General features: G+C 33.0%; 16 protein-coding genes and 2 long non-coding RNA genes across 45 annotated transcripts in view; 13 read left to right on the top strand and 5 right to left on the bottom strand.

Annotated features, from left to right (window-relative positions):
* Window positions 1–1332, top strand: part of LOC114369485 (protein PHOTOSYSTEM I ASSEMBLY 2, chloroplastic-like) — a 2898-nt gene extending 1566 nt beyond the window's left edge. The window contains exons 5-6 of the mRNA XM_028326716.1: window positions 591–724; window positions 817–1332. Coding sequence (XP_028182517.1) covers window positions 591–721 — 131 coding nt within the window. The 3' untranslated portion in view covers window positions 722–724; window positions 817–1332. The remainder of the gene's footprint in view (window positions 1–590; window positions 725–816) is intronic.
* A 1856-nt stretch (window positions 1333–3188) lies between these two features.
* LOC114370025 (formate--tetrahydrofolate ligase-like) lies at window positions 3189–7077 on the top strand. Its single transcript, XM_028327316.1, has 5 exons — window positions 3189–3515; window positions 3759–3908; window positions 4431–5606; window positions 6120–6266; window positions 6532–7077. The coding sequence occupies exons 1-5, from the start codon at window positions 3354–3356 to the stop codon at window positions 6805–6807; spliced, it is 1911 nt and encodes a 636-aa protein (XP_028183117.1). The 5' UTR covers window positions 3189–3353; the 3' UTR covers window positions 6808–7077.
* Window positions 7078–9285: 2208 nt separating this feature from the next.
* LOC114371872 (protein trichome birefringence-like) lies at window positions 9286–11945 on the top strand. Its single transcript, XM_028329180.1, has 6 exons — window positions 9286–9971; window positions 10332–10545; window positions 10873–11066; window positions 11463–11621; window positions 11697–11799; window positions 11889–11945. The coding sequence occupies exons 1-6, from the start codon at window positions 9286–9288 to the stop codon at window positions 11943–11945; spliced, it is 1413 nt and encodes a 470-aa protein (XP_028184981.1).
* Window positions 11946–12523: 578 nt separating this feature from the next.
* LOC114369952 (transketolase, chloroplastic-like) lies at window positions 12524–16591 on the bottom strand. Its single transcript, XM_028327232.1, has 7 exons — window positions 15851–16591; window positions 15272–15362; window positions 15081–15186; window positions 14684–14966; window positions 14320–14468; window positions 14077–14230; window positions 12524–13771 (listed from the first exon to the last, which is right to left on the bottom strand). The coding sequence occupies exons 1-7, from the start codon at window positions 16334–16336 to the stop codon at window positions 12812–12814; spliced, it is 2229 nt and encodes a 742-aa protein (XP_028183033.1). The 5' UTR covers window positions 16337–16591; the 3' UTR covers window positions 12524–12811.
* A 1743-nt stretch (window positions 16592–18334) lies between these two features.
* LOC114369570 (protoheme IX farnesyltransferase, mitochondrial-like) lies at window positions 18335–25239 on the top strand. Of its 6 annotated transcripts, none has more exons than XM_028326803.1 (7): window positions 18351–18489; window positions 18975–19095; window positions 19177–19325; window positions 19857–19982; window positions 20448–20551; window positions 22804–22883; window positions 24876–25239. In XM_028326803.1, exons 3-7 carry the CDS (start codon window positions 19279–19281, stop codon window positions 24882–24884), a joined length of 366 nt encoding a protein of 121 aa, XP_028182604.1. In that variant the 5' UTR covers window positions 18351–18489; window positions 18975–19095; window positions 19177–19278; the 3' UTR covers window positions 24885–25239. The 6 variants fall into 6 exon arrangements, 3 of the variants coding, with proteins under 3 accessions (XP_028182604.1, XP_028182602.1, XP_028182603.1); XM_028326802.1 differs by having other exon boundaries at window positions 18352–18489; window positions 19187–19325; XR_003657662.1 differs by adding an exon at window positions 22521–22645 and having other exon boundaries at window positions 18335–18489; window positions 18975–19982.
* Window positions 25240–29342: 4103 nt separating this feature from the next.
* LOC114370587 lies at window positions 29343–36350 on the bottom strand. 3 transcript variants are annotated; one of them, XM_028327986.1, is made up of 3 exons: window positions 35934–36350; window positions 35670–35777; window positions 29343–30215 (listed from the first exon to the last, which is right to left on the bottom strand). In XM_028327986.1, the coding sequence occupies exons 2-3, from the start codon at window positions 35768–35770 to the stop codon at window positions 29465–29467; spliced, it is 852 nt and encodes a 283-aa protein (XP_028183787.1). In that variant the 5' UTR covers window positions 35771–35777; window positions 35934–36350; the 3' UTR covers window positions 29343–29464. The 3 variants fall into 3 exon arrangements, with proteins under 3 accessions (XP_028183787.1, XP_028183788.1, XP_028183786.1); XM_028327987.1 differs by having other exon boundaries at window positions 35670–35934; window positions 36093–36349; XM_028327985.1 differs by having other exon boundaries at window positions 36093–36349.
* Window positions 36351–42506: 6156 nt separating this feature from the next.
* Window positions 42507–45389, top strand: LOC114370835. The gene is made up of 3 exons (XR_003657935.1): window positions 42507–42745; window positions 42913–42992; window positions 45026–45389. It is a non-coding gene; the product is annotated as an uncharacterized LOC114370835 (long non-coding RNA).
* A 3723-nt stretch (window positions 45390–49112) lies between these two features.
* On the top strand, window positions 49113–50920 carry LOC114370996. The gene is made up of 2 exons (XM_028328399.1): window positions 49113–49736; window positions 50111–50920. The coding sequence occupies exons 1-2, from the start codon at window positions 49645–49647 to the stop codon at window positions 50793–50795; spliced, it is 777 nt and encodes a 258-aa protein (XP_028184200.1). The 5' UTR covers window positions 49113–49644; the 3' UTR covers window positions 50796–50920.
* A 1751-nt stretch (window positions 50921–52671) lies between these two features.
* On the top strand, window positions 52672–55738 carry LOC114369718 (nitrilase-like protein 2). The gene is made up of 9 exons (XM_028326967.1): window positions 52672–52875; window positions 52960–53096; window positions 53195–53323; window positions 53503–53561; window positions 53768–53880; window positions 53963–54055; window positions 54339–54441; window positions 55086–55168; window positions 55454–55738. The coding sequence occupies exons 1-9, from the start codon at window positions 52699–52701 to the stop codon at window positions 55493–55495; spliced, it is 936 nt and encodes a 311-aa protein (XP_028182768.1). The 5' UTR covers window positions 52672–52698; the 3' UTR covers window positions 55496–55738.
* Window positions 55739–57605: 1867 nt separating this feature from the next.
* On the bottom strand, window positions 57606–61994 carry LOC114372412 (myosin-15-like). Of its 3 annotated transcripts, XM_028329948.1 has the most exons (6): window positions 61735–61994; window positions 60975–61170; window positions 60767–60881; window positions 58644–60666; window positions 58294–58500; window positions 57606–58122 (listed from the first exon to the last, which is right to left on the bottom strand). In XM_028329948.1, exons 2-6 carry the CDS (start codon window positions 61111–61113, stop codon window positions 57799–57801), a joined length of 2808 nt encoding a protein of 935 aa, XP_028185749.1. In that variant the 5' UTR covers window positions 61114–61170; window positions 61735–61994; the 3' UTR covers window positions 57606–57798. The 3 variants fall into 3 exon arrangements, with proteins under 3 accessions (XP_028185749.1, XP_028185747.1, XP_028185748.1); XM_028329946.1 differs by having other exon boundaries at window positions 60767–61170; XM_028329947.1 differs by lacking the exon at window positions 61735–61994 and adding an exon at window positions 61298–61727 and having other exon boundaries at window positions 60767–61170.
* Window positions 61995–67894: 5900 nt separating this feature from the next.
* On the top strand, window positions 67895–71735 carry LOC114370556 (protein CLP1 homolog). The gene is made up of 10 exons (XM_028327940.1): window positions 67895–68282; window positions 68455–68523; window positions 68643–68738; window positions 69106–69347; window positions 69469–69607; window positions 69753–69809; window positions 70006–70140; window positions 70807–71042; window positions 71337–71381; window positions 71467–71735. Exons 1-10 carry the CDS (start codon window positions 68091–68093, stop codon window positions 71552–71554), a joined length of 1299 nt encoding a protein of 432 aa, XP_028183741.1. The 5' UTR covers window positions 67895–68090; the 3' UTR covers window positions 71555–71735.
* Window positions 71736–73019: 1284 nt separating this feature from the next.
* Window positions 73020–77015, top strand: LOC114370557 (protein MAEA homolog). The gene is made up of 7 exons (XM_028327941.1): window positions 73020–73387; window positions 73560–73754; window positions 73893–74015; window positions 74414–74599; window positions 75726–75859; window positions 76410–76596; window positions 76676–77015. The coding sequence occupies exons 1-7, from the start codon at window positions 73070–73072 to the stop codon at window positions 76775–76777; spliced, it is 1245 nt and encodes a 414-aa protein (XP_028183742.1). The 5' UTR covers window positions 73020–73069; the 3' UTR covers window positions 76778–77015.
* A 3908-nt stretch (window positions 77016–80923) lies between these two features.
* Window positions 80924–89090, bottom strand: LOC114372218 (fructose-bisphosphate aldolase-lysine N-methyltransferase, chloroplastic). Of its 11 annotated transcripts, none has more exons than XM_028329676.1 (16): window positions 89060–89090; window positions 88707–88884; window positions 88515–88612; window positions 88174–88237; window positions 87980–88090; window positions 87554–87613; window positions 87206–87313; window positions 86616–86685; window positions 84706–84746; window positions 84548–84628; window positions 83717–83752; window positions 82821–82904; window positions 82556–82689; window positions 82009–82097; window positions 81715–81863; window positions 80924–81438 (listed from the first exon to the last, which is right to left on the bottom strand). In XM_028329676.1, exons 2-16 carry the CDS (start codon window positions 88818–88820, stop codon window positions 81304–81306), a joined length of 1374 nt encoding a protein of 457 aa, XP_028185477.1. In that variant the 5' UTR covers window positions 88821–88884; window positions 89060–89090; the 3' UTR covers window positions 80924–81303. The 11 variants fall into 11 exon arrangements, 9 of the variants coding, with proteins under 9 accessions (XP_028185477.1, XP_028185478.1, XP_028185476.1 ...); XM_028329677.1 differs by lacking the exon at window positions 89060–89090 and having other exon boundaries at window positions 80924–81283; window positions 81369–81438; window positions 88707–88998; XM_028329675.1 differs by lacking the exon at window positions 89060–89090 and having other exon boundaries at window positions 88707–88998.
* A 1180-nt stretch (window positions 89091–90270) lies between these two features.
* Window positions 90271–96144, top strand: LOC114369847. 4 transcript variants are annotated; one of them, XM_028327111.1, is made up of 5 exons: window positions 90271–90472; window positions 91157–91419; window positions 91517–93181; window positions 93266–94284; window positions 94373–96144. In XM_028327111.1, exons 2-5 carry the CDS (start codon window positions 91396–91398, stop codon window positions 95730–95732), a joined length of 4068 nt encoding a protein of 1355 aa, XP_028182912.1. In that variant the 5' UTR covers window positions 90271–90472; window positions 91157–91395; the 3' UTR covers window positions 95733–96144. The 4 variants fall into 4 exon arrangements, with proteins under 4 accessions (XP_028182912.1, XP_028182908.1, XP_028182911.1 ...); XM_028327107.1 differs by having other exon boundaries at window positions 91517–94284; XM_028327110.1 differs by lacking the exon at window positions 90271–90472 and adding an exon at window positions 90479–90589 and having other exon boundaries at window positions 91517–94284.
* Window positions 96145–99417: 3273 nt separating this feature from the next.
* LOC114369888 lies at window positions 99418–101244 on the top strand. Its single transcript, XR_003657735.1, has 3 exons — window positions 99418–99524; window positions 99972–100081; window positions 100760–101244. It is a non-coding gene; the product is annotated as an uncharacterized LOC114369888 (long non-coding RNA).
* A 665-nt stretch (window positions 101245–101909) lies between these two features.
* LOC114369843 (SAC3 family protein A-like) lies at window positions 101910–113278 on the top strand. 5 transcript variants are annotated; one of them, XM_028327100.1, is made up of 14 exons: window positions 101910–102287; window positions 102378–102449; window positions 102957–103796; window positions 104075–104524; window positions 105144–105245; window positions 106762–106859; window positions 108829–109003; window positions 109865–110356; window positions 110465–110605; window positions 110992–111051; window positions 111366–111496; window positions 112108–112241; window positions 112333–112568; window positions 112856–113278. In XM_028327100.1, the coding sequence occupies exons 2-14, from the start codon at window positions 102390–102392 to the stop codon at window positions 112955–112957; spliced, it is 3021 nt and encodes a 1006-aa protein (XP_028182901.1). In that variant the 5' UTR covers window positions 101910–102287; window positions 102378–102389; the 3' UTR covers window positions 112958–113278. The 5 variants fall into 5 exon arrangements, with proteins under 5 accessions (XP_028182901.1, XP_028182900.1, XP_028182902.1 ...); XM_028327099.1 differs by having other exon boundaries at window positions 101911–102287; window positions 108817–109003; XM_028327103.1 differs by lacking the exons at window positions 101910–102287; window positions 102378–102449 and having other exon boundaries at window positions 103134–103152; window positions 103247–103335; window positions 103434–103796; window positions 108817–109003.
* A 4191-nt stretch (window positions 113279–117469) lies between these two features.
* On the bottom strand, window positions 117470–119857 carry LOC114369763 (chalcone--flavonone isomerase 1B-2). Its single transcript, XM_028327017.1, has 4 exons — window positions 119699–119857; window positions 119268–119426; window positions 117918–118141; window positions 117470–117803 (listed from the first exon to the last, which is right to left on the bottom strand). Exons 1-4 carry the CDS (start codon window positions 119802–119804, stop codon window positions 117612–117614), a joined length of 681 nt encoding a protein of 226 aa, XP_028182818.1. The 5' UTR covers window positions 119805–119857; the 3' UTR covers window positions 117470–117611.
* A 6466-nt stretch (window positions 119858–126323) lies between these two features.
* Window positions 126324–138349, top strand: LOC114371225. Of its 2 annotated transcripts, none has more exons than XM_028328672.1 (18): window positions 126324–126705; window positions 126915–127139; window positions 127707–127802; window positions 128453–128505; window positions 129019–129115; window positions 130110–130183; window positions 131008–131122; window positions 131677–131787; window positions 132822–132898; window positions 134604–134670; window positions 135245–135310; window positions 135713–135820; window positions 135929–136059; window positions 136329–136395; window positions 136505–136572; window positions 136819–136918; window positions 137360–137430; window positions 137727–138349. In XM_028328672.1, exons 1-18 carry the CDS (start codon window positions 126553–126555, stop codon window positions 138100–138102), a joined length of 2055 nt encoding a protein of 684 aa, XP_028184473.1. In that variant the 5' UTR covers window positions 126324–126552; the 3' UTR covers window positions 138103–138349. The 2 variants fall into 2 exon arrangements, with proteins under 2 accessions (XP_028184473.1, XP_028184474.1); XM_028328673.1 differs by having other exon boundaries at window positions 126325–126705; window positions 136825–136918.
* Window positions 138350–139827: the final 1478 nt, after the last annotated feature.

Here is a 139827-nt window from a genome sequence, read left to right as displayed (position 1 = left end):
TTGGTGAGAGAGCTAGAAATGAATTACACTAATAATGCTCATGGTATTTGAGAGACCCTAACCTCCTCCTCAGTCTCTACGAGTCCAAACCTTTCCAAAATGATAGATAAGATCCCCCTCTCTCAACCCTTTTTCTTATTATGTTGCTTGAAGAAGTTTAAATTTCCACATTGCTTGGATTTAAGCCTTTATGAAGCATCTTTTGTTTTGAGCTGGTAAACAAGCTAGTAGAGATGTTGTATATAAATTATACCTATGTTCTTTTGCACACTTCGTTGTATCTTGCTTTTATGCTATGTATGGAAGTTTTGAGTGGAGGGAAAGGATATGGAAGGGAAAGAGGGGAAGTTACTTCTTTTTGGTTGTTCTCAAAATAAGGAAGTAAAGGGAACTATTATACTGTTGCAAGTTAAAGCAGGCGGAATGACCCTTCCCCTCGTTGAAAATCTTTCCAACATGGGTTGGGTCACTTTTCTCATCTCTTTCCCTTCCCATCTTTACCTTATCCAAACATAGCATTGTTTTTCTAGTATTGCCATGTGTAGTTCACTTGCGTGGTTGATCAATAATATAGTATTTATAAACTACAGGTCGAGGAAAGCTTGTCTGCCCTGTTTGTTTGGGAACTGGTTTACCTAATAATAAAGGTCTCCTAAGGAGGCCTGAAGCACGGAAACTGCTTGATAAGATGTATAATGGACGGCTACTTCCAAACTCTTAGAAGGTAAATTTTCTGTCATGATGCTTCATAAAGTCACTGGTGTCTAGAATAATAATCTTTTGTTGTCGTTATTCACTGTACTACATCCTTTTCAGCCGTAAATCTGAGCAAAGGGCTTGCTAATGCTCTGCTTTTTGGCACAATGATTGGGATGTTCTTCACCAGTTAACAAAGCCAGTGACTGCATTGGTTATCAACTTCTAGCACAGATCATGTGGAGGACTTTGCTTATATTTTTGGTCTGGATGCATTCCAGAACTCTAACCATCGGCTTGGTTATCAACCTTATGTTTTTCATGGTTCTGTATGAAAAAAAGGTCCATTATTCGATGCTACAATCCTCATAATCATGCAGATCCAATTGACTTACAAAATCCCATGTATAATGTAAACATTGAGCAAATACTTCCAGCAAGAGTAGCTTATTCAGGCTCTTAATTAGTTACCAAGTAAATATGTAAAACCTACATGTTCATGCGCCTCGTGTACACCTAAGAGGTATTGTGTCGTTAACGATGTGTAATAACTAATATGTAGCGCTTTTACGAAATTTATTACAGTAGTTTAAAAAATTAAAAGTATGCCATGAATAACCTTATTTTGCTGTGTTTACTCTGGCTTGTGACAATGGCAATAAGTGAGCTCGAAATTGTACTTATCTTCTATAAAATATACTTTTATTGTTGTATTAATTATCCTTCTGGGTTATTTTATACATATAAAAAATTAATAAATAAATGAAAAAAACAATAACAATTTTTGTAATTATCAAATGAAAGGAATAAAAAAAGGATTTAAAAATGTTGTATTACTCGTTTAAAAAGAAATTATTAATACATTTATTATAATTTAAAACAATAAAAAATTATAAACTCTTCTTATTCTCCAAGTATAATTATAATAAAATATTTTCACTATATATTTTTTTGGTTCGTATTTTCACTATATATTTGTAATTAGTGATGTCTGTGAAAACTATATGTGCTATTAGTGGAAGTAACTACTGAATATTTATCTGGTTTAGTTTATCAGTATGCCCTTCAATTTTTGGAAAATTTAAGTTAGTTCCCTAAATTAAAAATGTTGTAATTAGATCTTAATTTTCTATCACAAAAGTTAGTAAAACCGTCACAAATTGATATTTTTTTACGGTTTAAAGTCATCATAAACTAATTTTCGACCTAGACAGACGCCTTGTGTGACAAAGCAAGCAAACAAGCTACCTATCATCTTGTGTTGTCATCAAGCCGAACGCCAATCTGCATGTAAGAACCTACACTGCTCCGTGGAACGCATTCTATTCTATGTGGCAAGCTATAAATATTACTATTTCCTAACACAAGCAAATTAAGATATTCACTTTATTTTTCTGTAAAAAAAAAATACTCACTTTATTTATGCATAGAAGATAAGACAGCATGCAATCACAAGACTCATCCATTTGTTCACGCACCTTCATTCTTCTGTAAACACTTCCATTAGGTATGTTTTCTCTCTCCACTACTGTACAGTACTAAAACTTTGCAGCTGCAGGTAATCAATACTGTAGACAATTTCCTCTTTAATTTGTTCCGAAGTCCGAACGATGCCAATATCCAACATTATCTCTACCATACTCACGAGTGCAACACCACCGACATCTTCTGTTCTTCTAGAAATCGATAAGGGTATGTACGTTTAGGAATTCTTTTTTGAAAGAAATAAAGAAAAAAAGAAGATGGAAGTGATACAATTTTTTGTAAGTTGTTTGATAAGAAAAAATGTAGAAAGTAATATATATATATATAATAACATAAATATAGGTATAAAAATATGCGTAAAGTTTTTGTTTTTACAATCTTGTTGATTTTATCACATTTTTACATATTAATTTGATTTTATCACTGAAAAATAATTCTCTACCAATTAAATTCACGCAGTTGAAATGAGACTCTTTATACTTATCAATAATTATATATTTAATAATTTGAATATATCTCTTATTTATTTAATTAATACTTGAAATGCTAATGTACATGAATTTATATTTATAAGAAGCAAGAACTTCTCAATCTACGAAAAAATATGATATAAAAAGGATGGAGCAACAAGTAAGAAACAATACTATTTTATTATTAAAATACTAATAACTATTATTGAAAGGCGTAGGAGTATTAATTAAAAATTAATAAATAAATTTATTATAAAAATAAATACATTAATATATTTATAATATTAAATATTATTTTTTTACAGCATTAAATATTAACAACATTGAATATTGAATATTGATATTTAAATAATATTAAATATTGAACTTTTTAACAATAACATATTAAAGTTGTGAAGAAAAAAAAAACAATAGCATTATTAAATATTTTATTAGTATTACGTAATCCCCCCAAAAACTCAGTTTTATTGAATTACATTAAATGATTATACAGGGGGGAATTTCTCGATTGAAATGCATATTTGTGTGTGTGTGTGTCAGAGGATGACAGAGACCGAGAAATAAAAGAATAAAATAGAGAGGGATAAGATTCAAGAAATAATGAACAACATACAAAAATCAACGTGTGCGCTTTTCTTCTCTTTACCCGTTGAAACATCCTTAGTTTTCAGATTCTGAAATCTTGATTCTGAATTCATCACAATGAATTCGTCAACTACAGTGAGGAAGTTGCAGGTGGTGTCCCCTGTTCCTGCGGACATAGACATTGCAAACTCCGTTGAACCAGTTCATATCTCCCAGATTGCCAAAGAGCTCAACCTTAGTCCCAATCACTATGACCTTTACGGTAAATACAAGGCTAAGGTAATTTAATTAATCCTTTCACTTTCTGCACTTGACAAAGATTCAGATTTGAGTTACAGGAATATCATGATATTATTAGTTTATTTATGATTGATTATGGTATGTAAGAAATGATGTTTTATGTTAGATTTCGGTTACATGCAACTAATCAGGTACCCTAGAAAAGGTGTATAGGTTAATTCTTTTTTGTTAACAACTTATGGAGAATTTTAGCTGAAGAGTGATTTGGATGCACATGCACAGGTTTTGTTGTCGGTTCTTGATGAGCTTCAAGGATCAGAAGATGGGTATTATGTTGTGGTCGGAGGCATTACTCCGACGCCTCTCGGGGAAGGCAAATCTACTACTACAGTGGGACTTTGTCAAGCTTTAGGTGCTTTTCTTGATAAAAAGGTAATCTTTTTTTTCTTCTTCAACATTTATGGCATTTGATACCGAACTGAATCTGGATTTGTTTTTTTTTTTTTTTTTTTTTTAATTTAGTCAACTGGTTTGAAAACTTTTTGGGGCATTATTTATTTATTTATGATGTTATGCCTCACATATTCTTAATCATGAATGCACACATGAATGATGATAGTTAAGTCTCTGGATAGTTTTAGATTACTTTGTATTAACCAGTGGGTTTATTTTGGAATTTCGGGACACTCTGGAATTTACGAGATTACTATTGGTAATGCCTTTCTTTTTGCTTTTTCCAGAAGAAGAAAAATTCTTTTGTTCCGTTTTGGAATTATTTTCCTTTTTTTTTTTTTGTTTATGTGATGATGAAATGACAGGATGTAGGAATTGTTCGTTCGTCATTTAGGTCTTCACAGGTTATTTGGGTTCAAGATATTAATGGAAAACTATAACTTTCAATCGCTTGTCAAAGTTATGCTGGATACATAATCCCATCTTATCTCTTTTTGTTAGGTAGTTACCTGCCTTCGTCAACCATCGCAAGGACCTACTTTTGGAATTAAAGGAGGCGCAGCTGGTGGTGGCTATAGCCAAGTTATTCCCATGGATGAATTCAATCTTCATCTAACAGGAGATATTCATGCAATAACTGCAGCAAACAATCTTCTAGCTGCTGCAATTGATACCCGAATTTTCCATGAGTCAACACAGTCAGATAAGGCTCTTTTTAACCGTTTGTGCCCTCCAAATAAAGAAGGGAAAAGGAGCTTTAGTGATGTCATGTTCAGGCGTCTTAAGAAGCTTGGTATTTCAAAGATCAATCCAGATGATCTTACACCAGATGAAGTAAATAAATTTGCTAGGCTTGATATTGACCCCAATTCTATCACATGGAGGAGAGTAATGGACATCAATGACCGATTCTTGAGAAAAATTACTATTGGCCAGGGACCTGACGAGAAAGGAATGGTGAGAGAAACAGGCTTTGATATTTCAGTTGCTAGTGAGATAATGGCTGTTTTGGCACTGACAACATCCTTAGCTGATATGCGAGAGAGGCTTGGGAAAATGGTTATTGGGAATAGCAGGAGTGGTGACCCTGTAACTGCTGATGATCTAGGTGTTGGAGGTGCTTTAACAGTTTTAATGAAGGATGCCATTCACCCTACCCTTATGCAGACTCTGGAAGGAACTCCTGTTCTTGTTCATGCAGGTCCATTTGCAAATATTGCTCATGGGAATTCTTCTATTGTGGCTGATAAGATTGCACTAAAGTTAGTTGGACCAGGTGGATTTGTAGTTACTGAAGCTGGTTTTGGTGCTGATATTGGAGCTGAAAAGTTTATGAACATTAAGTGTCGTTATAGTGGTTTGACACCTCAATGTGCGATTATTGTGGCAACTATAAGAGCACTAAAAATGCATGGTGGAGGGCCTGCAGTTGTTGCTGGAAAACCTCTTGACCATGCATATTTGACTGAAAATGTTGCCCTGGTTGAGGCTGGTTGTGTGAATATGGCACGACATATATCAAATACAAAGTCTTACGGTGTAAATGTTGTAGTTGCTATCAACAAGTTTTCAACTGACACTGAAGCTGAGCTAAATGCAGTTCAGAGTGCTGCATTAGCTGCTGGAGCTTATGATGCTGTAATTTGTACCCATCATGCGCACGGTGGCAAAGGAGCTGTAAGTTCATACTTCCTGAGTCTTACATTTGAGCAACAAAGAAGCCATAGGCCACACCAGTGTTTTACCTTCTCACAAAAGTATAGGATATTGAATTATAAAAATCAATAAAACCAAAGGAGAAAACAGAGAAATGTAAGAATCAATAGATCACTTTTGATTAAGTTGTTTGTGGCCTAGCATATTTGAATTTAAAATTTAGCTTTGAGCTGTCTTTAATTTTTTGCCTGCTACATGAACTATTTGTTGAGTTGCTTCCTTGGCCTTTGAAACCATTGAGCAGCCTGCATTGTGTTGGATCAAATACCCAACTAGTGCTTGTGGTAGCACATATTTATATTCATCCCATGTTTTAGACTTCAGATTTTAAGTAAATGGAACCATTTCAGGGCTACAATTAGCATCACAATTTAGTTTATCTACATGCATGTTACAGGATACATTACAAGCATATTACCATTCAGTTAGGAATGGTATTTATTATTTGCTAAGGTATGCCCTTTCATGATTCAGGTTGACCTGGGCATTGCAGTTCAAAAAGCCTGCAAGAATGTGACACAGCCATTGAAGTTCCTGTATCCTGTTGAACTGAGTATAAAAGAGAAAATAGAGGCAATAGCAAAGTCATATGGAGCCAGGGGTGTTGAGTACTCAGAACAGGTGATCTCTTCTCTTGTATGGTTATGAAAGTTTACTTTTACTGTTAAAGGTGCGAGCATTGCAACCAACGTCACATCAAAGGACTACATAAACTACACACTCCACAATGTTTTAGTATCCTTGTTCCTACGAAATCCTTAATAGAATAGAAGTGCCTATAATTGTTATTTGTTAACTAAATACAAAGAGATTTTCTCTCTTTTTTACTGTTTAATGGACGCACCCTTTGACCACCACCTGTCTGGCATTCTTGTTGTCTAACCAGGCTGAGAAGCAGATTGAGATGTATAGCAAGCAAGGATTTTCAGGTCTTCCAATCTGCATGGCTAAGACTCAGTATTCTTTCTCAGACAATGCTGCAGCAAAGGGAGCTCCAAGTGGGTTTGTCTTGCCCATAAGGGATGTTAGAGCTAGTATAGGCGCTGGATTTATTTATCCTTTAGTTGGAACAATGAGTACGATGCCAGGGCTTCCAACAAGGCCATGCTTCTATGACATTGGTCTTGATACAACAACTGAAAAAGTCATTGGTCTCTCTTAAATCAAAGTGACTTTCTCTATCACCTTTCAAAAGCTTTATGGATGTCATTTACATATCCCTTTGCGATGTTCATGAATGTCACAGTAACATTCCTCCTTGTTTGTTTGCATGCTTGGTGATCTGTATGAATGAAATAAAGGAGACATTATATCCGTTTCCTTATATCTTTTTATTATACGTGTAATTGAATTGATGCAAACTCCTCGTGACCGATACTTGCCAGGCACACTGAAATAGTGTATAAATATGGAGGAGTTGGAAGTTTCATCATATAGAGTGTGATTTAATTCTGTAAAGAGGGAAAGAGATATAAAAAAGACGTAGGAGGAGATTTTAAGTGTAATCTCTTGGTCAATAATATTACTGAAAAGTTAGTGTTTAATCAAGTTTAATGGTTGGAAAAACGGGTTTGTCGACTTATTTAGGGATTTTCTATTTACAGTCCCCATTGTTATTAATACACTTCCCTTTATATTTTTTCTCTCTCGAAAATACCCCGAAAATTAATCTTGTAATTTTCCGCTCCCCCATTTTGTAATTCTTTCTGCCGCTGCACCAGTCAACCGTGCGCAACCCTAGCACTCAAATGTTCGATCTCATAAGAAATACAAAACTTGCCTTGGCAACATCACTCTACTTTTTCTCCTTTCTATCTTTATTGCTCTCTATATCTTTTCTCCTCTGCTTTGAAACTCTGTGTGACTTTGTACCTTCGCAAGTGGCAATGACTGACATACAATAAAACAACCGTTTCACTTTTTTCGATTATGCAGATCTCGGCAATAACGAATACTTTGCACGGTATGTTCTATTTATTCTACAATTGTAATACACTTTCGAGTATTATTCAGCAAAAAAAACTCTTTCCAGTATTAGTGGCGACGCAATACAACGCAAAGTTTGCTGCATGTTTTCTTTATCGCCCTTTAGCTTTTTTCGGAATGGTTAACAAGGGAGTGTATTTTTTTTCTTTGAAAGATGATATTTTTGGAAAACAAATTAAAAAGGGGAGGTGTCTAAGCATGGGAGAGTGGATACTGCCCATATTTAACCTACTTTTTAAATTGGGCTGGGCTAATGCAAAAAAACAGGTTGGGCAAGGTGGGCTAGTCGGCTGGACTTTGATTTTTATTTTTTTTTTTACTTTTAAATTACGTAAAAATAAAAAAGGGCAAACATCCAATTTAGTCTTGAATTTGTAAGGTGTTAACAATTAAATTCTTGAAAGATAAAAAATAAAATTTTACCTCTAAATTTTTAAAAAAGTGTGACAAATTCGTCACATCATTAATTTTCTATTTTAACTCAATCGATTAATCCTATATGACATTATTAGACCTATTCATCATCCTAATTTTTCTTGTGTGTTACTGACATGGAGGGATCAACTTGTGACCAAAATTTTGACAGACTAAATTGACACCACCACTTCCACCATTAATCATCATGCTTTCACATATCCCTCTCATTGAAAAGTAAAAACCACCATAGATCCATCAACCACCATTTGAGTCATCCCAAAACTCTCTAATTGCAACAAAATCACTATCTTTGTGGACAATAACAACAAACCTCCATTGCAAACAACAACAACAACAAATTGGAACGAATTACCATGAACAAAATCATCTATCCACAAACAAACAGGGAAAAAATCAAAGCACGAAGCCCTTTTTCTTGTTCTCTTTTTTCTCCTTTTGGTGCAATCTCATCTCACTCACGTGAATCCATTTTCTTGCAGCTAAAACGTCATGGTTAAAATAAATTATAAAACTTGCTACATGGTTGTAGTGGCGATGATGAGTGTCAACCTCCCGTCGCTACATGGTTGTAGGGGAAAAGAAGGGAAACAAGTAGGATTAGTTGTTTTCATCTTTTAGGGATTCAAGTGTTAGTGTTTTATAGATTCAAGGACCAAATTAAATATTTATCTTAATGGTTTAATTTCTGTTTTATTTTAAAATGAACGTGGTATTGTATTTATAATCCAATATTTTAAGCTATGAGATTATTAATGAATTTAGATTTCTTAAACAATTTTGTGTTAAAATAGTTGCTCTCATTAATTTCTTACAATAACAAAATTTGCAAGTGCGTTAGGCATTTGATTTATTTAACAAAATTTTGTGTTAGTAATTTTTGTTATCGTAAATGACAAAATTAAAAGAGTATTGGCGTGCATGCAGGAAGATCCGTCGTGGAGGGTGACCGTACATGTGAATCTACGAAAACGGCTTGTACATTCATTCCTACGTCTCATCCTTTCTTCTCTCCTCCCTAACTCAAACCACACTACCATGTATGCCTCTTCTCAGATCTCTCTTCCTGTTACCAAAAATAGCAGCACATCAACATAATCTTTCTTTTTCCCTCAATTGATCTCCATATCGTTTGCAGAACAACTTAACGATCGAAGAACAAGTTAGTTAATTTATTTGTATGCTTGAGAGCTGAGACAAGACAACAATAGCATGCACAATGGTGGATTCCCCATCGGTTTCAGGGAACCGTTTACTGACAAGAACAGACTCCATGCGCTTCTTTTCTTCAAGAGGAGTCAAGAGTTTTGCTTCCGGTTTCACGTTGGCTTCTATCTTGCTTATGCTCTTCCTCATTCTAAATCCTTCTAGCTACCAATCATCTCCAAGGCTCAGAAATGCCTTCCAATCTTCACGTGGTGGATATCATTTCTCTAACGTCTTTGCTCACATATTCCCCAACTCTTCCTCTTCTCCACCCTCTCATGATCAAACTTCTAAGAATGATGATGCAATAGATCTTAGGTTAGGGACTAGTGCTCCTTCTCCTTCTCAAATTTCCAGAAAGGAAGGCTCTGGACTCACAGCAAAGGAGGAACATAGAATACAGGCACCACCACAAGAGCCTTCTCTCACTGCATGGTCACCATTACCAATTCCTATTACATGGTCACCATCACCGACTGCTTCTTCTCCAAATGAGAAGCACAGTGAGCAAGATTGGATGGAAATGTGGAAGGATTGTGATATGTATGAAGGGTCATGGGTCAGAGATGATTCATACCCTCTTTACATTGCTGGCTCTTGTCCCTATATTGATGAGCCTTTCAACTGTTTCCGCAATGGTAAGAGTGAAAATCTGTATGAGAAGTACCGCTGGCAGCCCAAGAATTGCAACGTGCCAAGGTATTCCAATAGGAAGCAATGTAAAAGAGAAGTTCTTTGGTACCCTCAGAAATTTAAGGTTTTTTTTATTCTGTTATTGAAAAAGCTCTCTCCTTTAACGTGCCCAAAATCATTCAAGTATTTGTCTAAAACATTTATACAAAAACTCTTTCTTGCTACCATAGCAACTCTCAATATAAAATTGCTATGAGACTCTCAAAGTGCATGAGAATATATATGCCGAGCTAGCTATTATCTTACGTTCATATTTCTAGGATTCAATAACGGCTAGCTATTTTTCCTTTTTCTTTTTTTTTTGTCTGAGAAGATAGAGAGAGATGAATTTTTTTTGTGTTGCTGTACCTTTTGGTTCTCTTTTAGTGAGATGAGTAATGTACGCAGGTTTAAAGCTAATGACATGTTGGAGATGCTAAGAGGGAAACGTTTAGTTTTTGTTGGTGATTCCCTCAATAGGAATATGTGGGAATCTCTGGTTTGTGTTCTTAGAAATTCAGTGGAAGATCAGAGCAGATTGTTTGAAGCCTCTGGTAGAGAAGAATTTCGAACTGAGGGTTCGTACTCATTTATCTTCCAAGTATGTCAGATGTTATTCCCTCACTGTATTTAAGATGGAATTTTCACGGCTCTTTTGCATCTTTTTCCTGTTTACTTTAACAAAAACAAATGTGAGACAACATCAGAAAAGATTCACATTGAAGCGAAAAATTTGTCGATGTTACATTACATCTGATTACTATATGATCAATAAGTATGTAGACATAAGGTCCAGAAATTAAAAGTAGCTATACCCAATTGTTTGATCTTGAGTTCCATTTCTTAGAGCAGGATAATATTGGTGATTAAATTTAAGTTGGGGTTGCTGTTCTATACCAGAATACTAACTTGGTTAATGTCTGAACAGGATTACAATTGCTCAGTTGAGTTCTTTCGTTCGGTGTTTCTTGTTCAAGAGTGGGAGACTCCAGACCTGAAGGGATCAACAAAAGAAACACTTCGTCTTGATGTGCTTGAGAGATCTTGTGATAAGTACAAAGATGCAGATGTTCTTATCTTTAACACAGGTCACTGGTGGACTCATGAGAAAAGAATAGAAGGGTATTGCTTCTTCTTTTAAATTTGTTTCCTTGGTAGTTGGTAGAATAAAAGTGATGTTACTTTTCTATTGGACAAAACCATATGCAATTTCATAGGTGCTTTTAGTATTGTTCTCCAATTAGAATTGAAGTTTCTTCTCGGTAATCTACATAATAAAGGCTTATGTTAAAAATCAACATAAATTACTGAAGTGAAACTCTAATTTTGATTCACAAACCGCATTAAAAACACCTAAGAAACTATCCGTAAGTTTTGTTCTTTTCTATTGATTGCCACATTTATAACAGACAAGGTTACAGATCAATGCATGATCTTTCATTACTCAAACGAAAATTATTTAGATTTAGAGGCAGTAGTGGGAAAGTTTAGATGACAACTTTTTTAAGCAACTTGCAGTAAGGGATATTATCAAGAAGGAAATCATATCTATGGACAAATGAATGTTGAGGAGGCATTTCATAAAGCTTTGTTGACATGGGCACAGTGGATAGATTCTAATATTGATCCTAAGAAAACTACAGTTTTCTTCAGGGGCTATTCTCCATCTCACTTCAGGTAACAAAGAGCATTTTGTTTAGTGAGTGCTTTGGATTTAGGACATCAATATAATCATTTTTTTTCCTGATATAGGGGTGGAGAATGGAATTCAGGTGGTAAGTGTGACAATGAGACAGAACCACTGGAAAGTGAGTCTGACTTAGAAACTCCTGAAATGATGATGACCATTGACTCTGTAATTAAGAAAATGAAGACTCCAGTCTTCTATTTGAACATCACGAAAATGACTTATTTCAGGCGTGATGCTCACCCTTCCTTGTTCAGAAACGAGAATATGACAGAAGAAACAAAAAGACATATGCTCACACACCAGGATTGTAGCCATTGGTGTCTTCCCGGTGTTCCTGATTTGTGGAATGAATTAGTGTATGCTCACCTTTTATATAACTTGAATAGAAACAAGAACAACCCCCCAAAATAATTTTTGATACATTGTTTTTAAACAAACAAAATAGCATAGGCTTCATTTTGTATATGTGATATATTCAGTACATAATTGAATTACTAGGTTGTGTAATTATTTCATTCTTACCAATATGGTAACACCTTATTCTTCGTTTCAATTCTCTCTCTCAAAACCTAGAGGGAGGATCATCAACGAAGTTCCTAAGGAAGCCATACGGGACTTTTTTTGTTTTTAGATATCATGAGAACTAAAGCCATGATATCTATACTCAAGTTCCTACCACATTAGGCAAAATTTCAGGAAGAAAGTCCTGGAACAGACAGTACCATACATAAATTGGATTCTTTTGAAATTCTTTTCTACACTAAAAGTAAAATTATTATCAGTGAAACAATCATATAGCCCTAGCTTTTGAGAGACAAGATTGAGTAATGGTTTTAAACTAGATTCTTTATTTTTTATTTTTAAGAAAAAAAAATAGAGAAGGATATAATTCTTCCTAGAAGCCATATCTGTCCAGAATTGAGTGCTAGAGTGAGCATCACTAATTCAACTACACCACAGAGCAAGCCAAATAGTTGTTACAAATTCATACAACTTCATTAATTCAACTCATCCTTCAATGTAAGTGGTTCCTCTGACAATCATATGCAAGAACAATCTAATCTTCCTTATTGTGGCTAAAGTGATATCTCAAAAAACAAGTCATGTAACAGTAACCCAAAGCCACAAGTGAAAACCACAAGTTCTAGATGAGATAAAAGAAACTCAACAAATATATCTACGAAAGTTCTTTGGCAGCAGCAATAACAGCTTCCTTGGTGATACCAAACTCCTTGTATATTTTTCCAGCTGGAGCACTTGCTCCAAATCGATCAATGCCTATGGCCTTTCCTTTGCTTCCAACAATCTTGTGCCAACCAAATGTTGATCCTGCCTCAATGCTAACTCTAGCTGTTACTGAAGCAGGTAGAACACTCTCCTTGTATTCATCTGACTGCTCATCAAAAAGTTCCCAGCTAACAAAAGAAACAACTCTAACAGCTTTTCCTTCCTTCCTTAGATCCTCAGCAGCAGCAGCAGCAATTTCCAACTCAGAACCAGTTCCAATCAAAATAACATCAGGCTTGTTACCTGATGAGTTGTCTGAAATGGTGTAGCCACCCTTTTCAACTCCCTCAATAGAAGTTCCTGGAAGTTGGGTCAACTTTTGCCTAGAAAGTGCAAGAATTGAGGGTCTCTTCCTGTTAACCACAGCAACTTTGTATGATCCAGCAGTTTCATTACCATCAGCTGGACGAAGCATCAAAGTGTTTGGCATTGCCCTGAAGCTTGCCAAATGCTCTATTGGCTGATGAGTTGGTCCATCCTCTCCAAGTCCAATCGAATCATGAGTCATCACATAAATAACTCCAGCTTCACACAGTGCAGAAATCCTTATGGCAGCTCTCATATAGTCAGTGAAGACAAAGAAAGTTGCACAGTATGGAATGAATCCGGGGCTATGAAGAGCAATACCGTTACAGATTGCTCCCATTCCATGTTCTCTAACACCAAACCTAACATTGCGCTCTTCGGGAGTATTCTTTTGGAAATCCCCATACGATTTCAATAAGGTCATGTTGGAAGAGGCAAGATCTGCACTACCACCAAGTAGACCAGGAAGAACCTTAACAAGGGCATTTAGATTTTGCTGAGACAGATTTCTTGTAGCATCAGCAGGGCTTTCTGGTGTGTATGTCTGAAAGTTGAAATTTAATTAGAAGGGTAGTCAATAATCCAGAAACAAATGATGGAAGTCAAGTTTTATTTATCTTAAAAGTTTGAAGGCTATACATGCATGAAGCAAAAAGATGGATGATGAGTGAAGATGCAATGTACTTAATATGAATTTTAACTGTAATTAGGAAAGTTAATGATTATAACAAACCATGGAAACGAATCACCACCATTCAGTAAAATTGGATTACGCATCATTCAACTACTAAGGAGATATAGCTCAAAATAAATATTAGGAGAAACCTAGAAGTTTGTTAGTTTACTCACCGGAAGTGCTTTCTCCCAACCAGCTGGTAATTCGCCAGTAATAATAGCCTTCAGCTCTGCAGCTTCCTCACTGTATTGCTTCTCATATTCCACAAACTTGGCATTCCACTCAGCTTCAAGTTTAGCACCCTCAGGTGTATGGCGACTCCAATGCCTAAGGAAAATAAAGAAAGTTTCATTCTAGATCATGAAAATCTCAGCAGACTAAGAGGAAACAAAGATATCTCTAACTCCCCATCATACTTCTTGACATCTTCTGGCACATGGAAAGGCTCGTATGGCCATCCAAGATTCTTCCTTGTAGCATCCACTTCTTTAGCACCTAATGCACTCCCATGAACACTGTAGGAATTAGCCTTGTTTGGAGAACCAAATCCAATGGTAGTGGTTACCTGTGAAATAGTAATCACAGATGAGCAAAAGCTGATAAAATACACCCCCCCCCCCCCCCCCCAAAAAAAAAAAAAACAAAGCATATGAAAATGGTTTACTTTCGCTCACAGAAATCACATTATGCTACTTTCACTAGTATACTCAAGGTAACTAGTGACATAAATGATGTTTTTGATCAATCCATTTGCTTCAATCTTCAGTTCATGTAACTAACCTTGATCAAAGTGGGTTTGTCTTTGACAGCCTTTGCTTCTTTAATGGCTGCACGAATTTCATCATATCCAGTATTTCCATTCTTCACCCAAATTACATGCCATCCAAGTGCTTCAAAACGCTGATCAACATTCTCAGTGAATGCAATCTCAGTGTCACCATCAATGGAAATGTGATTGTCATCATATAAAGCAATGAGCTTTCCTAGACCCCAGTGACCGGCAAGTGAGCATGCTTCATTTGAAATTCCCTCCATTTGACAACCATCACCCAATATAACATATCTACAAGAGTAAAACAAAGAAAAAAACAATTCTCATGGGTAAAACACCAGGAATTGCAAGACGTAGATCACAATGTAGAGAGAATGAGAACAAAACAAGATGCAATTATCCTACGTGTAATGGTCAACAATCTCATTGTCAGGCTTGTTAAATCGTGCAGCCAAGTGCTTCTCAGCTAGTGCTAATCCAACAGCATTGGCAATGCCCTGACCAAGAGGACCTAAACAAAACGTGAGGATAAGCAACAGAACACAGCAAAAAGGCTCACCATGATAACAGTAACATAAACCAATGAAACATCTAACCTGTGGTCACTTCAACTCCAAGGGTCTCAAAGTTCTCAGGATGTCCAGGAGTTCTGCTTCCCCATTGTCGGAATTCCTTAAGGTCTTGTTCCTATCATGTAACCCCGAAACAACAAATTCAGGTAATGAAGATCCCACAACTTTAAAAGCTTCACAATTATATTTCCATCAAAGGTCATCCATGTCAACCTTTGGTGGGGGCTATTAAGATACATATACCATCTCATTCTTACCAAAAGAGATTAAAAAAAAAAAAACAAAGGCCACACAAATTTACAAGGATTCAAAACTGTTTCACCAATCAACTTAAATAAATTTAGAGATCAGATAACAACACGAGTTAAATTTTGTTCCACTGTCATGTCAGAATAAAGATTTTTACATTACCAAACTGATAAAAAATCATATAGGTATGAGTTTTAAGGTAATTATTATAAAACTTAACATACATGAAAAAAATGCGATTTGATGACAGTGTAACAATGCACTTAAATTAAATTCTAACGACATGAGGATCACAGTTCCGAGTCACTCCCAATAGTGAAAGTAGAAAAATGAAAAAAAGAAGTAAAAACTGACCTGAACAGTGTCATAGCCAGCAAGGTGAAGGAGAGCATATTGGAGCATGCAGCCATGTCCAGCAGAGAGAACGAAACGGTCACGGTTGAACCAAGCGGGGTTCTTAGGATTGTACCTCATTATCTCATCGTAGAGAATGTGACCCATTGGAGCACACCCCATGGGGAGACCAGGGTGACCAGAGTTGGCCTTCTCAACTGCATCAATGGCCAAAAACCGAATGGTGTTGACGGATTTCTCCACCAGAGAAACCTCGGTGGTTTGGTCGAGTGTCTCAACCGCAGCGGCTCGAACAACGTTGGTGGATGGACAAGCACCCCTTCTACGCGAGGACGTGGCTGCTGCTGCTTTGCATGTAGAATGTGACTTGAGGCCAGAGAATGATGGGAAGGAGAGTGAGACACGGTCAGAAGAAGAAGAGCCATGAAGGTACACAGCACGTGCCAGAAGGGCCTGAGATAGATGCAGAGAGGATGAGGATGCCATGGCTTAAGCCTTAAGTTTAAGAGCTTCAAAAAAATGAAACTAAACCAAAACCAACCACTTAGTTTAGTGGTTGTAGAGTGAAGAAGAAGAGTGTTTGGAGTGATAGACGAAAAGGGAAAGCTAGTTGTTGATCTATACACTCGTTGTTCCTGCTGTCCACATGTTGTGGACAATCTTAGCCTATACTTCTGGCTATCTTCTTCTTACTTCTCTGCCTCATCTTTTTTCTCATAATTTCAAAGATAAAAATATAACATGATAATATACTTTATTCCATCTATTCTAAATTTATTATAGTAGTATATTCGCATCTTATTCTCTCCGTTTAGTGTTTTATTATGTAAAGCATACACTGCTCCTTGACGTTTATGTAAATTCTTTATATTTCATATATTTTTTAATCTTTTTCTACTTACGTATCTAACATATTCTCTAAACTTAAGAAACATCGTGCAAAAATGTTTTTGTTTTGCAAAACTATACAAGTGAAGAAGATTCCTGAAATTACATGACATAAATACTCGAATTACATGAATGTATAAGAAGCTTACGTATATACAGTAAAAAAAAGAAGCTTATATCTTTCTTTTTTCAGAATATCTATGCTCAAGTTAATTTTCTAGAATTACATGATATATTATGTCGATTCCTTAAACATTTTGAAAATTAACTTAATATTTTAAGAGACATAATGGATTATATTAAATATCAAACTTTTATACTGAAAATTATTTAATAATTTTTTGTAAAATATGAATTTAATTAATTTAACCGTCAAAGTTCTTTTAAACTAGTATTGAATTGATCAATTTAGCCGTTAAATTGATTTAATTTTACATATTAATCATAAATTTGGTGTTTTTATCTAACAGTTACAAAAGAAGAAACATGTCAATACTTTGTTTATCCTCTTTATTTAGATAAGGGGGTTAAAGCTTGCTGACATCGGAGCAGAACCACAAATCTTACCTGCTATGAGTGGCAAATATATTTTTCAAAAATAACTTGAAAAAAAACCATTATAATGTGTCATTATCAGTTACTACAACATAAAAAGAAGAAGATGTAACTATTATTTCTTAACACCAGATGAGGGCTTATTTTCTATCAAATAAGATCATTACCAATATAAAAAAATGATTAAGTACAAATCAGTCAAACAAAAGAATATGCGAGACTGGAACTAAAATTGCGAGGGAGCTTGAATGTAAAATTGAGTTTGCTGCTAAGTTTTATATGGTATATAAATATAAATATAAATAGTTGTTATATTGTCCATTTAAATGTACAAGTTATTGGGCTATATGTCTCTGTTTCATAAGTTCAAAGAAGACAATTAAGTGTAAAGAAAGGCTAGCTGAATAATAGTGTGTTAGACACACGTTTTAATATTTTTCACGTCAAATTGAGGAGACACGCAAAAGTCATTGAAAATAGCTTATGCTCTGAAGCCATTGTAAATCCACATTGAGGAATGATTTCCAAAAACTTATTAAGACTGGGTATTTTATAGAGTGCCCGACACTTGCTGCCCATGATCACCATTAAACGGATTAAAATACTAGTTGAATAACAGTTTATGTAAATAGAGAGATACATCAACTGAAATTTTCATTATTACTGAATCGCATTTCAGAATCATTTCAAATAAATTAAATATGCTATTATTCGTAAGGAACCTCTGATGTAATTTTTTTAAGTAATTAAAATGAGCAGTAAACTCAATATAACAGAATTCTTGTGTTGACAAAACTGTTTTGCTTTTAAAATTTAGTCATGGTACATTTAAAGTTAATTTTTTTATAAATCAAATAAGTAAAATTTATTTATCTATAATATAATATAAATTTATTTTATAATATTAACTTGTTAAAATTATGAAAAATATTATACCTATAAAGATAAAGAATAGTTTTCCTTTTTTCTCGTAAATATACATCCATTATGATGATAAGGCCCAAAACGGTGTGTTGTTGTGGCTTGTGAGCCCAATTAATCAAGTTAGAAAGGAAGCGTGTGCTGTACTGTACAACGTGAGTGTCTTGGTCCGATTTGGTGCAATCAATGATGTTGAGGCTCAATTCTTCGAATCCCCATCTCATCGTAACTGCACTTGATATCTCTTCTGCTTCAGCGTCTAAAGCTCTTCTCAGGTTCTTTCTTAACATTCCCGTTCTTTTACAGTATAGTTAGGCACCTAATGAGATAGTTCCCTTGTTTAAATACTCCTATGGCGCTGTTTTCATTGCAGCTAGGCAGAATTTTCATTGCTAGAAATTATTTCTTGCCAAATAATTAATGTTTTCACAATTTCAATTGCTTTTCATATATTTTCTTGTTCATTTTTTAATGACTTCTTCCTCTCTCACCCATTCTTGATCAAATCAGTCTTTCAATTCGACAATATAAAGAAAGAGGAGTGGGAGTATCTATACCAAGATAGACAGTGATAAACTCAACCTTGTTTTTTCCCTTCTAGCTATGTAACTGTTATTAATGTCAAATATATTATTTTTATTATGGCTTAAAGACCTTTTAAATAGATTTGTTCTGAAGTATGTGCTTTTTATTCCCCCTTAATGCTGTCTCTTAGATTTTTGGTCAACGTAAGATCTATTCAATGGTTGTCTCTTTTTAGGTGTTTGAGATCAATAATGATGCTAAAATGAAGAGAACAAGTCGAAGGCCACTACCCTCAGGACGCATCACAATACCTCATGCTGTTGGCTCGGCATCCTCTGTTGGATTAGCTGATTTGCGTACTTTGTTGTTTGTATGCTTTTCTAGTGTAATTTGATGTGCTTTGTGTGGAGGGACTAACATTGCTGCTTTATGACAAGGTTATTCCAGACTAATATGTTAGCTGCTGGGCTTGCTGCTTCCAACCTAATTCTGTATGCATTTGTATATACACCCTTGAAGCAGATTCATCTCGTAAATACATGGGTGGGAGCTGTTGTCGGTGCTATTCCACCACTTTTGGGATAAAGTTATGTACAATTGTTTTTGGCTTTCATATGTATTGCAAATTTCAGAATGCTTTAGGAATATATGTGACTGTTGTTTAACTTTTTTTTACCATGTGCAATGTAAAATCCCTATGAAGTTATGTTGTTCCACACAAGATTGATATGGCTTGACTCAATATTTTTCATGCTGGTATTTTGTGTGCGTTAAATTTCCATTGCCAGAGACGAATTTTATCCAAGTCATTTATTGACTTTCTATTGGTCAAGGTATTATTAGTTTTAAATATTTGGCAGAGTTATTCTAAAGCTTAACCCCCCTCTTTGTTAGTCCAATGGGATTAATGAGTGAAATGTTGAAAGATCATGTAATTCAATCCCTAACTACCTGAAAATGAGTTTCAATTCTTTTGAAGTGAAAATGAGTTTCAATTCAATCTCTCTTTTTCCTTTCTTCTTTACTCATGTTGTCTCACTTCATTCACCATGTGTGTATAGGCATGTGCACGTGTATTTTTTGCCCTTCTTCACCTTCTTTTTATGTTGATTTTCAGATGGGCTGCAGCTTCTAATGATATTTCACTAAATGCAATGATTCTTCCAGTTGCTTTGTATTTTTGGAAAATACCACACTTTATGGCCTTAGCCTATTTGTGTCGTGATGATTTTGCTGCTGGAGGGTATGTTCTTATATCTTTGTTTATAGTGACAATTTTTTTTCATACAACTATTTTGGTGCTCTGTAATATAATATTTGTTTTAAGTGGTGGATATTCATATTGTTTGTCTAGTCAATATCTGCCAAAGTCCTTGTTCATATAAACAAAGAACTTAATGACTCTGATGCAATGTCTGATTCAGGATAGCAATATAACATTTTTTAATGAAATTATGGGGACTCAATTACGATCTAAACTGCAAGGACCCAGAATTTTTTAAAAATGTATAGAGATCTGGATTTGACCAAATTTATATAAACATTTAGCATACAAATTGTGCTCATTAAACATGTTGATTTGATGTGCTGATTGCTGCACATGGTGGATGACTACACTCTTAATAAACTTTTCATTCAATTACTTATGCTCCAAACTACACAATATCCTTTGCTTATTGACACTTGTGTGTTTTGGTTGCAAATTTAGGTTTAAGATGTACTCTCTTGCTGATGCATCTGGGCATAGAATATCATTGGTGGCTTTAGGGAACTCTATGTATCTAATCCCTTTGGGGTTCTTGGCTTATGACTGTGAGTAGATGTTTCCTTCTTCTAGAAATACTTCATTATTGTTTTTCTTTAGATTTTTTATCTTAATTATCTGGTGCTAGTATTGATAGCTTGCTTTGATATGATTCGTTAGAAATTTCATTTGAAGTAAAATCCTCATCAAGAAATCTTTCTTAAATAAGATTCTGGCCTGTGCCGTTTTGTGGAGTTGTATGAATTTTTTAATATTTTATAATTAATAAAATAAAAAATTATAGTTTTAGTCAAGTAAAAAATATAGCCTTTTTGCATGTGGCAATGGGATTGGACAGAGACAAAGCTGACAATAAATTCAGTATTTGGTTCTATTAATAGCATCTGTTGCCCGTGCCACTGTATTGTCCAAACAGTTGAAGACCTTGTCTGTATGTTTTGTGCTGAAAGACATTAGTGTAGCAGCTTGTATACAGAACCTTAAACTATAATGAGGGGATTTGAGTTAAATCGACGATTGAAAAGGTAGAAAGTTTTTCATTTAATATGAATTTTTCACCTTAGAAAATCTTGATACTATGAGACTCATAAAAATTAATTTAAGAAACCCACTTAAAAAATTCTTATGGGAGATGTTCTAAGGCATGTATTAACTTGAAATTATATTTTATCTATTAATTTAATGTATTAAATAGGTATGTTTAATGTATTAATTTAATGCATTAAATAATTATATTTAATGATAAACATTTAATGATTATTTTTAGAGAAACATTTAATGAATTATTAAATATTTAAAACTATTAAGATAAAATAATCAATTACAAATTTAATTTTAAAACATAAATAATTAAAATTTGAGATAAAAAAATAGCACACATAATTTTAAATTAGAGGAAAAATATTAAATAAAAGAAAAATAAACTAAAGACAATTACCATAGTTAAATTATTTTTTTATTAAAAATACCTAACAAAACTTCAAATTTGGTTATTACAAGAATGAGGGGAAGGAGTTATTAACTTATTATATTTAATTTATTAATTTAAAAACGTGAAATTATCATCCTTATTCATTAGAATAATAAGAGTATCTCAGGAAATTTCTGGAAGGATTTCTTAAGTGAAAAAATTATTTTTTTACTATTTTTTTTCATTAGAACAAATCTATGTGACATGAAGAGTTTCTTAAAATGAGATTTGTATTTTCTTCAAGAAACTGCAAGAAATTATTTCTTAACAATAAAAAATAATATTTAACTTTCATATAACAATACCATAATTAAATCATAATTAAGTGAAAATAAAAAATATATAAAAATGTGAATTTCTTAAAATTTTCTAGAGTTTCTTGTCATTTAAATAAAATTATGTATGAATTTCTATACTGATATGACAATGTGTGATCACAAAAAATATTATGAGGATCACAAAAATTAGTTTAAAAAACCACTTAAAAAAATTCTTATGGGAGATGTTCTAAGGCATGTATTAGCTTGAAATTATATTTTATCAATTAATTTAATGTATTAAATAGGTATGTTTAATGTATTAATTTAATGCATTAAATAATTATATTTAATGATAAACATTTAATGATTATTTTTAGAGAAACATTTAATGAATTATTAAATATTTAAAACTGTTAAGAAGAAATAATCAATTACAAATTTAATTTTAAACAAAAATAATTAAAATTTGTGATAAAAAATAGCACAGATAATTTTAAATTAGAAGAAAAATATTAAATAAAAGAAAAATAAATTAAAGACAATTAATGAGTTGAGTTGTATTTAAAAAAAATAAAAAATAAATGATTTTGTGTGGGACCAGGGCGATGCGAAGTACTACTATATATAAGGAACATTGCCTGAAGTCCTGAGAAATGTTATTTGGTTCATGTAAGATGATGTTGTAAAGTAATGTTTGGTGTGAGAGTGAAGAGAAAATATTCTTTTCATTTCTTCCCTGCCTCCCTCATTTTTATTTTACAGTATTTGTTTTCTGAAGTGCATTAGTAATGGAAGAATGGAGAGGATAATGAAAGTGATTGGCGAATTCGCCTCTTGCATTCCCAAATCGTCAGTCTCTCTCACTCACTCCAATTTGCAGCGACTCAGAGGACATTTCTTGTCTCATTAAAGTATTCTTATTTTCAATCTTTTTTTTTTATTGGTTCCCTTTCTTTTGTGTCATATTCTCCTCTTCTATTCTATATGTTTGCATCCTTTTCTGTTTTTCTCTCAACCACTTTTATTTTGTGATCTTATGACAAATGAAGTCTATTATTTGTTGGGTTAGGTGTGCAAAAGCAAAAGAATGCAGCATCAGCTGGAGCAAAATTGTTTTGCTTTCCTGGCCCTTCTCTTATACAGATACAGGTCAAAATTTTCCTCTTCTCCATTTCTTTCATTAATAAAATTTTAAAGAAATAAATGAAATGAACATGCATGATACACACTGATATCACTTATTTTTTCAAAATTATATGATCTTTTTCTTTTTCCCTCTTATAGTGTTGTTAACCATTGGATTTACTACTCTTTAATTTGGCCACATCATAATTAAACCCAATTACGACACATGCATGTTATCACTTTCCTCTTCATATTTGGACTGTTTGATCATTGATCCTCTTATCAAACAAACATTTACACCTTAATTGTAAATTTGAGGGTCTGTGAATTGTCTAATTGAAAATGAGTATAATAATTTTTAGAGGACACACTTCATAAACAAATATGTTCTTGAACGAAAAACCTATTAAATCAAGTTATTTTTTACACGTTGGATTTGTGTCCACATACTTATAGCATAAAATTTAACAATCAAAACTATTTATTTTTTTAAAATAAAGTTAGTTTTCATTCCTTTTGTGCTTATTTGTATCATAAAATCATAAGGGATGGTAAAAGAATAAACCCAAAAATATAAGAAATGATTGTAATTAATTATTTTGCATTGTTGATTGTATAAATAGGCATAAAAAATAAAATAAGTTTAAGAAATGATTTCATCTTTAAATGTTAAGTATACTTCCAAAGCATCTTGAAAATAACGTGAGTTTCATTTAATAGGTCCCTTGTTTATCATGAGTTCACTTTCAATTAATTCTTCTTACAACTAAAAAATTGTTCATTTTAATTATTTTGAGTTTTCTATCATACAAATAAGCATAAAAGAATGAAACATTTTTAAAGAAATGTTTCAAGACGGTCTCTAGTTTTCTTATATGCAAGGAATTGTTAATATATACTTCCACCTTTATTTTTTTTTTTTGTATGAATGCATTAATAACCTATATCATAATATTTGGACAAAAAACCCAACGAGTTTCTTTGTTTTAGTATGTTTAATTTATGGATATTATAATAATTTACTATTCAATTAAAAAAATCCTCTTTCTTCTCTCATTTCACACCAATATTATTTTTTTAAATTCTCTGTCTTCCCTCATTTCAAACTACTAGTATTTAATTTTTTAAACTCTCTGTCCTTTCTCTTCTCTCACAATTAAATATTTTTTTATTAACAGTTTATATTAAACATAAACATAAACTAAGATTTGTCTGCATATGATAATCTGAGGAAATATTTTTTATTAATAATTTATCAAATGCAAGTTGTTAAAAAATAGAAAAAATTGTTAACAAAATCAAATTAATTTATGTTTAGTATAGAATGTTTATATTAAATATGATTTTTATTAACAATCACGAAGATTGTTAATAAAAAATCATATTTAATTTAAATAATAATTTGTAAATTAACATTTTATACAAAAATAAACTACTTTTTAGCAATTTTTATTTGATAAGCTATTAATAAAAATAATTTCTAAAGATTATCAATTGTAAACAATTATCTTAGTTTATCTTTAATATAAATTGTTAATAAAAAATATTTAATGCTGAGAGATGAGAAAGGAGTGAGAGTTTAAAAAAATTAAATACTAATTTGAAAGGAGTGAGGAGAGAGAATTTAAAAAATTAGTGTTGGTGTGATGAGAAAAAAGAGATAAATTTGTTTTTAATTGAACTGTAAATGACTATAATTATTTTTGAATTAAACGTACTACAAAAAAAGGAACTCGTTGATTTTTTGTCCAAAATATTATAATGTATTGCTAATGCACTCATTAAAACAAAAAATGCAAAGGAATTTATTGATTTTCTTAATTGTTTTGTGTTTTAGGAAAGATGCAACGTACGGTAAAAGAATGAATGACTGTTTGTTTTGAATTTTTATCATTTAAATTAGCATAAAAAGAATAAAACAATTTTATGAAACAATTTTATTTTGTTCTAAAGTATGTGAGAAATAATATAAATTTCTCGTTCAAGAGACAACCTTAATTTACTTTCTTCTTTCAGCTGTTTTAACACGAGAGACACCTAGACCCAAGTCCGCATGTGTCCCATCTGAAAAATATTCTGAAACTAGTGAACGATCGACCCAAGTCACTCAACCTAGCTGGTATGCATCACAATTACAATGATCACCTTCAGAGTTCAGACCAACATAGAAAAGATTAAATCATAAAGTGTATATATATATATATGGCTGTTATAAGGGAAGGATTATTGCTGGTCCCCTTTGTGTTGGGGTCACGACAGCAACTTCTATGTGTCAACTTTTATTTGGGCATTATTCAAATGTTATGCGAGTGAATTAATTTTTATATATAGCACCTTTGGCATTAATATTATATGATATATATCACTCTTTTTTGCATCACATTCAGATAAATGCATGTTAATTTGGATCTATGTTGAAATACCACAGAGTTACGTTCCTCATAGAGAATGCTATTAACGTTATTCCATAGAGAATTTTGATGTTTGGTTGCTTTCAAACTAAAAGCGATTTTTCCTTGAAATTCCCAAGGTTGGTTACAAAGTTAAGTCTAATACGAAACTAATCAGCTTAGTTTATTCAAACTAAGAACTCTGGATATTAGTGGGGGCACCTTTTGTCCGGAAAATTGGAAGATTAAGACCAAAGAAAATGAAGTAGTTGTAAGATAGAGAAAAATTGCAAATAACAGACAAAGATATGGCATGGAGTCCTTTTTTTTTTGTTTGACAGGGACATGAAGATGGAGTCCTATGATCACGAGTGTATGTATTTCTTTATATATTCTTAAAAAAAATGAATATATCATGCTTTGCATATATATACTTTATTTTCAGATTAACATTTCAACTCTAGTTTTCAGATTATAGCATCTCAAGTCTCAAAAACTATAGTTGACCAGTTATATATACTTTCTTTATTGTTGGATTAATTTCAAAATTTGTGAGGCTTCACTTGAGTTTTCAACTTTGGTTCAAAGCGTTCCGGGGCTCTCATGTCCCTTCTGCTATGTTTCTGGTATTATTAATTAAAAACTCGTTTTAGTGTTACGATAACCAATAATAATAGCCATCACACGATTCTTTTCTCTTAATTTCGAATTGGGCCCAAACAAGTTTACATATAGGGGTTGATTTGAACGAACTGATAATCAGAGATAAGAAGAAAAACACTTAATTTATTTTTAGTTTTGCTGCTGCAATATTAATATTAATTGCGCAGGATCCAAATGGAATATTAGGATTTAGGAGTGTCTTAAAAACGTGTCAATCCGTTAATTAGTCTTTATACTGTTTTGGACGATTTGGTATAATTTGATATTTGATTTTTTTAATCGGTTATATATATATATATATATATATATATATATATATATATATTAAAAATGCTAATGCATATATTGGAGTATTGGCTAATGCATGTTTTATGACTGTTATTGCATGTAGTATTTCACTAGATAAAGACGATTATGCTGTAATAATAGTATTTAGTATTTTAGTTATGAATGATGAGCCAAAAATTGTAAAATATATATGTAAGGGAGACTTTCAGAATCTGGTTCACCAAAATTGATTTTGCCTTTAAGCTCGCATTTGAAGCATAAATCACGTTATTTTAAATTCACTTTCAAGTAAAATTAATCTTATTTCTTTTCATTCTAAGCCTGAATTGTATTCGTGTTAAAGCCCCGACTAGCCACAAAAAAAATGTATTTGTGTTTAAAACAAAACTTTTCTCACTTTTTAAGAGACCATAATTATTTCGAAAACACATTGTTCTGCAGGCCATTAGACACTTAGCAGTACTTGCAAATATAGATTACAACCCACATGAACTGAGTTAATTATCATTTGAAAATACAACCCATCTTACATTCTATCATGAAGTTTGGTCATTTTCGTACATGCAATCAAATATATTTTTTTCCATAAAATTACTTCATATATACATATTGAAAATAGTCGAGTCCCTAATTTATAAATAATTCTTTACTTAAACGTATTTACTATATATATATGTTTGCACGTGTTACCTCCTTTCATCTTTCTGCATCGGCCTTCTCAGTAAGTATCTGTCATATTGTATTAATTAGTAGACATCCTACAACCTCAGAAAAATTTTCTTCCTTCGAGTTCGAGGTTTGAATTCACATTATCCAACACTAGGCAAAGGCAACAAATTAAAAAAGAATCTTGCACACAGTGGCATTGTCGGTCAACAATTAATATCTACATCGTAGAGAGAGAGAATGAATGAAGGCAAAAAGCAAAAGTACTGAAAATGAGCCAATTGGAGGCTCTGGTACGTAATTGGTCCATCTCAAGGGACAAGCTTTATCCTCTAACTTCAAACATGGATAACTTGTGGTCTAATGTTGAAAAAATGCATTTGAAAAAATTATGAAATCTAATGATCATGGCTGAATCTCATCTCATTATACAATTGAGTTTGAAACCTTCCATAAGAGTTAGAGATTTTACTAAAAGGCAATTGCTTATTTCCAACACTAGCTTATTGCTCCAAATTGAGCCTTTCAAAAGCATAACATCCACCAAACTAAACCATATATCATCATGACTAACATTTGAATTTTGACAAGTCAAATATCTAAGGAATTAAATTAAGAAAATCGAACAGTCATGAAGATTGCACTTCGCAAGTAACTACATACAATTCCCATAAACAATTTAGTGAATGGAAGCAAGTGTAATTGACCAACAAATTCACATGCAAGACAGTAATATCCTAACTTGTGTTCAACCTCATCAGTACACTAAATCTACTGACTGTTTCCACTTCAACATCGCTAAACAGCTGAATTGAATCAAACTCGACTTGAAATGGAAACTGAAATTTTGGAAAATGATGAATAGTCTAAAGCGGAAGATAACAAACTTTTAAAATTAAGGAAATATAACTGATATTTAGTATGATATACCGTATTTGCACTTCGATATGTTTGTTTCCAATTCAATGCTTTTGTAAGCATGTTCGCATGAGATAAATTTTCGGGTGTGAATGTGATATTAGATTTTATATATATAGATTCACATAAAAATATTTTACTTTATATTTTCAAAGAAACTCAATTAACCAATTCTTTTCTCATCACAGTTATTAAGGCATTGCTCCCACGAACTCACAGATGTTAAGTGAAGGGATAAGATAAAAAAAAAAGTTGAGAATAAATCAAATTACTCTAAAAGTATCTTAAAAAAGTTACTCACTCCAATCACTTTTTGTGTATATTATTTTTTTCTTCCGACTTTTAAATTAAAAGTTCATAATAAATAGATCAAATCTGCAGTTTTTTATTTATTAATGGTAAAATTTCTTAACTATAAGGGTCTGTTTAGTAGAAACAAATTTATTTTTTATTCGATAAAAATAATAAAATATAGAAATTCTATAAAATCTTATTAAATTAAATTTTAAGAAACTGTAGAAAATAAAAAATTGTGTCAAATATAATAAAAGTAGCTGTTTAATTTTTATTCAATTGAAAGAATACAATATAGTGATTGCTAATTAATGATCTTTTAATGGATATATTAATTAATACTAAATTTTAAGAAACTGTAGAAAAGAAAAAGTCGTGTCAAATATAATAAAAGTAGCTGTTTAATTTTTATTCAATAGAAAGAATAAAATATAGAGATTCTAGAAAAGCTAATTAAAGAGCTTTTAATGGATATGTTAATTAATAAATTTTAAGAAACATTAGAAAAGAAAAAGTCGTGTCAAATATAATAAAAGTAGCTGTTTATTCAATAAAAGGAACAAAATGTCGAAATTTTAGGAAAGGTAATGGAAGAGCTTTTCCTTTTAAGGAGAAGATAAATAATAATAAAAAAGTTAAACCAAACACAAGTTTTAAATCCAATTAGAATATTATTGACACTTGTCTCCAATTAAAAATGCATGTCATTTCTAACAGAAAAAATAAATCAAACGATAGATCACTAAAATTGGCCAACCTAACTTTCCAGTGTTATTGATGTACCTGCACCTTAATTACAGTTCAGATTATGCACTAATTTATCTATCAATAGCAGCTATATTTGGTGTTACATTCTTCCCCTAAATTTTTTTCCTTAATCTTTTTCCTTATAATATCTCATATACCGAAAACACAATATTTTCTATTTCTAAGATCAAGCAAGTGAGCAACCAAGGTTTTAAAGACGGTTCACGACCGTGATTAATTTTGATCATAATATTAAACGTTTGCAACTGTAATTGTAACCAAAGTAGGCATATTTGTCAATAATTCCCTACAATAACAAAGAACATGATGAAATCGCAGTGGTGACTGTAATTTAAAATCTTGCATGCAATTGCAACATATAATAATTACATTTTTCCACTGATATAACTCGATTAGTTTATAATCAAGATAGAATATGGAGTTGACTAGAAATGTAAGAATTTCTCTCCTAAATTAAGCATAATGAATACTGGTGGAAGGAACAGAAGCATGCTAGGACACATCCACAGGGAGATATATGTATATATGTATATCCATCCTTTTATGCTTCATATCTGACAGTATATCAGAGGAAATTCTAGAATGAATAATAATAACATCAGAATAAATTGAACAGACTCAATTCATGCTTAATTTGCAATTCCTATTAACATTACATCCATTGAGCTTGAACTTAAGAAGCAATGGCCTTTTTGGTGTCATATCAACATTAGCTACACCATGATCTTCACTCCCAGCTTTTCTGCATGAATCCACACCCACGACCTCAGACCTGGGAATATTTTCATGAGGCACCGTTTGCTGACATCCATTAATCACAGTTTCAGCATAATAAAACTTGTTCATCCTATGGATCTCCTCTAATGTACTGTGCTGTGCCACGGCTAAAATATCCACCATTGAGCGTTTCTTACATCTTCCTTTACGCTTTTTGCGTTTATCTTTCACTTCCTTGGATGATGGCAAACTCTTACTAACATGAATTGAACTTAGGAGGGTACATGTGTCTGCTGGTTGAGATAAATTGTCAGAAATGCTGCAGCTATGCTGATTTGAGTGATTTTCCTCTCCATGTGATGAAGGGTGGTTAGTGACTTTGTAGACACACTCATTGTTAGTAGTACTTTGTCGGTGATCATCATCAATGAGATGTGGAACTTCAGCTATGCAAGAATCAGCTTCTTTATTATTATCATTTAGTGAATGCATCAAGTTGGAACAACCTTTGAGTGGTTCATCAAGTGAAGTTTGGCCTCCAAATGGTGGCAACACCTCCTTCAGACCATCTTTAAAACACAATTGCAAGTGCTTCTCAGGAAATGGCCAGTTATGAAGGATATTTATGTGACGAGATGCAAGAACATACTGTCTGCAACATAAAGAAAATAACTATTTCATGTTTATTACCTCTAAAGTTTGTCAACAACAAAACTTAAACTAGCCTTAAACACTCCTTCCAAAATCTAAACACAGTTTTGGTAAAATTCACAAAAGGAAATGCAAAAGGCAAAATCAAATAAGAAAAAGAGTTGTTGAACAGAGAATAATCATAAGCTTAAGCTGTGTTGGAATGACTATAAATAACCTACAATCAACAGGTGCTTCACACCTTACAAGCAAAAGATAATGTGATAGAGGACTGAGTATCTAGGCAACTAAGCTAAGGAATCTAATTTCAGTAAGTTCGTTGCATTTTATTAATCATCTGCAGTATTTATACAATTCGATCTTTAAGCTGATTACTCTTTGTCATTATACAATCGAATGCAGGTTTTCACTATCTAACAGGAGAGCTCCTACTGCTGTCAAGCTGCCTTCGAAGTATTAGGCTTGTACATACTCCTTCAGGTAATTGGGTCTTCTGCTAATCCTCTTTGGTCTGTTATTGCTGCTATCAATATTGCTATCTATACACCCACCGATATTGCTATCAATACACCCATCCCCGAAAGCAACCTTGTCCTCAAGGTTGTGAGCTTGACGGAGCTCTTCCCAGCGTTCCCAAGTGGACTCCTCGGGAGCCAGACCATCCCACTGGACGAGCACCATAGTGACGGGAGGGTCAAGCGAATGATCCAGTTTCCAATCAAGGATGTGTAGGGGCGCCGGAAGGGGGTGATGATCAAGAGACGCCGAGGGGAGGGTCGCCGGAGTCGCTGGTAATGGACCGTTGTGGGGTTTCAGGAGAGAGATATGGAAAACGGGATGGATGCGAGAGGATGCCGGTAATAACAGGCGGTACGCCACGGCGCCAACGCGCTCCACGACCTCGAAGGGCCCATAGAAGCGTTTGGACAGCTTGTGGTAAGACGGAGCCACCGAGGTCTGACGGTAGGGGCGGAGTCGAACGTAGACCCAATCGCCGACCGCAACGGAGAAATCGCGGCGATGCTTGTCGGCGGACGCCTTCATGGAATCTTGGACCTTGCGGAGGCGCCTTTGGAGCCGGGTATGCAAGTCCTGTCGGGAGATCAGCAGCTGGTCCACTGCTTCAATGGTGGACGAACCCTGCAAATACTGGACCACCGTCGGTGGTGGGCGGCCATAGACCACTTCGAAGGGCGAAAGACCGGTCCCGGAATGAACGGCGGTGTTATAAGACCATTCGGCCAGAGACAAGAAGCGGAACCACCGTGAGGGTTGGTGATGGACGAAGGCGCGAAGGTACTGTTCTAGCGTTCGGTTGAGCACCTCCGTCTGCCCATCGGTTTGCGGGTGGTACGCGGTGCTCATCCTGAGCTTTGTGCCGCTAAGTTTGAACAGATCCCGCCAAAAATGGCTGATAAAAATGGGATCACGATCTGAAACCAGGCTACGGGGAAAACCGTGCAGCTTGCAGACGGTGTCGAGGAATAAGACGGCGACCTTATAGGCCGAGTGGTGTGTGGGAAGAGCAGCGAAATGCGCGGCCTTTGAGTAACGATCAACAACGACCATGATGACCGTAAATCCCTGCGAGGGGGGAAGGCCCGTGATAAAGTCTAAAGCTTGGTCTTCCCAAATGGACGTCGGAATGGGTAAGGGTTGGAGTAACCCAGCGGGCTTACGGGTTTCGTACTTCGTTTGCTGACATACGGAGCATTGGGCCACGAATTTACGGACATCCGCCCTGATGGTGGGCCAATCAAAATTTTGTTGAAGACGGTGGAGTGTTTTGGCCGTGCCGGAATGGCCTCCGATTGGAGAAGCGTGGAACTCTTCCAATAACGACTGGGTAATAACGCAAGGGAAAGGAATCCAAATACGCTTCTTCCGGAGAATAAGATCGTGGTGGAGGGAGAACTCCGGGTGGTTCGCCGGCGTGGATTGGATGTCCTGCAAAAGAGTGACATACCGTGGGTCCTGGAGGAGTGTCCGTCGTAATTCGGAAAGGAAAAGGGGGTGTGGCATCGTCAACGCCAGACACGTGGCCTCCGGTGGAGTCATGCGAGACAAGGCGTCGGCCACCACGTTTGCAGCCCCCGGTTTGTACCTGATGGTGTAGTCATATCCCAGCAGCTTTGATAAGTAGAACTGTTGCTCCGGGGTCTGAATGACCTGCGTCATTAAGTCTTTTAGGCTGCGGTGGTCGGTGAGAATGATGAATGGGGCGCCGAGGAGGTAATGTCGCCACTTCCGGACCGAAGAAGTAATCGCGTGAAGCTCGCGTATATATGCAGAGGCCTTCTGCAACGGTGGGCACAGGACCTTACTAAAGAATGCAATTGGGTGGTCCTCTTGGAGTAGCACCGCACCCATTGCCGTCGCCGATGCGTCTGTTTCGAGGATGAATGGGAGTGAGAAGTCAGGATTGGCTAGAACGGGGGCACTAATCATGGCCTGCTGAAGGGCCGTGAAGGCCGCCTGGGCCTCCGGGGACCAACTGAACTTGTCTTTGCGTAAGAGGGAAGTAAGAGGAAATGCAATGGCCGCATACCCTTTAATAAACCTCCGATAGAAACCTGTTAACCCCAAAAAACCACGGAGAGCCGTCGGAGAAATCGGGATGGGCCAAGCAATCATGGCGGAAATCTTCTCTGGGTCGGGTGCGATACCTTGAGCCGAGATAATGTGGCCGAGGTAGTTAAGTTGGGATTGGGCGAAAAGGCACTTGGATTGCCGGAGAAGGAACTGCTTATCCGATAACGTGGACAAAACGGAGTCCAGGTGAGAGACGTGAGTATCGAGGTTGGGGCTATAGACAAGTATGTCGTCGAAGAACACGGCGACATATTTTCGCAGAAAAGGTCTGAGTGTGTCGTTCATAGCCGATTGGAACGTCGACGGCGCGTTACTGAGGCCGAACGGCATGACTCGAAACTCATAATGGCCCAGGTGAGTTCGAAATGCTGTTTTATGTATATCTCCGTCGGCCATGCGGATTTGGTGAAATCCCTGGCGCAGATCGAGCTTGGAGAAACAAGACGCCTGACCCAGATCATCCAAAAGCTCGTCGATCGTTGGCATAGGGAAACGATCCTTGACCGTGACGGCGTTCAAGGCGCGATAATCCACGCAGCACCTCCAAGAGCCATCTTTCTTCTTAACAAGGAGGATTGGGGAGGAAAAAGGACTGTGACTGGGTTGGATGAGGTTGGCCTCGAGCATGGCGGAAATCTGCCTTTCAATCTCTGTTTTCTGGTAATGGGGATAGCGATAGGGCCTGACGTTTACGGGTGAAGCTTGGGGCAAGAGATGAATGTGGTGTTGAATGTTTCTGGGTGGGGGAAGTGTAGTGGGTTCTGCAAAAACGTGGGAGTAGCGGTCCAGTACTGAGGTGATCATGGGGGGTAGGGAGGTAGAGGACGAAGAGGAAGGTGGTGAGGGTTGAAGTGGTGTGGTGGTGAGGAGGAAGAGGGCTGAGATGCCCTGGGTCTGCGTAAGTCTTTTTAGTTGATGGGCTGAAGCCGATGAAGAGGTGGGGGGTGCATCAGCATTAAGCGTAATTGGTTGGCCCAAGTGTGAGAACGTCATGGTCAGCGTCTGATAATTCGTGGTTATTGGGCCGAGGAGTTTTAACCACTGTACGCCCACGACCAGGTCCGCCCCGCAAAGAGGTAAATGATGTAGGTCGAGAACGAATTCGTGCCCCTGGATCCAAACCGGGACTTGCCGCGACAAGGTATCGCAGTCAAGGGTGTGGCCGTTGCCCACCATGACCTGCAAAGCCGGTGTCGGTGTTGACGGCAGGGTCAGGAACTTGGCAACTCTGGATTGGATGAAGTTGTGTGTACTTCCTCCATCCACGAGTATGACCACCTGATGACGATTCAAGGAACCCAAAAGGCGAAAGGTTTGCGGCGTGGGTGTGCCTTCCATGGCATTGAGGCTGATGTGCGGGGTGAGGGTGGAGTCCAGGTCGACCTCAGGGGAAACCACAGGTGATATCGGGCCTGGGGAAGGTTCCGGATCCTCGTCGGCGATGAGAATGTGGAGGCGCGATTTGCATCGATGGCCGTGGGTCCACTTCTCGTCGCATTGGTAGCAAAGCCCCTGCTCGCGGCGGGTGGCCATCTCCTCCGGGGTAAGGCGTTTAATGGGAACCTTGGAGGGTGGGTTTGGCGGTCTGTGCGAGGGAGAGGGATTAGGGTTGTAAAAGGGTGCGCGGGAACCGCGGCGGCGATCAAGAAGTTTATCCTCTTGTAAGCGGGCTAGTTCCGTGGCTTGAGGAAGGGAGAGGGGCCGCAGGGCTTGCACTTCGCGGCGAAGCTCCGGTGTTAAGCCGGACACGAAGCAGCTCAATAGACAGGAGGGTGGAAGACCGATGGTCCTGTTCGCGAGACGCTCGAAATCGGTGAGATATTCACTCACCGTGCCCGTCTGCTGAAGTTTGAACAAGGCCCCTTGGGGGTCGTCGTAATACGACGGCGCAAAGCGTGATTCAAGAGCCTGCAACATCGCCGGCCAAGAGGGGAAAAATCCGTTGCGCGCCATCCATTGGTACCAGGACAACGCCGGTCCGTCCATGTAAAAGGCCGCCACCGTGAGACGTTTTGGATCCGGGATCCCTTGGTAATCGAAAAACTGGGAGATTTTGAAAATCCAGCCCAGCGCGTCGTGACCGTCGAACCGCGGTACGTCTAGCTTCATGTGATGGCGATGAAGGGTGGTCGGCGGAGAGGGGACGGGCGAAGATGACGGAGAATGGTGAGGGATAGCTATGGCGGCGAATCGTTCGGCAAGGGAGTCGAGTTTGGCCGTGAGCAGTGAATGGATGGAATCCACCTTGTTATCGAGGTTGGATTGTCCGGCATTGAGGGTTCTAATGGCTTCCTCAAGCTTTTCTGTGGTTACCTGGCGTGTATGATGCTCAGGCATGGTGGTTGTGGTGGGTGCGAGGTAGTTATGGTGGTGGTGAGGTAGTTACGGTGGCTGGGTAAGGAAGAGGGAGGTCGGACCAGTTGATAGAGGACTGAGTATCTAGGCAACTAAGCTAAGGAATCTAATTTCAGTAAGTTCGTTGCATTTTATTAATCATCTGCAGTATTTATACAATTCGATCTTTAAGCTGATTACTCTTTGTCATTATACAATCGAATGCAGGTTTTCACTATCTAACAGGAGAGCTCCTACTGCTGTCAAGCTGCCTTCGAAGTATTAGGCTTGTACATACTCCTTCAGGTAATTGGGTCTTCTGCTAATCCTCTTTGGTCTGTTATTGCTGCTATCAATATTGCTATCTATACACCCGCCGATATTGCTATCATAATGCAATCCAAGATATCAATCTAAAAAATAGAACATGCAATAATGGCATAATATTAAAGGAAAAAAAAGTAAAATCTCATTCATAAATTGAAATGCATAGGTATGTTTATGGTAACATTTTCAAGCACATTAGTACCTTATTGAGAAGGGTTTAACATCAGCTTCAGAAACCGTTTGTTGTGGCAGAGATTGCGAAACCGCGGGTAGGTTTTGGTTTTGGTTTTGCTGCTGAGACATAATTCACCTGAAAGATTGTAGCTTTGTAAGTGGATCCCAAACTAAACTCTCTGAATCAATATTTAACCAAAAATCCTGCAAGCCCAGTTTTTGGCTATAACCACAGGAACGCTATACATAAAATGCCGAAGAAAAAACTTCATAAAATCACCAGGTGCAATACCCTAGTACACAGAAAAACAAATCAGAGATTCACAACCACAAAATCTGCATGTGGGTACGCAAAAGATGCTCAATTTAGCAACAGAATAAAAGGAAAAGGGATCAAAAGATAAAACTTTAGTGAGTTTTTGAATGAAACAAACGGCAGAGTCAGTTAAACCTGGAAGCTTCGGAGGAAGAGAAAAAGGGGTCATAGAAGTGGCGAGGGAGAAATGGGTAGGGTTTGGGTTTGAAGGAAACGAGTGTGGCGAAACGAGAAACAAGATTTCAGCGTTTGAAAAGAAAGAGAAGTTGAAGAGAGAGAAGGTAAGTGGAGCATGAGGAACTGACTGAGAAAAGAGGTTGTAGAATCAGTGTTATGTTGATTTTTCTGTCTCTTTTTAGTTATAAGTCTCCTTGTTTTACGTTTCGTTTGGGTTGGTTTTATTTTTGCTGACTTCATTTAACTAAAGCTAATGTCTAACATATATTGCAATTAAGGAAGGGTTATTTTCGTTAATTTTTAATTGGGTTAATTTGCCTCTCTGCTGCTATTCATCCACTAAAGTTTTGGTGGCATGTGAAAGCCTCCTTAATAACCCGAAAACAGGGCATCCTCATAAACTTGGCTTATCCTAAATTACCAAAGCACTCGTCACTTGTATTCTTATGCCACAAATTCAACTAAAACCGGGAAATGTGTCTATTTGCAGAAAATGAATTGGGTCATAGATGGCTAAGGGAAAGCTATTATATATATATATATATATTGGTTAAAATAATTTATCTTGGTCTGTACAAATTTACCAATATGTCGATATATAGCGGTTTTTGTGTTTTGGGTATATATTAATCAATATAACTCGGGGCAAAATCAAATTCCAAGGCAACGCAAATGCTTTCTTTTGTAAATGACAGATATCTGCCAGAGGTATCTGTAATGTATGCAAAATCCAACCTCTGCAGGAGAAAGTACAATCAACAAGAATCTCAGATTTGCCTCATTAAGGAAAGCACACAAGTCTATATGAGCTATCCCACCCTATCCTATGGTGGTTTTATTTCCATATTGGGAGGCATACAGCATATTTACCCAAAGAGTATGCTGAGGAATACTGAACTTAGTTGCTTTACTATAATTTAGAATTTCCAATGTTTTATTGGTTTCAGATCAATGACAATATTCTGACATCATAAAAGCATAGCAGGCGAGAGCAAATTTAATTGGCAAACGTTTGGTGGAGTTGCAGCAAGATTTGCGACCAGTCCAGTTTAGTGGTAATTAAGTCCCCAACATTCTGCAATAAATTGAAGTGGATTATATGCAACATGGACAAAGTTCTGATATAGGAGTGAAGCGAAGGACTGATGAAAAAAGGAGATATATACTAAATATAATTGATATCATCATCGTCAATATTAATTAAATTAAATTAAAGATTAGGCAAAGTCTGATTAATTTGTCCAGCATATATTACATATGCTTTCTTGTTTTTGTGCGCCGAAGAGTACATATACAGGCTTCACGCCCTTCAGATGGCCATTTTTTTTTTCTTCCAAATTAGTAAGTTTGTGCAAAAGGACACGTGCTAATAGTCATTTGCATGCATGCGTTGAGGCTGTGATGTGAAAGTTAATTCCTTTGGTAAATGTTTCCTAGATCTCATGTGATATGATACCTTCAATTCCAAAACGTAGTGCATGCCGAGTCTTTTATTTAGAATGTTGACAGTGAAATTCGAAATCATGCCCAGTAGTGCAGTCCTAGCTAGTGGCTTTCTTAGTTAATAAAGTGCTTTGCCATATCCAGGAGTATATGCACATATATAATTGAACTTGAAATATGATTAAGTCACTTCTCAGCTAATAGAAAGGTGGTGAATAAGGAATAACCGTATTAAGAAAATCTGATGAGTGCATGAGGAACGTCAATTGATCAGAATGCATTAAGAAGCAATGAAGGATTGGAGTACAGAAACATAAAATACCAGAGAAACTCTAGCTAGCTCTTTCTATATACATATATGTATTATGAATATATAACGTTATTGCCACAAAACATTACAACAACAACAACAAAAAAACTCGTTTCCACCTGATTAAGACATTTATTGTGAACCAGATTCTGAAGTTTCTCTTACATTTTGCATTGCGCATCATTACATAGGTAATTAAAATTAAAATCAGATAAAAATAAACCATCATGAAAAAAAATACAAAATTATCATTACAGTAAGATCTTTAGCTAATCAAATACTACATGAAATAAAAGTCATACAAAACATGCATTAACCATACTCTAATATTAAATTATACCATATATATTGTTAAATTCCAGAATAGAGAGTAGACTAACGGATTGAAAACCTTTTAAGGCACTCTTAATTCCATTTAGATCCTGCCCATATTGCTGCGCAGCAAACCTAAAAAATAGTGTTTTCCTTCTGATCAGCTTAATATCTGTTCAACTGATGTAAAGTCCAAATCAATCCAATCCTTATATAGCAAATTTTTTGGGCACAATTCGAAATTAATAGAAAAAAATCGATTATCATGTGACACCCATTATATAGCTTATCAATGACACGAGTTTTTAATTAGTAATACGAGGAGCATATATAGCAGAAGGTATATACAGGAGAGACATGGGAAGGCTTTGAATCAAATTGAAATAAAAACTCAAGCCTCTCAAATTTTGAAATTAATGCAACGCTGTGGAGTTGAGGTGTTAATCTGAAAGCTGTAGAGAAGTCATTTTCAAAAATAAAATAACAAGGAAGATATTATTTTCATTTTTTTAAGAATATATGAAGAAATACATTTGTGATGATCATATATAGGAGTCCATGTCATAATATCTTTGTTGATCTATATCCTACTACCACTTCATTTATTGTGCAATTTGGTTAAAACTACATTTACATTTTCTTAGTTTGTGTACGTATTGGTATTTGAGTATTCTTTTTCTCTCATCTATATACTATATATCCTACTACCACTTCATCAATTCAGTCACTGATGTGCATATGATGACTTGGAAATACTGTAGATACAATAATCCTTTGAGTGAAAGGATGAGGTCAGAGACTATATCTTTGCATATATATGTTTTTCACAGGCACAATATATGCAGAGTCTTCGTTTCAGCAGCTATGGAATTTTGGCAAAAATTGGGTTGGCTCATGATCCATGGATTCGTTTCTTAAATTAAATTAAAACATTAAATTTCATCGAAGCTAGCAAAATGTTTTCATCTAGCTGCTTTATATATATATATACCCGTGAATCTGTTCACATGGAGAACATTAATATTAGTTAGTTTATGTTCTATAATTATATATCAATTTTATATGCTTGCATCTTTACTGATGAACTCCATGAAAGGTAGAAAGAGGATAATTTGCAAAGAGAAATATCATCAATGGGTAGTAAATAAGTACGTGATTAGCAATGTATAAAATAATTATGAATCTCAACGAATTATCATCAATTATGAAATTTGGTTGGTCCTAGTCTTACAATGTTACATGACATTTAAGAATTTCAACGAATTTTCTTTTTAATAGTGCAATCTTTAAAAACTTAAAAATGAGTCCTACAATTGTCTCAATTAGATCTTAATTAAGAATTGTTTATATTGCAAAAGTTCTTATATATAAGAATCATCACGTTAATTATTTCGATGATAAAACTAAATAAAAATTGATTCTTAAGCTTAAGAACCTCGTCAACAACTCTTGTTAGGGATGCCCTCAAATTCTTTAGTTAATTTAATAGCTTCAACCAACTCCTTTGTCATCGTAAAGTAGACCTAAAGCATCATCACAAAGAATCATGAAACCAAGGTAGGGTAAATTGTCCTATATTAACTTACGTGGGGTTTTCGACACACATGCTTCCCTTTTCACTTTGCCTAATCAAATAAAAGACAACATATATATCCACGATGTTCATCAGCGATCGTCTGAAATGAATTTGTGCTAAAGAATATCCACGATGCTTCCCGAGCAAGGATATGTATATATATATATCCATAATTAATATACCTTTTAATTTCATATTGTGTGTGCATAATATTATAATCATCATAATCAGATAATTGGTGAAGGATTATATCGTGATAACATCACGGTGGTGGTTGTGAGAGTGTTATACTGTCATTGTCATTGATGATGGTGACGAAAACTAACAACCTTTGAGTCACCAGTTTAAAAGGTTAAATTGGATTGAAGGTAAATAAAATTCATTTGAAAATATAATGTAATGATAAATTGGTTTTTGTAAGATAACAAAAATATAAATTTAATTTTTGAATATGTAAAAAGTGTAATAAAGTAGTCCTAGGATTAAATTTATAAGATGATTTTTATTATTAAATTATAATATTTAAGAATTAATTTAATAATAAATTATATTTTTTAAGATTAATTTAACATTTAAATTATAAAATTTAAAAATTAATTTATCATTAAATTATGTGTCATACTAATTTGTGACGAACTAAATTTAAATCTTTTATAATCCCAATTTATCAACGTCATCACGAACAATCAATTTTTCATGCACCTACGGAGAATAAGGATAACTGGATAAGCCCTTCCACATGGCCCACGAACGAAATAAACGGAGAAGAACACCATTATACTTGGTAAAATAACATTACTAGTAGGAAAATTAGTTAATAGCAATAGATTTATCTAAAATTTATATGTTTTTTAAAATTAAGCATTAAAGAAACATGCTGTTATTTTTTAAAAAAATATTTGTATTTGTTTTAATTCCTTTAATCTTTCTCATTATTAATATGTTTATTGCTTTATTTTTTATTGGTTATGTACTTAGAGAGTCAAATTAAAGTATTTTTTTTTTCAAATGCTCTTCATATAAGACGAAGGTAAAGAGTTCAAGACATGAATGTATTTCATTTAATATTTATTGAATTTGAAAAATACATTCATGAAAAGATATTTTTGTAAAAAAAATTTAATTGTAAATTTTATCACTTAAGTTTTTTTTTTTGCAAATTTTATTGCCTAAACTTTTAATTTTTGTACATTTTATCACCGTTCACAAAAGATAGATGATTTTGATTATTGATATCTATTGTAATTATCATCGATGTTGAAAAAGACTTTTTTACATGGAAATAACTACAACCAATGTAAAAAGTTATTTTTTTTACATTAATTATAACTATAATTGATATACAAAAATCTAGAAAAATATATTTTTATATTGTTTTGTTACCAACATGATGGTAAAATCATAAAAGAAGAAAATTTGGATGGTAAAATTTGTGAAATGTTGAAAGTTGGGTGGTAAAATTCATAGAAAAAAAACTTTAGTGTAAAATTCATGAAAAAGAAACTTTAGAGGTAAAATTTATGAAAAATAAAAATTAAGAGGTTAAATTTGCAAAACAATGAAAATTTGGTGATAAAATTTGCAATTAAACCAAAAACAATAATGCATGAGACGATATGAGTTTGTTGAGAAAGACCTGGATTCGATTTTCATAAAATACACTCTTAAAGAAGAATGATGAACTTTAAGTACTATGATTAGATCTTAGATTGATAATTATTCTCATAGCCAACTCCTAAAGAATCGAAGTTTATAAGATACCCTTGATATTCCACTGGGATCAAGACTCTAATTACCATCTTTAAATTTTTTATTTATTAAAATTACCTAACAAAACTTCAAATTTGGTTATTACAAGAATGAGGGGAAGGAGTTATTAACTTATTATATTTAATGTATTAATTTAAAAACGTGAAATTATCATCCTTATTCATTGGAATAATAAGAGTATTTCCAACAGGGAATTTTACTATTTTTTCTTCATTAGAACAAATTTATGTGACATGAAGAGTTTCTTAAAATGAGATTTGTATCTTCTTCAAAAAACTGTAAGAAATTATTTCTTAACAATAAAAAATAATATTTAACTTACATATAACAACATCGTGGTATCATAATTAAGTGCAAATAAAAAATATATAAAAGTGTAAATTTCTTAAAATTTTCTAGAGTTTCTTGTCATTTAAGCAAAATTATGTATGAATTTTTTATACTGATATGACAATGTGTGACCACAAAAAATATTATGAGAATCACAAAAATTAGTTTAAGAAACCACTTAAAAAAATTCTTATAGGAGATGTTCTAAGGCATGTATAAACTTCAAATTATATTTTATCAATTAATTTAATGTATTAAATAGGTATGTTTAATGTATTAATTTAATGCATTAAATAATTATATTTAATGATAAACATTTAATGATTATTTTTAGAGAAACATTTAATGAATTATTAAATATTTAAAACTATTAAGAAGAAATAATCAATTACAAATTTAATTTTCAAACATAAATAATTAAAATTTGAGATAAAAATAGCACAGATAATTTTAAATTAGAAGAAAAATATTAAATAAAAGAAAAATAAATTAAAGACAATTAGTGAGTTGAGTTGTATTTCAAAAAAAATAAAAAAAAAATGATTTTGTGTGGGACCAGGGCGATGCGAAGTACTACTATATATTAAGGAACATTGCCTGAAGTTCTGAGAAATGTTATTTGGTTCATGTAAGATGATGTTATAAAGTAATGTTTGGTGTGAGAGTGAAGAGAAAATATTCTTTTCATTTCTTCCCTGCCTCCCTCATTTTTATTTTACAGTATTTGTTTTCTGAAGTGCATTAGTAATGGAAGAATGGAGAGGATAATGAAAGTGATTGGCGAATTCGCCTCTTGCATTCCCAAATCGTCAGTCTCTCTCACTCACTCCAATTTGCAGCGACTCAGAGGACATTTCTTGTCTCATTAAAGTATTCTTATTTTCAATCTTTTTTTTTAAAGGTTCCCTTTGTTTTGTGTCATATTCTCCTCTTCTATTCTATATGTTTGCACCCTTCTTTTCTGTTTTTCTCTCAACCACTTTTATTTTGTGATCTTATGAGTACTGACAAATGAAGTCTATTATTTGATGGGTTAGGTGTGCAAAAGCAAAAGAATGCAGCATCAGCTGGAGCAAAATTGTTTTGCTTTCCTGGCCCTTCTCTTATACAGATACAGGTCAAAATTTTCCTCTTCTCCATTTCTTTCATTGCTAAAATTTTAAAGAAATAAATGAAATGAACATGCATGATACACAGATATCACTTATTTTTTCAAAATTATATGATCTTTTTCTTTTTCCCTCTTGTAGTGTTGTTAACCATTCGATTTACTACTCTTTAATTTGGCCACATCATAATTAAACCCAATTAGCTAGGACACATGCATATGTTATCATTTTCCTCTTCATATTTGGACTGTTTGATCATGGATCCTCTTATCAAACAAACATTTACACCTTAATTGTAAATTTGAGGGTCTGTGAATTGTCTAATTGAAAATGATAATAATAATTTTTAGAGGACACACTTCATAAACAAATATGTTCTTGAACGAAAAACATATTAAATCAAGTTATTTTTTACACGTTGGATTTGTGTCCACATACTTAGCATAAAATTTAACAATCAAAACTATTTCTTTTTTAAAAATAAAGTTATTTTTCATTCCTTTTGTGCTTATTTGTATCATAAAATCATAAGGGATGGTAAAAGAATAAACCCAAAAATATAAGAAATGATTGTAATTGATATTTTGCATTGGTTATCGTATAAATAGGCATAAAAAAGAAAATAAGTTTAAGAAATGATTTCATCTATAAAAAATGATTTCATCTTTAAATTACATGTTAAGTATACTTCCAAAGCATCTTGAAAATAACAAGAGTTTCATTTAATAGGTTCCTTGTTTATCATGAGTTCACTTTCAATTAATTCTTCTTACAACTAAAAAATTGTTCATTTTAATTATTTTGAGTTTTCTATCATACAAATAAGCATAAAAGAATGAAACATTTTTAAAGAAATGTTTCAAGACGGTCTCTAGTTTACTTATATGCAAGGAATTGTTAATATATACTTCCACCTTTATTTTTTTTTTAGTATGAATGCATTAATAACCTATATCATAATATTTGGACAAAAAAACCCAACGAGTCTCTTTGTTTTAGTATTTTTAATTTATGGATATTATAATAATTTACTATTCAATTAAAAAAATCCTCTTTCTTCTCTCATTTCACACCAATATTATTTTTTTAAATTCTCTGTCTTCCCTCATTTCAAACTACTAGTATTTAATTTTTTAAACTCTCCGTCCTTTCTCTTCTCTCACCATTAAATATTTTTTTATTAACAGTTTATATTAAACATAAACATAAACTAAGATTTGTCTGCATATGATAATCTGAGGAAATATTTTTTATTAATAATTTATCAAATGCAAGTTGTTAAAAAATAGAAAAAATTGTTAACAAAAACAAATTAGTTCATGTTTAGTATAGAATGTTTATATTAAATATGAACACGAAGATTGTTAGTTAAAAATCATATTTAATTTAAATAATAATTTGTAAATTAACATTTTATACAAAACATAAACTACTTTTTAGCGATTCTTATTTGACAAGCTATTAATAAAAATAATTTCTAAAGATTATCAATTGTAAACAATTATCTTAGTTTATCTTTAATATAAATTGTTAATAAAAAATATTTAATGCTGAGAGATGAGAAAGGAGTGAGAGTTTAAAAAAATTAAATACTAATTTGAAAGGAGTGAGGAGAGAGAATTTAAAAAATTAGTGTTGGTGTGATGAGAAAAAAGAGATAAATTTGTTTTTTTTTTTTATAAATTGAACTGTAAATGACTATAATTATTTTTGAATTAAACGTACTACAAAAAAAGGAACTCGTTGATTTTTTGTCCAAAATATTATAATGTATTGCTAATGCACTCATTAAAACAAAAAATTAATGCAAAGGAATTTATTAATTTTCTTAATTGTTTTGTGTTTTGGGAAAGATGCAACGTACGGTAAAAGAATGAATGACTGTTTGTTTTGAATTTTTATCATTTAAATTAGCATAAAAAGAATAAAACAAATTTATGAAACAATTTTATTTTGTTCTAAAGTATGTGAGAAATAATATAAATTTCATTGAATAGGTTTCTCGTTCAAGAGACAACCTTAATTTACTTTCTTCTTTCAGCTGTTTTAACACGAGAGACACGTAGACCCAAGTCCGCATGTGTCCCATCTGAAAAATATTCTGAAACTAGTGAACGATCGACCCAAGTCACTCAACCTAGCTGGTATGCATCACAATTACAATGATCACCTTCAGAGTTCAGACCAACATAGAAAAGATTAAATCATAAAGTGTATATATATATATATGGCTGTTATAAGGGAAGGATTATTGCTGGTCCCCTTTGTGTTGGGGTCACGACAGCAACTTCTATGTGTCAACTTTTATTTGGGCATTATTCAAATGTTATGCGAGTGAATTAATTTTTATATATAGCACCTTTGGCATTAATATTATATGATATATATCACTCTTTTTTGCATCACATTCAGATAAATGCATGTTAATTTGGATCTATGTTGAAATACCACAGAGTTACGTTCCTCATAGAGAATGCTATTAACGTTATTCCATAGAGAATTTTGATGTTTGGTTGCTTTCAAACTAAAAGCGATTTTTCCTTGAAATTCCCAAGGTTGGTTACAAAGTTAAGTCTAATACGAAACTAATCAGCTTAGTTTATTCAAACTAAGAACTCTGGATATTAGTGGGGGCACCTTTTGTCCAGAAAATTGGAAGATTAAGACAAAAGAAAATGAAGTAGTTGTAAGATAGAGAAAAATTGCAAATAACAGACAAAGATATGACATGGAGTCCTTTTTTTTGTTTGACAGGGACATGGAGATGGAGTCCTATGATCACGAGTGTATGTATTTCTTTATATATTCTTTAAAAAAATGAATATGTCATGCTTTGCATATATATACTGTATTTTCAGATTAACATTTCAACTCTAGTTTTCAGATTATAGCATCTCAAGTCTCAAAAACTATAGTTGACCAGTTATATATACTTTCTTTATTGTTGGATTAATTTCAAAATTTGTGAGGTTTCACTTGAGTTTTCAACTTTGGTTCAAAGCGTTCCGGGGCTCTCATGTCCCTTCTGCTATGTTTCTGGTATTATTAATTAAAAACTCGTTTTAGTGTTACGATAACCAATAATAATAGCCATCACACGATTCTTTTCTCTTAATTTCGAATTGGGCCCAAACAAGTTTACATATAGGGGTTGATTTGAACGAACTGATAATCAGAGATAAGAAGAAAAACACTTAATTTATTTTTAGTTTTGCTGCTGCAATATTAATATTAATTGCGCAGGATCCAAATGGAATATTAGGATTTAGGAGTGTCTTAAAAACGTGTCAATCCGTTAATTAGTCTTTATACTGTTTTGGACGATTTGGTATAATTTGATATTTGATTTTTTTAATCGGTTATATATATATATATATATATTAAAAATGCTAATGCATATATTGGAGTATTGGCTAATGCATGTTTTATGACTGTTATTGCATGTAGTATTTCACTAGATAAAGACGATTATGCTGTAATAATAGTATTTAGTATTTTAGTTATGAAATGATGAGCCAAAAATTGTAAAATATATATGTAAGGGAGACTTTCAGAATCTGGTTCATAATATAAATGTCTTTCTATATATGCAGGAAAAACCATAAAACGAGCTAGTGTTGTTTTCTTGCGTGAACTTAGAACGAGCTAGTGTGATGTTATTGTGACAATGACGTTAATTATATTCGTATATGTAGTATATATATAGAAAGAGAATTTCTCTGGTATTTTATGCTTTTGTACTCCAATCTTCATAATCATTGTATCACAATTTATGGCACTGTGATCTCATGCAGTCATCAGATTATCGATCTTTATACGGTTATTCCTCATTCATGTATACTTTTCTATTAACTGAGAAGTAACTTATCAAGTTCAATTATGCGCATATATTCCTGGATATAGCTAAGCACTTAAGAAAGCCATACTAGGATTTCACTAGTGGTGAGTGGTTGAGTATATATATGCCTGATTTCGAATTTCACTGCGAACATTGTGAAAAAAAGAAGGCTAAGCCCCAATAGTAAAATTCAGAAGTATATTAATCGGTGATGGATATGATTACAAGATTTCTTCCCTAGAGCAATGTTTTGGAATTGATCGAAGATCTCACTTCACGTACATGACCTTAGAAACATTTACCAAAGGAAATAACTTTTACATCATGCATATCCTAAACGCATGCATGCATATATATGATTAATTATACATGTGTTTGTACAGCCCATGAGTCCTTTTGCTCGAATTTAAACACACACACACACATTACAAATTTGAAACAAAAACATTGCCATCTGAAGCGCTTGAAGCCTGAATTGTAACCCTCGGTACACAAAAACAGGAAATTAAGCTTTCTACATATACATTCTAGATGTTGGGGGAAAATTAAACCAGACAACGTTGTTTAAACTTCAATTTGAGATACTTAATAATGAAGGTGACGACATCAATTATACTTAATCCTTCGCTTCTATATCAGAACTTTGTCCATGTTGCATACGCATAAGCCACTTTAGTTTTTTGGAGAAAGTTGGAGACTTAATTACCACTATATATAAACCAGACTGGATGCAAATCTTGCTACAACTGAACCGAATCTTGCTAAATTTGCTCTAGTCTACTATGTTTTTTTATGTTATCGGTATATATATATTTGTCTAATGGTCGCGTTTTTAACTTTGTTCCATCCTTTTTATCTTTAGATGTTATGGCTGATGCTCAGTCTATTGTATTTACTCGTGGTTATCAATAAATTTTTCTTCCTGATCGTCCACCAGAAATATATATATATATATATATATATATATATATATATATATATATAATTGTTGATATGAAACTAATAAAGCATTTGAAATTCCAAATTATATATTATATTCTGCTTTAGTAAAGCAACTAAATTCAGTATTCTCCAGCATACTGTTTAGGAAGCTGTAAGCCTCCCAATATGGAAATAAAACCACCATAGTCCATATAGCCCATGGGATAGGATAATTTATAGCAATGTAGGTATCACTTGACTTGCGTCTTTTCCATAGAGGTAAATCTGAGACTCTTGTTGATTTGATTGTACTTTCTCCTGGTTGTGTTCGCTTACAGATACTCTCTAGCACTTGCCATGTATCTTTGCATATTAAGCAAAGTATTTGCACAGTTGCACTACCTTGAAATTGGCTTTGGCCCTGAGTTATATATTATTATATATTAACTAATTAATATACCAAAAACACCAAAACAGCTCTATATAGAGGGATTGTAAAATTTACACAGACCAAGATAAATTACTTTAACCAACTTACATATAATATATATCTTTCCCTAAGCCATCTATATCCCAATTTTAGTTGAATCTGTGGCATAAGAATAGATGTGATGAGTGCAATTGTAGTTTAGGACAAGCAAGTTTACGAGGACACCCTGTTTTGGAGTTATTAAAGAGGCTTCCGCATGACACCAAAACTTTGTTGGAATTTTTTATTTAAATAATTAATATCGACTAATATTATAAGATAATTATATTAATTATTTATTATTAACATATTTTATGTAATCAAAAATTAAATGAGTTTATTAGATAATTAAATAAAATGATATCAATTTAAATGAACAGATCTTAGAATTAGGTCATGAGGTGAGAATCATGTTAGATTAAAAAATAAAGAGATTCTGATGGAGAAAAAATCATATACATAATTTCTCTTCTCCTTGAAAGATTCATTGAGAAATAAATAAAGAAATTCTGATGGAGAAAAAATCATAATATCATTAGTGATCATAATAAATAGACACAATTTTTACAAGAAATGTTAAAGAACATTTAAATAAAAACCTAACTACATATTCAAGTATTTTATCTAATGATTTATAATCAATGTTGTAGATTTTAAGATTTTTTTATGAATTATCCTAAAAGATAAATTTGTGAATTTTTAACTTCCTCATCAAACATAAAGATCAAAATATTCCAATGTATGAATAGCATCAGGGGCAAACACAATTAAAATTAACGAAAATAACCCTCCCTTAATTACACTATTAGACGATAGCAATAGTTAAATGAAGTCAACAAAAACAAAACCGACCCAAACGAAAGAGATCTATAAAAATAAAAAAACCAACACAACACTACCAAGAGACCATTCTACAAACCTCGTTTCTTCTCAGTCAGTTCCTCTAAGTCTTCCTCACTCATGCTTCGCTTACTTTCTCTTTCTTCAACTTCTCTTTCTTCTTTTCAAACACAGAAATCGTGTTTCTCGTTTCGCCATACCCATTTCGTCGCAACCCAAACCCTACCCGTATCTCCCTCGCCACTTCTATGACCCTTTTCTCTTCCTCTGAAGCTTCGAGGTTTAGCTGACTCTGCGGTTTGTTTCGTTCAAAACTCACCAAGAGTTTCATCTTTTGCTCCCTTTTCTTCTTTTTTCTGCTGATAAATTGAGCATCTTTTGCGTACCCACATGCAGATTTTGTGGTTGTGAATCTCTGATTTTGTTTTTATATATCCTAGGGTATTGCACGTGGTGATTTTATGGAGTTTTCTTTTCTGCATCTTATGTTTAGCGTTACTGTGGTTATAGGCAAAAACTGGGGTTGCGGGGTTTTATGTTTTTAGAGAGATTAGTTTGAGATACACTTTCAAAGTTGCAATCTTCGTGTTGAATGATGTCTCAGCAGCAAAACCTATCTTCCGTTTCGCAATCTCTGCTACAACAAACAATTTCTGGAGCTGATGTTAAACCCTTCTCAATAAGGTATTAATGTGCTTGAAAAAGTTGCCATAATATGCATTTCAATTTATGAATGAGGTTTTATTTATTTATTTTCTTTAATATTATGACATTATTGCATGTTCTATTTTTTAGATTCATCCATTGAATTGTAATATCTTTAGCTTGTAAGGTGTGAAGCACATGTTGATTGCAGGTTATTTATAATCTTTCCTACACAACTTAATCTTATAGTTATATTCTCTGTTCAACAACTCTTTTTCTTATTTATTAGTGGAAGGAATTTGAACTCACCATGTCTTTCTCCCTCCTTTTTTCTTCAACCACCAAGTCAACCTTATAACTTAAAACTTGAGTTATTTATTTTGATTAGTGATAGATTACAAGTCATGTTGCAGACAGTGTGTTCTTGCTTCTCGTCACACAAATATCCTTCAAAGCTGGCCATTTCACGAGAAGCACTTGCAACTGTGTCTTAACCAAGGTCTCAAGGAGGTGTTGCCACCATTTGGACGCCAAACTTCACCTGCTGAATCACTCCAAGGTTGTTCCAACTTCTTGATGCATTTTCGAAATGTTAATGATGATAAAGAACCAGATTTTTGCAAAGCTGAAGAAGTGCCACAAAATATTAAAAATGAGTACTGTGACTACAAAGTCACCAACCAACCTTCATCACATGAAGAGGGAAATCAGCAGCACAAGTGCGGCATTTCAAGTTCAAGTAATGTTCATAAGAGCAATCCAGTAGTACTATTGCCACCATCGAAGGCAGTGAAAGATAAACGCAGAAGGCGTAGAGGGAGATGCAAGAAACGCTCCATTGTGGATATTTTAGCCGAAGCGCGGCACAGTACTTTAGAGGAGATCCATAGGATGAACAAGTTTTATTATGATGCAACTGTGATTGAAGGATGTCAGCAAACTGTGGCTTATGAAAATATTTCCAAGTCTGAGCTAGCCGGTGAGGATGGAAGTGAAGATCGTGGTATGCCTAATAATGTTCATATGGCACCAAATGGGCCATTCCTTCTTAAGTTCAAGCTCAATGGATGTAGTGTAAATAGGAATTTCAGAACATAAAATGATTCCGTTCAATTTTATTCTATCTTGTTATTTTTCATTCTATAATTTTTTTCTTAAACTTTCAGATAGAAGCATAAAGGATGGATATACGTATATACATATATCTCCCTGCTGTGTGTGTCCTTGCATGCTTCTATTCCAGCCATCAATATTCATATTATGCTTAATTTAGGAGAGAAAATTCTTACCTTGCTACTCAACTCCAAATTCTCTCTTGATTAATTATATATTAATCTATTTATATCTGTGGGAAAATAGGTGCACCTGCGAACATATTTACAACAGCATTGAATTAGAAACAAACCTAGAAGTGGAAATATGGCATCATATTAAAAATTGGAGATGTAACGAAAGCTGGTAAATCTAATGCTTTATATTATGAGATCTTATGTTAGATGTGACATGGTGTACAAAGTACTTTTTGCCATGAGATTCAATATTTTTTTTTTCATATGATGACCTCTTGTGTTTTTCTGTAATAAGTTTCTAATTTTTTTTTATTATATTGAGCTGATATGTTTTTTATGGATTTTATTAAAATGTGGATTGTGAATGTTTTACTTATTAAATACTTATATTTATTTAAAAGTATAATATTGTTATCATTAGTCACACGAATATTATGTGTTTAAAAAAATAATTATTTTATATATGTACATATATAATTATACCCACAATGGTCTAATGGTAGAGTCTGAGTAGTTTAATTTGCACAATGATCCTAACTTTTTTGTAACTATTATACACAATAAAAAAACATTATATAATTATTGTAATTAAAAAATAAGAAGTGTTTAAAAAAGGGATGGGGGGTTGTGTCATATTATATCCCATTTGGCCCACAGCTCATAAAAAGTTTGATTGGACTAGAAAATTCAACTAAAAATATGGTAGCTAATTGGGATAGTCTGAAGTGAGAATATATATAATTGACAAATTTTCTGCCTTATAGCGTTAGTGAAATTTGAATCTAGAATTGCATCTAAACTGTTCAAATTTTTCACCACCATGCAATTGACAAATAATAAGTATGTTGAGTATTTTGTTCTATGGATATTTTTAAATTGAGTAAAATTTTAAAAATATATTTAAACTATAAAATATGCATAAATATTCTAAATAGATAAATAAATATATATATTTAAGAAGAATAGAATAAATTATAAAAAAATTAATGTAAGAACACAAAAAATTAAAATTTGACATAAAAATAGTATACAGAATTTAAAATTAATCAGAGAAAAAACTATCAACATGCATAAAAAGAAAATTAATTAAGTACAATTAATAATATAATAAAAGTGTTTTCGTCAAAGAGTGAGAATTCAAACATGTAATATATAAGAGTTGGTTATATTTAACATTAAATAGACAATTCAAATTTATAAAATAAAAAATATTTAAAATTATAAATCTAAATATACAATTAACTTAATTTTAAAATGAAAAAAAAAAACACTTGTTATTTTCTAAAAAAAATATAAATTAAGTGACTTTCGGATGAATTTGTGAATGACTTTAAATTTAAAATTAAAATTAAATTTTAAAATATTTTATTTCATGTATAAATTATTAACTATAATTTTTGTATGTCTATATGTATTATGCTAAAAAAAAGAGACTGTACAGATTTAACAAATAGTTTTTTTTTTGTAACTAATTAAATTTTTTGCAACATTTAATTAGATCTACTTTCGGTCGTATTTATTTTTTTGTGAATAGTCCTAAAGAATTATATATTAAAAAAAAGAGTGAAATAAGTATAATTCACAAATTACATCTTAACAAAAAGTAATTATAAATTTGTAAAAAAAAAAAACAATTATCAATACATTTTCCATCCCAATAAAATTTGTCTGAAATCCTGAGTCAACACATGATGGTTGGTTGATGTAATGTGATGTTTTGTGTGTCAGTGGGTGTGAATTTTATTGGTGGATTCGCATTCGCCTCTGGAATTCCCAAATCATCAGTTTCAGCGACCATGGCTTCCAACTCCGTCCGAGTTGCCGCCGCTCAGATGACATCCATCAGCGACCTCGCTGCCAATTTGGCCACTTGCTCTCGTCTCATCAAAGTATTCTTCTTTTCAATCTTTTCTTTTCTGGGTATGTCTTATGTTCTTCTCTTCTAGTATTCTGTTTTGTACTGTTTATCAAAGGAAGCAGCATCAGCTGGAGCCAAATTGCTTTGCTTTCCGGAGGCCTTTTCTTACGTGGGTACTAAGGATGGCGACAGTGTTCGTGTTGCTGAACCATTGGATGGACCAATTATGAGCCACTACTGCTCTTTGGCCAGGTTCTAATCATTTCACCGTTTTCTTCTGATTTTGTTCTCTCCTCTCGCATAAACAATATTTATTTTGCATTTTTACATGCTCTATTGCACTACTGCAGAGAATCCAGCATTTGGTTGTCACTTGGAGGCTTCCAAGAAAAAGGATCCGATCCTCAACGCTTGTCTAATACTCATGTTATCGTAGATGACACCGGAAAAATTATAAGCTCTTATAGTAAGATACACCTGTAAGTAAGATCACTAACTTATAATCCTAACAATTATTAATATTGTAGTAAATGATTGTTTATCAAATCCTTTTGGTATGGTCCTCCTGAATTGAGATTTTACTGCTTTTTTGTTTGTTTGTTGTGTTATTATGGATGTATAAACAATTGATATTTTATTCATTTTATATTATTTCAAGGTTTGATGTAGATGTTCCGGGTGGAAGGGTATACAAAGAAAGTAGTTTTACAGAATCAGGTTGGATATTTACTCTCTATGTAGTGTTAAGACTAGATGAACCTTTAGTCTTGCTTTAGTCCTCAGTGTAACTTCCTTTCTAGAAAATCTGAGGGAAAAGGGGAGGAGGAGTGTTTGAAAGAGAAGATAAGCACACTTGGATATGATATGAACCATGAAGGATGGTGTTTTCATGTGAAATTCTTCTGTTTTGGTGATGTTTTCAGGCAAGGATATTGTTGCAGTAGACAGTCCTGTTGGGCGTTTGGGCCTCAGTGTTTGCTATGATTTGAGATTTCCAGAGATGTACCAATTGCTGCGTTTCCAACATGAAGCACAGGTAATAAGTGGAAATATTACTTTCCTGCTTAAATCGGTTGTTTGTCTACAATCTAAATTTTCTTATGTTTTACAACATTCAGGTACTACTGGTGCCTGCAGCATTCACAACAGTAACAGGTGAAGCACACTGGGAGATTCTTCTTCGTGCCCGTGCAATTGAGACTCAATGCTATGTAAGAATTCATTTTTGCATCTAATAATACTGCCCTCCCCCTTCTTCTCCCATGCTTCCACCATCCCCGGCTGAATGTGCTTAAAGTATAATCATTGGATTCAACATATTAATATCCTTCAAAAGTATGTCTTCTGGTGTATTCATGCTAATTAGTTATAGTTTCTAGAATTATGGCTTTGTTTTTTGTTTTAATGTGTTTGAAATTATTAGAACAAGTTACTAAGATAACTATCCTAGGAAATGTGTTTCAAGTTTCAACAAGTTACTAAGATAATTATCAGGTCATTGCTGCTGCGCAAGCTGGCAAACATAATGATAAAAGAGAAAGCTATGGTGACACATTAATTATCGATCCATGGGGGACAATTGTAGGTCGATTACCAGGTAAGAAACTTGATACTTCCTCATGTTCATTGAATTAATTCATTGAAATTGGAAGTTCACTAACCATAATTCATTCAATTTCTTCCTAGTTTTCTTCTTTCTTATTGATTTTGTAGTTAAGTTTAGAGACCCTTCACTACTTAAAGGATTTATGCCCAACTGTTCTCAGAGAAACTTATCATTTATAACTCATTGCAAACATGTGAGAAAAGCAGGGGGCAAATGGGAATTTCTGTAGTTTCCTAAATTATAGTATTTGGAATTTATGGATTTGATCGTATGTATGACAGTCAAAATAGTTTTCTTTCATGCCCACAAAATATGAATGGATGTATGAGCTGTGGTTTCAAATTATTTACCCAAGGGAGTCACCAAGTTAGTGTTATAGGAGAAGACATATTTTTTCTTGAATTTTCTTTGATAGAAGATTTTTTTTGTGGTGCTTTCATTGTCCTTCTTGGAAGTTTTAGCTGCTATGAGTTTGTTATGCATTAAAATTTCTGTTTTATACCACCATACAAATTAATCTATTCTTTTTGGTTCAGACAATGTATTGTTTGCTGTAGTTTTTATATTGCTATTTTTCTTTTGATTAAAACCACAATTTACTGAATTCCATGGTTGGTTTTATTTGTCTTTTTCAGATCGTTTGTCTACAGGCATTGTAGTAGCTGATATTGATTTATCATTTGTTGATTCAGTTAGGGAGAAAATGCCAATTGCTAAGGTAAGTTTGTAACCTCTATCTATAGCCTTGGCACTTGTACATTCAATCAGAGATATGAATCAAGCAATGCTAACAATGCATTATTCAACACTTTTTATTATTGCATAAATTTCACATAAGTCTCGCTAAAAAAATCTGTCTTCTTAGTGACACCTAAGTGAAATTCACATCATAATAAACAATGCATTGGAAAAATGTGGTTAACACTTCTCTTGTTTTTATTGGAGCCGTACGGCTTTTGTAAGTGCTATTTCCTTACTCATACATTTGTTTCTTTGGTTTCAGCAAAGGAAACCAATTGGCTTCTGGAAAGCTGCATCTCTATAGGTCTTAATTGGACCAGTCAAGAAGCGGTAGCTTATTTAAATATGGGATTTCTTTGTACCAAAAGAAAAATGAGACTTCCATATTAGATTCCCTTTAGGATGGTATCTATAATTATGAATTTCAGTCTTCATGGCAATAAGAACTGTCTTATCTTCTACTCATGTGTGCATGCTCCATGTTCTGTGTGCTGCAAGTTCCACAGAATCAAGTATTATTTTCTACAAGTTGAGGTTAGATTCATTGCATCCTAGTTTCCTTTTTGTGCATAGCCTATCGGTGTTTAATCTTGATGAAGGGAATTATTCTATACTAAATTTTTTACGCTTGGAAATTTGTCAAATTATAGGTTAATAAAAAATAAAAGGAGCAAAAATTAACTTAACAAGTGGTTTGCTTTTAGAATCCTAAATTGATAAGCACCCAAGCAATGGGGGGAGAACCAAGCCACTTAGTGCTCCGCCAAGCATCTCATACTACTCAGTGGGACTTAGGCATAATACCCTTGAGAGTTGATGCCTCAACAGTTGACACTCTACAATACTTCACTAAGCCTTTTTGGTTGTTGATGTACGAGTTATGTGAGAAAAAGAATAAGTAGTTAGTTCAAAATGAAGAAGCAAAGAATGAAGGGAAAATTGCACAAGAAATTTAATTGTTTTCCTTCTTTTCCCTTGAGGAAAAGGGAAGTCAACTGGAAATAAGAGAATACATGATTTTTTTTCTTCGTTTATCAAATATAGTATAATTCATATTATTGACCTATAAAGTATCTTTTGGTAGAAATTGCAAGTTTAAAGGATACATTCCTTCTTAAGTATAAAGGATTCATATTATTTAATGTAACTGTATACCTATAAATTATCTGAAAATTGTTTTAAGTTTGCTTGAAAAATTGATAACTTTTATTCCTTTTTTTATAAAGATGGATATAATAATTTATTTTAAAAAATTGTTTAGATGGATATGATTCATAATGATTATTCTTTTATGTCAATAAAAAGTTGTTATTAAAATATTGTTGATATTATCTAATTTTTTATCAATTATTATTAGTTCTTAATTTTATTACCTAAAGTCCTAAGATGCAAATAACAAAATTTTATTAAATAATAATTTATTAGTATGAGTTTGCTTTGATCGTTGATCGTTGATCGTGTCAAATTAAAAGTTTGATCACGTAATATATCACATAAATATCATATAATGTGAGATTGCAATTCGTGATTGCTATTTCAATCACTTTTTCTGTGCATCCAGACAATTGTTACCTCATGTAGTGTAAAATTACAATTTGCTATTTTAATTTTTATATGTTAACAAATTATATGTTTCTATAATTAGATGTATATTTAATATATGAAATTTTATCATTTTATTATGTATATTTTCAAAAGTTTTATGCGATTTTTTTAATAATTTGAATACGTGTATTTTGATATAATATTTATATTGTCAGCATACATTTTTTTTAAAATGTATATTAATTTTTTCTTAGCTTGCAAGTTTTCTATGTATTCATATTTTTATATACTTTAAAAAAATCACAAATTTGAAAATTCATAAAAAAAAAAGTCATGTGATAACATATCACATTGGACAACAAAGTTGCACCAACTTTAGTTCAACAACTAAAGTAGTAATCATCAATTAAGAATTATAAAATTGATTTAATGATTAAAAATGAGAATTTGAGAGTTGAAGAAGAAAGAGGCCTTGAGCTTGAATCAATACTAGCATTCTTACAAAACAAAAACTAATTAATAATTAATTGTAACTTTGTATTGTATGACACTCATATGTCATGTCACTTGATCAAACTTTTTTTGATTTGACCCCATCTACGGTAAAAATCAGTTAACAGACTAATGTCGGTAAAAACTTTTAAAAAAGGCCCAATTAAAAGGGACCCAAATGGGTCAATTAACCGATTTCCTTATGCCGATTAGCTTGAACTTTCAAGTTTCAACGCTGGTTACTGTGGTTAGTTTACTGCTGCTGGGACTGCTATTTCACAGTTCCACAGGGACACTTGTTGACCGGCTAAACAATCTATTTTCATATGTGCACCATCAGTAGTATCATTATTTCTTTTGCCATAAAGACAAGAACATTGATTCCTCGAGCAATGGGGGAAAATGCAACTTTGTATTCTTTAACTTGTTTGTCCGATCTTACACTTCACATATGTAAAGAAAAACGCTGTGAAATAGATTATAAAAGAAGAGCAACAATTAAAAAGAAAACTCATTCACAGATGTAGGTAAACTATGAACAATGAAATAGGCCTACAAGAAAACAAGCTATTAAAGCAATTTTGTACTGAAAAAATCATGCGCAGGACTCCCAAGGAGATCATCATAGGATCTTTTGGCAAGGGAGTCTTGCAATATGGATATTTGACCTTCCTTCTCGAGGTTGTTTTCTTCAAGTGTCTCTATCTTCTTCTTCAATACATTGACCTCTGCATTCAACAGCATATTCTGCTCGCTATATTGCTTCACTTGCTCCCACATATAATCTCTCTCCTCTGTCACTTTGGGCAGTTTTCCCCTCATGATTGTCAATTCCCTGTTAGACTCTTGCAGATCATTTTGAAGGCAGTTTCTACTCTCATCTTTCTTCAACATCTGAAAATATTTTTTCCAGGGGATTGGTCAAGAGGCTTAAGTAATAGCAATTGAAAAAACTACCAAGCTACTTACCACAAGACAGCCAATAACAGCATAGTACCACCATGTATAAGCATCCATTAGATGAATTCAATAAATAAATTTCAATACTATGGAAACTTTACTGACCTGAAGTTCATGGTCCTTCAACTTGTGGGTTACACTTGAAAGGTTATCTAACGCATTTTGCACCTCAGATCTAAGTATGTCGTTTCCTCTTACTGCTGTAGCAAGTTCAGCTTCCATCTGCTCAACTTGGAGCTCTTTAGAGTACAGCTTCTCTCTTAATAAACTTGTCACCAAACATTCTGCTTTAAGTTCAGTTCTTAAAATATCCTATACAAGTAACAACATGATCCATATGAATTTCAATAAACAAATTATGAAAAACAGGTTTAAAATAAATAAACAAATAGATGATAGTAGAATAGAGGATTTACAAAATGTGCTCCCCTAAAACTACCATTGAAGAAACTCACCTCGGATGATTGATCATTCAGTGTAGCTAATTTACCAGCGTCTATAATCTCTGATTGAAATTTAGAAGTCAATGGATTTGACTTATCTTTCAACAAAGAAGACATCAACTGCAAACTCCTTGTTAAACCCTCAGTGCCACTTTTGAGTCCCTGAATTTTAGTTTCAGATTCAACAATAAATTGCCCATCTAAACCATTTCCAATCACTTCTCGATCCAGCTGAACATTTTGACGAAGGTGGCTTCCTTTTCGTTTAACAAATTCCAGTAACTTTGAACACAAGTATGTGCTTTCATTTAGCATTGTTAGTCCTTGATTCTGAAGGCAGTAGATGCGGGCCCATAGTTCTTTATCTAGTCTATAAGTAGCAGCAACACTTTCTTTTCCATCACCTTTCAACCGGTTCAAGAGTATTATATTCTCATGGCGAAGAGAATCTGCCTGAAACCTGCAAGACTCTAACTCCTTTCTCAAGGCTAGTTCTACACCCGTTAATCTCATTTGCTCCATTCGCATTTTTGCAATGTGCTTGTCAACATTCTCCATGTGATGGTTTGCAATGTGCTTGTCAACACTCTCCATGGGATGGTTCTTATGAAGCTCCTCGCTAAACCCATCTTGTAATCCGGTTATTGACTTCTCTTGCTCACTGCAAGTTCTTAATAATCTGGTTAGGGACTTGTGTAACTCCTTGCACTCCTCCTCCTTCTCTTCAAAATTTCTAAGGAAACAGTCCCTATTTTCTTCTGCTATCTTATATTTCTCTTGTAGTTCCAAGAGATTTTGCTGCAAATCCAAAATCTCCTTTTTCATTATCTCTGTCTTATCAGTCAATCCCTTGAGTTGTTGATCAGTATATGCCATCACACTTTTGCTTTCCATTTCCCTCTCACTAAAAGAGGAGACTTCCCTTTGAAGTGATACATTCTGCTCTGCAAGCTCTCTTACTCGTTCACGAAGCCTTTGCTCTTCTAACTGGTACTTCTCAAGCTTAAATGACCAGTCACTTGACCTCCTGTCCAATTCCTTCTCCAATGCTGACTGCATCTCATTCTTCTCTTTTTCTAGTCTCTGAGTCCGAAACTCCAGTTCTGTCTTTACACGGCTAAGTTCATCCCTGGCAGAGACTCTGTCGGCAATTTGAGACCTTAGATGGGTTGAAACTTCCAGAGCCAAGCTTATTTTTTCCTCTAGTAGATGTCTGATTGTCCGAATCAGTGCTGACACATCATAACCATCATCAGGAAAAAAGCTATCTCGTTCCAGTTTCTTTGAGAGAAGAATAGCCCTCTCCTCAGCCTCCTTTGATCTTCTAATTAGTTCTGCATCCGCATCCTCTTCAGGTTCATCACAGCTTAAACCCTCAAAATTGACATCCATGCCATGATAGCCATTTGTCATTCTATAGGGTTCATCCGACAAATCATTTTTTGCCTGAGCATCATCAAAATCAGAGTCATAGTGTCCATTCACAGATCTAGAATAGATATCTTCAATGGTGATTGGATTATCGATGTTAACATTCTTTGAACATGGCTTCGGGAGATCACAAGACTGAGAAAGTCTCTCAATCACATTCTTCGCAAGACTCCTCGGAGACTCTGGTCCAAACCCATTTTCTGTCCAATCTCGGGATGAGAAACGAAGGCGGGTAGCTTTAGCTTCTCTAAATGAATGAGTCCTTGGTTTATCTTTGACTCCATGAGTTGGTGAATTAGGTGCTGTGAGCTGTACTTTTGGAGGACGCTTCACACCATAATTCCCATGTCTACTATTACTTCTTTGTGAATTGTTCTTGGGTCTACTTTCCTCTGGATGCTGCTCTCCATCAATGTAACGATCCACAATCTTACTAGAAATGTTGCTTGAACAAGTGGAAGAAGAGTTCCCTGATGACTCATGATGAGATCTTGAAGAACTAGAAGACCCAGGTCTCTCGTATCTGTGTGAATTTTGGACAGAAGACACTGCAACTTGTGCTGGCTTGTCTCGCTTTGGTTTCTCATAGTTGGGAGCCTGAGAACTGATATTTACACGCAGAAAGTTCAACCAAAATAAATATGTGTAAAACATAACTAAATTATACCACGTGGAATGAATTTCAGTTCAGTCAATGGACTCACCGAGATGAATGCCCAACTTGTTGATATGGATCACTGACAATGCTACTTGAAGGAGACCTGGTTGGATCTCTGAACTGGTAGGCAGATGATGACAATGACCTGCTCCTTCTAAGATCTGGACCAGCAGAAGAACTCTGGGTATCAGAAACATGCTTTCGAGATTTTGAGAAGAAGCCCTTGGGGCTCTGGAAGTAATCCTCAGTTTTACCGTAAGCCTGATTATTATTCACTCCAATGTCTGAAAAACTATCCCAGGCCGTTTGCTTATTTGTTGATTTTGGCGGAGCTGCATCGTTGTTACTTCCACTGCTAGATGCAGAAGATTTGAAAAAGAAGAATTTCTTCATGCGTTACCACAAGCTCATAAAACGAGTCAGCTTTTTTGGAGAATTCAAGGGCCAAGGCTGATGACAACCAAATGCAGAAAAGCAAAACATGAAAACAGGCAAAACAAGATTATACAAACCAGTGTTGCAAACCCACCATCAATTGGAAAAAGAAAATAAAAACAGAAGGGAGAAAGAAGATCACACTAAGGAGTAGCAGAAACACACGTGAGACCAACGAGAAGCATCGATTAACAGCGTTCACTTTTTAAAAATAAGAATTAAAGAAAGAATATCAAAACACAGAGAGCAGGCATTAATTTAATATATTGGAAAGAATCCATCCAACCAACAATAACCAAGCTCATGAAGTGAACAAAAAGACCACATTATCCCCCACCCCGCCCTTATCCGTTACATCTAAAACTCTGTTTCTTGGATGATGATAAACATGCTCTGGTTATTGATTAATTCCATCAGCACCAGCAAACAATTACAACAGCAGAAACCATGAGAAAGAAAACGAATTGTGGCAGACCTAGACCCTAAAATCATCCAAGTTTCTTATAATTTATGAACAGAAAAAAGGGGAAGCAAAAGAATGATGTACAAAACTAAAATTACATAACCCTATGTGTGAACCTGAAATGGAGGGGACAGGTTTACGCTTTCTTGAGGCGTGAGTGAAGGGAAGAAAAAGAAAGTTCAGCTTTTGGGATTCTAATTGTCCTTTTTCAAACAAACGGAACAAAAAGAAAATGTGAGAGAGAATGACTCACAAGCCAAATCGGAAATGCACAAGTTTAAAAAATAAAACAATAAATGAATAATTAAAGAGGAAGCGAAGGGGCTTTGACTGCAAATAGTAACCGAAAATCAATTATGCTTTCAAAAAATGGAATTCAAATGAATGATTAGTCCAAAACGAACAATCGGCCAAAAAGCAAAGCAGCAAGGGCACACTGTGCTAATGAATATTATGAATACGGAAAGGGTAAAAGGGTCATCCAATTAAATTCAAAAGCGTGGTGCCGCGCGGAATATGATCGAGTCGCAGGAGCGGGGCGTTCTTTTGTTTTGTTACCACTACGTTTCAACTGGGCCCCACGTATCAATATCATTATTAAAACTATCCTCTGCATTACAACCATAACCAAATTAAAACTATCCTGCCACCCTACATGTAGGTTATTACAAATTATTTTACTTCTAATTCTAAATTTAATATTTAATTAAAGCTAGTAAAAGTTGGATCAATTAGTAATAAGGAATATATTCATATTCTATAAGGATGTGGATTTGATTTTCATAATGGATATCAGAATCTTGTTAGTAAATAATTTTTTGACAAATACTAACTAGTATTATGAGGAAATTGGTTAAGAAATTTTAAGTATAAATATTTTTATTAAGAGGCAGAAAATTATGTTATTTATGATATTTTTTACGGTTTCACAAAATTTACACGATTATTATTATTTTTTTAATTTTTTAATCAATATCTTAAGAATATTGATTAACAAAACTCTCATAATCTTTTAAGTATCTCAGTGTATAATCATGTGCCTTTTAACTCTTGATGTAATTGGTTTTGAGAAAATAATAAGAAGATGTTTGTTTCATAGAATCTTGATGGATTCTTCTAAATATGAAAACAATAATATATATTTTCATGAATGATACAATTTTTTAAAGTATTATTGGGTATTATTAAACAAACATGTGAGAAAGATACACATGTGACTTTATATATTGTTTCATGAATGATACACATGTGACTTTATTTTTTATTTATATTATTTTAAAAATATTCCCAAAAATACTAAAATGTAATCAAACATATTTTAAAAAAACATGCGAGAATGATATTCTAATGTTATAATATTGAGAATAACATTTCTTTGAAATAAATGGACCTGATAATGATTTTTTTAAAATTAATTAGAGTTTTTAATAAGAATGTAATGGCTATGTAATATCAGTACAACTTTTTTGTTAATAATAGTTTAATGGGTATTTAATGTAGTAAGTTTTTTTAAGTTAATTTTTTATACACTATTAATGTGAAGATTTTTATACCGTTAACTCTTTTAAAATTACCGTAAATATATATTTCATAGTAATTATTATAAATAAAAAAATAATTTCCAATTATATAACAATACATAATAAAATTGTAATGTAAATTGTATTCTAATTAGATCCAAAAGTGGTTATTTCTTAAAATTATTGATTTATAAATAAGTATTATAATATGTTTTTAAAATTTAAATATGTTTTAATCCTTTAAATTTAGAATTATCTTTTTTAGTTTCTCAAATTAAAATTTACATTTTTTTTAGTTACTAAAAATTCATAACATTCTCTTAAACTCTTTTTAGTTTCTTTTGCGGTAAAGAATCATCACAAAATTTACATTCAAATTGTCAAATATCAGTTAGGAGGAATAAAAAAAAATATTTCATAAATTTTGAGAAAATAAAAAATAAAAAAGATAACAACTTTAAAGGACTAAAAATATAATGAAGTCTTTATTTAACTATGAAAATCAATTATGAATTATTTTATTGTATCTTCGTGGGATCTATTATTGGGTTCGTTTGTTTAAATTTTTTTAAAAAAATATTTCTAAAAAAATTTACTAATATCACATTTATAAAATTAAAAAAAATCATACGGATAACTTTCAGAAAGGAAAATTAACCAAATGAAAATAAAATTTGCGGAAACAAAGGCGACAGCCACATCTATGTTTGTTTAGTAATGATTGTGGACATTATGCACCAGCTGCCAGACGAATGATTTTTCAGTCTAATTATTATCAAGATAACAAAAGCTACCAAATTCAAAAGGTAAGGCCACGCATAATGATGTATATCATAAAAGAGAAACACCACCGGTGAAAGAGTGGATGGCATATCATGCTTAAATTTGGGTTTTAATTTGCCAATTCACCCAAAAAAACTACTTTAATATAAAATTATTTTTATAGTATAAAATATTTTTTATAATATTATTTAATTGTAAATTATTATATTTTTTATAAGTAAATATTAATTATTAGTTTATTAGCTTTCATCGATGGAAAAATATTTGAGCTTATTACATCTTTATTCTCTTTTTTTTTTTTAACTATAAAGTCAACCGTATAACTCCAATTCCATATTACTATATATAAGATAAGTTTATTATTTCTTACAAATATTATTTTAAAAATCATATCAATCATAATTTTTAATTGGTTAATAATACAAAACTAATTTAAACTTACCATAAATTAATAATATATCTATCAAATTATTTAGTCATTTTAAATTGTTTAAACTTACAATGTAGTGTAAATGTACCCAAAAAAATATTTATTAATAGTATAAAATAACACTTATTTAATTACAAATTATGTTAAATGTATCAAAAATTTATTTATTAATAATATAAATGTATGATAAATTTGTTAGCTTTTAAAAATCATCTCAAAAGTTATATATACTATGAGAGGTTTATACTTATAATCATTAGTTTTAAATTAAGTGATTAAATACAAAAGACTAATATATTAAAATTAAGATTAAATCATTTAAATACTATTTGAGTTTGACGAAAATAATTATTAATTAAACTTTATTAATTTTTTGATTGAATTCCAGATTAGTCATAATCTTTTTCTTTCATGAACCAGAGAATTAATAATAAAAAAATCATTACTTTTAAAAAAAAATTGTGATATAGTTATCAATTTATTATATATTATAAACAATCACTTGCCTTGTATATTAAAAAATATTCATTAAAAAAATTACTTCATCTACTTAAAGAAGACTGTCTCGTAAAAAAAATGTATTTGCTATCTAAAAAACAAGGGGAAAAAATTGTTGGAAACGTGATTGATATTCAATGATGTGTTTGATGGTATTATTCAGTGAAAGGGAGAGAGGTGCAATGAGCATGATTGGCGGAGCAGAATGATGAGAGAAAAGGAGGATAAATCTTCTCTTTCACTTCTCAGACAAGGAGTGCACAAGCACTACTAAACTAATAGGCAATAGAGATCAGTTTTGTTACTGCTATATAAATCTTTGTCTTATTTATATATATATATATATATATATATATATATATATATATATATATATATATATATATATAAACGTATATTATTATTGTTGCGTTTTAATCTAAATTATTTATAATAAGATCTAATAGTAGCTAATATTTATTCTTTTCATTCTCACATTAAAAAAATATATTACTGGATACACCCACATACACATGTATATGCTATATTGGAATACCAAGGAGATTTGGCTTTATTACTAAATAAATATATAAATATAAATCACACTAAATAATATTTAAAGTCAAGATTAAAAAAATGCTCATGATTTATAATTTTAGCATATATGATTTAAATTTATAAATATTTATCTCATAATAAACATTATTCTCACAAAAGTCATCTTGTCTCTCACTGTGTTACATATATATCCCGCTATGCAAATTGTGTTTACTTGAATGTATTAATAGTATATTTGATTTCATGTTTCGGTTATGATTTTTCATAATCTGAGTATGATTTTTCATAATCTAATAGTTATAGCTTTTATATTTGGAACTTGATTATTTTATTCTTAACAAGTTTTTAAACACACAATAAATAATTATATAAAATCTTTGTGTTGCCTGTATAAATTATATTTAAAAAATCATAATTTATTTTTATATTAAGTAATTCTCGTACTACCGGTTGAATGATTGCGTTCTCGAAAGTCGAAACACAATAATATTAATATTATTTTTTTTGTATTAAATTCACCAAAGTATCTCCTAGCTTGACTCACCAAAATGTTTGGTTAGATTGTCATTTTTCAATTAAATTGTGTGCATGGGCTCGTCTCACGTCCCCACTAACGTTTGTGTCTCCGATATGTTTATATGTATACTCTACAATAGTACACACCAAATAGAAAGATACATTTCTATTTCCCACCCTATAACAATAACTATTTAAAAAGAAAATAAAAAGTATAAGTTTCTCTGGTCATTATGTATGTTGTGCTATTTTTATCAATCATTCAATTTAGTATACAATATTGAGTTTCTTATGTTTGCTTCTCGTGATTCTGTTTGGCCCTAGGAATTAGTATTACATTAATGGATCTTCACCAAATGAAAATAATTAAAAATAATAATAAGATAATTCACAGTCATAAGATAATTCTGTCTATGTTTGGTCAAAAATCATGATCGGCAAATTAAGCTCCCCTCCACTATTTAACACAATTACTTAATTATGCCCCTTTTTATTATTATCGTCAGTAAATTATTTTTAATAAACAAAAAAGTTAGGCTCCTTCGTCAATTGATCACGCGAATACGTACATAATCTAGTAACATTGCTAATGATTCATTGATTCATATCCATGACATGACATACTTATGAGTGAAGCATGTTAATAGATGTATTGGTTACTTTAATTTATTTATTTTCAACCTAAAATTTAATCTTTTAAATCCTTCAATAAATGTTTTAAATATAAATTATGTAAACACCTTTTTTTTTCTTCCCTAATTTACTTTATCTTTGTGCTAATATCTTTTTCTTCTTTCTCACATAATCACATGATTTGGAATTAATGGGCCCAACAACTATTTTTATTCCGTTTTTGTACTTTTCCTCTAAATTTCGGTCCAATGGGGTTCACAGAAGCCCGAGTGATCATATTTTTCAATTGCTATATCCACTCCCCCTTTTTAAGTAAATAGAGGAGTGTAGTTTTTTGGAAAACAAATTTTTAAAAAAAGGAGAGTGGATATAACAATTGCCTATTTTTTTCCTCTTCTTTTGAGCCAATTGGATCATCTTTAGACCATGTTTGATAGAAATAAGAGAAATAAGGTGGATGAAAAATTAAAGAATGAATGAAAATGGGTGAAAAAGTAAAGTGAAAATTAAAAGTATTTGGTTGAAAGAAAAAAAAAATATGGAGAGTGATGGAGAGATGAGTGAAAATAAATAGAAAAGAAATAATACATTAAATCTACCATTCTTTAGAAAAAATTCACCTTATTCCTCCTCTTTCGAACATACCAAATTATTTTTCATCCACTCTTCTATGTAGTTTTCACTTACCAAACATCGGATTAATATGGAGGGGTTGAGTAGTGATGCAGAGATTTAAATTATTTTAACTACTGTGACAAAAATATTATTATTTATATTTTGAAATCCAAAATTCTAAAAACATAAAATTTAATTTAATTTTAAAATCTCTTTCCCTTAAAAAAAAAACCCAGGTAAGAACCTTGCTATTTTCCCTCATCTTTTATTTATTCTCTTAACAAGTCTCCTTTCCCCTCCTTTTCCTTGAACCACTTATTTTCTAAATGACTATTATTTTCAATTTTTTTTGTATTTTACTTCTATCCCTAAATTGAATGTCAATATTTTTTAAAAAGTATTTATTTACTATTACTGCAAAATATGTGTTTAATATTATTATTTAGTACAATATCATTCATATTATATATATATATATATATATATATATATATATATATATATATATATATAAATTTCAGTTATGTAAAAAGCAAACCTTTATCCTATCCTATACAATATTAATACTTGAATACCAGTTATATAAATTAAATATTTATTCTATATCATATAATATAAAAAAATATATGTCCACATGCGTCTTAATTTAGGCCTTTATCTTTTGTTTCCATAAGATAAGATAATAAGATAAGATAATAATTTAAATTTGAGTTGTTAATTTAATTTAATTACACGGCTAAAAAAAAACCTTTCGTTTCGTCTTCTCCCAACCCGGTTGAATATTCAATTCATACTCTGCTTCTCAACTCTCTTCACTTGCTTAGTCCCATTCGCAAACCCTAACGCTAACGGCCAAAGCAGCAAGTGAAATTTTCAGAATCGATTAATCCAAGTTTGATTCGAAGCGAAATTGAAGTTTTAGGGAAAGAAAGAAAAAAAAATGGCGTATGGTGGTTCGGGTTCGGCATCGACAATTAAGCAAGTCAAATTGGAGAGAGAAAGCGAACTGAGAATAGAAGTTGGTAACGACGCACCTCTTCGCCTTCGACTCCTTAACGGCACTGCTGAGATTTTTGGCACCGAGCTTCCACCCGAAATCTGGCTCAATTTCCCTCCCAGACTCAAGTTTGCTGTAAATTCTTTTATAACCGCATTGCTGTTTTTTCTTTTTCTTTTTCTTTCCCCTCTTCCCTTATCCCTTAATCATCCAACCCACCTTATATCTCCCAACCGCATTGTTGTTACATTTACATGCCTGTTCTTTTTTCTTTTTATAAGAAAATATGCTCTTTTTTTTTTCCCAGGTGTTTACTTGGTATGGTGCAACCATTGAAATGGATGGCGCTACTGAAACTGATTATACTGCAGATGAGGTAAGCCAATGTAGCCGCCATATTGCGTGCATTCTTTCTGTCAATCTTATTGGTAAGACAAAAAAAAAAAACCCACTTGAGAAATCACTGATGAGGAGATTGCAACTTTTTGAGTGCAGACTCCAATGGTCAGTTATGTAAATGTACATGCTGTGCTGGATGGAAGAAGAAGTCGTGCTAAAGCTTCATCACCAGATGATTCTGTTTCTTCTCAGGTAGTTGACTGGATGGTTGACATCAAGGTTTTAAATTGCGGCTGCGGTTTTGTCCCTTTCCTTTATATTACAGGAAATTTCAGACAATTCCAGCTCATGTGGCCACAATTGTGGTCACAGATTCTCTGAAAACCTTGATGCTGCAGCTGAAATCGTGGACATTTTTTTAAAACCTTGGCTGACATATAAGTTGGCGTGAAAAGTATTGGTTGTTACTTTTGTATGGCTTATAATTTTTAACGTTAACATGAACTGTTGAAAATATTGCTTTATTTTGCGTAAGTTGTGCCAAGAGACTTGAAAACTTGTGATTTTATCATAGATTGTCGTCTTGTGGTATGTGAATTTTGTGAATTTGGTTGGTCAGGGCCCTAGGGTCATTGTTGTAGGACCTACTGATTCTGGAAAGAGTACCTTGTCAAGGATGCTTCTTAGTTGGGCAGCTAAACAAGGTTGGAAACCTACCTTTGTTGACCTGGATATTGGCCAAGGCTCTATAACAATTCCTGGATGCATTGCCGCCACTCCAATAGAAATGCCCATTGATCCCGTGGAAGGAATTCCACTTGAAATGCCTCTTGTTTACTTTTACGGGCATGCAACTCCAAGGTGATTAGTGATGTTACTTCTATTAAAAATTGGCAAAATTATATAAACTTTCATTGGTTTGAACTTTTAAAATCATTGGTACTACATGAAAGAAAATCACCCAACATATTTTTTTTTGCAGTAACAATGTAGAATTGTATAAAGTGCTTGTTAAGGAGCTTGCAGGGATGATTGAGAGGCAATTTACTGGAAATGCTGAATCTCGAGCTTCAGGGATGGTGATAAATACTATGGGATGGATAGAGGGAGTAGGCTATGATGTAATTAGCCTTTGAACTTTAGCTTATTGTTAAGTTGATCACTATTCAGACATGTAACTCACTGCTAATTCTGATTAGTATTGACTATAGTGTTCTATCCTCACACTTTTTTTTTCTCCTGTGCATGTGATGTATTCTGTTGCAGTTGCTCTTGCATGCAATTCGTACATTCAAGGCCAATGTTGTCTTGGTTTTGGGTCAGGTATATGCCTTGTATATATACTATATTTAACATGTGCGTCATTGCATCATTCCATATTAGTTATGCATTGAAAGCCAGTTCCAATGATCTCCACTATCATTTTTTTTTTCATATCATACTTTCCTTATGCATAGTTGTTAATTCATGCCTTCTGTAGAAGCTCAGTGTCTCAGGCTTTGCTTTGAATTCCTTGTAGGAAAAACTGTGCAGTATGCTCAAAGATGTGCTCAAGAGTGAGCCCAAAGTAGACGTTGTTAAACTTCAGAGGTCAGGTGGAGTTGTATCTAGGAATGCAAAAGTCCGTCAGAAGGCCAGAAGTTATAGGATAAGGGTAAACCTACTTGTCCACTTCTGAATATCTTCAATATGTGTTTACCATATCTTGATATTTTTCTTCTGTTTTTTCATTTTAGAGGATTTCAATTTAAACTATGAGAATCTGTTGTTTATTGGCACTTGCTCTGCTGAATTTATTTGTTAATATAGGAGTATATTATTACTCTTAGGCCCCAAAACCAAGACAAACAGTTAATGGTAGAGGGATGGATTTTTTTTATTATCCAAGTGCTGATAAATAGATAGGATAAAAAATGATTCATTGTTGAGTAACAAAAACTGGTGTATCAGAATGAATATAAGTAATGGATTGTCTATTCAGGAAGATTTGAAAAATATATATGAAAAAACAAATGTGAGTTTGAGTGAATGTTTTTACTGTCAGCATAAAACAGTTGTCACTTATTTTCTTTTTATGGGCTTCCCAATATTTATGTGCCCTTAATTGCTGTTTAAAAAGCATATTTTTGTGCAATCTAAAAACTACATTGACAGTAGATCACTTTTACGATATGGACAATTTGTTTATTAGCCTTGGGGGTGTAGTATGTTGAGGGTTTTCTTTTCTCTCCTCCCCCCCTGGCACTCTTAACACTCTGAAATTTTCCTGTTCAACTATTTTTGGTCTAATGGAAATTGCTGCTACCTGATTTTGACACAGGAATACTTCTATGGCCTTTCAAATGATCTTTCTCCACATTCTAATATTGCAAATTTTAGTGATTTGTTTGTTTATCGAGTTGGTGGTGGGCCACAGGCCCCTCGCTCAGCCTTGCCCATTGGAGCAGAACCTGCTGCAGATCCAACAAGAGTTGTACCTGTAAATATAAATCGTGATTTGCTCCATTTAGTCCTTGCTGTCTCATTTGCCAAGGAACCTGATGAGATCATTTCCAGGTAACTATAGTCCTTTTGATGATCAAGTTTTATAATTCTAATTTTAAGAATTTTTAAGTTTTAATTTTTTTAGAGCCCAGTGAGTTTGATCCATGCATTTTTGGTTGTTGTAAAGTGAAGAAAGCATGTGTGCTTTTTTATGAATACTCAAACTTTTTGTATATATGTTCACTATCCTAGTTTTAAAATAGGAAATTACTTTTAAGACTCAGAATATTATGTCCCCCTTTTCCATTCTGGTTTCCTACAAGTATACCTCTTGGCTCTTACATTGTCATGTCTTTTCTGGTGCAGCAATGTTGCTGGGTTTATTTATGTAACCGACATTGACATTCAGAGGTTTGTATCGATAGATTTCATTAATCATTTTATTTTACTGTCTGTGCCGAATGTTTACATTTCTAACTTGAATTGTAAATTACAGAAAGAAGATAACATATCTTGCTCCGTCTGCTGGAGAACTTCCAAGCAAATATTTGATAATGGGATCCTTAACATGGCTTGAAACATGAGCTAATGAACAGTTTTGTACTGGAAAATCTGGCTAAATTTGTTGCTCTGGTTTGCCAGTTTTTGTGTCGTGATGAAATGTAAATACTAAATGTAGTTTACAACCCTGCTGTGAGAGATTGTTTGTCGTAGTGAGAGGGTGACCTTTGTCACGGAATATCTAATTTATAATCTTATTATACTCGTTCAGTAGCAAGTTGCTTATGCTTCTTGAAGTTGAACTACAATTGTATCATGTATATCTTAACAGCAGAAGTGGGCAACACATGCTGCATAAAACTGTGACTCAGGGAATGGAGCATTTGTTTACGTTGGGAGTGGATTATCTCACAAATATGACAAGGCCAACTTTAAATCCTGTGTCCGTGTCGTGATATGTTTGGATTAGTTTGTTTTGTGAAAGAGAAAAAAAAATCTTTATAACAGTTTTTTTGGGTGAGTTTTAAAAAGGATGAAGTTTAAGTACTTTTATCACTGCTTTTTTAATTGAAATAGATGTTTTCATTTTTTTATTGAGGAAAAATTTTAACTGGCTTAAATATGAATTTATTCCATGTAAGTTTTGTGTTTTTTTTTTAATTTTGGTCAAAAGTTTTTTTGTTTATTTACTGTAAGTTTTTTTTTTAATTTAATTTAGTTTTTTTTTCATAGACATTTTTTATAAGAAGAAATTATGCTCTACATAAAACAATAAGCATGTGTTTGTCTATGCTTTTTTGACTCCCGTGTGTGAAGATTTTGACATCAAATGAAGCATAAGTTACATATTGTAGCTTCTAGTAAACTAAATCAAGCAAAAATTACATATTGTAGCTTCTAGCAAAAGTTTTAATATTCATTAGCAGATTAATAACTCACATACTGTTAAGTCAACCGAATTAAACACTTAATAAATATTAAATTAATTTCTTTAGCTAGATCTAATTTCATTAATACAAATAAATTTAATTTTATTGAACTCCAAAATAAGTTTATTTTGTAGGAAAGATTTTAATTAATAAATTTTTTACAGATTTAGGAGTTTTTAAATGCTCTTTTTTTAAGTTTATATATTAATATAATTTTGCAATTAAGTCAACATAATCTGTAACAGTAGTTTATAAGTAATAATAAATATTCCCCTTAAAAAAAGTAATAACAAATATCCATTGATTGAAAGTAAATAATGTTAGACAATAATTTTTTTAAGCCATGTCACACGTATTTCTTATAAAAAGCAATATGATAAAACTAAGTAGGATTATATAATATATGTAGTAAATTTCTCTATCCAAATAATAATTATATATATTAACATTCAAATTTGACATAAATGATTAAGCCGAAAATTTATTTAAAAACAATAAAAGTATAAATATATTGTTAAAAAAAATTTAATCCTATAGTTAACTAACCTATATGAAAATTAATGAAATTAAACAAAAGCAAAATATAAAATATATTTTTTGTTTAGTATAGAAGCATCGTCTATCCAATACATTTAGCAATCTGAGATTCCATTTTCTTCGTTGCTCACAATGGAAATGGATTCCCTTCCCAACGGCAACAACACCTCCGGAACCCCGATCTCCGCCACCGCCACCGCCAACCCCGCGCAGCCTCCGTCGTCGAACCTTCCCCAACTGACGGAGTCTCTGAAGCTGGAGCACCAGTTCCTCAGGGTCCCTTTCGAGTACTACAAGAAAACCCTCCGTGCCAACCACCGCGCCGTCGAGAAGGAGATGTCCGCCGTCATCTCCGGCGTCAACGAAGCCGCCGCCACCGACCTGTCCCCCGACGACGCCGTCAACCACCTTAACTCCCTTGTCTCCCGCCTGCAAGGGCTCAAACGAAAGGTAACTGCTGACCTAATTTCTTGATTTGAATTTCGATTCATCGTTTGATTCAGGGTTAATTTTTTTCTGATTACTGGTTTCGTTTCTTATTAAGTATCAACTGTTGCGTAATTGGAAATTTATGTTCCCCTTTATGATGATTTTGATTTGTATTTTGTGAAAATATGTTAAGTTGGAGGAAGGAAGTCGGGCAGAGCATTTGCAAGCACAGAAATGTCGAGTGCGTCTCGATCACTTAGAATCTGCTGATGCAGAAAACATGTCAGAATGGAATAACACTCGTATGAAGCGGATTCTTGTTGATTACATGTTGAGGATGTCATACTATGACACTGCAGTGAAACTTGCCGAAAGCAGCAACTTGCAGGTAAGGGATGTGGTGGGGTGGTTGTATGTGGATGCTGGCAATATTTTGCACCTTTTGGTTTTTCTGTGTTATAGTTTGAAATGTGCATTTTGTTTTGTATTCCTTCTAACAATAATATCATGCATGTTGTTGCATCAGGATCTTGTTGATATTGATGTATTCCAAGAAGCAAAAAAGGTTATCGATGCTCTACAAAATAAGGATGTTGCACCTGCCCTAGCATGGTGTGCTGATAACAAATCAAGGCTGAAGAAGTCTAAGGTTCATACTGCTGTTTGATCTTGTTAATCGTAGCTGCACCATGCTCATAGCTTAGGCTTTTTGGGTTTATTTGGTTCTAGAGTCTAGGTAATATGCGTTTCTTTTAATGCATTTAAAATCGGAAATCATCCAAAACATACTGCAACCATAGAATATATTCATATATAAGAGAGGGATAACCACTGGATTGATCAAATATAAAAAAAAAATGTCTCAGGTCTGTTTAAAATTTGAAAACAAAAATTATAAACTAATGCAAATCCAGATTTTCTTGAATATCCACAAGTACCGCCGGAGCTTCTCATAGGATGGCACTTGTTAAGATAACTGCATAAATCACAATCAACGCATCAAATCATATTTACTATTATTAATTTCTAGTGGTTTAATGACGACAGAGCAAATTGGAGTTCCAGTTGAGACTTCAAGAGTTCATAGAATTAGTAAGAGCTCAGAACAATTTGAGAGCTATCACATATGCTAGGAAATATCTTGCGCCATGGGGAGCCACCCACATGAAAGAATTGCAGCGAGTCATTGCAACACTAGCTTTTAAAAGGGATACTGAATGTGCCACATACAAGGTGAGCACTCCTTGTGTTTGAGTGTTTTTTTGCGTTAGTTTTATTATCTTTTTAATGCAATAGTGTTAGGATTGTATTCATATTCTTTGTTGTTAGAATTGTAGAATTTGTAATTGGAATTACAACTTGATATCCTTCAGTAAGCTTAAGCTAGTGACTCGTCACAGTTGGCTATGAATTGTGTCTGTGTTGCACAAATCAATGCTCGTCTGTATCATCAGTGTGGATGATTCTGTGAGTCAGTATCACCCCACTGTTCTTTTACATTTCCCCCCTATCCACTAATTTTCATCTGAGGATTCAAAGGGGCAGACAGGCTTGAATTGTTATATGAAAGGAATTGAAAGGGTGTTGCATATTACACCCTGTTCCTTTCTCTGTTTTCATTTGGAGGGGCAGGGACCTGTTGTTGACATCTGCAAACCAGTCATTCGACTCTCTGTTTGGTTCTTCTAGTTTTGGGTGCATTTCTTGTTCTTCCGGTTCTGGGTGTTCACACAGTTACTCTGAAATGGTTTATCAATATTGAAATTATGACTTTTGAGCTTTACTTATGACATATGACTCATGATGGTTTTATGGTACTAATGGAGTTCTCAATTTTCTTAAGTGATATGTGGCATTTAAGAATACTTGATGCTGAATTCATGATTCAGAAATTGAACAATTGATTCTTGATACCTATGTTTATGTTAATTACACAATTTAAGAATTTAGAGTGGAAGGTGGAGTGGTTTCATTTTTTTTGTTTGTTAAAAACATTAACTTCCTTGAAAAATAGCATTCTTCAAGTTTATCTACTTCACTCCAAAGAAAAGAAATGGCTTTTACCTTGCACGTCTTATGTAATTCATGGTCAAGAAAAGTACTTCCTCTATTGATTAGGTAAAAAACAAGAACAAATTATTTGCAGGAGTTTTTATTTTCTTCTGATCTCTTATTAAAGAAAATCTTCATGCCTGTCATATTTCCAACAAAGTCTATCAAACATGATATTGGTGAAACTGTATTAATACTTTCTTCTTTGCTAGAATTTTTGCTTGATATTGCATCATTGTCTATTTTTTAGGAACTTCTATTTTAGCACTATAATGTTTGGAATTTTCTTTTGCATAATATTTTACAGGTTTTATTTGAAGCTAAGCAATGGGATTATCTAGTGGACCAATTCAAACAGGAGTTCTGCAAGTTATATGGCATGACTTTAGAGCCCTTGCTCAATATCTATCTGCAAGCTGGCCTTTCTGCTCTCAAGACACCGTATCCTTTTTTTAAAATGCTTGCATACATATAATTGAAACACCCCCTCCACCCTTTCCAATAAATCTTAAAACCACTTGGACTTTCCTTATCCTTTTGAGGGACTTAATGGAATACAACCGTTTGTCTATTAATTTGAATTCCTTTGATTGGAGTGGTTCACTTTTTATGCAGGTATTTTAAAACCCTCTAGATTTAAAAGTTCAAAGCCATTCATTGTATGAAATTTCATATTTGTCAGTGATAATCTCCTGCCTTGAGCCTTTATGTAGCAATTCTTCATAATCATAAATTATTTTGACGTACATTATAGCTATCATTTTTCTCTGGCAACTAGGTACACTTGAATTGACTTTTATATGGTAATTCTCTAGATCTGTTATTACCATTCCCATAATTCATTCAAAGTATGGTTCCTGTGGCTTGTGCTTCTCATTTTTAACTCTCTAATTTTCTGTGGATGATTTTAAAGCTCATACTTATAATAATAAAACCTCTTTACTTTTGCCACAGATAACTCTATTGAGATATATTCCTTGACTTGATAAAGATATTGTTATGAGGATGATTGCACAAAAGAGGACCCCTTATCACAGGAGGCTTTCCGCACACTAGCCATGCCATTACCATATTCAAAGCAGCATCACTCTAAGCTTGTTTGCTATATAACTAAGGAGTTAATGGACACGGAGAACCCACCGCAAGTCTTGCCCAATGGATATGTTTATAGCACTAAGGTCCCTGTTATTCTAGTTATTCTTTTAGATGTTCCATGTATAAAGCATATTTTGTTTATTATTTTTTGCTCCTTTGCAGGCTCTTGAAGAGATGGCGAAGAAGAATAATGGTACAATCATCTGCCCAAGGACGGGTTTAGTTTGCAGCTACACAGAACTGGTCAAGGCATATATTTCATAAATCTACATACTTGCCTTGGCTTCAAGCTACCATGGCTGTCTGATTGTAATGTATTGGGAAAATACTCTCATGGGCTTCCTGTTGTTACGTCCATTCTTTTACTTGTGTTCCGGTGCTATGTACATATGTAAGATGTTTCAAATTGTCACTGGGATATCACGTAAACATGTGCATACATTGATTTGTATTTTTCATTGCAATGAAGTTCTGTCAGTGCCGCCGTGGTTTGAACATACCATGTAGAGGGATTTCAATCTTATATAACATTTAGATTAAATTAATCTTATACACGCACACGCAACGATGCCTATTTTACCTCATTCTCAACACTAGAAAAATGATTGAATTTGAAGGCCCAGTTAGCTCATTCTCACCAGTTTATGCTAGCCCCTCCGTCATACAGAAGACGGAGGAAGCTAATAAAAAATTATTAAAATGTAATATAAGTATAACCTTTCTGACGTGAGCTAGAATGATTCGTTTACTCTTTTAGTAACCGGGTTTGCTAACATAGGGGCATTTAAAAATTAGGAGTATGTTGGTACTCAGCACCTTTTCTATTAGACAAAAAGCCATCCATCCTTTATTTCCACTGAGCATAAATTAAAGGATAATTTTGTAATTTTATTATTAAAAAAAACAAATAATAACTCTTGATTCCCTTTTCTCTTTCCCACGACGACTCTCTTCAGTTATCTTTCCCAGCAATGGCGCAAACATATGAACATGGAAACCAGTTGCAGTGGCAAAGTTTATTTTCACGAGAACATTTCAATTTTTCAATCACAGTTTAGGATTCATGCATTCCTTGTTCGTCAAAATATTTTCAATTTGTAATTTATTTTTCTTCCAATTCATCTTATTTTAAACAATCAAACGGTACTGCAAATTTTTTATTTTTTTAAAAAAAAAACAATGTTGGAGATTAACGCAGTAATCATTTTGTTGGGGGTGTGGGAATTGAGGGGCAATTGGAGAGTTTGTGTGGGCCACAGTATTGGGTTGTGAGTTTGTGATGGTGGGTTCATAGTACAGTTGAAGTGTATGTTGATTTGTCTCAGTGAACGGCTTTTGAAATTGTTGGTGAGGGAGGCATTTTCCTTGGGTTTTTTCCAATACTCTCTCTCTTGTGTTTTTTTCTCAATATACATCACTTTATAATTTAATTTTCAATCTACACTAATTTAAACTTTATATTTTAATTCACATCACTTTGCAAATGAATGTGGCCAAAGAAATCTGACAGTGACAAACTCAAATAAACGTGAATACACTTTTTTTTTAATTTAAAATTTTATAAAATATAAATATTATTATATAATTTTTTTAATCCCCAAAGATCTCTGTCAGAATAGGCATATGCCAAACGTGAATACCTCCCAAAATTAGAGGCAAAACACCTGATAGAGAAACCCAATCCTAAGTGAAATAAATACTGTGACTTCGATCTGTTTCAAACAAAATCATCACCTATTAATATGTTAGATATTTGTGACTCGATTGGTGAAATAGTATCTCTCTTAAAAAAAAGTATGTTTTTTTTTTACCATCGCAAAAAGAAAAAATTTTGCTGCGAATGAAAAGATATTGAGGAATTGTCTATAGGTTAAAATTATAATTGGTTTTAAAAGTATTCACGCTTGTAAAGTGATGTATATTAAAAAAAACAGGAGAAATAATATATTTACATAAAAAAAAACCCATTTTCCTTCTCCTTACATGAATAAAACTACAACTTCAACTCAAACTTCCTCCCCCAATTCAATGTCGCGCAAATAGACGTAACAAGAAGAACGACGATCGTGGAAAGGAGAAAAGGGAAATTTTGAGTTATTATTTTCTTAAAAAAATGAAATTAAATATTACATGATTGTCCTTTAATTTTTGTTGATTCTAGTGAAAGAATAATGATTTTTTTGTCTAAATAATAGGGTGTTGAGTACACAACAAAAAATATCATTGTGAAATACACAATAAAAATATATTTTGTATGTATTTTTTTTTTTGCACTCTCTCTTACACAACAAAAATATGATTTGATGTATATTTTATCAACAAAATCATGCTTCCAAATACCAAATGAGGTACACCCATTGGATTTTTACATGTAATTGTTTATGTATATATATACTCGTGTTTCAATTATTCGCTATGCTTTATTAAATTTTTGTATTGTTATTGTTAATTTAACGTTTTTCATCGTCCTACTACAATCCTGGCTGCGACATATATTGCTTCCCTTTTTTTTTTTTAATATGCAACCGTTAATTATATAAACAACCCTTTCATTTTTATATTACCAATTTTAAGCCTATAATTTACTATGCAAAAATTTGCTTATTTTAAAGCAATTCTTGTTAACTACGTTAACAAAAGTTTTATTTCTTATAATGGTAATTTCCTGCGTAAATTTAACCTCGTAATGCAATAAGGGAAGAAGGAAATATCATATATTTATTAGTAATACAGAAGCTGAAATCATTATTTGGCTTTTTCTTTCAATTAATTAATTAATTAATTACAAGCTTGATTATTCCAACTTTTCATCTTCTCCCAGTTGTTGTTATCCCAACTATGAAAAATACCATCTGGTTTCACTAACCAATACCTCCTTCCATGCTAGGATCATATGCATAGAAAATCACACACAATACATTACAATGACTTTGAGATCAAAATTGGCGAGTTCAGTGAAAGGCTTTCCAGGTTTCAAATAGATTCGAGTTTCTCCGTAATTGTAAAAGAAGAACACTGGTGGGTCGTTAGGGGACATACCACTAGCAATGGAAAGGAACAATATATTATGTATGATCCTAAGACAGAACGGTAATCATCAACTTATTTATTGGTCAGTGAGAGAAAGCGGTATATATCATAGTTGAAATAATGTAAACTAGGAAAAAAAGATTGGACATATTCCTGTTAACGAGATATATCCAATATAATTTATGAATAAATGGTGGATGAACTCATGGCGACTTTCTTTATATTCAAATACAAATATTATATTAGAGAATTGCTAGTAATCTCACCTTTTTTTAGTTAAAATGCCTTAGATTCAACAGAAAAAAAAATCAACAAAAAGTTCAATCACTTCTATTGTTTTATTAAATTTATTTTAAGAAAATTACAGTAATATTATTTTATTTTATTTTTTTAAAAAATGTTTCTCTCTACACACCAAAATGACAACACATGAAACCTTAGAGCATCTCTAATGCAAGAAACTCATGAATTTCTTAATCATCTTTTTACGGTCCCCACATCACTTTTTGTAATCCTCGCAGTGTCATGTCATTTATAAGAAATTCATATAAAATTTTACTCTAATGCAAAAAATCATAAGAAACCGCAAGAAATTCAAACATTAGAGTTTCTTATATAAGAAACTATTCTTAGCCATGAAAGAACCCACTTTGTCACGTCACTATACTCCAATGCAGAAGAACTCACAAAAAACTGTTTCTTAGTCTAAGAAATCATGGAACCACCTCTCATTGAAAATGCTCTTAGCTCCGCCTCATCTCAACGTGCCACGAGAACGTCTATTATGCACTTGAGTCAGGTTCCAATGAAGACTCAGTGTGTGAGTGTGCCTTGAGGCCTCATAATATTAATTTTTTATTTAATATTGTGTTGAAAAAATTGTTAGATATTATCCTTCAATCATGATCAAACAAATTAATTTATTTCTTAAAATTATTAAATTATTTTATTAGTAAAATAAAATATATTACTGAAAGAGTAAAAGGAATATGAGAAAATAACTTATGCATGGTTATTTTATATTATAATTTAATCATAAAGTATCATATGGAAAAAATTTATTAATTTTTATAATAATTATTACGAAGATAAATTTCAACTCATTACATAAAAAATTGTATTTGTTATAATATACTATATTTTTTTTAAAAAAAATTATCTTTCTTTGCATCATTCATTTATTGAGACTTATCACTTTTTTTTCTTCTTATCTTATAATATAAGAGATAAGATATGATTAAATCCTACCCAGTTAGAAAAGTTTATAATCTACAATGAGCCAAGAGGAAGGGCAGAACACACTTTTACACTTTTATGCTCTGGGTACAGGCACCCCCTAAACCTTTACCGGAACAAATACTAAACGTGAGAAACGAAGGATTCTTAGGAAATTAAAAACTTCTTCCATTTTCCATTTTCATATTCACTCACATCAATGTTTCCAACATTGTCCACGTAATTAAATCAGATAGGATAGGCAAAGACCAGAAACTTGTTCTTGGAAAGACAGTGCGCAGCGGCTGAAAATCGCACCAGCGATAGCCAGCAGAGTCATTGGTCAAGGCCTAAGGAGACGTTGACAGAAACTATGCTATTTAGTAAATGTCAACTATAAGATAACATAGTTACAAATGTTTGATTTATCTAAAATTTTGCATGCATTATTGTCAATATTTTGATAGTTCATGTTAATCCCAACCTACATCTGTTGGAAGCTTAACCTCTTTGATAATCCTGTGGCTGCAGCCAGTTACTGACCATCAAGTCATGGAAAGACAGTAGTTCTCTAGCCAGGCAGAAGCAGATTTGAGAATGCGAAGCTCACCTTGTAGGAGATCTTGAGCCATTAGTTTTCTAACAGAAAATCTTCCACACAAGGAGGGAGAATCCAGTGACTGCACGCAAGTGTGGAAAAGCATATTTTATAGCAATAGTAAGAACAATATGGTCTTTGAAGAAATTGAAATAACATAAGAAATGAAGCAAACATTTTAATACTCCTTATATTTTGATTAGATTAGCAATCCGAAATTATCAATGTGATAAAATGGCCCGCCCAAATACACTTTTCTCTCAACTCACTACTGATTCAGTAGCCACCTTGTTTGGATGTTAAAAGACTTAAAACCAATCTTACAACTATATATTAGATGAAGTCCTCAAATCTTTACCATAATAGCCACACTGCGCTCCTCAATTAATTGGATGAATAATGACAACAACATCATGTGTGCTTGTATCTCTTTGCTGATATCCTGTAAAGGGCGCCTAGCCAGCCTACCATCAGTTTGAGCAGCTTCCGCAATCAAATTGTCAATTTCTGATTTTTTTTATCAATAAAAATTCCAAAGTGGATATTGTTTGTTAGGTATAACTTATTTAACAAGTGTACCAGTTTTTTGGGCGGGAAAAATTGTAGCCACTATTGCATTAATAAAACTAAATAAACAAGATTTTATGCGCACCCTGAGATGTTGTACAAGAAAGAACACGAGCAAGCGCACGAAGTGATTGTGGAAGACCCTTCCCTTTTCCACTATCAGACTTCACCTCCCTATGTGATCACAGCCTCCGTCAGATAGCCAAATACTGACAGTATATAAGCAACATTTTAGAGTAACACCATATCAGGAAGTCCTATATTATCAAATAAAAAAAATATGGAAAAGGGTTACGATTATTTAACATGCACTTTCCATGCAGCGAGATGCATAAAACTCAGCAAAATGTACAAGTGAACAGTAACCTGACTCGTGAAGGGAAGCATGGAAAACAGATAAAAATTCAAAAGTAATATTGCAAATCGACCATTGAAGATAAATGGTGGGATATTGCATGTGCCCCACAAAGCACTGCGTTCATGAGCAATAAGGGTAATTTGGACCCACAAAGCAAAATCATTCTATTATGTTGGTCAAAAGACCTCAATACAAAGAATCAATATAGAAAAATTGGACTATATTATCTAAATGATTCTGCAAGACAAATAGCAAATTAGGAATCAGTACAAACTTGATGCTGAAGGAATTCACAGGATGTGACAAGCCCTTCATATCTTCAGGTGGAGGTATAAAGTACTGATGCAAGAGTTCCAACTTCATGTCCCGCAGAGGATCATGCTTAGGAATATCAAACTGGATCTGAACCTGGGAACAGTTACCATTATCAATCAAGGATAGTTGTTGCAATCATAACAACAATAAAGCAACAAGCCATAGAAACAAAAAATCATATCAGCCCACATTGTATGACTTGAAATTCAATTGCAAGGGTATACCTGATCGTAAATGTTGTATGGAATTGTAAAACCAAAGTCCAGCATTAATGTAGCATTTGAAAACTTTCCATATCTTATTAGTACCTAAAACCAAAAGGAAAACCTCTAAACCCACGTGAAAAACTTACTATGATAAGTAATTGAAATATCTGATAGTTATTCAATATAATAACAGGAGGCACAACTGGATAAAAAAAACTTGTTATATTACTATCATTGCAACTATGCTTTTATAGGCCACTATGAAGAAAATAGATGATACTGAAACTCTTCAAATCCAGGAATCTCATGTTTAAAATGTCTCAAGAACCAACTTTACTTTTTTTACCTACTCAAGTATTATGAGATCATCTTTTGAAACTCACTTCAAAGCCTGGAGGGCCCATAAAGACCAAAGGCCAGCCATGTAGTGAAATTTAGAGCTTGTTTACTTTAAGAAAATGTTTGTTTTTTTCATTAAGTAAAAACAGAAAACATTTTCGGAAATCAAGCAGCCCCTTACCTACTTATTTTAAGTTTCCAGTTCTAAATGAAAAGTATATTCATTCCTAAGCTCTAAGTTTTCAACAAAAAAAAAGGTTTAAATACATTTTTGGTCACTGGAATTTAGCGTTTTTTTCATTTTCGTCTCTACATTTTTTTCATTTTAGTCCTTTCAAAATGTTTGTTTTGTTTTTCGTCCTTAAAGTGTTTTAAATAGCACTTTTTCACGGTTCAAAACACTTTTTTTACTGCAAAACGTTATCTAAAACACTTTAAGGACGAAAAATAAAACAAACACATTTTGGCAAGGACTAAAACGAAAAGATAAAAAATTATAGGGACGAAAATGAAATAATCATTAAATTGCAGGGACCAAAAATGTATTTAAGCAAAAAAAAAAAACAGTAAATGACCTGTTCACCAGGGGCATAGTCACGATCAGCAATAATCTGCACATGATTGAGAAAAATTAAACTTTAAGTGCATATGTTTGTGTGTGCCGGTGTATGTGTTAGGTGTAATTTCCTTGTTTGATTAAGCTAAAGATTCTTATTGTAGACTTGCACTAGTAGAATTATATTAGTATTTGACCTAATTATTATTTCATGCTTTGTATTTTTTTGTTTGTTACTTTAATGATTTGTATCGTATACACATCAAAATATCAACCCCATATCATACAATGATGGGACTAAGTGGAAATACAGAGAAAATGGAAAGGAAAACTCAGTTAACTGTTATCCTCAATTCCGCCCTTACAACTTCAAAAGACGAATTCATGATATCCACGCTTCCTCTAAACAATCCCCTAAACCCCCTCTCTTAACAATCCAATCCTACAAGGTATGACCTCACTCCTAAAAATATGACCCCATTCCCCTGAATATTCTCATCATATTGTTTGTGTATATAAGCCAGAATAATTGAGCACAACATATGAGAGATAAAATATGATAGCATAAAATAATTAATGCCCAGGACCATAAAAATGAAAATGACTTTCATGTATTAGAGGAAAAAATGTTTTATAACCATTTTAATTAGGCTCCAATAACCATTGATAGATTAGATACAAGGCAGAAATGTGTGTTTGTTTTTTTTTATCCATAGAAATCGAAGATGGTACCAAGGGGTTTATAACACTCACGCACCCTGCTTAACCAACTGAGCTAGACCCCTTTGGTAGAAATGTGTGCTTGTGTGTGTGTGTGTGAGAGAGAGAGAGAGAGAGAGAGAGATTGAACTTCTGAGCATTGTTTGTCATCATCACTCATTACAATTGCTTCTGAAACTCCATCGTGGTTTAAGAAATCTGCAAATGGAATCTATAAAAATATTTTAGTATACTAATCATGAACACAAAGCGTAAAATATAAGAGAATTCTCCATATAGTTGCAATACCAGAGCTAAACCATTTGTGCTTCCCCATGCTCGAGAACCAACTGGTAATTCAACATTGAAGTGATCAAATAGAACTAAGAAGGAGTTTTCATATTCAATGAAACATAACAATAAATGAGTTTTATCAACATCTTTCAGAATTCAGTCTGAGTAAAGATACACCAGAGCAAAACATAAGGGAATAGCATGATTTAGAAGGTCAGATATCCTCCATATAAAGTCAGGCAGATCATAAAAGATGAAAAGACCATCAACTACAATCTACAAAGACTCAAAATCCCCTGTGTGCATCTATGATAGGAATTCTCTAAGGAATCACAAAAGCAAAGCCCCAAACAGAATCCATATAGACTAAATAATAAACATTAGCCCCATTGAAAATCCTAGCTTTTTCCAAACAACACTTATTCACCAAGAAAGCATACTTAGGAAACCCCTCCAATCCTATGTTTACATTGTAAAAAGTCCAATGCTCAACAAAAACTCCCAACAGCCAACACATGTACCACCAGCAGCTATACAGTACAAAAGTAGATGACTATAAGATTCAGAACAACTTAAGTGCATAACATATCAAGATATTTAGCCTTGTTTGTTATTTGAACTGACAAGAAATTATTAGCATTCATCATATCATCAATCAATACCAAGTAGAAATTACACTGTGTGTGGTTAAGGAGAAATAGGAAAAAATTGACTTTAAAAAACAAAAGTTCAAAATTTTCTCTCCTCCCAGTGACGGACCCAGCATATATTGAGGGGGTGCACCCTGACTTTGACAAAAACATAAAGATATACTTGGGGTTATTATTTTTTTGCTCCCTTGTATTAATAATTTTACCCCGCTGCATTTAATTTTTTAGTTGTCTTCGATTTGTGTCTTTTATTGACTAGTTTTTTCTTTATATTTTGTTCTTTTACACTTTATTTCGTTGGATATTTTATTTTTTTATATTTTTTATATATGTATGATCATAAATATTATTTTTAAAAAAATTGCCCCACTAACTCCAGGTCGTAGTCCTTGGTCTGCCACTGTCTCCCCCCTCATTTTCTCTCCATTCAAACAAACAGAGGGTTAAACTTCAAGGTTGGGGGAAATAAGTGAGAAGAAAGACATCCAATTAACAGAGTGTCCAAAGAATAGAAAAGACAGACTGCAGCATCGATTGACAGAAATGCACTAGTTATATTAACCTTTATGAACAGCTCAGTGACCCTATAAATAGATAATAAAAAACTCTAGTAGATTATAGAACAATAATTCTCTAAATTATTCTGAGCACAATACATAATCAATAAATCAAATGTTTGATGAAAGATAAATTAAGCCAGAAACAAGGAAAGTATTGGGTCAGTTACTCATTTACTGATTGAACAATCAGATAAATCAGGAATGTGACAGAGTCAAAAGTCAAAACACACAAGGACAGAGATCCAAAAGGAGCAAGAAGATATAAATAAACAATAAGCAAATGATTAATCATAAAGAAGTCAAAACGATAACAAATTCCAAAGTTGTTTATGATGTTAAACAAATGTTGATATTAACAAAAACATACAAAATTATGAGGATACAGTTGGATACAATGTTGGCTCCAAAGACACCAATAGTTTAGAGTCTTTTATAAAACAAGTTACAACAAATACAATCAAACAAAAAACGATCATCCGCAGCTACCTTCAAAAATAATTCTATGCATGTATATGATTATCAAAATTCATCAATGTAAAACTTATTATAGACATATCAACAACAAAGTAAAATTAACAATCCTCAAAATTCAACAATGTCAAACTGACTTACATGCAGTTCCTTCATCTTTTCGCACATAAAGATCAATTTAAATCATTGTACCCAACAAAGTGAGCATACAAAGGAAGTATAAATTTTCAAGTATTTGCTTTACCTAGTGTGCATGCATGCATGAAGTCCTTGTAGGTAGAATCTCCAAAACTTTGATGGGAACATTCAAAAATCTGAATAAGAAATACAAATCTGATTATAACCAGTCTCTAAAACAGGCAACTTACTTTATGTAGTTACTCATATGAGACTAATACTCTGACCCAGTTACCTATTGCATTGTAAAATAAACACTTACAAAAATCTTCATTCTGATAGATAAAATCTTCAGATTTTCTATTTATAAAAGTGATTACTTCGCCACGACTTCTCTCAATCACCAAGAGAAGCTAACATTTTCTTTGTAGTTTTCAGTATTCTAATTCCCAACTATTTTGTACCAAGGTTTCTCATCCAATTATATTTCCCCTAAAGCAAAAGATGACTTGCTTTATTCCAAGCTAGATAATAAAACACAGAAGACAGTCAACTGCATAATTAAAACTAGAGATGCAATTACATACTAACTGGACAAATTAATCACTACAAATGAAGATTGTGTTGCATATAATGCAATAGAGTAAAAATCCAAACATAAATTAATTGAAAAAGAACTTGTACATTCAAAAGTACATAATAATGCACGGTACTTACATGCTTGATTGCCAAAAAGTCCTTTTCAATTTGAGATTTTTGGTCAATAGTTTCCTGATAAACTGAACTTGGACGAATCATCTCCAACTCACTTTCAGTCCAAAATACCTAAGAAAAGGTTAAAAAATTAACCTACAGTGAAGGCCTTTATGATTATTATTATCCAACTTCAAGAAATGTATACAATACTTCAAACAGAAATTTGTTATGAAAAGGCAAAAGAATAGTCATAGATTAATTATTTCAAATTTCAAAATTGCATAATGTACATGAGCAAGCTGGACATCAAAAGAGCACTTTTACCAGGAACAAACACCACTCAAAGTAAGAAAAAGAACAAAAACTTGCCGTATTATGCAGCTCTCCTTGTTGTGGAAGACAGCTGATATAAGGATACCACTCAGAGCCCTATCATTCAGACAAAGATGTTATAGATGGATACTCCTGAGCATTTTCAAGATTCTACCAACTGAAAAGCTCTGAGTTAAATATGTGTCACAAGTCTCAATAGAAAATATATCGAGGGATTGGGCGGCTGTGTTCTATAGGTTTTCTCTTTATTGCGTAGCTTTTAGTTAAGGAGAATTCCTTATCCAGCCCTCTCATTGCAGTTTTTGTTCCATTTGTCTTGATGAGTTTCTTATTTAATTAAAAAAAAACTCTAAGCTAAATATAGCTATGCAAAATTACATTTTGTCTTATAAAGTTTGCAAGAGCTCAAAAAGCTCCTAAAGTTCCGATGAAAATCATGATAGGAATATAAAATAAGGCTACCTGACCCAGTTTCTTCTCGATCAGAATAACAGTAGCAAGTTTTGCAATATTTCCAACTTCCTCACCAATCAAAGATCTGATTTCAGGAAGGAGATTATCTGCAGTTATTTGCTGCAAAACCAATTATGAATACCATGAAGAGCAAGCAGTGCCGTAACATAGAGTTGGAGTAGGTTTTAAAATGAGAAGCATACCACTCTGTAAGGAACCTTTAAAATGCAATCTCCAGTTTGTATTATCTTAGAGGCAAACAGAGACCTATCAAGACGGGATGGCAGGAGAGTCAATATATAATTAGAATAATAATATAACGAAAAAGATGCTTCAACATTCAATTTTGAGCAGTAAAGAATCATTCCTGAAACAACTGACCCCAAATTAATTGTCAACATTTCTTCAATACATACCAAAGTCTTTTATTCAAATGAAAAAAAAGTCATTTGCATTTTGCAGCAATAGTAGTATTCCTACAATATTGAGCTTCAATACACACTAGCACAGTCAAATTTTTATTTCAAACAAGAGGAAGACAAACCTTCCATACGAAGAATTGCCAATAAAAAGTGAGGAGGAAATACTACAGGCAGCTTTCCGCTCCAACCACTGCAAAAAATCGTCGCAATTGCCAGAAAACTAGCATAGCAAAATATGGTGATCCGGGAAAACGATTAAGAAAATAAGAACAGGGTTTACTTAATAAATGAATTAATTGAGAGAGAGATTGAACCTGAGGTTTAGACAAAGCCGAATAATACAAGTTGCGGCAAAGACAATGAGTGTTGAAAACGGTGTGCAGAGACCACCAGCGACTTGCAGTTGCAGTGCGAACTCGGAATGGCATTGCAGAACCTCGGGAGTGGATACGACGTCGTTTACTCACTGCATAACTTAGTCGGCTGCCTCTGCTGCAAATCCGTTATCCCAGATATCCATAAGGGAATGGTGGATCCTTTAACTTTAAATGAGTTATAAAAGTATTATTCTATATAGAGATAGTAATTTTAAAGAGTTAATCACAATCTTAACCATTCATTTAATTCAAATTTAACGGTAAAAAAATAAGTTAAAAACTTGAGTCACGTGAGTATCTTTCTCCAATGTTGGTTCACCGCTTCAACTCGAATATTAAAAGGGAATCCATTTGCAGGAAGTCAAAAATGGAGGTGATTGAATTAAATATAGAAATAGATTAGATGATTTGAGAATTGGGAAACTGAGTTAATACGTGTCTTTTAGTTTCACTAGGCCATTCAACCCGAGTCTGCTTCCATGGTTTAATCTTATTAATTTGAAACTAAAAGCTGTCATTTTAGTGTTTGTCCACTTGCTCTTTGATCACTCTATTACCTCTTTTATTTATTTTTTTCGACATCAAATGGCAATGGACCGTGGTGGGTTTTTTCTTTTCCTTCCACCACAAGTACATATGTTTATACTTATTTTATCTTTATAATTATATTTATAAGTTATTATTTTATTCTTATAACTATATTACAAACCCATCACTAATTTTAATGTTCTCTCTCTCTCAATTTAATTATTTTCTTTATATATATTGAAACAACTCTCATACTTCATTTTCCACAACTCCCATTTTATATCCATCTCCCCTCTCATAAAAATGGATTTATATAAGATAGTATTAGTATTGTTATATTTGTTATTTTTTCATCCATTTTTATTTTTATGTAATGAATTTTATAATTTCTAACTTTACTTTATTGTGTTGATATAGATATAATCATGCCCCGTTTAATCCAAGAAATTGGTTGTTCAATATAGACATATTTTTACGAGTCTTTTTTTTAAAGCATTGAGTATGCGATTTTTTTTGAAACATTTTTATTTAGTTTTATTATGATTGGATTAAACATGATAATTACTTCAGTTTTAATCTTTCTCTTCAACTTTTAAGAATGACTTTTTAATTTTTATTGTAAGTTTAAAATTGAATCAGGATAAAAACAAACTACCTCTTCATCTTATCTAATTTTCAAGTCTCAAAATTAAATAAATGTTAGAATTGTATACTGTGGAAGTGAGTGATCCGTTAAATGAAAATTATTGAAGAAAGAAACAAAGATTAGGTGTGAGGAAGGCGACACGAAGGTCCAGTGTGAACAGGGGTGGGCAAGAAGCAGAATAAAAAGTCACGACTTTACATCGAACGGTCGAGATCAGAGGATAAGAAACACGGAGGAAAAAGGGCCACGTGGAAGGAGAGGACACATGGCGATGCGTCCCGTCGGTGGAATAGAATATATAGAAACCAAGATAAGCTTCCGTTGTCACAAAGTCAATAAAATCAGCATAAAAACGCAAACCCTAGTTTTTATTTTTTCTCTCTCTAGATAAAACGAGAGAGAGAGATACTTTTATCTCTTTCTCGCTCCTTCGCTGCTGTTGTTTCGTCCAAGTTGCACTGCTTGACCTCAAACCCTTCTTCCTTTTGTTTTCTTTCTTTCCCCTTTCCTTTTTTCCACAACCAGTCAGGTATCTCGTTCTCTTCGTCTTTATCACCTTCTTCTTCTTTTCCTTCGTCAAGATCTATAACGTTTTCAGAGTATTTAATTTACCGCGCTTTGATTTCTCCGCGCCCTGCGATTCTCGGTATTTAATATTTTTCCCCGATGCCGTGCCCTCCACTTTGCTTTTGTTTTTAGGTCCAGATCTGATTCCACGCCACACGTTTCTGAAACCCTTTTATTCGTTTTTACGTGTTCTCTCGGTTTTCCCCTCTCTGTTCAAGGTTTTTCCTTCTCATGTTGATTTTACTGTTGAAAGGGCTTCTGCGTGGGATTTCCACTTGATTTGATGAGCTAAACCGATGTTACGGAGTAGATCTTTTACCATCTTTTGTTTTGGTGAATTTTGGCTTTTTTGATCGTTTTACGGTGGATTTGTTCTTGGTAATTTACTTGAGTTGTGTTTTTTCGCTTACTATCTGCGTTTTGAGATTGTTTTGAAAGTATTCTTAAGGAATGATCTAGGAGTTTGTTTGTTTCGATTATGCGGGGGTCCCTTAGTTTTGGATCTTATATAAACTTTATTAGGGGTTTTGGTTTGACTGTGGCTTAATTAAAATTTGCTCGCGGCATGTTTGTTTAATTTGTTTTTGACTTTGATTGTCAACCAATAATCTGTTTAAGGGAGTTTATAATGTGTTGTGTTTTGCAGGTCCACGCTACTTGTTTGTCTGTATCTTGGAAGTGAGAGCAAGGCTAGGATTGTTTTACTTGGAAAGGAGAAGCGTTTTAGAAGATATAAATGCCTACCGATGGTTAATTCAGTGCCAGATTTTTTTAGCCTACTTCAATATATTTTGTTGAGGATTTGCTATTGAATCGTAATAACTGAAGTTTAAAAAGAAGGGTTTTGACTTGTGAGCTTTTTAGCAGACTGACTACTTTGGAATCATGCCTGTTTCAGGACATGAAGAGGTGTTTATTTCCTTTCTGATTTACAGCTAACTACGATTAGAGAACCATGCCAATTTGTTCTTTTTTGGATATTGATTACTTGATCTTCTATTGACAGACCGGGGTAAAGTCCTATGCTGGGCAATTTAGTGGTTTAATTGCAGGTGTGCCTATCAAGAAAAGGAGGTTCCCTACGTTTCAGCCTTCTTCTTCTCCTGTGTCTGGGGAACCATGTTCTCTCACTGAAGAAACCGAGTTACAGCGTAAAGAAAATTCAATCACTTCTCAAGGATCAGCTTTACCAAATGCTGCAGGTGCACCAATCAAGAAAAGAAGGTTCCCGTGTCTTCCGCCTTCTTTGGAAGAGGCTTCACGTTCAGAAGAAAGTGATGCATTGCGAAAGGAACATTCAAGCACATCACCGGGTTCAACTCTTTCTCCCAGTTCTTCTGGTCTATCTGATGCTAATGGAATCTCTGCGTTTGAAGATAAGAAAGCAAGTATTGATGTTACCAATGCTAACATGGTGCAAAGAAACTCCTGCTTCCTTACACCCAAACTTGAGCAATCAAATGTCGGAACTCAATCATGTACTTTAGATGTCATGGATAGCAAAGAGAAGGTGATACTCAGTGAAGGTAGCAATAAAAAATTGGAATCCCAAACTATCAAGGGGAATCCTGAACTCTTATTGGCTGCAAAGGAAGGTCTTGCTCTTAGCATTGGAGCTGATGTAACCAAACAAAATGTCCAAGATATTTGTAAACAAGAGACTCCTTTAGTTTCAGGAAATACTAGTTTATCTTTAAGCTTAAAGGAGCACCTCTTTCCGGCTGTTACAAGTATGGAGAACAATCCTCAAAAAATAGAGAAAGCACAACCTGTTTCATTGGAATTGTCTTTAAGCAAAGAAGACTGCAGTACTCACAGTTTAAATACTGATCCTAAAACTGATAGTGACACAACTCGTGTTCATTCTAACAGGGCAAACTGGGATCTGAATACTACAATGGATGCGTGGGAAGAATCTGGGACCGAAGCTGGCTCGGTTAAAACAAGTATTGATGGGCTGAAAATTTCTGATAGTTCACTTGATGAAAAGCAGTTAGTGTGCTCTCCAGGGATGACATCGCCAGCAAGTGTTGTGTCTGTAAAGCCAATGTGTGAAGAGAGTCAGAAAAAAACTTTCACTTTTCCATCTGGACTCTGTGGACCGCAGTTTAAATTTGTTGACTCAAGTAATCTATCTCTTGCACCATTTATTCAGAAATATACCGAGGAGCCCTCTAGATTATCTGTTAAGCTGAATTCTGGTAGTGCTATTCCCAATGTGAGCTTGTCAAGTGTGGCTTCAACCGTGGATGATGCGAATACTTCTAGTTTTAGGTTGGTAAAACCAGAACCATTTGATGAGAACTCAAAAAGGGATTTGAAGGATGTTAATGCCTCTACTGTGGGTTCCTTAGATAGTGTTACTGTTAAACAAGAACTTGTTCAGGCTTCCGCTGCCAACTCTTCAAAGTTGTCAAATGTTAGCAATCTATTGAAAGTTGATGCTGCCTCCGTTAAACAGGAACCAGATCACAAGGGTAATCAGGAAGGATCCAATGCTGCAGTGAGTAAAATGGATCAGTTGAATAAAGATTCGCGACAAGAATTGGATAATTCTTCTCCTTCCATGGCGATGCCAGTTATGCCTGATACAACACAAATTTCTGCCGAGCCAGCTTGTGCTCCAGTGAAACCTATGTGTGCTGCAGAGTTATCAACCAGTGAAAACACAGTAAGTCAGATTGAAAATTATAGTCCTACAGAAGGAGTCAATGTTGAGAAAGTTTGTGATGGAGCTTGTTTAAATGCTGAACAGGTTATCATAGAAACAGTTGCTATGCCTATGGTTGATAATGGTTTGGTGTTGAACAATCCTGGTCTGCAAACTTCTTCTGTTAGTACTGAGGAAGAAAATGCTGCTGATCGCGATGCTTGCAGATTGAAACTCATGAATGAGCCTCCACCTGCTTCACGAGGCAATGGTGAAGGCTGTGCAAGTGATGAAGAAAAGATAACCCTATCTACTGATATGTTGGAGGATGATTCTTATGATTCTGATTCCGAGTCAGACGAGAATCATGCTGTAACTATTGCTGTGGATACCGAGTGCTATGTTGAAGATGATGATTATGAGGATGGTGAGGTTCGAGAACCACTGGATCCTTCCACAGCAGAAGACGTATGTGAGGTAAGAGAAGTAGAGCATCCTGATAGTAACTTTGTAAATAAACAGATGGAGAAAGGAATGGTAAGTGGTGATTGTCCCACTTCATATCAGGTGGTGGAAAAGGACAATATGACTGCAATTCAAAGTGAAATAAATAATGAAGTTGTTGATATGGACATTGAAATGCATGAGAGGTCTGGTAAGGTCGTTGATAAAAATGTGTGTGTGCAAGAGTCATTGGATGATGAGAAGTGTAACATTGCTACTCATGGGAACAAACCAGTTAATGTTTTGCAAATGAAAGCATTAGATCTTTTAGAAGGAAAAAATGTCTGTGAAGCTCGGGTGACAGAATCACCTTCCAATCAAGCCACTAATGGAAGCCTTGGGGTTGATGTTCAGTGTGCTGATGAGGTTGTCAAAACAACTGACATAGTTAAACAAACTGACTTAGATTTTGAAACTATGGAAGTGTCTGCAAATGCTGATGATGCAGCCAAAGATGTTAATAATGGTGGTAATCTAGGGAGAATTATAGATCTGTCTCGAGCTACAAGTTCTTCATCCCCTGGTAAAACTAGGCCCATGTCAGGCAGGTCACTGTCGTCTCGAGCTGGAAGAGATGTATTGTCTGACACACTTGATGGGGATAAATTACACAGAGGAAGGTATAAGTTTTAGCCCTTTAGATTGTTTCTCTTTTATCAACTGAGCTGTTTTCTTTTGCTCAAGTCTTTTTCTTGTTTTGATTTTCAGAGATGAAGTTTACATTGATGGCCCTCACAAATTTTCTAGAGAAAGACATCAAGATATCTCCCCTAGAAAAACTAGAATGAATTTTGTTCGAGGTAGAGGAAGACTTAACAATCGATTAGATTCAGTTCGAAATGATTGGGAATCTGACCGTGAATTTTCTGGTGAGTTTTATAACGGACCAAGTCAGTTTCGGGGGCCCAGGCCTAAATATGCATCTGCTTTTGCCGATACTGATATGGAGTACAATAACGTTGCACCTGATGGGTCATATGTTGGTAATGGTCGATTAGGCAGAAAGCCATTGAATGATGGGTCTTACATTGCACCAAGGAGGCGTTCATCAGGAGGAAGAGATGGCATCCAAATTGGTCATAGAAATCCAAGAAACATTAGTCCAAATAGATGTATTGGAGATGGCTCGGACTTGGTTGGAGTGAGGCATAATGAAAAATTTATGAGAAGCTTGCCTGAGGATAACATGGATGCTATGTTCACACGGCCCCAAACATTTGAGGGAATGGATGGCCGGTTTACAAGAGGGAGTAGGAATTTTTCTTCAATGCAGAGAAGGGGTCCTCCTCGAATTCGTTCCAAGTCACCCATCAGATCTAGGAGTCGCTCACCCGGTCCATGGTCATCTCCAAGAAGAAGGTCTCCTAGAAGAAGATCCCCTGATGGTTTTGGTGGACATCCAGAATTAACCCATAGAAGATCACCATTTTACAGGGTTGACAGAATGAGGTCACCTGATCGTCCTGTTTTCCCTGCGGAGAGAGTGGTGAGGAGGCATGGCTCCCCCTCTTTTATGTCAAGACCTTCTAATGATATGAGGGACATGGATTCTGCAAGGGACCATGGCCATCCGAGGTCTGGTCGAATTTTAATCAGAAATAGGAGGTTTGATGTTGTAGATCCTCGGGACCGTGTGGATAATGATGATGAATACTTTGGGGGCCCCATGCATTCTGGTAGGTTACTTGAGCTTAGTGGTGAAGGAAATGGTGAGGATAGGAGAAGGTTTGGTGAGAGACGAGGACCAGTGCGTTCTTTCAGGCCTCCCTATAATAATAACAATGTTGGTGAGAGTTTTCACCTTAATGCTGAAGACGGACCTAGACATTACCGATTCTGTTCAGATGATTCAGATTTTCATGAAAGAGGAGGCAACAACTTAAGGGAAAGGGACTTTGAAAGAAGAATCAAGGGCCGGCCAGCTAATGTGCCACCTAGAAGAACAAGAAATATGGATGAGCAAGAAGAGAATTTCAGGCATGGTGGTGGTGGTGGTGGTGGTGGTGGACAGGTTTGGAGTGATGACAGTTTAGATGATATATCACGGGTGAAGAGGAAAAGATTTTGATTTCCCCCCTAATCTTATCTATATATAAAGCCTCCTTCGGAATGTTGGAGGATTATGGAATTTATGTTTGCAGGTTTTTCACCTACAGAATTAGATTAGATTTATAATAATATTAGTGCTCCTTTTCCTTACTACCTAGCTTTAGTTTTTAAGCCCATTGAAGCAATGATTGTAAAAGCACGCATCATCAAGTAGGGGAAGAAGTAATTGTGAAATGAAGGTTGCTGAACGAATAAAAGTTTAGTTGGGACCTCTGGCACCGAATGATGGAGGGCAATGTGCATGCGAGGGAAGCAAATGGCATTTTCGTTTTTAATAATTTACTGGAACGAAGTTATTGGTTCTTTGGACTTTCCTTTTCCTACCAGCAACGGATTATTCAGTCCTGCTAAAATAATACTATATACGTAGACGTCAAGGCAAATAAAGCATATTTAATTGAAGTACTAAAATAAGAAGCCATATTAAATGTACAAAAATAACATTGGCTGAAGTAGTAAAAAATCTGTCAATTGTTGTGTTCTGGCGTGTGAATTTGATATAAGGACTTCTAATGCATAGTCAATGGGGAAAGCCAGCCGTCCAGGAGGACTTATTCATAACAGCGCAAGTTCCATGCTCGTTTCTGCCGATAATTTTAATTTACATTAATGTTACTTATCAATTTTCAAGATATTTTAGAATAAAATAAACTAGTTAGATTTCAACATAAACATAACAATCACAAGTGGTTTTTCAAAGTTAAATATTTTTCAACTGGGAATTTCTTGGACTCCAACCTTGGTCACAGTCCAAGCTTTATTTGGCGTAACATTTGAAGTTCCCGGGGGCTAATTAAAGATGGCTTGAGGTGGTGAATTGGTGATGGATCTCAGATTAACATTTGGCAACATCAATGGTTAAGGAGAATGAATAATAACACTATTAGAGATACTCCTCAGCTTGCAGTATTCCAACTTCATGTCAAAGATTTGATGCTTCCAACACTTTCATAGCAACCCTGGTGCTGCAACAAGTTACTGACAAGATAGTGCAAATCCCTTTGATAGAGGAGTTGGAGTCACACAAAGGATGGATGTTATAGTGTGAAGAGTGAACACCGGCTATATATTTATGTCTACATATGGTAACTGTGCTCCGTTTCAAGTTGTAGGTGATTGGCTTTCTATATGGAATTTAAGTATTCCACACAAAATAAAGGTTTTTATTTGGCGAGCTTGTTTCATTATTTTTTTTTACATGTCATGGAAGTCAAATGGCGTGGGAAAAAGCTGGACTTGATCTTCAAAATATGTGAAACATGGAGTTCTAATAATGTTTAGTTGTTAGTGATGCTGGAGTCTGTAGAGGCGTAGAAATGTCAAACTATGGGATTCAATAGAAGAGATAACTGAAGCAGTTTAGATGCGTGCTATTGCTGTTCTTCAGGATTGGAAGTTAGCCCAAAATTCTTGTCAAAGATACCAACTCAAAGTCCCTAACTCAGTTCGCGAAACAACCTGTACGAAACCTGGGATAGGTTTTGTAAAGTGCAATACTGATGTTACATGTTTCAATGGTGAAAATAAAACGGGCTTTGAAGGAGAGTTTATTCATACTTCTATTAGTTAAAATATATTATTATCTTAATTTAACATAATCTCAATTACCTTTATTAAATCATATATATGTTTTGATCATAATTAAAACATTAACTTAATTATATAAAAACAAAGACTAGTAATTAGAGCATGAAGTTAATTTGGGTTCTTAACTTTTTTTTTTTAAACAAAAAGAACCCAAATTAACTTGCTATAACTATATAAGCAATATTGTTTAGTGAGCGGAAAGGAGTGAGTGGATTAGCTAAGATAAGAATATAGTGAGGCTGTACGTACTATTCATGCGTTCTGAAATCAATGCCGCAATTAAGAATTTGTACTTATATTCTCAAGCTACCGCTGCCATGGATTCAACCTACTATCCACCAAAGTATGCATGCATGCAAAATAATAGATAGATATAATCTTTTTACATAATTTACTCCAATTAAGTTATTGGTTCTTAATTTGGACTCCTATTCCTACAAGCGATATGGATTATTCAGTCTGCTCAATGATGCAGACAGATATCAAGCCAAATAAAGCATATATATATTTAATGAAAGTACTAAAATAAGAAGATATATATATTAAATGCAGAAAAATACCATTGGATGAAGCTAGCTAGTAAGTAAAATCTATCAATTATTGTGTTGTAGCGTTTGAAGATAGTAATTGTAATTAATAACGATTATGGTGACATCTGCAAACACCTTTGTCCAGAACTTGTTATAATTAATAACAGCGCAAGTAAGTTCCATGCTAATTTCTAATGTAACTTATCGAATTTCAAGAGAATAGAATAATACAATTTAATTAATTATAGTGATCAAAATTATTTTGATATTTAGATTAATCTTTACCTACTGCATGTACGTTTGAAACACGACGACAATCATTCGACAGCGACTATGACATCTGCAGAATTGCAGTTTGTGTTCATGAGTCTTCTTCAGTCCTTAAAATGAAGCAGAGACGCGAAGATACGCCTTAATCAAAGTCTGTAACGTTGTTAGCGTTTACTCATTTCTTAACAACATATAGAAGTTTTTAAGATCTTTTGAAAGTAAGTGTTACTTGTACTTCTTAGCTACCCATAAAATTGAGAATAACACGCTATGATGTGTTAATATTATAAATGAGATAAATAATAAAAAAAATTACTTCTAAGTGAATGGAAGTGACATAGTGAAAACACACATATTTAAAAGTTAAGAAAAAGTAAATTATTTTAAGAATATGATATAAATAAGTTAAGAATACATTATTAATTTAAGATTGATGGGTTTTGTTTGTTCTTTAATAAAGTAATGATTTTGAATAGAATTGAACTACTAATAAAAGAAAAGATTATTAGACTGAAGAGGGAGTGATTGGAATGGTGAAGGATGAGGGGTGTTCCATTTCAATTTCAATTCCAACGACCAATGTATAGTAAGTCAGTAACAGTGTGGTGTTCATCCCTCGCTACATAACAGTTTCCTCTCAATTTCTAAGGATTAAAATTTACATAGTTAGATCTATCAGAATTCACTTTTTTAATAAAGCTTTACGCCACATAGGTTACTAAACTCAAAATTTTAACCAAACCATCTAAGCATCTAAGTTCTGTTTAATTTGTAATTGGAGCTTTGTTTGAGCTATGCAGCGCTTACTAATAAGTCTTAGAATTTTGGCTTTAGCCCTTAACTCAATTCCAAAAGCTAATTCTTGAGGTAAGGGTTGCATTTCACTTATATACACTATTTTTACCATATCACTGATGAATTTGACATTTCTAACACCTCCCTCGCACCAAGGACTGAGACATCTCAAGCATCCGTGTGTTCCAAATTTTGATATCATCTTAAAATTTTGGATTTAGGCTTAACTCAACTCCAAAAGTTAACTCTTGAGATGATGATTGTCCCTCACTTATATACTATTTTGACCCTATCACTAACAAAAATCATAGTTAATCCCGTTATTTTAGTTAACATCCTGACAGTATTTTTAAGACTTTGCAAAATGATCCAAGTGCCCTGCGTTTATCTCTGTCTTACTCATGGAGTACATAGGAAGTTTTAGAAGGCCAAAACTAAATGGTACATATATATGTTTCCATACAGGATGATTCTGAAACAGTTGCCATGATCAAGGAATTGTTAGAGACTCGAATTCGACCGGCAGTGCAGGATGATGGTGGGGACATTGAATATAGAGGTTTTGACCCGTAAGTTTCCTTCAAATTGTTGTTATTTTGGTTTTGAAACACTTTCATGAAAATCTTGAGGAAGAGCATGGATATATTATAGATTGACTTTTATAGAACCGGAAAAGAAAAGTAGGTAAACAGATGGGAAAATATTAACTTCATTGCAGAGTCTTAAGAAAAGTGGTAGTACAGAAACATATATCTCAAACTCCAGAGAAATTCTGGAGTTGTTGTCCTGGCTTTCCCTCCCAATCCCTACTCCGAATCTATAACATCCAGTCTATTATTTTCTTCATATTCTTTATATGCACTGTCAACTGTTCTAACTAACTAACCTACTGTCAGTCCAACTGAATTGCCAACAGAGCTGTTACTGACTCTGTTGTAACTAATTGTTAATACCTGGGTCAATTATCTTACTGGTATTTTTACTGACTTGTATTTTTATGTTGTGGTTTTCTCCAGAGATACTGGAATAGTAAAACTTAGAATGCAAGGGGCATGCAGTGGCTGCCCAAGTTCATCGGTGACTGAAATCAGGCATTGAAAATATGCAGATGCATTATGTTCCTGAGGTAACAAGTTTTGGAATATCTTTTAATGACGTGCGTTATTTATTATTTTCCTTATAATCTTGAACATTATCTTCCTTTAGCATTGAAATGATTTGCATGTTCTAAAGTTAATTGAGTCTATATTACAATGATAAGATTGCTGCATTGTGACCTATCTACTTGTGGGGGTATGGGTTGCATACATCTACCTTCCTTGGATCCCATCAGCTAGGGCATTGTACATTGGGTCACCCTACACTATGTGACTACATCTAAGCTGTGGAATATGGGTTACACATACCTATTACAGAGATCATGCCTAATCCAAAATTTCACCAATAATGTGTCATTGGGTCAAGTGTATTATCTTTTTGAGTTCAATAGATACTTATTGTTGGTGTAAATTTTTTTATATTATTAACTAATAAAATATTATTGTTGATATCATATGACTTTTAAAGTAATTATTGTAAAAGTCAACAAAATTACTATTGTACATAACTTTATCTTGGGAATGCATATATTATTTATTGTATCTTTTTACCGTGTATTGCCTAATATATAGAAAAATATATTAATCATTGAATGTTTAATAGTTTGTTCAAGCAACATTAACAAAATGAATTCCGATTTATAGGTATAATTTATTTATAATATAGTTACTTAAACATTATTTAATGCTGCTTGCCGCATTTACAGGTCAAAGGTGTGGAACAAGAATTGGATGCTGAGGATGATGGAGCAGCATTAAGTGGACAAATGAAATAGTTGAACTTTGTGTTTTTGCTCAAAATTGCTGCCTGCATTTAGTCTCGTCATGCATGCATTTTCACACTCAACAGAGACTTCGAAGTACAACAGCAGTACATGATGGAAACAAAAAGGGGTGAGTGTACACAAAAAAAAAATATTGAATAAGTCGTGGGTTGGATACATTGTAGTGTGGCATGAAATCATAGTTCCAAGCAAGTTGGATCTTGCTGACATAGGATGAAAGTAATTTATGACACGATGCCATTACAGAGACAGGGTGTACTGTACCTTATTCTTTTCGGCCTGCTTAGCTTTGATTCTTGTTTTTCCCTTTATAGTTAGGTTGTTACAAGAGTAAAAGGCATTGTTTGCCTGTTGCCTCACACACCTTTATTGATATCGCAATGATTCATAACACAAACTAAGCTCATTACACCAATAAGATGTTAAGTTTAAGCATATACTTGATCTAAGCTGATATTCCTTGTCAAATTAGGTCAAGTAGGAGAATTCTTGCCATCTCTGGTTTTGAAGTTGTTTAAAAATTATTTTACTTTTATACATTAATTTTTAATTCAAAGAATTTAATATTTTAATAATAAATATGATGTTAGTAAAACGTACATTTTTCAAAAGAAATAATTATTATATTATACTAAAAAAAATAGTAATTCATACATAAATAACTTTCACAGTATCCCAAAATAAAGACTAATACATAATAATAAATTAAAAGTAAACTTAATTTTTATTTGAATCAATAGAGTTTATTTTTGTTACGCATTATATTTTTAACTCATATATTATCTTTTAAATATTTTAAAAAGTATAATTAGCAAGACTTAAAATAAATTAAAAAATCTAATTAGCATATGCTAAAACTCTTAAATCTACACTTCTTTTAATCATGTTCAAATTTAAAATATAAAACACCATTCATTAATTTTAAAGACGTGACTGCCAATGCACCAAATCGAGGTTTGTATAGATTGACTAGCCAATGCGTTCTATTAAGATGGTTAATTAATATTTTAACACACAATAATATATTTCCAGTAAAAAAGAAAAATAATATTTGACAAAATCCGCAAAGATTATCAATCGATCTTGCTGAACCGCCATGGGAGGACCCCACCTCTGCACACTCCCTCCCTCCTTTCTCAAATCTATTTCTTCCAACCTTTTTCCTCACAACACAACCCAAACATCTCTCTCTCTCTCTCTCTCTGTTCCGGCGTTTTTGCCCGTAACCCCTTTTTACGTTTTACTACAAAGTCCTTCCTTTCTTGCCTTTTCTATCTATTTTTTTTCTCCATCTTAATATTATTTGCTACTTGTTTTTCTTTTTTTTCTTTTCGTTTATTTTTGTTCTTCTCCCCAATTTGGTTTTTCTGCTTCCTCCGATTCCTAACTGCTTCCCTGAATCGCCGTCAATGAACTTTTCCCCTTTCGGAACTTTCTGAGATTTTCCGAGGTTTGCACTGTTACGATTTGTTTTTATCAACTTATTATTAGGGTTTTTGTTGGATTGAATTATGTGATTTTGTTTTTGTTGTTCAATCAGGGTTTTTGCGAGATGGCCAACGAAGGAAGTAATACTGAGACCTTACCTCCTGCGGAGCCACATCTGTTCGAGGTAATCCATGAAGCATGAATGATTCTGTGTCTTAATTAAGTAGTATAAATGCTTAAATTCATGGTGAAGTTTGTGAATCTAGCAGTGCTATTTATTGTAATATGAGCTTCAAAATGTGTTGTACTGATTATTATTGATCATTCAATCTTCATCTTTTAAAAGTGTGATCCATTTGTTACTGAGAGCCTGCTACAATCATTGTTTTGATATTTTGAATGGTTCATAACTCTAAGCATTTTCTTGAGAGTTTTTTGAGCCTGTTCTATGAAACACTTATCTTTTAGGGGGAAAAAAAGTATACTAAATGTCGAATTCTCTTCCGATAGACTGTAGGTGTAAGTGGATACCTATTTAATTTCTATTGTTTCTACACCTGAATTTTTCTGTTTTGGATATTTTTTCCTGAATGCTTTCAGCTTTCTCATCCCTGTCACTCAATGCACTCATGGTTCAATTGTGTATACTTTGATCATGTAAAGCGTAATACACAATCCCTTTATTTTGTAGAATCGACATGTTGATGCTAGCCAACATCATCCAACTTCCTATGCTCCCACTACAACTGGGTCTGAAGCTGCACCATGGACTGTTCATAGCTCTACAGGAAATGGAGTTTATTCTAATCCAACCTACCTGTATGATCAGCATCCACAGCCACCTGGAAGAAGCATTCAAGATGGTCAAAATGTATCATCAGTTGCTGGTAATTCATCAAATTTGGGAACAGCTAATGTAACCCAAGATTACAATGCATACGCATCATACCCAAGTTCTTCTAATCCATATGGTTATGGCAGCATGGGATTCTCGGGCTACTATAACAACTATCAGCAGCAACAACCTAATCATACCTATTCACAGCCTGTAGGAGCATATCAAAACACAGGTGCTCCTTATCAGCCTATTTCCTCCTTTCAGAATACTGGGTCTTATGCTGGATCCGCAAGTTATTCAAGCACTTATTACAATCCTGCTGATTATCAGACTACTGGAGGTTACCAAAACAGCAGCGGATATGGAAATCAAGCAACTATGTGGAACAATGGCAGTTATTCTTCTCATCCATATACTAATTACACCCCAGATTCCAGTGGTTCTTATAGTTCTGGTGCTGCCACTACTTCAGTGCAGTATCAACAACAATACAAACAGTGGGCAGACTACTACAACCAAACAGAAGTCAGCTGTGCACCCGGGACAGAGAACTTATCTGTCACAAGTTCATCTACTTTGGGTTGTCCTATTCCTGCAGTTACTGGTGCTTATGCGACTCCAAATAGCCAGCCTCCACAATCATATCCACCATTTTGGAGGCAAGAGTCTAGCTCTTCTTCCATACCTTTTCAGGTTTGAAGATTACTTTCTGACAAAGAAGTGTGGAAAAATGAATTCTACTTAGAATATTTGACTTGACAGAACAGATAAATTTCTATTCCTGCATGTCAAGTTACTTTGGTTATGGTTTTTGTTGATTACAATTCTATTCAAATTTTTGGATATTGGTTATTGAATCTTGTTTGGCTTCAGTTTTATAAGATTGTTGCATTTGGTTGGTTAGTTTTTTTTTTTTCTTTGGTAGTCTGGCTTAGTTAACTTACTAATTTCATGTTTTTTTATATGGTCAGCCTGCCGCTGTAAATAGTGGTGATCATGATGGTTACTGGAAACATGGGGCCCAAAGTTCTCAGATACAACAAACTAATCCTATTCAACCAAACTATCAAAGTCCTTTGGATTTAAAATCTTCTTATGATAAATTTCAGGATCAACAGAAGACTGTATCTTCTCAAGGAACCAATTTGTACCTTCCTCCACCGCCGCCACTACCTCTCCCCTCTCAACAGGTGAATATGGCACCTGTACAAAGTGTTCCATCTCCGGATGCAAAACGGGTAAGCAAACTTCAAATTCCTACAAATCCTCGAATTGCTTCAAATTTGACATTTGGACAGCCCAAAGCCGAAAAAGATAGCTCTACAACCAGTTCAGTACCAAAACCTGCGTATATTGCTGTTTCGTTACCGAAGCCAAGTGAGAAAGTATCATCTAATGATGCTGCTAATTCTATACTTAAGGTGAGACTCAAACAATAATATTCAATGAATTTTGACATTATATAATGCAGGCTAACTTATTATCATCCTGACAATTTATTTATTCAATTTCATTTTTCACTTTAAAAGGAAAAGAAGGATTTAGAAAACATATAATCTTACTGTAAGTTGATAGAAATCAACTGTTTGGAAATACTGAAGTTTGGGAAGGTTTTTTGATAAAAGAAAAAATTAAGTTGAAGAGAACACATTTACAAAGGATTAGGAGGATAAGGTTAGTCCTTTACAGAAAAGGGGAATACATAACAGAGAACAAATAAATATGTCAACAAAGAAAAGCTACAATATCCAAGGTTAAACCCCCTTGGAAAGACCAATTTTTATGTTAACATGGACTATGCATGCTAACTACTGTCTTGTTTATAATATTAGTCTCTTCTAAAGTGATAAATAACATTGTTTTGTGACTTCAATGAATATCATGATTTGGAGCTAAGAACCTAATTTTAAATTAACAGTATTGATTTTCCAGGAATTTGTTAAATGCATGTTGCTTTATAGTGCAAGTTGGTATTGCAACCAAATGATGACTACTTTATGTATTAACTCTTTGTAATTACTGAACTATTCTTGCTCACAGCCTGGTATGTTTCCCAAGTCTTTGCGTGGCTATGTTGAAAGAGCTTTGGCACGCTGTAAAGATGATAAGCAAATGGCCGCATGTCAGGCTGTCATGAAGGAGGTGAGTTTTTTAGTTTTATATTGGGAGAAGGAAATATATTAATACATTATTCCTTTCATGTAATCACCAGTTCTAAACATTCTGCTGTCTATGCATTGGCTTGATTTGCTTGCCCCTCCATTCTAGTTTAGCAGTTTTTGCATTATGGTAAAATGATACAGTTGATGCACACCTATGATGTTTTTGAAACCCAAGATGATTTATGTGTGTATATAACCTTATTTTGAGCAAACATTACTGGGTCTATAGTCTTGGCCTTTGTTATGCTGAGCAAAAAGTATATGATTCTGTAATTTTTTATAATTGCCTTTATTTTGTTAAATTTACACTAGAAACATTGAGAAAAAAGTTGACATTTGTGTATAGAGCTAGTGGCAAGTGATAGATGGCATAAACAAATAGAAAAAGACACACCCACACCCATACCCACGTTCATAATTGTCATGTTTTTTAATAGAATAAATAATATATGCATTTCTCATTTATATTGACATTGTATCAAAATCTAACTCTTCAATAAATGCATGTTGCCAAATCTTTATGTCTTTGCCATGTCTTGTTAATTTTCCCTTCTAAAGCACAAATCCCGTGTGCACCCGTAAGACAAAAGGAGAAATGTCGAGGGAGCTGTTGAATCTTATTATCATCTTGCCCTCCTCCGTTGTCTTTCTTCTCTATGTACATTTTTGTTCCTTAGCGATAAAGGATGGTAGCATCGAAGCCAACAACTTTATTGCTTGGAACTATAAGTTTTAACTTGCAATATGGAAATTGTGAAGCTTGAAACAGAACCTGAAGTTGTTAAAATGGTTCTCTGAAACTCTGCTACCACTTCCTTGGTTGGTATCGTAATTCTGCTTTATATGCAAATTGCTGAATATTAAGATTACCCACTGGAACCCAGTTTGAATTCTCAGTGCTCCATTAATCAGATGTATTAATTAGTGTTTTGGCGAAGTGTGCAAGAACAACTACAATAAAGTCTTATCTCATTAGGTGAGGTAAGCTACATGGATCACATGTCGCCATTCAGCTTGGTTAAATACCAGAGCTTTAGGCATATTATTTACCATGAGATCTCACTTGACAACTTCTTCCAAAGTCCTTGGTCTCCTCCTCCAAAGTGTGCAAGAACATTACTGAAAAATTATTACAGTTTTTAGCAGCAAATAGACACAATTTTTCTGAAAATATACAAGCTGAAAATTGGAATATATTTTTATTAGTTTTCACTTAGGGCAATTGAATTTGGAGAAGAATCTTTGACATATTTTTCAGTCTCCATACTCACAATTCTGGTCATCTTCCAGCCAACTACTAGGCCACAAGATAATGCACTGTCCTATTAGATCCATTTGGATTGCATTGCTGTGGATAAAAAAATATTTAATTTTTTGCACTGACTACTTGTCCTTCTTATTGATCTTTATTGGCATCAGTCATAGAAGTTTTTTTCTAGATTTTGTTTGTCAGTTTGGTTCAATAATCTTGTCAGATTCCTTAACCTCCTTTGCAGATGATCACTAAGGCAACGGCTGATGGTACTCTCAACACCCGAAATTGGGATATGGAACCACTTTTCCCAATGCCAGATGCAGATGTGATCAATAAAGAGTATGCCGTCTCCTGTTTTCCTCTTGTTTTTGTATGTTGACATTTCATTCTTGTATCTGTGTAAACTTAAGGTGTTTCTGGTTTTTGCTAATTTTCAAGGTTTGATCAATTTCTATTTGTTCTTCCAGTTTTCTTAACTGGAAAGGGATGGAAGTAGCTTATTTCTTTGTGTGTTGGGAGGGCCAAAAAAATGTAAAATGACGTAAAATAGAAATACACAATTAGAACCTATATGTTTTAAATGTTATTTGAAGCTCATCTGCATTTCTGTTGCACTAAATTTGACATTTTAGAAACTGCCAATCTTGTCCCTAGATTATAATTGTTGAGATCCCACATAGATTGGGGATATGACCAAAGTAGAGCTTATAAAGTTTGGACAATCCCCACCTTATGAGCTAGCTGTAGTAAAGCTTGACCCAAATTCAAGATGGTGGATCTATTGTAGGTCTGATATTTGGGGCTACCCTGGAGTCTAAATATCTACCTGGCCTTGTGGCTTTCCTAATCAATGTACCTTGTCCCATGCCTTGCCCAGTGTTATGTAAAATAAAATCAGTTCTACTTTCTCCACGCTCCTGAGGTCCAATCCTTGACATGAGGGGTGTTTGTTGAGATTCCACATCAACATATAGACATGGTGAAAATAGAGCTTGTTAAAGGTTGGATAATTCTCACCTCAGCAAAATTTTGGAATTAAGTTTATGCCCTGCCCAAATTCTTGAGTTAATATTTAGAATCTTGAATGCTGTAAAGCACTTGTGCATAAAAATGAGAAAGTATCTATATAGTCTCTATCTAATACTGATACCAATGCACATACTTAAATGCTTATCCTTAGAGCTTCTATTAAGTTTCTACATTTTACATCTGTTAAAGATTTTGTTTTGTTAATGTTTAAGGGCACACATTAAGAAATAAAAACTATTGAATGAAAAAGGATAAACATCTAATGTCTTGGAAATTCTGATATCATTGATCTGTTTCCTCTTTAAATAATTAGGACAATTTAATGAAAAGTGATGCATGCCATCTTTTATCCATTAACTTGTGCTGAAGGTTTTAAATTGTGGCCGTGGTTGTGGTCACATTAAGGTTTTCGCAATTGCGGATATTGTGGATTTTGCAATGTGGATTGCGGTTGTTACATCGAGAATTGCCCACAACTTACCACAAAACTATATTAAATTTTCTACATTATATAGTCCATAATAAACTACTTTTTCTTAAGACATATCTAAGATAAAAAAATTTAAAATATGGCTTAGTATTGAGAAATGACTGTTTATGAATTGAGTAATCATAAGGTTCAATTGTCCCAATTGGGTTTGTCCCTCAAGTTTCAATTGTCCCAATTGGGTTTGTCCCTCAGGTTTCACAAATGTGTGATTTTAGTCCCGTATTGCAATTTTGTGATTTTTGTCCCTGAAAAATTAGTTCCAATCACACAGCTATGAAATTTAAGGGACTAAAATCACACAATTGCAATACCTAGGGACTCAATTGGGATAATTGAAATCGGAGGGACACAATTGGAACTTGGAGGAACTAAAATTACACAATTACAATACTTGAGGGATCAAAAAGGCAATTAAGCCAAATTATGAACTTGTTATAACCTGATGTAAGGCTTCATATTAAGAAATAGCAGAGAACCAGTAATGAACATCGGTTATTTCAGAATACACGTGGAATTTGCGTTTTATACAGTATGCTATTGCACATACCTAGTGATGGATTTATTTTCAAATCAATTGGTGCTAGTTTAACTCACCCTTATGATAGATACATATATGTTTGAGAATTTTCTGTATCATCATATTTTTATTCTTTTCATACTTATATCATTTGCACCTGTGTTTCATTTGTATCTGATCCCTTGAAACATTTTATTATCGTTTTAATGATTGAATTCATTTTAATAAGTGATGCAATATTAAATGACATTATTTGTTAGCATTTCATGCAGTAGTTCAATGTCGTCAGCGAAGGATTCTTTATTGCCAAAGTATAAAAAAAGTCCTAGACGATCTAAAAGTAGGTGGGAGCCAATGCCAGAGGAGAAGCCAGTTGACAATCCAATGTTAATCAGTAATGATACTGTAAAATACAATAGTTGGGTACCTACTGAAAAGGACAGAAAGGTAATTATGTACTTCAAGTAATTTATGGATTTTTGAAGGTTCCAGCCGGTGTTATTCTTGTTGCTTTCTTTTCATAAACTCTGAATGGAGTGGAACTGCAGCTTAACAATTTCACTTTTTTCTGTTTTCCCACTATTTTTTCTTATTATTAGTTTTGTGTCATCTCATGCCATTTTTATCTTATGGGCTGTATTTGAGGTTATGTGCCGTTATGATCTGGATAATAATTGCATTTTGTGATCCCATTTTGACCAAATTATCTGTGTTGCCATGTAGTGTCATTGGAATGTAGATGTGATAGGATTACTATTGTGATTAGTCAAAATGATCCTTTACATCTCTATAGACAAGTTTGAGGCTCACATTCCGTATATTTAGTTTGTTGATTTTTTTCTACATTTCAATATCCTTCAATTTTTGTGGTGACTTCTGTGAGTGAGCTAGTATCATATGACTATTTTATTGATGTGTCATTTGCTTGTCTTATATCTCAGAACTATTTTGCTTGGTAGGTAGAGAAAGCTCTTCAAGAGTTCATTGTGTTATATTTTACCGAACTGTCTGCTTTACTATTTTGATATTCTTTTATAAGATGTCATTATTGACAGATAGCATAACTTAAATTCCATGTTGGGTCTGGAGTTTGGTACCCTTGTTTACAAACACATACAAGCTCACTTGGATTTATTTTTTTGTGTCTGTTGCCTTATTGTTTTTTGGAAGAACTTTGTTATCTGTAAAGTATTCTCCCCTTTACAGAAGTGCCTTTCAAGTACAATCATGTTGAGAATGAGAAGTATGTGTGTCAGTGAGTTGCTAAGAATGAACGTTACATTTACCTAATTAAAAAGTTGTATGCAGGTGGCAGTGGAAAACAAAGAAAGCAAGGACGGGTTTAGGAATACTAAATTTTCTCCATTACTGCATAGATTATCTAGTAAGGCTCTTCAAAGGCCATTTAAGAAGCAGCGTGTTACAGATGCTTCTATTGCTTCTGAAAATGGTGATGCATCTAGTGATAGTGACAAGGAACAAAGTTTGACGGCATATTATTCCGCTGCAATGGCTTTTAGTGATACACCAGAGGAAAGGAAGAGACGTGAAAATCGTTCTAAGCGATTTGATTTAGGACAAGGGTATCGAACAGAAAATAATCACTCGAGGAAAAAACACGCTGGGGCTGGAAGCTTTTACAATAGAAGGGCTAGTGCCTTGGTGCTGAGCAAAAGCTTTGAAGATGGTGCCAGCAAAGCTGTTGAGGATATTGACTGGGATGCTCTAACTGTGAAGGGTACTTGCCAGGAAATTGAAAAGCGTTACCTGCGCCTAACTTCTGCACCTGATCCTGCCACTGTAATGTTTCCTCTCAGGAATTGAAATTGTGTGCTGCTACTTTTGTCTGCCTTCCTCTTCCCTCCACTCCTTGACTATGAACCTTATTAAATTTTTATGAACTTACAGGTAAGACCTGAAGAGGTTCTTGAAAAAGCACTATTGATGATTCAAAATTCCCAGAAGAATTACCTCTATAAATGCGACCAGTTAAAGTCTATTCGTCAAGACCTAACTGTTCAACGAATACGCAATCAATTAACAGTCAAGGTACTCATTTGTTTGATATATTCTGACGAATAGCATTCTATCATTGGTTCTCCTTATTCTTAATAGTTTTCAATTTAATAGTTTCCCACTTCCCCTACATCTCTTTTGCTATGCTACTAGTCAAATGTTCAGGGACCTCATTGAATTATAAATTTATATATCCATGTTAAAGTAAAGAGCTATTTTAGTGAAAGCACGTTGTTCCCAACTTCTATTTTATTTATTTTATCGTGTCCTGCATATCAGAATTGGTTTCTGATAGAACATAATAACATCTACTGGGAAGGGGTTTTGGGGTGGTAGTTTGTATCAACTGAATATCCCTCTAATCCCATATATATTTTCCAACTTCTCTGTACTTGATAACTCTTGAAACAATGCTTCAGGTGTATGAAACACATGCCCGATTGGCACTGGAATTTGGGGACCTGTTTGAGTATAATCAGGTTTGTTCTGTATATTTTTTGAAGAAAAGAGACTTTGATGTTTTAATTCATTTCTAGTCTTTGATTACTTTTTTTTTTTTTACTCGTTTTTGCTTGTTATGCATCTGTTTCATTTTTTTTTCCTGAGATCAAGGATTAATATACTTCATTAAAGGCAATCAATGCTATGAAGTAGTGAATTATTTTAATCAACGAGTAAACTTTGGTCCCATCTTTGCTTGTTTTGGAAATAGGAATGATTTATTATAGAAGTTGAGGATGTTATTCAACTTGTAATTGGAGTTTAGATATTGATGCTATTTGTGTGAATGCAGTGTCAATCTCAGTTACAAACTCTTTATGCCGAAGGCATTGAGGGGTCCGATATGGAATTTGCTGCTTACAACTTGCTTTGTGTCATAATGCATTCAAATAATAACAGAGATCTTGTATCATCAGTGGCCAGGTTAGCCCCATACTTGCTTACTTGATTCTTTTTTTCAAAAAAATTGTTAGAACTGAATTATGTCATGTGATTCATCTATCTGAATTTCGTGATATTATTGTTAAAATCTTCATTGTTGAATGTTACTAGATTGAGTCATTTTGGAGTTATATTCCCAGAAACATGTTTTGATAATTATATTATGTTTCACCTATCAGAATATTGTGCTAATATTATTATAATCTGCACTGTTGGAATTTTCTAGTTTGGGTCCTTTGGGAGTTCTGTTCCCTGAAAAATACGTTGATAATTTGGAACATGTTATTGAGAATTTAGAAAATGGTTTGTGAGGGCAAAGGCTCAAATTGGTGGTTGTTTGGAACCTTTGGGTCCTTGGGTGGAAAATGATGAGCAAAATAGAGAATTGGATCAATATATATATATATATATATATATATATATATATATATATATATATATATATATATATATATATCAAGTCTTTCAATGGCTATACGTAAATATATTTCCTTGAATTATTGTGATAATAGTATAATAATATAGTCTCAATTATTTTGTCATGTTATCATAGAATGTCACAAATTTGAATGTCTAGTGTTTGTCAATACCAGGTTATCTCACGAAGCAAAGAAGGATGAAGCTGTAAAACATGCCCTTGCCGTTCGTGCTGCTGTAACTTCAGGAAATTATATTGCATTCTTTAGACTGTACAAAACAGCTCCTAACTTAAACACCTGCCTTATGGGTGAGTATTTTTAATTAACTGGTTTTTGTAGCTTGTTGGTAACACGTATGTCAAGGGGGATAAACTGAAATGAATTTTTTAATATCCACAGATCTTTATGCTGAAAAGATGCGTTATAAGGCTGCGAACTGCATGTGCCGGTCATATCGCCCAACTCTACCTGTTTCATACATTTCTCGGGTTCTTGGGTTTTCAACTGGCGTGGCCACAAATGGAGCAAGTGATGAGGGAGAGACTGATGCATTGGAAGAGTGTTCAGAATGGTTGAAAGCACATGGGGCCAGCATAATTACTGATAACAATGGAGATATGCTGCTAGATACAAAAGTGTGTTTGATCTCTATCCTTTGTATTCACTGTCCTGTAGGCGCTAATCTAGTCAAGAATTTTTGTTCTCAAGCATCGAGCATTTTGATTTGTTGAATCATCCCTCATCTTGAGGAGCATTTACGATTGTGCTGCCTTGAATCACTGCATTTCCTTCTGCCATATTTTGAATTGGTTAACCGTTAGTTAACCCGTACAAATCTAGAATTCCCTAGTTACTAGTGTATTCTTAACCTGGTTAATGGGTTGTGGCGCGGTTATTTAATGAGAAATGTTTAATTTTGCAGGTTTCATCATCTAATCTGTTTGTGCCAGAGCCAGAGGATGCTGTTGCCCACGGAGATGCCAATCTTGCTGTTGATGACTTTTTAGCACGAGCACCTTTATAGCCAAGTTTGTTGTTTTTGAAGCGCATAGTGAGATGTCATTCAGGAAAGTAGCAGAAAATATGCCGCAGCCTTCATGTGCTTATATTGCAAGCAGGCTAGAAAAAGGCTGTGATGGTGATTAGTAAACTGGAATATACAATATTGAAAGGAAAAAAAAAGCCGCCTAACGTTCTCTAATGAAACGGGGCTTATAAAAACATTGGGTGCTTGCTTGCTAGCTTACACCATTCTTTCCTGGGGAAGGACAGGACTATAGATGTAATGTAATTTAGTTCTTAAGATAGTAATAAAAGCCCCTTAAATTTCTATTTCTATTTTTTACACGTTCATCTCATTTTCGCATGGAAATGTCATGTGCTTTAGACAATTTCAAATCTGATCTATTATATATATATATATAAACATGTTCTTCAATGGGTTTATTTTTAACTGTAGTTATTACACTATTTATTTTAATTTTTAAGAAAATGTCTCATGTTTAAAAAAGTAATAAGAATTTTAAATTATAATTCCCTATTATAAAAAGATCTTGTTTTATCATTTTACATCTAAAAATTATTTGATGAATAAACTTTACCCAACAGTTTTTATTCAATAAACAGTGTTAGCAGTTTGACTTTGTACTAGTGAGGTGACCTGCAAGGCCAACTTTCGAGTTTCAATGTGTAAAAGCACATTCACACTGCTGAGTGAGCGTTTAATTTGAATGTTGATTCGAGGGAGTTGTTCTATCCATTATGCATTGCCGCGGGCTTCACACAAAATAGTACTATTTAGTTAGTTGCAACACGTGAAACTTCACGTAATTTGTTTGTTAGTGGTAAGTGCTAACACTAACATCATCAGTCATTTAAATCTTCATTATTATAAAATTATGGATTATAATAATTTAGTCCTTCATTTCAAAATTTTAAGAATTAAGAGTAACGTTTGTGTTATTTCAACGACCCATTTAGTGTGCTATTTTAATGTTTCACTTCTACTCCATAAAGTAAAAAAGTAAAATTATTGTCATTCTCCAATGATATATATATATATATCTATTTCTTTGTATCGCGTTATTTGTCTCAAATTTAAAAGATGGTGTGAAAAAATTAGAAGTTGGAATATAGAACTATATATCCTATTCTTTTGTCTCTTTTGATTAAAGTTTTTGTAGGACCCCAAGAGAGTAGCTAGGAAGGGGCAAAGATTGGAATCATCAAATAATATAAAATGAAAACTTTGTTTCATTCCGCTTCCGTCGTTTTCTTCTGTCATCAAATAATATTAAACTTTGCTTCCTTCAACGACAAGCCGTTTCGTTCCGCTTCCGTCGTTTTCTTCTGCTTCTGTTTCGTCATGCTCTGCCATGACTTGTTGAACTCGACCATACTCTTCGTTCCGCCGGGGGAACCTTCCAGTTCGCGAACTCCGAGAAGTAAAGCGGTAGCTGAGATGGTGAGCGTGCTTGAGGAGTTGTCCGAGCGTGGGAATGTCTGGGGCGGCGCGTGAGGTCATCCAGTTCCATTAGGTCGAAATACGGCGATGGTGTAGCATTGTCCGCAACAATGCGAGATGACATTGTTTCTGAATTTGAAGACCTGCAACTCCATTTCAATCAAATTCATGGGAGTTAGGTCGCGTAAGCATACTATGCCCATGATCATCAACAATTAATATATATATGCATGATTTCTTCAAGGGTTCTAGAGTTAATATTACTGTTGCTCTAGTACTAGTATTTTCCCTCCCCTTTTCTTCGCCAAATCAGTAACCTATTCCTTCCAGACCACACTTTCTTCGTGGCTTTACAAACATTAATTAATTGCTACTTGTTTTTCACTTTTAAGATTGATTAACATTAAGTGAATATGCAATATGGACATATTAGTAAATATTATTTACAACATATTCTTTATAATTAATAAACTATATATGAATTAATTAATATATTTGTTGCGTTTAATAGTAAGGATACCATAAAGTTTCCAGGATTAATTTTAAATTTAAACTAAATAAATTAAGTTCAGGAAAATTGTAAGAAAGAGACAGCAAGGGAGTAGTGTATGAATGAAGACCCAAGGGAAACCATAACAAAGCCTGGATATATAAGAAGAACCCCCCTCCAAAAAAAAAAGTGTTTGATGTTGCTTCGTTTGGTTTTGTAGAAAAGCACGGGAATGATTCACAATATATATATTAGACGAAAAAATGAGACTTTCACAATCTTTCTTTTTTTTGAAGAAGAAGAACAAGAAGAAGATGAAGAAGGGTATTTCAATTCAAACAGAAAAGAGAGGGAGAAAAGGTTTGTAGAAATATATATAAAAACAAATATACTTTTATTTATTATATGTTTTTTATTTATGTCGTTATATATAAAAAAGAGAAATGTATAATAAAATTCTCACTCACATTTTGTTTGATATAAGAGTAAAATAGTAAGAAATTCAAAAGAAGAAATGAAAATAAAGTGAAGGTTAAGCTTTTTTTTGAAAGGAAAGGTTAAACTTAAAAATTAGGATTATTTAGTTGAGATAGCTAAGAAAATAAATGGAAAAGTGGTGGCTGCCACTGTAAAAATTTCCACACTGAAGGTGAGTGGCATAACTTTCGGTGAAAACGATTCATCCTATAAAACATACATTTTCTTTTCACCGTCTGTTTTCTTGCTCTCACCCTGGCTTAAAACAAAGTAAGTGAAACAATTAAATTATATTTTTACTTTGTCTGCTTAGTTTATTTTTTATTTACACTTTAAGTCTTAAATATAAACTCTATTACTGTATTAGAATTTACGTGTGGATTATGGCTATGAGTATAATAAAGGAGTGAATGAGTAGATTGTCAATTTGAATGACTTTTTTTACCTAGAAAATATTATGATACTTAAAAATTATGATTCTCTCTTTTTGTTATATACTTTTTATCTGCTTACTATATACTGACTCTTACTAGTGGATAATGTTTTTTCTCTAACAATTATAATAAAATTAAGACTTTTACATGTTCAGATTTCACTCTTAAATACGATCCAAATATTTGAACCTTGCAACATGCCTGACTTTGGAATTAGGTAATTCCCTCTTCTAATAAATTTTCCGGATACTAAAAATAAATAGAGCATGACACTCAAAAGTCAAAAGACGTTGGAATCTAATTTGTTCCCTTTTTGTTACCCAACCGATTTTGGAATCAGATTATATTGTTTGCCAATGAGAGAGCATGGCACTGGTGGAAGGACATGAAGATTTTTGAGAGTCAAGGCCTTTTTACCAAAAAACAAATATGGACCCATTAGAGGCTATTGCTAGCTGCACCTCCAATTATTTTCAATATCCCGCAAATTATCCTTCTTTTATAAGTTCCTCTCGCATCCTCCTTTCCCCTAAACTTGAGCTACTTCCTTTTCACCCCTAACACTGCACCTCCCTTCAATGTTGCTTCTCTCATCACTCTCTCCCTCCGTCACTCTTGTTTTTGTTTTTTTGGGTGAATTCCATCACTCTTGTTTTGTATGAAGTAGTTGTAGTCTATGTTTGCATCATTGTCACAAATCGGAAAACCAAAAATCCAGACTATATTTAATAAATTTTTAGAGACTAACATTCAAATCTATAAATATGAAAAGATCATCGTCACTTTCTTTTGCAAGCAGTGTGTCCCTTGGAGGCAATTCATTCTACAAGAACTGGGTGCAGCTAAAGGGTGTAATACACTCGATCGGATCAACAACTCTTGACAATCAAGTAAATAGATACAGCAAGAAGGACTTTGCAGATGGAATGTACAATCCATCATCAACCACCACTGTCTCCCCAACAATGCCTACGATGCTTAATTTCAGTTCAGGGTGTATTCATCGTCAACTGTAATCTAATGCAATTAATTTGTATAATTAATTATCATCATACAGATCCGTCACATACGTACTACTCGATCTACACAAACGCTCCATGACCATTTGTGTTTTTCCTGTATGTAGTTAAGGACTCGTGAACCTCATTAAGATTCTTTTTCTCACATGTTTAGATTTTGTTTTCCTGTTGCGATTATTATACTAATACTAGTACTGTCTATTTAACAAAAGAAGAAAATAAATGTATCTTTATAATTATTGACATTTTTTATTGGGCATTCAAACATGGCTACGAAACTGACATTAAGTCATAGATAGTGGATATATAGTATTATTAAAAACAAAAACAACTTAGCTTAGCTTATTCGCAAAAATTAATACATAGGTATTTGTGGATGATCCAATATTAAGATTCTTGATATAATATAGCATTGCTCAGGCTTTATGAGAACTAGTGTTCTATCCACATTCCTAAACAATGAGACATGTTCATAGTCTGGTTAAATTCTACCAGTGACAACCCTATCTTTGGGTTTTTAATTTTTTTATTTATTTCCTATTTATGTGCTTTTACCTATAACATGGTGTTTTAATTTTATTTTTTAATGTTTAATTCCTTCCATTTGTCTTTTAAATTTGTCATTTTTACATTAAGTAGAGAAAAAATAAAATATTTATAAGAAATAATATTATTTTCTAATTTATAAATTTTATTATCTAACTGGTTTGCTCATTTATTAAATGGGGTACAAATTCAAACAAAGTGGGGATTTTTTTGTTGTTCCTGTTTCCAATGTCCCCTAAAGATTGTTCTCAGTTTTCATTGTTGGGATTGGCCTCTAACTCTTTGAAAAACTGGTGAAACCTTGTAGCCAAACTCTCTTTTAAAGCAGGGGAAACAGGAATCTCTCCGATCATAGTCTCCAGAACGGCCTCCGAGAGTGGTTTGTTGTCTATCACTGCATGCTCATGTTCTGGTATTGTCTCATCTTTCGAGAAACTAAGCTGCAATTTGTACAAAATTAATCAAACTGGAGAAAATTAAACTATATACTATGTGCAGTGCAGCTTCCTAGTTTTTAATTTCAGATGCAATTGGTGATTGGTGATTATACTAACCCCCAATGTTCCAGTGGGTGATTGTTTGTAGAAAACAGTGGAGCCTGGTGGGAAATTTTGATCCTTGAAAGCATTTCTAAATTCCTCAATAGCTTTTTCTTCTGCTTCACTGTAAGTCCCAACGGATTCCATATGGGCCACACAGTTCTCTGACACCTTCCTTACGTATTCACGACCATCCAATGTTCTTAACTTTGACCCTCGAATTAACTTCTCAAACGGACCTAATTAATAAACACTCATATTTCATTGAACAATAATGAAATGAAAGTGGCAACAATTGAATAGCACACCTATAGCCACAAGAAAATACTAGTCCAGCTTTTTTCTTCTTCATATTCTTATTAGGGGTGACAAGGTCAAAGTTGGTGATTATTAAAATTGATCAGTCAATCCGTATTGGATGAATTGACCCACCTATCCATCATACATATATATTTTGTTAAAAAAAATGTAAATATTAATAGTTGTTTAGACTTTTTAAGTTGTCATTTTATATTTTTTTTCAAGTTTATAATGTTATTTAAAAATCCAAATATACATTTTTTATTTTTTATGGTATTTTATAAAATCAATTCTCTAATACTAATAGAAAAATGTATATTGAAATCAAAATTAGGATAAATAATTGATATATTTTATATTTTTTAACTAAATTTATTCATTTGGTTAATTATATGAAATAAGATATCAAAATTTTTCTTTTTTTTTCATTTTTAACGGTTTAACCCAACAACCTACCAATTTATTCCTAAGTGAGACAGGTAAGATTTTTAGTCCACCATTAGAAGGTGAATTTTTCTGTCTCGACCTGTTTTGGAGGAACTAATGAGAGGATGGACCAAAATGAATTGGAGTAACCATTTTATCACTCCGACTTCTTATCTTTTTCATGTTATCACGATTATAAAAGAAATTAACAACTGAGAAAAATTTTGATTTATTATGAGGTAAAAAACAACATATTGAATCAATAATACTTGATTAAAGAAATATATATATATAAAAAAGAGAGAAAGAATTTCAATCCGAAATATATAATAATTGTGTTTAACTATCCTTTTTTTTATTGAATTTTAGCTGTACAGGACAAAATCCAGCTGTCTAAGTTATCATATCTTCAACGCTTGCAAAGAAATTATTTAAATTTTATAATTTTCATAGTAAAAGGAGATAGCATATATATTCGAAGCTTAGAAAATGACAGTCACGTTAATTACTAGTACGTACTCTTGCAAAAAGTCCGTTAGATTAGAGTAAGAAAGCTACTATAAATTTATTGATCATGTTATAATTAGTACTAGAAGGTATAAGACGTGGAAACATGTTTAATTTTATAAAAGCTACTACCTTTGATGATATCTCTGTAGAAGTCAAGTGAGTCCAGCAATTCAGCTGCACTTTTGCCCTTCCATTTGGCACCGAGTGATGACACGGCCTTGTCTTCCAAATAAACACCTATTCCCGTGAACTTTACAAATTCTTCTTCAATATTCAACCCTCTCACCCCTAAAAAAGTAAATATTTTCTTCAACTAAAAGAGAAAATAAAAACAACATAATAACCATATATGAATCCTTTTTTCAAGTTTTAGTTTTTCATCATATACTCAAATTTGTGTCTTCCAGCAACGGTCTTAATTAATTAACAGTTGGAAGTTTCAATACTTTAGCAAAAGCTAGCTAGAATCGAAAATTTATCTTAGATGGTAACCTATATATATAAAAAAAAGGTAGCCATATACATTTCTAATAAGTATATTAAGTGTTGTATATTAGAACCTGCGCCACCAAGGAAATAGGATTTGGTAGAGGCAGGAGGTGTCACCACCGCGGGGAATTGAAGGAACTCCACAGTGACATTGGTGATGGATGCTGGTGTGGCCATAATGTGTCAAATGGAGGACAGTGATTTGTTCAAGAGGCAAGATGGTTAATATAGAAGGCATTTCAACTGTGACTGGCCACTTGAATCTTGACTAACATGAGCTTGCAATAACATTTTTTAAATATGTTGCATATGTTTTTTATTACTAAAAAAAACATTATATTTTAATTTTTAATTTTATTATGTTGCATATGGTTAATACGTTGTTTTTTTAATTTTATTATCTAATATTTTTAAATTTATATTTAAAAATGCTAATAATTATTTTTTTTATTAAAAATAAAAATAAAATACGTTAATAATAAAAAAATATTATATTTTAATTTTTTTAAATTCTTTAACTAATATCTATAATCTATTATTTATAATGCATTAGTTGATATTGATTTTTTTTAAAAAAAAAAAACTGAAGTTCTTTCTCACCTACCCACCTAACTTGCACTTGAAAGAATAATGAGAAAATAAAAAATTGGACAACGGCCCACGGCCCCACCATTATTTTTTGTTTTTGATTGGAAAGCCATCGCATTATTCGCATCCTAGTCCTACTTTCCACACCAGAAAAATAAATTTTCTATAGCAGTAGATCTATACATCATTTGTTTGGGGCCGTGTTAAAAATCGGAATAAAACTGCTGTGGATTACACTAGATTCAGTTGAGTTCAAATGTATACATTTTTTTTTATCAATTTTCTCTCTCAAATTTATCATATACTTTAAGATAAATAATTTTTTTTTTCCTAAAACATGAAAAAAATAGTTTCTAAAAAGATAAAAAGTGAGACAAATTTATCTCACAGTCAACTTTTATCTATTAATGTTAAAAAACTCAATTACATAACACACACAAGGACAAAATTATTGCATAATTAATGCTCATATGGGCGTATGGACTAAAATTACTTACCAATACATTCCTAAATTTAATAATTTATTAATATTTCGATCCTTTAGTTATACAACTTATTCACAATATATATCCATGAAATATATATAAACCTAATTAATTAACATTAGTAATGATATACATGCACTAATAACACGTAGACTTAAAAATTTTATGATTTTGTTATTACAGATATTTATTATAATGTATTGTCATTATAATTATATTTATAATGTCAACTTATCACACAAAAATCAAGACTTAAGAGGAGACAAGACAAGGTTAGATTCTCAAACAAAAAATCAATTTGTCAAATCTTAAATGGATCATCCATAAGTAAAAAAAAAAAAAAAAAAAACATGAAAAGTTTAACAACTAGAACTATAATATTTTTATAGCTTTCCCTCTCAACTAGTGATCACTTATATATTTATAATAAACGTCAAAAGAAAAAAAGTGAGATTAGTTTGTCTATGAAAGTATAATCTATTACTTTTTTTATTTGACATTAATTTTAATTTTATAAGTGATCACTAACTAAACAAGGAAACTATAAAACATTGTAGTTATGATTATTAGACATATCATGTTTGTTTTTTTTATTACTTGTGAATGATTCATTTAAGATTTGACAAACTAATTTTTTATTTGAAAACCTACCTACCTTACATATTCTCTCAAGTCTTGTTTCATTTGTGATAAATTAACATTATAAATATAATTATAATACATTAAAATAATATTTGCAATAACAAGATCATAAACTTAAAAGTCTAATGTGTTGTTTGTGCATATATCTTGTTACTAATGTAACTAATTAGGTTTATATATTTTGTGAATATATTTGTCCATAAGTTGTATAAGTAAATGACAAAAATGCCAATAAATTGTTAAATTAAAAATGTATTTGTCAATAACTTTAATTTTTATATTCATGCAAACATCAATTACGTGACATTTTTATTTTTACGTGTGTCATGTAAATGAGTTTTCTAATATCGATGGCGAAAGTTGATGATGAAATGAGTTTATCTTACTTTTTACACTTTTAAATATTAAATTTTATTTATTTTTTCATCTGGATAGACTTATTAGTGTCACACACTTTCAAAAATGAAAATGATTATTTATCATATATTTTATATAATCTTTTTGAATGTAGGATGAATAGTTGAATGAAAAAAAAATATTTCAACTGAATTAAGTTTGCATTAATTGTCATTAATTGAATGAAGAAAAAAATCAAATTAATATTTTACGTCTGAATCAATTGCTAATTTGTTATGTAAAATTATTTGCTACTTATTGTCGTTATTAAATTGTTTTATACAAACCGTGTAAATTGAATAAGCAATTTTATACTTCCGTTTCAAAATATAAATTGTTTAAAATTATTGTACATCTTTCGTTTCAAAATATAAATCGTTTAAAGTCATTATACAATTAAAAAATATCAGTAATTTTTTTAATATGTCATTTTATTTTTAATTAAATAATATTCCTACTCATTTACTCTCACTACACATAATTCTCATTAATAATAACTAATTCTTATACAAATTTGATAGACAAACAATTTTTCATTTCACCTAATTAATTGATTTTTTTTCCACCATAAATGCATGAGTTTTTTCCCCACCTAATTAATTAATTTATTTTTATTCCTGGATTTTGACAAATTGTTTTTTAGTCTTTGAAATAATAAATTGATATTTTATTTTAACTTTTAGCATTTTGTGACAAATTTAAAATGTAAATTCAAAATGAACCAATATTATATTTAATTTGAAAAATCAATCTATTTTCTTGTTAAACAACAACTTTTAAAATAAGTATAAAAATTAATCTTTAGTATTAAAATTAGTTTTAAATTAGGTTTAATTATTATTTTAGTCTCTGAATTTAGGATGTGTACTTTTTTTGTTTATGAAATTAAATTGTTCTTTTTCTTCTAAATTTTGATGAATTAATTTTTTTAGTCTCTAAATTGTCATGAATAAGTTTAAATTTTTAATCGCTTGAATTTGATTTTAAATCTGTCACAAAATCATTACAAAAATGTTAAAACCGTCATGAAATATCAATTTATCATGTGAGAAGCTAAAAAATAATTTATTAAAATTTAGAGACTAAAAAAAACACATACCTAAAATTCATAGATTAAAACAACAATTAAACCTATTTTTATTAAATAACATTTAACGTGTCAATAAATTCAATACACATAACTGACCAAATTTTCAATCAATACCAATTTATAGTAATATTAATATTTGGATCAATCAAAATCATATGTTTGAACCAATCAGATCAAAATATAAAAAAATCTTTAATTTTGCCGATTAAGAAAATCATTTATCTTTTGTTGGAAAGGAAAAAAAATCATTTTAGTAGAAATTGCTTTTGGACTTGCGGTTGCGGTTGCGGTGGGCATTTAGTTATTTTTTTTCTTTTTCGAGATGGGGTTTTTCTTTTCTCACGTTTTTTCTGTACATTTAGTTTTTTTTTTTTCGATTTTACACTAATGGGTAACATGTTATTGTATTATACCTTCAACTTCTGGTTTTGATTTCTCAACTGACAGAAAACAAAATTAAATGTTAATTTTTCGTTCTCATTGTTGGCCACGTGACGATTAATTTTCTTTCTTCCTTTAATAAATAAGTGGCTAAAATTGATTCTTAAGCAAATAACTATTTACTATCTTTTCACCTAAACAAATTATTCATAATTTTCTTCCACTAAACAAATTTTAGTTTTATCTTATACATTGATACCATATTTTTTTACTTAATACACGGAGGTTAACATTTTACATGATATCATATTAATATCTAAATTATTATGATAAACTTATATTTTTATGAGAGTGTAAAGATAAAAATATAACACATTTTATTATATAAAATACAAAATTTAATTAAAAAGTATGAAATTATTAACGCCATGCAACACACTAGACAAAATCTAGTTCTACATAAATCCTTGATTCGTCACTCTCACTAGTTTTCGATAGCTTATAAAAAATAATGTTTCCTTAAATTAATGTTCCATTAGACGAATTTACGTCAATGAAAGTAAGTTTAGTGAGTTTTTTTTTTCTTTTGGCCTATATGACATAATTTTATGTTAATATCGTATTTTTCAACTAATAAGTAATTGATTTGAGTGATCCTAAGTGATGTTTCGAGTTTGAATCTTATAGATGAAAAAAATGTGATTAAGAGAAAAAATTTATAAAAATGATTATGACCGAGATTAATTATTAGGAAAAATTGATAAATACTTCGCATCGATATTATGCTATAAAAAATAAAATGAAAAATATCGTGCTTCCCAAATGGAAAGAATGGTGATGTTTGAATTCTTTATAATGGCTGTGTGGGTTATTTCAGGCATTATTGAAGAATCATGAAGGCTTGGGAAGTAGCATGTTCTTCTGGGTGAGCTGTTTGTGGCCCTTGCAAATAGTTATATTATTATATATCTACTAAAGCCAATGACGTTTTCTGGCCCTTGCAAATACAACATCGCAGCACAAATTAAAATTGCTGCTACTTCCAAATATCTGTAAGCATTAATTAACCTTCAAGGTTCAAGCAACCTACAAATGTGAAATATATATGCAACACTGTATCTGATATTATTATAATGTACAATTTCGGGATGAAAATATATTTTAGATCTCTCGAACACCCTTGAACTTGAAGCATCAGATAACCAACCCCGCGGGGAAATCTTTTCTGACCAGTGAAATCATTTAAAACAGGTTTATGTTTCTTTAACAAAACCTGTTTACTTCTTAAAAAAATCACATTTTAAAAAAATAAATACTTTTTGAAAAATTTAAACAATCTAACCCATTATCAAAAATAATTTGATGTTTCTTAAATAATTTTTTGAAAGCTTATATAGTATGTATCAAAAATAATTTTATGCTTTTAAAATATTTTTTAAGAGTTTAAATAGTATTTATATATTCATTCAGTGTTTGAAACAAACACACAATAAACGTACTCACCTCACTCAAATAAAAATCACATTTACATCACTCAATACAGACGCAGACACATTTTAGAATACAAAATATATAATACTTGAGACCGAGAACGTGGAGTGGTTCATTGAAGTCGATGCTCTGCGAACACAATATTAGTCTGAAACAAAACACCCAAGATATTCAACAAACTTTGCAGCTGAATGCCAACTTTTTACATATGATTAAAGTTTACAAACTTTAGTTTAAATTAAACTTAAATTTGCCAAAACAACCCAAACTTATACAAAATTGAGTTTTAAAGAATTTTTTTGATGTGAAAATATACTTTTTGAGAGCAGTCAAACATGTTATGAAACTAAATTTATTTTTAAAAGTACAATTAACCCTCGTAAGTATTTTCGAACGGTCAATCAAACATATCCTAATTCTTCACAATGACCTTTAGGTGTTAGATTAGGTATTCGTAAATTACTAAGTCATTTAGTTATAAATTCACACATCGTGTGAAAAACTTTGTAGGACGACTCTAAGTTAGCACTTTTTCATTTTTTATTTTTGTAAAACTATTTTTCTATTTTTTTGTAAATTAATGTTTTTTCCAATTTTAATTACTGTAAATTTGTTTATTTATTTCTAGTTCATGTACATTTTTTTAATTTTAGTTTCTTTAAGATTTTAATTTTTTTATTTATAATTCCTATAAAATTAGGTTTATAGGAATCAAAGTTGAAAATTATCAGTAACATTTATGTTATGAATTTAAAATAAAATTAATAAATTTGAATTTTGTAAATCTGAATAAATCAATTTGTAAGAGAAGACACTAAATATTTTCAAAAAGGTTGTGAATTAATATAAATGATTAAGTTATATTATATGAGTAAAAACTACCAATTAGGGAATAATTGTTGTAAGTATTGTTGACTTGATAAGTGATTTCCAATTCTTGATAGATTTTAGGGTGGGTTTGATCGATTTTTTTTTCATATCCGGAAATTATATTTGTTTAATAATGAAATTTATTAGTATTTTATAGAAGGCTTAAACATGCTGAAGGTTTCTGAAAAATGATTGATTTTTTTAGGTTTTTAATAATTTTTTTTGTTATTTTGAATATCTAAAATATTAAAATTTTTGTTTTAAATTTTTGAATATCTTACAAACTGGTATTTCAAGCATCATCAATAGCCGTCGCAGTAAACCTTATCAGTTAATTGTCAAGAAGGATTCAAAATAAAAATTTTAACACATTAGGCCCAAAATAATAATAAAATTTATTGGAAATAAAAAATAAAATTGAATTATTTATGAGAAACCTTAAATATATTTACGTCTCTATAGAAACATAAAGGAAGTTTTATAAATAGATTTAAATATATTTTTCGTGCTTGTGTTTTTTACTTTTGTTTTTTCAAATTATTATTTTTATTTAGTTTTTATAAAATGTGGTTGTTTTATTTTTTATCTTTAAAGTATTTTAAATAATATTTTTTGTACTTTTTAAAGTGACATCTAAAATGTTTTATAAACCAAAAATAAAATAAACAATTCTGTATGGATTAAAACAATTTTTTTGTTAGAGGAAAAAATGAAAAATGATTAGGATAAAAATATATTCAAGCAAAAAAAAAGAGAGAAAGAAACGGCGTCGTCCCTCTGGAAATCCGAAACGAAGCAAACAACAGAATAGAGTCAGAAGGAGAGAGAGAGAGATGGTGGTCGGTGTTCTTTCTGATTCTCCTTGATCTTCTTTTTCTCTTCGTTATTGTTCCCAACACATTCCAAACCCTAAATTTATTGCCTGGCTCTTCCATCCCCAATATCCGAACTCAAACGCGGAGTGGCAGCAGAGAACAAAAACATGTCATCTTGGCTGAGATCTGCGGTCAACAAAGCCGTCGAGGTCGGCAACAAAAACAACCTCACTCGCACCGTCAAGAACTACGCCGACACCGTCGTTCAACACGCCGGCCAAGCCGTGGCCGAGGGCGCCAAAATCCTACAGGATCGCATTGTAAATTCCACTTTTATCTTCTCTCACACCACCTTTAATTTTTAATCAATGCATCAGTTTGTATTTATAGTCACTACACTGAAACCAATAACCACCCCTTTATGTGTGTAGTTCCAATCAAAGTGCTATGTTACCATTATTAGGGTATGTAAACATGTTGACTCGAGAATGCGAATTTCTTGTGATGTTATGTTATGTGTACCGTGCAGAGTGCTCGGAATTACAGAAGTGTTGCGCAGACCATTAAAAGGTTGGAAGAAGCTGCTGTCTCGTATAGGGGACCTGAGAGAGTGCAGTTGCTTAGAAGATGGGTGGTTGTGCTTCAAGAGATTCAGAAGTTGTCCGAGGCTTCATTGGCTGAAGGCAAAGAGAGGACTCTCGAGCAGCACCTTGCGGTTGAAGAAGCCAAGGAGAACCCAAGGAAACCATCTCTGGTTAGAATTACAAATCTTCCTTCTTCGTATGTCTACTCTAGTTTGCTATAACTGTCTCTTAAATTAGAGAAATGCTAACACACTTTTTCTATTGTTGACTTAAATTGATTGGAAATTACAAAATTGTGTAGGATAAAATGTGTTAAAGGAGTGCCATGTTAGCATTCGTCCTGAAATTATGGCGTATTAAGCCAATCTCATGCTTTCTACTCCGCCCTAGTTGAATCTAGTCTACGTCAGAACCTTTTGCTGTTTGTTTTCCCACTGCTATGTCTTTTTTCCTGTTTTGGATGATAATAAGATTCTTGGGTTGTTGGCTTCTGTCTTTTTCTCCCAATTAGATTACAGTAGGAAATTTTCCCTGTTGGTCAGTATTATATAAAATCCTACTCTGTGATGCCACTATATATATTAGAAAATATTAATTTATGAGATCCTTCTTTGTTTGTTTATTATGTGTCGATGCTTAAATTTTGAAGTTGCTATTGTAGTCCTTGAGTTAGTAAACATAATCGCATCCTTTTTACCTTTGATATTTGTGTTTGTTATTCTACTGTTTCTTTTCAGGTTCTTTATTACGATTCTGATGTTGGGGGAGAACCATTAAATTTCCGTGATGTTTTTCTTCAAAGTCAGGCATTGGAGGGTATAACGTTATCCATGGTATGTTTAATTAATGTTAATTATTATGTATAATTATGCTGAACTTCCCATGGTATATTGGTACGTAAGTTTATAACATAGATATCTATGCTTTTGGTTTGTTCTGTAAGCATAAAACTGTAGATTTTCAAAATGTCTTAGCAAAATGGGTGGAAAAAGAAAAGCTTGTTTCAAGTGTATTTGTGAAGTGAGGCATGACATTTAGTTTGGTGAATGCCCAAGGTGCAAGCTTGAGATTCGTTGTCTCAGTCTCTCAGACTGTGAAGTATGTACACATGCAGTTTAAGTGTTATGCTCTTTTATATCTATTTCTTGCTTTCTCCCCCCTCTTGATTATTGGTGGGGTCGAATTAAAATTTAATATTCTTAAGTGCACTTTGTATGTCCAAAACGTTAATTTATTGTAGAAATTAATATAATCACTTTATTTTAAAAAAGAGTTAATAACTTCTTGTGAATATTCCATCAATCATATTTTGATGTAGCTGAACATACCTTCTTGTTCCTTTGATTTTCTTTGGTGTATGCAGCTTTATGTTCTACTATCATCATTATATTGGTAAAAGAATATCATTCTGGATAAAGTCAATTTGTTTGTTTTTGCTGATAATGGAGGTTAACCGCAGGGTTAACTCTTTTCTATTCCTCAGATTATTCATGCTCCGAATGAGGAAGAGGTTTCCCTTCTCCTGGAGATGTTTGGGTGAGTATATTACTTTTATGTTCACACACACATGAGGAGAGATCAAGTTACACCAAGAGTAACTATAAGAAAGTTACTCTTCACCCTCACCATTCATTTTCTTGAAATCTAATGGTTGCAATGAGTAACTAATCTTAACCATTAAATTTCAACAAAATGAATGGTGAGGATGAAAAGTAACTTTCTTAGAGTTACTCATGATTTAACTTGATCCCTCCTCTCTCTCTCTCTCTCTCCCCCTATATATATATATATATATATATTTGGATGTTTCCGGCCATGACTCCTCTTGGATTTTATGTTTATGAATATGACATGGTCTAGCTCCTCCACGATATGAAATCCTTCTGTGCATATTTACCTGTGACTTATATGATCAATGTTCATGATTGTGAACATATTGTCTTTGCCACTTAAAATTTTAATTTCATCTGTGTCTTTGTGAGAAACTTTTATATTGCAGTTCAGCTGAAGATACATCTAATCATATTTTCCTCATCCTTATTTATATAGACTTTGTCTTACTGGAGGAAAAGAAGTTCATAATGCCATAGTGAGCAGCCTGCAAGATTTAGCAACAGCTTTTTCAAGCTATGAAGATGAAGTACTGGTAAGTATGATGTTGACTTCACTCATATGATCTATAGGTAGATATATTCTTCAGTATTAATGCTATGTATGCTTTCTTCTCTCTTTGATTAATTGTATTTTTGGAGTTTAATTGTGACTTCGCAAAATCTTTGAAGGTTCTTTGATGCGTTGACCATTGATAATCATTTTTTTATATTCACGCTGAAGTTTCAATTTTCAGAATGCATATTTTTAACACCTGGAGTAGCGTTTTCCTTAACTAATTTTAAGATTTTATTTTAAACATCTGAATTCTGAAATTTTCCTCAACAATGAAGTTTTGATTGTTCTTAACAAAACTTTATGTTGTACAAAAGAGTGAAAAGACTATTAAAATAAAAAAAATAAATTATCGGGAAGCATTCAACCTAAAATTATGTATTAGTGATGCTAACATAACTAGTACGAAATTACTATTAAGAACCAAATTAGGAACTTGTCCTCTATTCCAAACATGGTTATCCTGTTTCAGATCCTTGATTGCATTATCAATTTTATTTCTTGTTATATCATTTTTAAAACGTAGGAAGTAGGAACTGGGATTTAATCTATGATTAATGCTAATATTTATAACTTATTAGAATGGAGAGAATGGGATAAAAATCAGAATTTTATAACTTCATTTATGGATTTTTTATATATCATAATTTTGTGTAGAGACTAGAGAGAATACCAATCAACACCTAATATCTCAATTTAAAAGGTGACCTTAAAGTGCTCATTGAAAGTAATTAAAATGAAATGTACCCCCCTTTAGACAACTCAAAACTTAGTAGATAGAGTTGTGAGACATGCAAGGCGAATTTGTGGGTTTAAACTCCCATGTTTTCTCTTAATACCTATCAGTGGTGGCCTCTCTTGTTCTTTAATGCATTCAGTGAGATTGTTTTATGTTTACCTTGTTCAAATTGTTTCAATGTTTACCTTCTTTGATGCATTCAGTGAAATTGTTTGATGTTTAAGTTGTTCTTTAGGTGAAGCAAGAGGAATTACTTCAGTTTGCGCAAGGTGCCATCACTGGGTTGAAAATCAATTCTGATGCTTCAAGGTCGGTGTGAAGCAATGAGTTTCCATTGCCACTTTCTTTGTACCATCTCTGCTAGACACTTGAGTTTTGAGGCTAGATCTGAAGTTTAAATTCCAGAATCTATTAGTTGTGTTTATCAATCTCTGGAGATTTTATCTTTAACCAAGCTGAATGACATCGTGTGATTCATTTATGCCTTTCTCTCTGTGGTTACTATTTGATTTTTTTGAAGTTATAATCCAATTTAAGTAATGATTTGTACGGCGATTTTTCTAATAAGGACAATGCTGTTCTACATTGAGTATGATTCCAGGCATCTGGTAATATAAGCTCAACTATAATCAGGGACTACAATTCTAAAAAATTTACTAATACATGCCTTTAACTAATAACAAATAAAAATGAAATAAAATGGCAAGGCCACTTTATAAATAGAGTGTGATCTTTATAGAAGATAAACCACATCCAATAATTTTTTTTCTCAGGTTTAGGCTTTTGCTTTCTTGATCTACTCTTGGATGGTCTCACATATAAGTAGTTGATTATATCTATCTGTATACTGATAAGTCAATCATTCCATGCTATTTGTAAAGCCCAGACCATTTTAAAGTTGCTTTAATTGATAATATATGAAATAATCTTATTGAATGTCTATTGTCTAATATTAGGCAGCAGGATTCGTCGTTGCTTTTGGGTCAAGTTAAAATATTTTTACTTTGCATGAGTTATTAAAAAACTTTTGAAATGTTTCATTTATCAGAAGATCTATGTTTGCTGCTATAATATAAAGTGAGAAAACTGAGCTGCTACCTCACTTCACATATTGTTTTGCTTTCTGACTGCAGAATAGATGCTGAAGCCTCTAATCTGAAGAAACAGCTCACTGAGATAACAACTTCACAGGGGCCTGTAAGCAAAGTTGATTATAAAGCGGCTGAGGAAACAATAGCAACGCTAGAGGTTTGTTTGGCATAACTTCCTCTCTGAATCCTTTTGTTGTGTCAGTAATGAATTTTTGCCATGTGACTAATAATATATATGATCTTATTTTCTACCGTTATTTGGAGAAGTGGTGTTACTAGACTGTAAATTGAATTCCTGAGCTCTTAAATTCCATGGGTGATTTTAACAAATTTCTCCATCACTCCTCACCCCTCAACAAAAACATAACATTAATCAAATGCCACTTTTTATCCTTTAAAATATTTTCTGTTTTCGATTTTGAAGCTTTATAGTGATTGATTATTAATTGAATCTGTGATGCTTTTATACCTTTTCACTTGAACTTTTTTAGCTTTACTTATCAACCATCATAAGAGTTTAGACTCCAGAGCTCCTTCCTGAATTAAATTCCACAAACCTAAGTGTTTTGAACTGTGAGACCAATGTTTAGAAGAGAATCAAGCACTTCAGAGATTGATTAATTTAATACAAATTTATATGTAATTATTTACTGTATTTATATAGACCTTTCTGTGTTAAAGATGGATTATAACCAACCAGTCATTTTGCAGGCTCTGAAAATTGCCCTTGCTCAGATTAGAATCTGTTCCAGACTGGAAGCCTTATTGCTGAAGAAAAAAAATTTAAGCAATGGAGACTCTCCCGAAATTCATGCTCAAAAGGTACAATTATTTCCTTTATGGGTTTTACAAGAGGTACTTCTTAGAATGTGAGTTTTGGGCCTAACTCAATCCCAAAAGCTACCTTATAGGGTGAAGGTTGCCTCTCATTTATATATTCTAAAATCTTTGGATTTTTCCCAATACACCTCCTCACGCCCAACACTATGGGCTTGGTGCGTGGAGACATGGTGGGTGGCCTGTATTAATGGATCCAGGATAGGCTTGGATACCATAAACGAATCTGTGAGAGAATATAGAAAGGTAATCTGAGGTGAAAATGCTGATATTATTCAACCCAAACAGAAACTGATTACACTTAAGTTTATATAGCAGTTACATTTATGTAACTGCCAACTAATCTGAGTTAGTTAGTGACAGCTTTCATACAGCTGTCCTAACTACTAAGCTAACTAACTAACTACTAACAGTAGTTAGGCTAAAAAAAGAAAAGAACAAGTAAACCGAGTAAGTATACTCCTATAGTACTAATTATATTTCCTTGTATGAAAACTAATTTCATGGAGCAATTAAAGTAATAATGGTTTACCTCAAGTTGACTAAAATAAAATTGAATCACTCAAAATATGGAGAAAAACTGAAAAGAAAATTAGAAAGATTTTGTAGTATTTCTAATTTTTGGTTACCCTTCTCTTGTTGTTTATCATATCAACAAAATATTATGGTTATTTTTTAATTCTATCATTTATTTTATTCTTTCCATTAACTTGACATCGCCAAAAGGCAAAATTAATCTCTACATTATCATTTTTTATTTTAATTGTCCCTTTATATTTTGTTATCGAGTTGTATGCAAATTGTGAAACAATAAAACTACCAGATTCCCTATTTTGATTCAACTATTTTTTGAGCGGGAATGAGATTTGTAGAACATTCTGTTTTGGCAATATTGTCAGTCTTATTGGACTGTTCTGATTGAACGTAGTTGTCTATTGTTTTCTCCTTTTTTTCTTCTTTCTGGGTCATATCTTTATATTATTTCTTATCCATAGCAATACTTTTGTGTTTTTAAGTAGGTTGATAAGCTGAAGGTATTAACGGAGTCTCTTGCCAACTCTGCTACAAAAGCTGAAAAGCGTATTTTAGATAACAGGTAGACTGCCAAATTATGAACTTTTCTATTATACTTTTCTTTTGATTTTTTTCTTATCTGAATTAATATTTCTATAGTCGCCAGAGAAACATTTTTTGTTGAAGCATTTTTTTTTGCTTTAAAATAGTACATTTCTTTTTGGTTTCTGATGAATAAATCAGTTTTATTTTAAAAGTGGCCCAAATATCCCAGAAGTATGCCCCTCTTTTTAGAAATTGTGGTGGTGGTGGTATCATGCGTAACCCATTAGACGTTATTTAACAATGGATTATTTATATACTTTTTACATGTTCATAGTATGTTGTATAAAGTATCTGTATGCTGTCTTCACTTAGAAACAGGGTGAGCTGTGAGTCTGTCTCTTGGTGGCTATAAGAACTTTGAACATTTCTCTGAACTGTAAGCTTAGGATTTGTTAGAAATAAGGGCAAATTTGTAGGATGATGATTTAGGATTTGTCGTTTTGGAGGGAATTTCAAGTATTTAGTTGGGCAATAGATCAGAAAACAATTTAGATCATCCAAGTATATAGATTAAATTGAGATTGAGGAGACCTTTGAATCACACCCAACAGAGAGACGCAACATCTGGTGGCTATGGGTATTGTTCTAAGTGATGTTCATCATCATCATCATATCACCATTAGAGGAAACATCTTATATGAAAATGAGAGAATTAAATCTGAGCTTTATAACCTTACAATATAGAGGGTTGAGATTTAATGTCAAAAAGTCACATGACTTTTTAAGTGGTAATAAGACATTAAATCTTGACTGTCCATGTTTTTTCATACAGTCCAAATTTAATCCTCTCACTCTCATATGATATGTCCTCTCTCTCTCTCTCTTTATATATATATATATATATATATATATATATATATATATATATATATATATATATACTTATATATACTTGGTTTCATTACTTGTACAGTACCTGTCAAACTTGGGTCTAAGTATTCTACGAATTTAAATAAGTTAATAACCAGTCACTAGAAACTACAAAACACATTGAAATCCAAATAACTGACATTACAAAAATAAAACCTACAACCTGAAGGACAGATTTTAAATCCTACTAAATACCTAACTGCAAGTAATTGAAGAAATAATGAAATATATTGTGGGCAAAGTTGAGATAATTGATTCTAAATTATAAAACAATGAAATGGTGCAGCAGGTCTACTATCAAATCTTAACAAAATTATAAAATATTTGCAACTTTTTTGTTAGAAAATATTTGGGTATATGAACTCATGTTTTTTGGATTGCGCTGCCTGCTTTTGAGGCCATAGGGGTGAAACTGACCTGTGATTTGGGGACGGGGAGGGGAGGTTTAGTTGCTATCCACACTATTTAATTACGAAAACTGGTGTGAAGAGATTCCATTGTTTTGGTTCAAAATTAATGTCCTATTCTAGAAATTCAAAGATTAGTCGGTACTATTTGTTCTGTTCAATCATGTTTGTTACTGTCAGTGGGCAATACTGAAGATGACAACTAAATTTTTTATTCTAAAGTGCTAGCAAAGTAGCCAATTTAATGAATATTCTACCTTCTGCCTACACTTCTAGTTCTTTTGTTTAGTTTATGAAGATGATGTCACAAACCAACCCTGATTAATGGGTTTATTTTCCACTATTCAATACCTTGCTTCAGATACTGAACACTTAACCATGTGTCCTCTCTCTATAATTTGACAGACTACAAAAAGAGGAAGCATTAAAGGTTCGAGTGACTAAAGATGGTGAGGCTAGTGAAAAGGAGAAGGTAATGTGTTCAGCAGGGCATCATTATATTGATTGTCGATTATCACTAGTCTGTAGTATATGAGGAATGTATTATTTTTCAAATGGAATTTCATGGTTGTTCTTGTACCTATCTAGGGCATTGTTGCTATGTATGTTAGTTTGTTGATGTATTAAAAATACTGTGTGGACAATATGATTGATCCTTATAAGATCATGTATGCTTATTAGCAGAAGTTGTTATATGTAGCTTCCTTTGTCATCTATATATGTTTTTGTTCTGTCTTCATAGTTTTTAGTTTAGGCGAGACAAGGTTTTCTAGAATATGTTTTACACTCATCACTCAGGATTTATTTCTCATATTTGTTCTTTTTAATACAACTATATATGATATAGAAGGTTTGATCACTGTTCAAGATATATACTCATCGCTTTCAATTGGTTCACTGTTATTTGGGGGTTGTTTGGCTAATTAAGTTCTGTAGTGAGATGTTTATTTCTCTGTGCGCATAGGAGCAAAGATCATGCTGGACAAATCTTCCATCTGTTGTAGGGGCACAATTAATTGATTTTTCTTTCTTCCTCTTATTGTCAGGAACTGGTTACTGAGATATCTGAACTGCAATGCAAAAAAGAAGATCTCGAAGCTGAATTGAAAAAGGTATCCACCATATATTTTTGGGAGGGGGGGGGGGGGTGGGTTGCGGTGTTAGTAATGACATTTCCTTGAGGAAGTAGGTTTATTTATTATTTGCTTCATTTCTACTCCCATGTGATGTGCCACCTCTTGCAATCTAGTATTCTTTTTTACATCCTTGTGAATTATGCATCGATATTTGTTGAGGAAACATTGTGCTGTTAGGTTTTAACATATGTAAGATTCTATAGATGTGAAAGTTAAATTTTGTTCTTCAAGTCAACTGCTAATATCATAAATTGTAGTTTGTCTTATTTTCTTGTCAAAATGACTCCTCACTTTAATAATCTATGGGGTATTGTTGGTGGATCCGTGAAGCCTTTAACTTGATTTATAAATAATTGAAACCTGGCTTCTGAGGTGTAGGTTAGCACTACTTTGGGTGCTGCTCAAGCACGACTATGGAATGTGAGGGAAGAGAGAGACCAGTTTGAGGAAGCAAACAATCAGATAGTTGAACACCTGAAAATAAAGGTTTGAGGTTCTATTTTTCATGGCTGTGAATTGTTAAATCAATGTTCCTGAATAGTGTTACTCTCAGCATCCTGTTGTCTGAAATTTTGACTTGACCTTGATTCACAGGAAGATGAACTTTCAAAATCAATCAGCTCATGTAGGGTTGAAGCAGATGTTATCAAAACCTGGATTAATTTTCTGGAAGATACTTGGGTTCTTCAGCGGTCAAATGCAGAAATTAATGACAAGCAGGTCAAGTATGTAATTGAACTTACTGAACTTAAGTAATGATAAATGTTTTGATGCTTGTAGAAGAGTCTAATTTGAGTGGTAAGACTCCGTGTGTATATAAATATATACACAAAACTAAGGTTTATGAGTGTGCATTAGATTAGGTGTAATTCCAACTTCACATACACTCAGTTGACAATATCCTTCAACCAGAAATCTGGAAATTATACTTATTTTGCCATTGTTCCTTATTTTTCATAAATTAGTATTTTAACTAATCCTTACATTTTTGAAGTGATGAATTGGAGAGACATGAGGACTACTTTGTGAACTTGGCCATTCAACTTCTTACTACTTACCAGGTTCTTATTGCCCTTTGCTGATTCAAATAATGAATGTATAATGACAGCCACCTTTTTGCTTCCCTCCATTTTTTCCCCATTGGTTGTATGACCTGCTATTTGTGTGCAGAAAGAGTTAGAGCCTTGCATTAACCATATCAGAACATTTGTCGTGAACCTCAAGAATTTAAGTCAGAGGTAATGCCTTTTTAAGGGCATATGTTTTTGGAAATTTCTTTAAGAATACTATTTTCACAATGTCAACACACACAGATGCACACAAAATTTTAGATTCTTTCCCCCTAAAAATGAGCAGTTAATCAAATGGTTGGTATAATATTCATTTGTACATAAAATATCAGACTTAAATTTTAAAAATATACATTTGCATGTGCCCACTTATATGTGGCTAATTGTTTATCTATTTTCTGCAATTTCTGGAAGATACAGGTTAGAGATGACACCCAGTGCAGATACTGATGAGTCAGAAGTATTAAGTCCAAGGAGAAATCTTGAGGAGGAATATTTGACCTATGAAGCCAAGGTATGTATGTAACATAGATAAATTTGAAATCACTGGTTTGTTCATCCAACAGTTTTTGTATTGATTCTCCTCCATAAAAGTGTACCTTTGTCCTGGACTGTTTAGTTTTTTAGTTTGATGGCTGTGTAGAATGTTGTCCTATTGTATTGTACACTCTTATGTAAACCACACTTCTGTAAATTTTCTTTCTTTATTTCTAGGTAATTTTTTTTTTGGATTTTGCAAGTACTTGCTGTCCTGAATTTGATTTTTGACTTCACCTTGTGGGATAAGACTATCGCTGTTGCTGCTGCTGCTGCCATAAGTCTTTACTGTCTACTTAAATATGCTTGACCCTCCAATATCTGTTGCATGCTATATGCTTTGTCCATGAACCAAAGTGATTGAGTAGTGCTATGATTTGGTTGGACTTATTGGTGGTTTTCTTTCATATTTTTTCAGATTATTACTACCTTCAGTGTAGTGGATAACATGAAACAACAGTTTTATGCTCAACACGGGAAAATTTCCAGGTTTTGTATTTTCTTTCTAGATAACTTTATGGGGGCTTTACTAATTTGTGAATTGGACAGTTGGTTGATACAAGTTCAAAATAAATATAATTTCTAAATCCAGCAGTAAATTGGAACTCTTCTAACTGGCTGACCCTAAAACCATTTTGTTTTCTTCCCGTGGAACATTTTATCATTTATGGAAATACAAGATGTTATAAATTCCGTTTCCTTGTGTAGAGGATTAGCGTTGCATCAGCTTCCATTGTACTATATTATCTCCTTTTAGCCTTTGCTTATTGGGCTCATGAATCCAGGAAAGATGAGGAGAGAGTTATAGAGCTGTTTGATGCCATTGAAAAGTTGCGAACTCAATTTGAGTCTATTGAGAGACCAATTCTTGAAATAGAGATCCCTGCAAAAGCTGAAACGCCACCTTTGGAGAAAAAGTCTGATGCTACTCCTTCAGTTTCTGTTCCAGCTCAAGGTGCTGCAGCTCAAGGTATCGAGCTTTCAAAGCCAGAAACAGATGAGCAACCAAAATCACCTTCAGTTAAGACAGACCAGATATTGGATCATGAAGCGGAATTAGCTAAGCTGGAATCTGAGTTTGGGAAGGTTAGTAAGGATTATTCAGCAGAGGAAATTGGTGATTGGGAATTTGATGAGCTTGAAAGAGAATTAAGCAAGTAGTTAGGTTATTTATGAGTAATTAATGCTTGCTGTTGCATTTTTATGATGAAGTGCAAGTACCATAAATTTGTAAGCCATAGGTCGGCTGTTAATGAAGCTTCAATCTGGATCGGATTCCTTTGAATTTGTAAACATTACATAGCATAATTTCTTTATTCTTCTGTAAATTAACGGGTTTGCAACTTGCAGCCCAGTCAACAAAAGATTTGAAATGATCAGTATGGTTAGAATTTTGAACTTCGGATGATATTGGTGTGCATAGATGGAAACGTAAGCCCACTGATGGCTCGTGTCATCTGTATTTATTTATGGTATGTTTGGAGTGGAGTGAAAATAGAAAGGGAAAAAAATAAGAAAAATAAATACAGATAGAGAAAATGTGTTGTTTAGATATATATAAATTAAAAAGAAATGTTGGAGGAATTTTTTCTCACTTGTTTAGATGATGTTTTTTTTTTTTGGTGAAGATTTAGATGAGTAGAACAGTGGGAAAAAAATGAATGTCTAAAAAAATTAACTAAGAATGCTTAACCTTTTTACAACAAATTTTTGTCACATCGTTATAAAAAAGTTATTTATAAAAGTAAAACAACAAATGTAAAAAAATATAACCTCTCGTTTATGCTAGACTTACCAAAATATTTATTTTCTTATTGCCAAAAAAAGTCTATTTCTTTTCGATACCAAAATGTTTGCTTCACAAATTAAAAAGTTTATTCTAGGAACTAAGGATCAGTTTGTTTGCCTCAAGTAATAACATCATGTTTTAATGCATTCTTATTTCCATGTTAAAAGATGGGAATGAGGGTAGTTATTTTCTAATCTCATTATAACTTTCATTTTTATTTTTATTTTTTAATTCAATAATTTTTAAATTTAAGAAATATTCCTAAGAATCTTAAAAGCTAACCAAAGGTATTTTTAAATACATCAAAGAATAAACGTGATTCCCAGGAATACTATGTCATACACGTCGTCACCTGGTATTGCTGAAATTTGTTCACCAGTGACCACTATTAATCTTGTTAATTTTGTTAACATGATTAGTAGAAACGACTCATGAATCTAGTATACATGTTGGACAAATGCACAAAGTTTATTATTAGTCCTGAGGTGGATGGTATATTTGATTGGGCAAAAAAGAAGCTTATTGGTGTAACAAGGAAACGTAGTACTTTTTTAATCTGATCCCTTCCGGTAACAAAAATAAAGTAGGGATGCAGTTTAATCAATCTCGACATTGTATTATAAATTAAGTAGGTTTCAGAAAATAAAAAGGAATTGCTCGACAACCTAACTTGGCGACAAATTGGGCATGAAAGTAAGGTTAGCATACCTAGGACCTTCATCGACAGAAAGAACCAAACCATACTTGGTGGTGTTTTTTTTAGCAAATAATAATCTGAAACTGGGGGAAAAAAGAGGAAAAGTTGGGACCTTGTTTCGTTTGTGACTAAAAAAATGGATAAAGGAAAGGGATGGTAATCCCAAAAGATTATGACAAAACAAACTCTCGAGCTTTGCAGGCATTCCGGCCTCAGTCCCTTCTCCCACCATTACTTGTCGGGTCATTCTTGTTCTCTGTGTGCATTTACTATATTTACTTTATTCACTTACATTTTTCAAAATGAAAATTAATAAACACAAAAGTGGCTATAAAAAAAAAGAAGACAAGAATAATTACAAATGAATGGAAAAGATGCCCATGTTTTGCATCCGTGTACA

The sequence above is a fragment of the Glycine soja genome, chromosome 10, assembly GCF_004193775.1.
Source record: "Glycine soja cultivar W05 chromosome 10, ASM419377v2, whole genome shotgun sequence".
Lineage (NCBI taxonomy): Eukaryota > Viridiplantae > Streptophyta > Magnoliopsida > Fabales > Fabaceae > Glycine > Glycine soja.
This window is presented reverse-complemented; position numbering and strand designations above follow the sequence as displayed.

Coding starts and splice junctions, on each gene's coding strand:
- LOC114370025 (XM_028327316.1), top strand. CDS start 3,354: ATGAATTCGTCAACTACAGTGAGGAAGTTGCAGGTGGTGTCCCCTGTT. Junction 3,516..3,758: donor ACGGTAAATACAAGGCTAAG/GTAATTTAATTA, acceptor GCACATGCACAG/GTTTTGTTGTCGGTTCTTGA. Junction 3,909..4,430: donor GTGCTTTTCTTGATAAAAAG/GTAATCTTTTTT, acceptor TCTTTTTGTTAG/GTAGTTACCTGCCTTCGTCA.
- LOC114371872 (XM_028329180.1), top strand. CDS start 9,286: ATGGTGGATTCCCCATCGGTTTCAGGGAACCGTTTACTGACAAGAACA. Junction 11,622..11,696: donor TATTCTCCATCTCACTTCAG/GTAACAAAGAGC, acceptor TTCCTGATATAG/GGGTGGAGAATGGAATTCAG. Junction 11,800..11,888: donor TGATGATGACCATTGACTCT/GTAATTAAGAAA, acceptor TTCCTTGTTCAG/AAACGAGAATATGACAGAAG.
- LOC114369952 (XM_028327232.1), bottom strand. CDS start 16,336: ATGGCATCCTCATCCTCTCTGCATCTATCTCAGGCCCTTCTGGCACGT. Junction 15,187..15,271: donor TGGAGTTGAAGTGACCACAG/GTTAGATGTTTC, acceptor CGTTTTGTTTAG/GTCCTCTTGGTCAGGGCATT. Junction 14,469..14,683: donor ACAAACCCACTTTGATCAAG/GTTAGTTACATG, acceptor ACTATTTCACAG/GTAACCACTACCATTGGATT.
- LOC114369570 (XM_028326803.1), top strand. CDS start 19,279: ATGGGTGGGAGCTGTTGTCGGTGCTATTCCACCACTTTTGGGATAAA. Junction 19,326..19,856: donor TCCACCACTTTTGGGATAAA/GTTATGTACAAT, acceptor GTTGATTTTCAG/ATGGGCTGCAGCTTCTAATG. Junction 19,983..20,447: donor GATGATTTTGCTGCTGGAGG/GTATGTTCTTAT, acceptor TTGCAAATTTAG/GTTTAAGATGTACTCTCTTG.
- LOC114370587 (XM_028327986.1), bottom strand. CDS start 35,770: ATGTCTCAGCAGCAAAACCAAAACCAAAACCTACCCGCGGTTTCGCAA. Junction 30,216..35,669: donor GTTAAACCCTTCTCAATAAG/GTACTAATGTGC, acceptor TTTATGTTGCAG/ACAGTATGTTCTTGCATCTC.
- LOC114370996 (XM_028328399.1), top strand. CDS start 49,645: ATGATGTCTCAGCAGCAAAACCTATCTTCCGTTTCGCAATCTCTGCTA. Junction 49,737..50,110: donor GTTAAACCCTTCTCAATAAG/GTATTAATGTGC, acceptor GTCATGTTGCAG/ACAGTGTGTTCTTGCTTCTC.
- LOC114369718 (XM_028326967.1), top strand. CDS start 52,699: ATGTTTTGTGTGTCAGTGGGTGTGAATTTTATTGGTGGATTCGCATTC. Junction 52,876..52,959: donor CTTGCTCTCGTCTCATCAAA/GTATTCTTCTTT, acceptor TGTTTATCAAAG/GAAGCAGCATCAGCTGGAGC. Junction 53,881..53,962: donor GTTTCCAACATGAAGCACAG/GTAATAAGTGGA, acceptor TACAACATTCAG/GTACTACTGGTGCCTGCAGC.
- LOC114372412 (XM_028329946.1), bottom strand. CDS start 61,113: ATGAAGAAATTCTTCTTTTTCAAATCTTCTGCATCTAGCAGTGGAAGT. Junction 58,501..58,643: donor TGAATGATCAATCATCCGAG/GTGAGTTTCTTC, acceptor TTACTTGTATAG/GATATTTTAAGAACTGAACT. Junction 58,123..58,293: donor TGAAGGACCATGAACTTCAG/GTCAGTAAAGTT, acceptor AAATATTTTCAG/ATGTTGAAGAAAGATGAGAG.
- LOC114370556 (XM_028327940.1), top strand. CDS start 68,091: ATGGCGTATGGTGGTTCGGGTTCGGCATCGACAATTAAGCAAGTCAAA. Junction 68,739..69,105: donor ATGATTCTGTTTCTTCTCAG/GTAGTTGACTGG, acceptor TTGGTTGGTCAG/GGCCCTAGGGTCATTGTTGT. Junction 71,043..71,336: donor CCTGATGAGATCATTTCCAG/GTAACTATAGTC, acceptor TTTCTGGTGCAG/CAATGTTGCTGGGTTTATTT.
- LOC114370557 (XM_028327941.1), top strand. CDS start 73,070: ATGGAAATGGATTCCCTTCCCAACGGCAACAACACCTCCGGAACCCCG. Junction 74,600..75,725: donor CTGAATGTGCCACATACAAG/GTGAGCACTCCT, acceptor AATATTTTACAG/GTTTTATTTGAAGCTAAGCA. Junction 76,597..76,675: donor GATATGTTTATAGCACTAAG/GTCCCTGTTATT, acceptor GCTCCTTTGCAG/GCTCTTGAAGAGATGGCGAA.
- LOC114372218 (XM_028329676.1), bottom strand. CDS start 88,820: ATGCCATTCCGAGTTCGCACTGCAACTGCAAGTCGCTGGTGGTCTCTG. Junction 88,091..88,173: donor TAAAGGTTCCTTACAGAGTG/GTATGCTTCTCA, acceptor TTGGTTTTGCAG/CAAATAACTGCAGATAATCT. Junction 87,614..87,979: donor TCGAGAAGAAACTGGGTCAG/GTAGCCTTATTT, acceptor TCTGAATGATAG/GGCTCTGAGTGGTATCCTTA.
- LOC114369847 (XM_028327107.1), top strand. CDS start 91,396: ATGCCTGTTTCAGGACATGAAGAG. Junction 91,420..91,516: donor CTGTTTCAGGACATGAAGAG/GTGTTTATTTCC, acceptor TTCTATTGACAG/ACCGGGGTAAAGTCCTATGC. Junction 94,285..94,372: donor GATAAATTACACAGAGGAAG/GTATAAGTTTTA, acceptor TTTGATTTTCAG/AGATGAAGTTTACATTGATG.
- LOC114369843 (XM_028327099.1), top strand. CDS start 102,390: ATGGCCAACGAAGGAAGTAATACTGAGACCTTACCTCCTGCGGAGCCA. Junction 106,860..108,816: donor GCAGATGTGATCAATAAAGA/GTATGCCGTCTC, acceptor ATTATTTGTTAG/CATTTCATGCAGTAGTTCAA. Junction 110,606..110,991: donor GCAATCAATTAACAGTCAAG/GTACTCATTTGT, acceptor ACAATGCTTCAG/GTGTATGAAACACATGCCCG.
- LOC114369763 (XM_028327017.1), bottom strand. CDS start 119,804: ATGGCCACACCAGCATCCATCACCAATGTCACTGTGGAGTTCCTTCAA. Junction 118,142..119,267: donor CTACAGAGATATCATCAAAG/GTAGTAGCTTTT, acceptor TTTATTAATTAG/GTCCGTTTGAGAAGTTAATT. Junction 117,804..117,917: donor CACCCACTGGAACATTGGGG/GTTAGTATAATC, acceptor TACAAATTGCAG/CTTAGTTTCTCGAAAGATGA.
- LOC114371225 (XM_028328672.1), top strand. CDS start 126,553: ATGTCATCTTGGCTGAGATCTGCGGTCAACAAAGCCGTCGAGGTCGGC. Junction 131,788..132,821: donor CCGAAATTCATGCTCAAAAG/GTACAATTATTT, acceptor GTTTTTAAGTAG/GTTGATAAGCTGAAGGTATT. Junction 135,821..135,928: donor TTGAACACCTGAAAATAAAG/GTTTGAGGTTCT, acceptor CTTGATTCACAG/GAAGATGAACTTTCAAAATC.